Raw genomic sequence first — 110,851 nt, 5'->3', positions numbered from 1 at the left:
GACTTGGGGACACACAGATCTACACCTCATAATTTCTATGGCTAGGTGCCTCTAGGAAATTAAATATGGTGGACCAGGATTTCCCCAGCACTTCACTTTGCAGAGCCTTCAACCGTCCTACGGAGAAAATCGATCACATTAACACAGCCACCCTTCAAAATTCCAAATTATCTGAATTTTGTGATGCAGCTCTTTACAAAAATAAATCAGTCAGAAGAAGTGTGCATAAAGAAATAAGGTATTGGTGAAAATAACGTGCAAAACATGCATTTCATTAAGGGGAAGTGTTTGCACAAATGGGTAAAAAGGTAAAGGTAAAGGGACCCCTGACCATTAGGTCCAGTCATGGACGACTCTGGGGTTGCGGCGCTCATCTCGCTTTACTGGCTGAGGGAGCTGGCGTAGAGCTTCCGAGTCATGTGGCCAGCATGACTAAGCTGCTTCTGGTGAACCAGAGCAGCGCATGGAAACGCCATTTAGCTTCCCGCCGGAGCGGTACCTATTTATCTACTTGAACTTTGACGTGCTTTCAAACTGCTAGGTTGGCAGGAGCAGGGACCGAGCAACGGGAGCTCACCCCGTCACGGGGATTCAAACCGCCCACCTTCTGATTGGCAAGTCCTAGGGTCTGTGGTTTAACCCACAGCGCCACCCGCGTCCCTCGCACAAAGGGGTATGTTAGTCAAAACTGCATACAAAAAAAATGTGTTTATTCGGAGAAATTTACAGTAAATTGGGGGCGAATTTTCATTACATAGATCTTTAAACCGCAGTTTGTTGCAGAAATGTGTACTGGGTTTAAGACTGGGAAAAGGGGAAACGAGAAAACCAATCCGTACCCAGGAGGTGCTAAACGTGATTAGGATTGATGCCGAAAGTTGCACCGGTTCCTAAATTGAAATTATCCAGATTAATTTGGCAAGTCCTTTGTCAGGTGGAAGTTTCGGAGGAATTTCAAAGACAAAAGAGGGAAAGAAGAGATTTAGCAAGACAAGCAGAGTTTCCACATAGCACTGTAGTTGTCGCCTAAATCATCCATCCCTTTTGACTTTTCAGTAAGGATATCCCCAAAGACAAAATTAACACCTTTTTGTATGCAACAACAGCAGCGAGAATGTTGGTAGCCAGTGATTGGAAAGGAAACTATATCCCAACAAAAGGGGAATGGTTAAGTAAACTATGTTTACCTAGCTGCCCAGAGTGGCTGGAGAAACTCAGCCAGATGGGCAGGGTATAAATAAATTATTATTATTATTATTATTATTATTATTATTAATTATGTGAGTACCTGGAGTTAGCAAAATTGACGGATTTAATAAGGCACAAACCCAAAACTATAATACAGAAACAATGGGAATGCTTAAATGAATATTTATACAAGCGGGGCTCAAATACCAAAGTTTGGTTGTGCTTAGACTAACCTTGTGGAGAATATAGAGAACATAAAGATTTGATGGATTATGAAAGAACCTAAGGAAGGGAAATGACTGAAGAACAGATGTAAAGGCGAGCAAGACAACTAAGAGACGTGTGGTGAATGCGGCGAAAGACTTTTATAATGTTTTAACTAGGATATATATATTGTAATGTTTGAAGCATGAATTTGGTAATATTGGTTATGAAAAGTATTTTTTTCCCTTTGTTTTTTTTTAGTCTGCATTTTGGAAAACATGTACATAAATGTGTTTACAGTGTTATGTATTGTTCTTTGTTTCTTTTTTTTCTTGATTTTTTTTTTTAAATAAAATTAAGACTTTTCAGCTGCTGTTTGATCTGCATTCGGACAAGGAGGAAGGCCAATGTTGGGCTCAGACCGAAGCGATGGGCGAATGCGAAACAAAAACAGAACCATCTCCTCTCAACAAGCAATATTCCAAGCACAATAGCTCCACAGTGTGGGCGGAAGTGGAAGATACTACAAATTGTGATTGACTGCAAGGGTTGGGCTCTTTAACCATTTTTAAATTATGATATTTATTCTTGCCGAGAAGAAAGAGAGCAGGGTTGCTGTTACAGGTGTGTGAAGCCCACCTCCGAATCCCTGGAAATGCAGAGAGGAGTTTCCTGTTGCTTTGCAAACAGCGCTGTATATATTGGACAAACAGGCCAAACCCTACTATGCCAAAGGATAAATGGACACAAATTTGACATCAGGAATCACAAGACAGAGAAACCAGTAGGAGAACACCTCAATCTCCCAGGACATTCAATACAGGATCTCAAAGCAGCTGTCTTATTACAAAAGAATTTCAGGAATAGACTTGAAAGAGAAGTTGTTGAATTACAACTTATCACTAAACTGAAAACTATGGAGAGACCTGGTCTGAATAGAGAGATTAGATTCTTGTCTCATTACATATGCGAAAGCAGGGGTCAGTAAACTTTTTCAGCAGGGGGCGGGTCCACTGTCCTTCAGACCTTGTGGGGGGCCGGACTATATTTTGAAGGGAAAAAATGAGCGAATTCCTATGCCCCACAAATAACCCAGAGATGCATTTTAAATAAAAGGACACATTCTACTCATGTAAAAACAGGCTGATTCCTGCACTGTCCGTGGGCTGGATTTAGAAGGCGATTGGGCCAGATCTGGCCCCCGGGCCTTACTTTGCCTAAAGTAAAGGAACCCTGACCATTAGGCCCAGTCGACCATTAGGCGCATCTCACTTTATTGGCCGAGGGAGCCAGCGTACAGCTTCCGGGTCATGTGGCCAGCATGACTAAGCCGCTTCTGGTGAACCAGAGCAGCGCATGGAAACGCCGTTTACCTTCCCGCCGGAGCGGTACCTATTTATCTACTTGCACTTTGACGTGCTTTTGAACTGCTAGGTGGGCAGGAGCAGGGACTGAGCAACGGGAGCTCACCCCATTGCTGGGATTCAAACCACCAACCTTCTGATCGGCAAGTCCTAGACTCTGTGGTTTAACCCACAGCGCCACCCATGTCCCTTAGTTTGCCTACCCATGTGCTAAAGCTACTTTTGGTCATCTGCCTGCTATCCCTTCCTTTTTCCTGTAGGACTAATTGCAGTCATTAACAGTCGTCAACAGGTTTACCATACCCATTGAGTCAATCACCCATCTCCTACTACCCTCCTGAGAAAAAACCCACCCCACCCTCCCACTATATATATAAGGGTCTGGTGACTTCTGTTTCAGTGTATCTGAAGAAGTGTGCATGCACACGAAAGCTTATACCCAGAACAAACTTGGTTGGTCTCTAAGGTGCTACTGGACATTTTTTATTTTTTTATTTCGACTGTGTCAGACCAACACAGCTATCTACATGAACCTCGTGCTGTAGAGTTGAGGGGGTGATTTTACCTCAGCCCTATTCACACATCCATCTCGAAACACCCTTCTCGTGTGCGTGTGAAAATGATGTGCAAATGCAACACTTTGGAGAAAGCATGGAAGGAAGGAAAGAAAGAAAGAAAGAAAGAAAGAAAGAAAGAAAGAAAGAAAGAAAGAAAAATAAAACTCAAAGTCAAGTAATTTATTGATAAGACTCAGCCATTTTTTGGCTTTTAATTGCAAATCTCATACAGCCAGTCAATTTCAACATTTTCTAAAATTGCGACTTCTCAATAATACATTTCCTCAGTTTGCATTCATACACGTCACGGGGCATTTATTGGATAAAGTGCGAGTGATAAGACTTCATAAAGGTACAAAAAACAACTGATGGAACCAGCAGGCCTTAAATCAGAAACATCACCTATGGATCACACGCCCAATGCTGATTGTCAATTCCCTCTCTGAAAACAATCTCAGTTTTACTAAGAAACAGCAACTTCCAAGTACCAAAAGCCCAAGTCTATGTCCCTAAAGAATGGGCGGAAACAGCGAAGGAAGTTTTGGCTAGAATAATAAACATTTGAGCTGTTCTTTTTATTTTAAAACAAACAAACCCCAAAGTAAACATCTGAAGGTATTTTTGGTCCCGATAAACAGATTAAATTGAAAGCCCTATTGATGTTATGGCTTATTTCTTGTGGGTAATATTCCCATCACACACACAAACACACCACCCTGAAATGCACAAGTTGGAATTAAATCTGTGGCTGAACTCTCCAAATGGAATTCCCTCCCATTTCAATGCAGAAACACATTTTGCTAATGCTCTCCAAAATGATCACCTTTAAAAAAAAATCAAAATCAAACCTTCCTTGCATATAGAAATCTAGCACACAGAACACCAGGGAGATAGCGACCTTCTTGCTCATGAGGCTAGTTTTCTACAAGCAGGGAGTGTCTCTTATATGGGAAATACATGACAGATGTGATCCCTCTACTGTCCTGGTTTTGCTGCATGTACAATGCCATCTAAAAACAGCAGGCACCTTCCATATGGTTGCAGTATGCGAGAGCAAGGGTGCATAGGAACATGGGAAGGTCTATCTAGATCAGTATTGTCAACACTGACTTGGCAGCTGCTCTCCAGGGCTTCAGGCAGGGATATTTCTTGGCCCTGCCTGGGAACAGAACCTGAGACCTTCCGAATGCAGGGAAGATGCTCTAACCACTGAGCCATACCACTGCTTGCTATGGTAACTGTAAATGGTAATGGAAGTTCAATGCTTGTTGGAAGTCACGTACAAGTCACCCAAGTCACTGGGTGTCTCTGCACCTTGTAGTAGTGACTTACATAGTTCCAACTATGCACTGTGTGAAATTCTTTCGCCTGGCCTGAATCTCTTTACATCCATCTTCATTGAATTGTCCCCAAGTTAAAAGAGCGGAAGAAAAATTTCGCCCCATCCACTTTCTCCAAACCGTGCATTTTATACGAAAACTTTCCACCCCTCTCCCACAAAGAGACATTTCAACAGGTCTTGCATATCCAGACCATTCTATATTCCCTTTATGAGACCCACCTCCCCCTTTTTGCTCAGGATTTCCCAGGAAATGGCAATGCTTATGTAGCCACGCAGCTGAAATCCTGAACCAATTCTGCAACCTCTGGCAATCACGGAATCTCTGGCTAAATATTCACCTCTTATTTTGTGCAATTGCATTCTGGGTTTTTGCTAGTCAATGGGTGCGACGGATATGAGCCACTAAAAGCTCCACCGTTCTGCTACAGGAAATATGGCACTCTGAGATTTCACTTGGCTTCGCTCACACGTTTGCACCCATGAGATCTAGAACCTTGGTCTCTTTAGGAAGAAAAACAGAAATCTAAATCAGAGGCACAGCAATGTCTGCCCTCAGTACGACGCTTTCCAGACTTTTATCGGCCTGCCACAAAATCACAACACAGATGCAAGTCCTGGGCAGAGAATTTGCCTGCCCCAACTTGTGCAAGGAGGAAGCATCGAAGCAACAAATTCCTGGTGTTTCTTCCTGAGCATCCTTCAAGCGAGGCCTTGTCTCCTCCCTGCCTTTTCCCACGTTTGGGGACAGCACCCTTGGGGATATGGGAATTAAGAAATGAGCCCTTCGCCCAGGTTGGCAATATGTGGTTTTTTTCTCAGGCTGGGTACAAAGCCCACACCCAGCCATGCATGTGCGCATGAGAGACAGATTTCTCTGTGTAAACATACAGCCCCGAGTGGGACTCCTTTATACTGCCCAGAGGCCCAGAGCTGGCAGTAAAATTACGCCCGGGACTTGTATTTGAAAACACTTTCCCCCCACTTCTTGAAAAGGCACCGTTGTATAAAAATCAAAACAAAACAAAACAAAACCGAACGCGCTGGTCCCCTTTTAAAAGTGAAGGCATGCACAGTACATGATGCAGGTACAGATATAAACGTATATGCTGTATATTGCGAGATCGGATGTACAGATGGCACAAAGGGAACCGTTCTTCTTTTAGATGTTAGTCAGGACGTTGCTGGTGAGCAACTGCACCTTGAGGGTCCCCGGAAGCTCGTTGACACGTTTGCTGCCTTTGTCCTCCAGGTGGAGGATGTGCATCGACAGGAGGTTGTTGGGGTCACCTGCAAGGCTCACCTGGCCCAGAAAGGTGTCGCTGATAAGGTTATGGTCCCAGACCTGGAGGGAGAAAAGCACAAGTTGGTGGACCATCGGAGAAAGAACGCGTCCACAGACCAGGGCATCCACTCGCATCCATGGTGGACCTAGCAGACCTCGACCAACCCAAAATCTTTAAAACTAAGCATCTAGTCCTCATGATTGAAGAGAAAAGCTGCACATAGTTAAAGGTAAAGGGACCCCTGACCATTAGGTCCAGTCGTGGCCGACTCTGGGGTTGTGGCGCTCATCTCGCTTTATTGGCCGAGGGAGCCGATGTACAGCTTCTGGGTCATGTGGCCAGCATGACTAAGCCGCTTCTGGCAAACCTGAGCAGCGCACGGAAATGCCGTTTACCTTCCCGCCGGAGCGGTACCTATTTATCTACTTGCACTTTGACGTGCTTTCGAACTGCTAGGTTGGCAGGAGCAGGGACCGAGCAACGGGAGCTCACCCCGTCGCAGGGATTCGAACTGCTGACCTTCTGATCGGCAAGTCCAAGGCTCTGTGGTTTAACCCACAGCGCCACCCACGTCCCTGCACATCGTTAGGCTGCGATAAAAAGAACAGCCGCTCCAATACTTTGGCCACCTCATGAGAAGAGAAGACTCCCTGGAAAAGACCCTGATGTTGGGAAAGATGGAGGGCACAAGGAGAACGGGACGACAAGAGGATGAGATGGCTGGACAGTGTTCTCGAAGCTACCAGCATGAGTCTGACCAAACTGCGGGAGGCAGTGGAAGACTAAACAACAAACAACAGGTTATGGGCCCAGTCCTGAGTGGGCAGAGACAGAGTGTGAAAAGAACCCAGTGACTCAGTGTTTCTCAAGCAGCTGGCTGTATGAAGGCGCCAGCAGAGAGTGTCTGTTTGAGACCAGGAGCCAAACAGTTCTTCAAGCCACGTGTGAGTAAAGACTGAGTGGAAAGCTGAAAGCTGGGTGGAGCCATGGCTGCACTTGAAGCTGGAGCTCAAGGCGGAGCTTCATATTTTCCAGTAGAGAAACTGGGAGAATCCAATTATATGTCATAGAGTTTACAGATGTGGGCATTTTTAAAGAAAGAAAAATGTTGGACTGTTATTGTTAACCCTCCTGTAAAAGATGAGGATGAAGAAGTAGACGAAGCAGACCAAAGACTGGAAGATAAAGCCTATGCCAATCTAATTTTGAGTTTAGGTAAAGGGTAAAGGGACCCCTGACCATTAGGGCCAGTCGTGGCCGACTCTGGGGTTGTGGTGCTCATCTCACTTTATTGGCCGAGGGAGCCAGCATACAGCTTCTGGGTCATGTGGCCAGCATGACTAAGCTGCTTCTAGTGAACCAGAGCAGCGCACAGAAACACCGTTTACCTTCCCGCCGGAGCGGTACCTATTTATCTACTTGCACTTTGATGTGCTTTCGAACTGCTAGGTTGGCAGGAGCAGGGACCGAGCAATGGGAGCTCACCCCGTTGCAGGGATTCGAACTGCCGACCTTCCGATCGGCAAGCCCTAGGCTCCGTGGTTTAACCCACAGCGAGACCCATGTCCCTGCACATGGTTAGGCTGCAATAAAAAGAACAGCCGCTCCAATACTTTGGCCACCTCATGAGAAGAAAAGACCGAGCAACGGGAACTCACCCTGTCGCAGGGATTCGAACTGCCGACCTTCTGATCGGCAAGTCCTAGGCTCTGTGGTTTAACCCACAGCACCACCCACGTCCCTTTTTGAGTTTAGAGAAGTCTCAAATATCTCATGTGCGAGACCTTGAAACAGCAAGTGTGATTTGGAAAGCACTGAGAGCGATACACATTAGAGACACTGCTGGCAGCAAAATTACTCTAATGAGAGCTCTGTACCGAGCCGGAATAAGTGAGGGTGAATGTGTATCAAAACACCTTCAAAGAATGCGTGATTTATTTTCACAGTTAAATGAAATCTTCTTTTAGGGGAGCCAGTGATCTACCAGTAATCTACCGCAGGCGTCTGGTGGTCTACCAGTAGATCACGATCTACCTGTTGGACGTGCCTGCTATAGTGCTATGATTCTTTGATAAAGAAAACCTCACCTGAATGACAATGGGCTGCCCTGGCTTCTTCCGGTAGAACAGGCCTTTCACATCAAACTCTGGCGTCACAGTGCTTTTCACCACCGGCGAACGGATCTTCTCGCCTTCACATTTAATGATCACGTAGGGGTCCGCACCTGAATTGAAACGACAACAATGGCTGCTGAAGCCCTGAGGCCGGCTTGTCAGCAGCCCAAAGCTCCCCTGCTCTTTTGAAGCAACTTTCCCCCTCTCCTAGCTGTCAACGTTTCCCTTTTTTCAAGGGAAATTCCCTTATTCCGAATAGGATTCCTCGCAAGAAAAGGGAAAAGTTGACAGCTATGCCCCCTCTCCTCCTCCTCCTCCCCCTGCAGATTTCGGGCGTGTCGCGTGGGTGTGGTTGGAAATGGGGGGCGTGATTGGGGCCCTGTACCTTCTTGCGAATCCTGGTGCTTCAGCCCGGAAGCCGAGACGACGTGGACTTGCGACACCATCTGCGGGTAGCCACACATCCCGCTCCAACAGGTGTGTGGGGGCTCGTCCAGCGTCAGCTCCCTACAGGGTGGATAAAAATCAATGATATTTAAAAACGAAAAATCAATAGAAATTGGATTTTTTAAAATTTAAATCAGGTTTTTTTGATTTAAATTGGATTTTTAAAATAAAATGCTTTTGGAGGGAAAAGCTTTCTAAAGATAGTTTTCTATTTAAGTTCGATTATAGTCCAAAGGCCATTCATCCCTACAGGGTGGATAAAAATCAATGATTTTTAAAAAGAAAAATCAATAAAAATCAGATTTTTAAAATTTAAATCGGATTTTTTTTATTTAAATCAGATTTTTAAAATAAAATGCTTTTGGAGGGAAAATCTTTCTAAAGATAGTTTTCTATTTAAGTTACATTATAGGCTATTTATCAGGAAACAAGGGTTTGTTTAAAGCTTTTCATGTGTGCTAAAACTCAGTCTAAGTTTTTTGTTTTGTTTAAATCATTTAACCACATCAGTTAACAAACATGGATACATATGCTATAATGTTATGTTGGGGAAATGATTATTTTTCTCGAATTTATTATTCCAAAAATGAAACCTTGGTTGTAAATATTAAGATTATACCAGCAAGAATGGGTCTTTCTGTAAAAAGAAAAAAAAATGATTTAAATCAAGTCTTACTGACTAGTGATTTAAATCGATTTGATTTAAATCCACTTTCTGTAAAAAAATAATAATTAAATCAAGTCTTACTGACTGGTGATTTAAATCAAGTCTTACTGCCTAGTGATTTAAATCGTGATTTAAATCGATTTGATTTAAATCAAATCCGTCCTGGTTCCCTGGAAAGAGGAAGGAGGAGAAAGACACCTGAGAGACGTCAGTGACTTTGCCCCTGAACTCCAAAAATCCTCTATTATCAGAGTCCCACGAAGCGCTGGGTGGGCAGGCGGACAGGTGCAAATATGGTCCTAGCCAGGGTCAAAAGGCTACAGGAAGCCTCCACTCCGTAGAGAGCAGCTTACTGGCAATCGGAAGGCACATCTGTGAACACCCTGAGGAGGAACTCGCCCACATGGCCGGCCTCGAAGGTGGTGGGGATGATGACGTAGCGCCCTTCCTTCAGGTCCGTCCTCAGGAAGACGATGCGGGAATTGATGTAGATGGAGCTGGCGACCTTGGGCTGCAGGGTGTGCATCCGGTAAGCCCGATTCAGCTCCACCTGGGCAGAATAAAGCACAAGAAAGAGAATGAGAAGAAGGGAGAGTGAAACTACGGAACTCCCTGCCACATGAGGCAACCCAGGTGGCTTTAAAAGAGGACCTTATCTAACAATCAGTAGATAAGGTTAAAGAAGAATGGGAATGTCATCAAAATTATTTGACAAAATTTGGTCCCAATAATAACACTTGTCTGTGTCTATATTCATTTCACAGACAGAAATATAATTTCATAGCCCAAGATGGGGACGAATAATGAAACATAGATTAAAAACAGTAATACTGTAGTTGAATTGAAACCGCAATGAGTAGACGGAAGTCAACAAATCAACAAATCTGAATATATTGAACACTGCTTACTGTCGATTGATATTTTTATTTTTTTAACAGTTTTTTGGTTTTGCTGTTTGTTTGTTTTTCCTTTCTTTTTCTCTCTCTCCCTACCTTTTGTTGTTTATTCTTTGTGAAGTTATTATATTTTTATATATACAGTGGTACCTCGGGTTAAGTACTTAATTCGTTCCGGAGGTCCGTTCTTAATCTGAAGCTGTTCTTAACCTGAAGCACCACTTTAGCTAATGGGGCCTCCTACTGCCGCGCACCACCGGAGCACGATTTCTGTTCTCATCCTGAAGCAAAGTTCTTAACCTAAGGTACTATTTCTGGGTTAGCGGAGTCTGTAACCTGAAGCGTATGTAACCCGAGGTACCACTGTAATATGGAACGCCCTTCCACCTGAAGTCAAAGAGAAAAACAACTACCAGACTTCTAGAAGACATCTGAAGGCAGCCCTGTTTAGGGAAGCTTTTAATGTTTAATAGACTATTGTATTTTAATTTTTTGTTGGAAGCCGCCCAGAGTGGCTGGGGAAACCCAGCCAGATGGGCAGGGTAATAATAATAATAATAATAATAATAATAATAATAATAATAATAATAATAATAATACATATTTATATAATTATCGTAGATTTCTTTTATTATGTACACTGTAACAATTATTTCAGTCTAAGAATATCCAATGTAAAATAAACCCATCTTTTTGATGTTCTTTTTTTTTTTTACTAACGGGGAGAAGGAAGAATCAGAAACAGGCCAGCGGTTCACACAAACACACACTCCTGACCTTATAGATGTCGAATCCGATCGCCAAATTCTCTCCCTTTCCCTCCTTCCGATTGGTCTGTTTGGGCTTCTGTTGGATGCACATGAGCACTTCGTCTTCTGTTTTCTTCACGTCAAAAACGTACTGGGCAGGAAAAGGAAAGCAATGGAAAATGAGACGGGTTTAATTGGGGGGGGCACTTGGTTGGCAACCTCCAAGCCAGGATCTCTAGCGCCCACCCTTCTCTGGTGGGCTTTCTTGGCTAAGAGGTTGAGCTACAAATCTGGGAATTCCCGGTTCGACGGAGGTTTAAGGCCATTTCCCCGTCTCTACCCGGCCTGAGCTCCGGAAAAGGGTTGTAGCTCAGTGGCAGAGCAGTCGCTTGGCATGCAGAAGGTGACAGGTTCAATCCCTGGGATCTCTAGGCATGGCTGGCATAGATCTCGGGCCTGAAACCCTGGAGAGAGCTGCTGCCAGCCTGTGTGGGTACCGTATTTTTCGCTCTATAGGACGCACTTTTTCCCCTCCAAAAATTAAGGGGAAATGTGTGTGCGTCCTATAGAGCGAATGCAGGCTGCGAGGCTAAGCCCAAAGCCAGAACAGGGAGACGGAGAACTGCAGAGCGCTCCGCCTCGCTGTTCTAGCTTGGGGACGGCTGCGTGCAAAGGAAGGCTGTTCCCAAGCCAGAACAGTGAGACGGAGGGCTCCATCTCACTCTTCTAGCTTGGGGATGGCTGCGCACAAAGCCTCTGCAGGGCAGTGGGGTGCTGCGCTCCAAAGGCTTCAGGGATCTGAAGCTCGGGTGAATGCACCTTGAATGCACCTTGTTTTAGAGGGAGAGAAAAAGAAAAAAAATTTTTCCTCTGTTCTCCCCCTCCTATGGTCTGGTGCGTCCTATCGAGCAAAAAATACGGTAACTCAGAGCTAGATGCGCCAATGGTCTGATTCTGTATACGGCAAATTCCTACGTTCTCACGTTCCTTGCTTAAGCTGGCCCCAGTCTCTCAGTCCCAAGCATAGGCAAACTCGGCCCTCCAGATGTTTTGGGACTACAACTCCCATCATCCCTAGCTAACAGGGATGATGGGAATTGTAGTCCCAAAACATCTGGAGGGCCGAGTTTGCCTATGCCTGAACTTTATAATAAGATGAGAGCTGTTAGAAGACTCCTGTTTCTCTCCCAGATTTGCGATTCCTAGGGTAGTTTCACAGCCAATCCGCCCTTCCAAAGGGATACTGGGAACTGTAGCTCTGCGATGGGAATAGGGGATTTCCAAACTACTCTCAGCACCCTTCAATCAATCAGTTTATTACAGTCATAGACCAGAGGTTTAAAAATAGCTAAAATACAAAATTATTAAAGCAAGATACAATCAATATAAAAGCAAGCCAGAATTAAAGCAGGGAGACCAGAATTGGTGACCAGCAGGTTAAAACAACTAGAATTATAAAATAAAATAAAACTATAGAATACTACATAATAATATACCCACGTGACTTCCCTCTCCCACTACTCATCATCTCTTAGTCTTACAGTTCTTGTTTACATTGCATCTTATATATCTCATCCTTAATGTTCTCAATACGGTTATTTTTTTCCTCTACAAACTTAATCTATACAGATTGAGGTTGAATCCTGACAAGACAGAAGTACTGTTTTGGGGGGACATGAGGCGGGTGTGTGTGTGGAGGACTCCCTGGTCCTGAATGGGGTAACTGTGCCCCTGAAGGACCAGGTGCACAGCCTGGGAGTCATTTTGGACTCACAGCTGTCCATGGAGGTGCAGGTCAAATCTGTGTCCAGGGCAGCTGTTTATCAGCTCCATCTGGTACGCAGGCTGAGACCCTACCTGCCCACAGACTGTCTCGCCAGAGTGGTGCATGCTCTGGTTATCTCTCGCTTGGACTACTGCAATGCACTCTACGTGGGGCTACCTTTGAAGGTGACCCAGAAACTACAACTAATCCAGAATGCAGCAGCTAGACTGGTGACTGGGAGCGGCCGCTGAGACCATATAACACCGGTCTTGAAAGACCTACATTGGCTCCCAGTACGTTTCCGAGCACAATTCAAAGTGTTGGTGCTGACCTTGAAAGCCCTAAACGGCCTCGGTCCAGTATACCTGAAGGAGCGTCTCCACCCCCATCGTTCTGCCCGGACACTGAGGTCCACCCCCAAGGGCCTTCTGGCGGTTCCCTCCCTGCGAGAAGCCAAGTTTCAGGGGACCAGGCAGAGGGCCTTCTCGGTGGTGGCACCCGCCCTGTGGAACGCCCTCCCACCAGATGTCAAAGAGAACAACAGCTACCAGACTTTTAGAAGACATCTGAAGGCAGCCTGTTTAGGGAAGCTTTGAATGTTTAATAGGTTATTGTATTTTAGTGTTTTGTTGGAAGCTGCCCAGAGTGGCTGGGGAAACCAAGCCAGATGGGCAGGGTATAAATTATTATTATTATTATTATTATTATTATTATTATTATTATTATTATTATTTTACATACCAATGTGAGCTGCGGAGAAACCTGTCGCCTTCTTTGCCCTTTGCCAGCTTTCCCAGGTTTTCGAGTCCAGTTGCAGACAGCGGAAGGTGGTCTCAGTGGCAGAGACACGCATTGCCCCCTTGGGAACACCTTGTTCCCCCCCTCACCTGCCGCTCGCTGCTGCCTCACCTGTGGGTTCTGCAGGAAGGTGTCCCTGTTGTTAACGCAGCCCCCGCAGCGGTTCTTCAAGGGGTCTTCGTGCTTCGTCCAGGCCCCCCGCAAGACCACCTCCTCCCAGGTCTTATGGATGCTCAGGTACGACGTGTTGATGAGGCGGCACTTGATGATGTCGGTGAAGTACCTGCAGAAGTCTTCAAACGTCATCCTGCGGTGGGGAAGAGTTCGAATCTCGACTCAGGACCGCAATACCTCAAGCACTGCTTCCTTCCATACGAACCTACCTGAACCCTGAAATCATCTTCCGAGGGTGGCAATGTGAGAACGGGGCCTTCTCTGCAGTGGCTCCCCGTCTGTGGAATGCTCTCCCCAGTGAAGTTCACCTGGCGCCTCCATTATACGCCTTCAGGCGCCAGGCAAAAATGTTCCTTTTAAACCAGGCCTTTGGTTGATTTGATTGACATGCCCTTTCAAAATGTGGGTGTTTTTTGTTTTTTTGAGGGAGGGAGCTATTGGGTTGTTGTTTTTATTTTCATTAGGTATTTTGTGGCTTTATATCTTGATTTTATTCCGTGACCACCCTGAGACCCCCGGGTATAGGGTGGTATATAAATTCAATCAATAATAAGTAAGTAAAGAGTTCGAATCTCGACTCAAAGCCTGGCCAGGTTGAACAGGCCTCGTACCCCTTTCTTCTGGTGTGGCGCCACCTTTAAGATACTTCAGCTAGCTGAATATGACCCAGAAACGCTATCTGAGGACGATTGCTATAGCATGAGACTCTTCATCTCAAGGTTGTGGGTTCGAGCCCCAGGATGGGCAAAAGATTCCTGCATTGTAGGGGGTTGGACTAGATGACCCTTGTAGTTCCCTCTAACTCTACAATTGTATGATTTTGTGACCTGCGAAGTGGCTATTGATGGCTAGAAGCCACAATGGCTCTGCACTGCTTCCACAGCTGAAGGAAGCAATGCTTCTGTATACAGTGGTACCTTGGTTCCCAAACGCCTTGGTTCCCAAACGCCTTGGTTCCCAAACGCCGAAAACCCGGAAGTAAGTGTTCCAGTTTTCAAACCTTTTTCGGAAGCCGAACGTCTGATGCGGCTGTTGGCTATTGTTTCCGGGGCACCTGCACCAATCAGAAGCTGCGCCTTGGTTTTTGAACTTTTCGGAAGTCAAACAGACTTCTGGAACGGATTAAGTTTGGTGCTTCTGTTTTTGCTATTTATTTTGCGTTTTTTCTTTTTGAGTTTTTTCCGGTTAATTTGTTTTTGTGACTGCGTGGAACCCAGTTCAGCTACTGATTGATTGAATGTGTGACTGCGGAAATGGATAAAAGCCAAACAACAACTATCATCAGTGCAGGTATGAAAAATATTGAATTTTAATTTTTATCATCTACAGTACTGTCTTATTTATTTTATACTACAGTACATTGATTGTTGCTTTCCTTTTATGGATCAATGGTCTAGTTAGATAGCAAAATTCATGTGAAATTGCTGTTTTAGGGGTTGTTTTTAAAAGTCTGAAATGGATTGATCCGTTTTGCATTACTTTCTATGGGAAAGCGTGCCTTGGTTTTGGAACGCTTTGGTTTTGGAACAGACTTCCGGAGCAGATTAAGTTTGAGAAGCAAGGTACCACTGTACCCGTTGCTGGAAATCACAGAGTCCTCCTGCACTCAGGTAAGCTTTTTATAGGCATCTGGTTAGCCACTGGTTAACCACTGCTCCACGCTGTCCTTTTTTGTGAGAGAGGCAAACCTCCCTCTATCCACTTTCTCGACAATGTACATCATTTTTTTACAGTTCCATCACATCTCCCTTTAATCATCCTTCCCCCCCAACACCTAAACTAAAAAGCCCTGACTTTTTAACTTCTTAACTTTTTAAGAATGGAGTGGAAGTATTTCGAAGATTATATGTCAAAATATTGTTCTAAAAACGACATGCTAATAGGCTTAGAATAAAAAAATGTAAGCAATAGCAAAACCAATAAAGAAGGAAAAACCAGAATTTAACAAAAATAATTTATTATAGAATGCAAGGGGAAAAGGTAGGAAGCAATATGAAGAAGTCAAATTGCTGTGGAGGGAAGTGGAGTGTGGGTGGTGGGTTTTATAATTAAGTGTATAATTATGTAGCTGTTGTAATTTAGATATTATATTTTATGTGAGGGAATCATTGGGGATTTTGCTTATTATGTATACAGTGGTGCCTCGCAAGACGAAATTAATTCATTCTGCGAGTTTTTTCGTCTTGCGAATTTTTTGTCTTGCGAAGCACGGTTATTAACGGTTTTAAGAAAAAGGAAACAAACTTGCAAGACGTTTTCGTCTTGCGAAGCAAGCCCATAGGGAAATTCGTCTTGCGAAGCAACTAAAAAAACGAAAAACTCTTTCGTCTTGCGAGTTTTTCGTCTTGCGAGGCATTCGTCTTGCGAGGTACCACTGTATATGTTAAGTTTCAATAAAGATCTTTGGGGGGGGGGGAATTAAAAATTAAAAAGTCATTTCCATTGCCCGTTTCTGCGCCAATCCCAGGTCAAAACCCAGCACCCCCGTAACAAACTTAAATCTGGGATTGGCAGCTTTTGTACTGAGGAAAAGACCCAATAGTCGCACTGGGCTATGATGAGAGAGATAAATAATTATCTGCTTTTGCTTCATACGCACAACGTTAACTCACCAAAATTCCCCATCGTCTTGAACAGTCATTCCCAGTTTCTCTCTCTCGCTATTGCTGACTTTCTGCCATTCCTCTGAGCTGCGGGGACGACATGAGGGGAAATGCAGAAATCATATTAACTGTGGTTACATGACACATCTTTAGGTACCAGGTGAAAATGTTTCTTGTCAACCAGCCCTGTGGCTGATTAACATTCATTGTCCTTTTTCTTTTCTTTTACATTTTTATTTTTTACACAAACAACCAAAACACAAACAGTGAAACCCCCCCAGGCGGCTGATACAATGATTATACATACCGTATTTTTCGCTCTATAGGACGCACCGGACCATAGGAGGGGGAGAACGGGGGGGGGGGAATTCTCCCCCTCTCTGCTCAGCGCCCCTTCAGCAAAGTGGCAGGAAAAACGGAGCCCCTTCCATTTCTCCTCCCGCTTGGCTGAAGGGGCGCTGCGCAGAGAGGGAAAACTGTGCAGTGCTTCTCCAGGGAAGCGAAGCCTGGAGAGCAAGAGCAATCGGTGTGCACTGACCCCTCTCGCTCTCCAGGCTTCAGGCAGCTATCCGCAAGCCTTTGGAGCGCAGCGGGAACCCCCCGTGCTCCAGGGGCTTCAGGCGGCATCAGCAAAAGCAACGCAAAGCCTCCGGAGCGTGGGGGGAGCGCTCCCTCTGCGCTTCGGAGGCTACGCGTTGCTATCGCTGAAGCCAAGGAGCCTGCATTCGCTCCATAGTACGCACACACATCCCCTCCATTTTTGGAGGGGAAAAAGTGTGTCCTATAGAGCAAAAAATACGGTAATCAATAATAACATATTCAAATCAACCACATGTACAATTCTATATACCTTAACACTCCTCCCTCCACAAGGTTTATTTAACTTTCAACATTTTAATTGCCCCAAATTGTTCAAACCTGCCCAAATAATTCAGTATCTTCTCAAACCAATCCTCCTCCTTCTCACTGACCTTAAACCCTTTCATTTTATGTATCTTCACAGTTAGATATTCTAAGATTATAATATTTTTCTATTTTTCCCTCCGTTGGTTCACGCCTAGCTCTTCCGCATTTTTCCAATTACTCGCTATAACCTGTCTGACTGCAATTACCATCATTTTTAACATTCATTGTCCTTTTAAATGTTTTTTTGGGGGGAGTATGGGGTTTGGTTTGGTTTTTGTTATGCATTTGGCCTTTTTATTTGGTGCATTTATGCAGTGAACTGCCCTAAGATCTTCGGATGAAGGGCAATATACAAATTTAAGTAAGTAAGTAGTTATGGGTTGTTTTTCTCATACATATTGCTGTATTTTTCTGTGTATAAGACTAGATTTCCCCCCAATTTTTTAAGTTTAAAATTGGGGGTCGTCATATACACGGAATGTTGCAGTGAAATATATAAATAAATTTATTTCTTAATTTTGGGCTCAAAAAATAGGGGGTGTCTTATACATGGGGGGTCATCTTATACACGGAAAAATATGGTATTCTTTTATCGATTTCAAGGAAACAGTGCTTGGGGGGCGGTAGGCGTGGAACCAGCTTATATCTACAATATTTATACAATCTGTCTGAGGAACAATGAAGTTGGAGTCTGGGAGCCACCAGCAGTCCACAACATGCTTCCAGGGGGTCAGTGAGACCACAATTAAAAATATAATATGATGGGATGCCTCTCTCTCTCTCCTTTCACACAGCAAAGTAAATGCCAGGGAGAGAAAAAAACAGCCCAGCATCTTTTCTTCCCTGACAGGCTAGTCTTCTATGTGCGGGGAAGTCAATTTTTATTTTATTTTTGTATGGAAGAACAGCATGCTGCCATCTGAACTGGTTTGTCCCATCAGTAGAAACATGGCCAAAGGCATTTAGACAAGGTGGCGCCCGTTTCTGGTGGGCTTTCCTCCCAGACATACTCACGTGTCACTCCAGGGTCCGTTCCACTCTTTCTCCCCCCAGGGGTTCCTCAGCCTGATCATATCGAGCTTTTCGGACTTGAAGTAGGATAGCAGGCCATGGCCCAGGCGGACTCTCCTCACGTCCGTCACGGCGTAGGCGTGCCCTTTGACCAGGCCGCAGTCCAGCCGGGCTTCCATGTCGGCCGCGGAGGTGGCCTTGCCGAGGGGACAAAGGAAGCACAAGAATTAAACAGTGCGCTTAGAAACATCTGCCCAAGGGAAACTGGCAAAGGGTGAGGGGAGGTGAAGGAGCCAGGATGAAAAAAGCTGTGAGCCTCCACTCGAGGCTCGGCAACGAATTATTTCAGCAAGCACCTCAGCGCCAGAATAAGTGAGGCAGAAGAACAGGGCCTGATCAGTGGTGGCACCAAAAACAGAACACACTTCTTGAAAGGGGAATAAATAGCATTCTGTCTTCTGGTGCCTGTTAAAGACTTCACCAGTCCCCTGCCTCTAATATATTTAAAGGGTTTTTTCGTTGGTGGTCTTTACGTTTTGTTTTACTTTCGCAACACGCTACTACCAGACTTTTAGAAGACATCTGAAGGCAGCCCTGTTTAAGGAAGCTTTTAATGTTTAATAGGTTATTGTATCCTATTAATCTCAGGGTTGCGGATTCGAGTCCCAGGTTGGGTGGAATATTCCTGCATTGCAGGGGGTTGGACTAGACGGCCGCTGTGGTCCCATTCAACTCTACAATTCCGTGGACACCAATCCTAATGGATTAAGCCAATGCTTACATCTTGCGCCAGATCTTGGGAACCACTTAAGATTCAGGAGACGGCCAGGCCCACCCTCCTGCGGTTACGCCAACAAGAACTGCCGGCTCCTTACTTTTATGGAACAGCTGATGAGACCGCCCCGGTTGTAGACCTTCAACACCCGCTCAAAGAGGACGTTGCGTTTGGCTTCGTCGTTCGCGTAGTCGCCTTCCAGCAGGTCGATGGGTTCGGAAACGCCGCCGGTGAAGTCCACCAAAGCGTCAGCCGTGTTGCCTCCGTCTAGGGCCTCGTAGCATCCTGAGAGTCTATGCAGTGGGGAAGAAGAGCATAAGAACATGGGGCACGACAAAGATTATGCCCTCCTGTTTGTGGAGTGGCATGGCGTAAGCCAGGGGTCAGCAAACTTTTTCAGCAGGGGGCCGGTCCACTGTCCCTCAGACCTTGTGGGGGGCCGGACTATATTTTGAAAAAAAATATATGAAGAAATTCCTGTGCCCCACAAATAACCCAGGGATGCATTTTAAATAAAAGCACACATTCTACTCATGTAAAAACACCAGGCAGGCCCCACAAATAACCCAGAGATGCATTTTAAGTACAGTGGTACCTCAGGTTAAGTACTTAATTCGTTCCGGAGGTCCGTTCTTAACCTGAAACTGTTCTTAACCTGAAGTACCACTTTAGCTAATGGGGCCTCCTGCTGCTGCCACGCCGCCGGATCACGATTTCTGTTCTCATCCTGAAGCAAAGTTCTTAACCCGGGGTATTTCTGGGTTAGCGGAGTCTGTAACCTGAAGCGTCTGTAACCTGAAGCGTCTGTAACCCGAGGTACCACTGTAATAGGACACACTCTACTCATGTAAAAACACGCTGATTCCCGGACCATCGGTGGGCCGGATTGAGAAGGCGATTGGGCCGCATCCGGCTCCCGGGCCTTAGTTTGCCTACCCATGAGATAAGCTCAAGACTATGCCACATAATGGTAAAAGTTAAAGGACGCCTGGATGGTTAAGTCCAGTCAAAGGCGACTATGGGGTTGCAGCGCTCATCTCGCTTTCAGGCTGAGGGAGCTGGCGTTTGTCCACAGACAGGTTTCTAGGTGATGTGGCCAGCATGACTAAACCACTTCTGGCACAACGGGACACCGTGACAGAAACCAGAGAGCACGGAAATGCCGTTTACCTTCCCGCTGCAGTGGTACCTATTTATCTACTTGCACTGGCCTGCTTTCAAACTGCTGGGTTGGCAGGAGCTGGGACAGAACAATGTGAGCTCACTCCATTGCTGGGATTCGAACCGCCGACCTTCTGATCAGCAAGCCCAAGAGGCTCAGTGGTTTAGACCACTATGCCACATATCACGCCCTCTAATAGCAAACACAGCTGTTGCGTTTAAATGCTTAGAAGCAAGAGGTGTTGCAAGTTCAGCAGCAGAGATCGTTCTGCACGTAACTTTAGGGTTAATTCTATTCTCAGGGAACCAAGAGGGAGGCGATGGCAATGCTTAATAGCCAGGCAGAGCAGCATTCAGATTGGCTGCATCGTTCTGAGGGAGGTTTTCCTCTGTACGTCTGACTGAATGTCTTCCTGTCTATGTACAAGGCCTGAACAACAACAGACAAAAACCTCTGTTTGGTTCTCTTCAAATTATACCGTATATTGATTTGTTCAGTTTCCTCAGCCAAGCGTTATCCTCCGGATTTATTTTCTTTCTGCGTCATTGAAGTGACTTTGTTAACAAGAGGGAAATAGGAGTTCACATCTTTTTAATTTTTGTCAGCGGTGTATCCAGGGCGACACACTGTCAGGGCATGATGGTCTGGGTGCCGAGACAGGAATTGAGGTATTACAGAGAAACATGATGGCCGCTGGCCAGGTCATCCAGAAAAGAAATAGCCAAACAACCTTTTTTTAAGAAAAGATGGCTGGTAGGGGAGTGCGGGGGGGGGGGGAGTTACTAACGCCAATGTCCCAATAAGCCCCTTGACCCTCAAAATAGGGAGAATTTTGACCAGTCCCCTGTGAACCAATGCTGCCTGTTTTTCACAACCAGAGGAACATAACAGGTAGCTGCCAAGTCAGACCTCTGGTCCATCTAACACAGTGATGCCTACATTGACTCGCAGCAGCCCGCGACTTCAGGTAGAGTCATTTCCCTAGGCGGAAAGCTTCGCGATGGGCGATTGGGGATTTCAACCCTGGACTCCCAGGTCATAGCCCAGCTACTCTAACCACTAGGCCACGCTGCCTCACTCACTTGGCGTAGGCTTTTTCCACCAGCGCGCACCACAGCTCATTCTTGGAGTTGGAGTGGCAGTAGATGAGCTGGTTGTGCAGCGTGGGCAGGCGGTCGTCAATCACCACGTCCACCCAGTCGCCAAACCGCCAGAACTGGAAGTGGAAGATGCCGGCATAGTTCTCCGGCTTCTCAGTGGACCACTCCTGCTCCTTCCAATCTGGGATTACCTGTGTCGGGGAGAAGGAAAGAGACATGTTAGGTATCTACGCCGTCGGGTAGAGTTTGCCAGCATTTTTTTAAGAATTAAAGTACATTATATCACTACAGTGGGGTACGTTTAACTGAAGGAGCGTCTCCAACCTCATCGTTCTGCCCTGACACTGAGGTCCAGCGCCGAGGGCCTTCTGGCGGTTACCTCTCTGTGAGAAGCAAAGCTACAGGGAACCAGGCAGAGGGCCTTCTCGGTAGTGGCACCCACCCTGTGGAACACCCTCCTGCCAGATGTCAAAGAGAAAAACAACTGTCTGACTTTTAGAAGGCATCTGGAGGCACCCCTGTTTTGTTGTTGTTTAGTCGTTCAGTCATGTCCGACTCTTCGTGACCCCATGGACCAGAGCACGCCAGGCACTCCTGTCTTCTACTGCCTCCCGCAGTTTGGTCAAACTCATGTTCGTAGCTTCGAGAACACTGTCCAAACATCTCGTCCCCTGTCGTCCCTTTCTCCTTGTGCCCTCAATCTTTCCCTACATCAGGGTCTTTTCCAGGGAGTCTTCACTTCTCATGAGGTGACCAAAGTATTGGAGCCTCAGCTTCAGGATCTGTCCATCCAGTGAGCACTCAGGGCTGATTTCCTTCAGAATGGAGAGGTTTGATCTTCTTGCAGTCCATGGGACTCTATCTCCTCCAGCACCATAATTCAAAAGCATCAATTCTTCAGCGATCAGCCTTCTTTATGGTCCAGCCCTCCCTTCCATACATCACTACTGGGAAAACCGTAGCTTTAACTATATGGACCTTTGTCAGCAAGGTGATGTCTCGGCTTTTTAAGATGCTGTCTAGGTTTGTCATTGCTTTTCTCCCAAGAAGCGGGCATCTTTGAATTTCGTGACTGCTGTCACACCTGTTTAGAGAAGCTTTTAATGTTTGACGGACTATTGTATTTTAACATTTTGTTGGAAGCCGCCACAGTGGCTGGGGAAACCCAGCCAGATGGGCAGGGTATAAATAATAAATTATTTTTATTACTATTATTATTAGTTGTTTATTTATTGCATTAACATTCTGCCTTCTTCTCTGAAGAGCTCGAGGTGGCAGATGTGGTTCTTCCTCCTCCTCACTTAATTCCCCACAACAACAACCTTTCAAGGTACATTAGGTCGAGAGGCAGCCTGACTGGCGCATGGTGTCTGAGTGGAGATTTGAACCCCGGCCTAAAAAGGTTCTAATCCAACCCTCTAACCCAGGCATAGGCAAACTCGGCCCTCCAGATGTTTTGGGACTACATCTCCCATCATCCCTAGCTAACAGGACCAGCGGTCAGGGATGATGGGAGCTGTAGTCCCAAAACATCTGGAGGGCCGAGTTTGCCTATGCCTCCTCTAACCACTACACCACATGCGCTCCCTAAATTACAAGGGCAAGAGGGAATTCTATTAGTATGCTGCGATTTCCAAAATAAATCCCATTAATGGGAGCCGGAACCTTGCACAGAGAAGGCAGTTAATATAGAATGTGTGAGGGAATGTGGAATATTTACCACATAAATTTACTTATTTTGTTTTTTAGATTAAAATTTTACAATCACATATCCAACATACAACATTAAAAACAAGATTCCGAAGAATCTTCTGGACTTCCATCCTCCCCTTTGTGGGTCCAGATGTTAATCATTTCCTCCTGCATGTTTTATATCCAAATCTTTTACCTCTCCATTGTGTCCAAAATTCACCATTAAACTACAGTGGTACCTCAGGTTAAGTACTTAATTTGTTCCGGAGGTCCGTTCTTAACCTGAAACTGTTCTTAACCTGAAGCACCACTTTAGCTAATGGGGCCTCCTGCTGCTACCGCGCAGCCGGAGCCCGATTTCTGTTCTCATCCTGAAGCAAAGTTCTTAACCTGAAGCACTATTTCTGGGTTAGCGGAGTGTGTAACCTGAAGCGTATGTAACCTGAAGCGTATGTAACCTGAGGTACCACTGTACAAGTGTTATTCCAACCCTACTAATGATTTTAACTGTTTACAATGGTTTTTAAGATAAGTTATAAAATTTCCCCCATTCCTTATTAAAATGTTGGTCTTCCTGATTTCTGACTCTTCTGGCCATTTTAGCCATTTCAGCATAATCCATCAACTTGATCTGCCATTCTCTCTGGACAGGGACTTTATCTTCTTTCCAATGTGTGATATTTAAGGGGGCATTCTTCCTTGCCCATTAGCAAATCATTCTACGTTAATCCTATCAATCACCGGTGTGTTTTTTTAACATCCCATACTTATTTTCTGCCTGCAGGTGGCTCCAGAAAGCTCCATTTGGAGGCTGCCTGGCAAAGGATACAATTCTTAGGGAACATCTTCAAAACAATGGGGAACTGCGATAACATGAGTGCTCCTTCTCAGCGTACTCCATTCCATCCCCATCATCAGCCGGCATTCTGTAGACATTGAACACACCAAGCCTTTACTGTTTTTCCTAAAGATTTGTGTTTCCTTGTTCCTGCAAAGCTTAGGATTTGCTGGTGGTGCTACAGAAGCATTGATAGTCACCTCTGAATGTCAGAAATAAAAGGGGGGGTAAGTATACCTGTTTCTAAAAAGTATATGGCTTATTATTATTATTATTATTATTATTATTATTATTATTAATACCCCGCCCATCTGGCTGGGTTTCCCCAGCCACTCTGGGCGGCTCCCAACAGAATATTAAAAACACAATAAAACATCAAACATTAAAAACTTCCCTAAACAGGGCCGCCTACAATTGTCTTTTAAAAGTTTGGTAGTTGTTTATTGCCTTGACATCTGCTGGGAGGGCGTTCCACAGGGCAGGCATCACTACCGAGAAGGCCCTCTGCCTGGTTCCCTGTAACCTCACTTCTCGCAGGGAGGGAACCGCCAGAAGGCCTTCGGAGCTGGACCTCCGTGTCTGGGCAGAATGATGGGGGTGGAGACGCTCCTTCAGGTATACAGGACTGAGGTTGTTTAGGGGTTTAAATGTCAGCACCAACACTTTGAATTGTGCTCAGAAACGTACTGGGAGCCAATGAAGATCTTTCAGGACTGGTGTTATGTGGTCTTGGTGGCCGCTCCCAGTCACCAGTCTAGCTGCCGCATTCTGGATTAGTTGTATTTTCCGGGTCACCTTCAAAGGTAGCCCCACGGAGAGCGTACGGCAGTAGTCCAAGCAAGAGATAACTAGAGCATGCACCACTCTGGCGAGACAGTCTGTGGTCAGGCAGGGTCTCAGCCTGCGTACCAGATGGAGCTGGTAGACAGCTGCCCTGGATACAGAATTGACCTGCGCCTCCATGGACAGCTGTGAGTCCAGAATGACTCCCAGGCAGTGGCGTAGCGTGGGTTGTCAGCACCCGGGGCAAGGCAAGTAATTTGCACCCCCTAACCCGAGTGAGCCAGGTAGAGGCAGAGAGCTGCGAGTGCGAGCGCGTCCCCCCCAGATGTTGCGCCCGGTGCGCCCGGCCCCCCTGTCCCCCCCACTCTATGCCACTGCTCCCAGGCTGTGCACCTGGTCCCTCAGGGCTACAGTTACCTCATTCAGGATCAGGGAGTCCTCCACACCAGCCCGGCGAATAGGACCATAAACTTCATGAACCACCTTAACCCTGCCTTATCCAATCAGATCATAGAATTGTAGAGTTTGAAGGGACCCCAAGGCTTTCTAAGCAGAGGTTGGGTAGCCATCTGTCATGGATGCTTTAGCTGAAATTCCTGCATTGAAGCGGGTTGGGCTAGATGACCCTCAAGACCCCTTTCAGCTGTATGATTTCCCTATTCTATGATTCTATACCACCATCATCTGAGGTGCAGCTGGTCAGATTTAGTGAACAGTCTTTGCCTGTTGCTGCAGCTGCATGATGGAATTCCAAACCCCAGGGAATCCACTGGATCCCACGCTCCAAGAAAGCATTTCACAGTAGGTCAGAGACCTTTTACATTTCTCAGGAACCAATTTTTTTGTGACACTTTTGATCTCTTCCACCTGCCTGGCTCTGCTTGATAACTTGGTCTCTCTTTCCAGCAGGGTCAATTTTGCATTGTTTTTGCAAGATGCCTTGGGCTAGCGAAAGGCATTGCATTGGGGGGGAAAACAACCAAGCAGTATTGAAATTGAATTGAAATACTTTATTGCCACTTGTACAACTTGTATACAGTGAGATTACACAAGCACCCCCCCTACTCAGCTCTCTTAGTCTTAATTCCCCTCGTTTATTGACGCACACCCACCAAACCCGAAAGTCAGTTGCCCTGTTGTTATCTTTTCATTCAGCAGCCTAACAGCCCACGGATAGAAGCTGTTCTTTACCCTGTTGGTGTGGCTAATCATGCTTCTATATCTTCTACCTGAGGGCAGGAGATCAAGAAAGTGCCGGCCAGGGTGTGAATCATCCCTGAGAATTTTTCTCACTCTCCTGAGGCAACGTTCTTCCGCTATTTCATCCAGCGGATTCACGGGACAGCCCATAATATCTTGTGCTGTATTCACCACCCTCTGTAGGCACTTCCTATCAGATGATGTCAAACCAGCGTACCACACCGTGATGCAGTAGGAAAGGACACTTTCTATTGTGGACCGGTAGAAGGAGATCATCAAATGTTGATTGACATTGTTCTTCTGCAATACTCTGAGGAGATGGAGTCTTTGTTGGGATTTCTTAACCACCTGGGTTGTACTGATTTTCCAAGTAAGGTCTTCACTGAGATAAACTCCTAGGAATTTAAAGGAAGAGATTCTCTCCACATAGCCCTCCCCAATGTACAGCGGGGCTAGTTCTCCTCTCTTCCTCCGAAAGTCCAACACCATCTCCTTTGTCTTGCTGATATTAAGGTACAAGCTGTTCCCTAGGCACCATGTAGATATTTTTTGGAGCTCCCCTCTGTACGCTGATTTGTCTCCACCTGTTATTAAATCCATTATGGTGGTGTCATCTGCAAACTTAATAATTGCAGTAGACGGGTCAGGTGATACACAATCGTATGTATACAATGAATACAGGTACGGACTTAGCACACATCCCTATTGCTTGGGCCTTGGAAAATGTTCCAGGCATATCCCCTGACAAATGCTGGAACCGCTATGGGGGGGGGGTGTCAGATTCCAGCCAGAAGGGCAAAGATCAATAAATTCCAGCTGCATTGCACCAAATAAGGTTACTGCAGCAGTCGACAACTTTGTTGGGGTCTGTCAAGACTTTTATTGTAAGAATCTTCGCCGCATCAAGAACAAAGTGCCCAAGTTTCCTTGTTTTCCTCTTCCCTCCTCATTCTTTTTTCCTTTTGTGTCGTGCCTTTTTTTTTTTTTTTTAAGATTGTGAGCCTGAGGGGCAGTGATGGTCTTGTTTGTTACTGGACCATGAGTCACTCCAAGAACCCAAGTTTTATTGTTTCCCTCTTTCTTCCGCATTCATTTCCCCTTTTGTAAGATTGTATGCCTGAGTGGCATGGGACGCGGGTGGCGCTGTGGGTTAAACCACAGAGCCTAGGACTTGCAGATCAGAAGGTCGCGGTTCGAATCCCTGTGACGGGGTTTGCTTCCGTTGCTTGGTCCCAGCTCCTGCCAACCCAGCAGTTCGAAAGCACGTCAAAGTGCAAGTAGATAAATAGGTACCACTCCGGCGGGAAGGTAAACGGCATTTCCGTGTGCTGCTCTGGTTCGCCAGAAACAACTTAGTCATGCTGGCCACATGACCTGGAAGCTGTATGCTGGCTCCCTCGGCCAATAAAGCGAGATGTGCGCTGCAACCCCAGAGTTGGCCACGACTGGACCTAATGGTCAGGGGTCCCTTTACCTTTACCTATGCCTGAGTGGCAGAGATGGCCTTGCTTGTTACTGAACTGCAAATGACTCCAAGAATCTTTTTCGGCCGAAGGACAGGATAAAAAGGCTTTTCTTGGCAGCGCCAGATGTACTAGGAATGAGTGGCTGAAAGATTCCCAGCCCTCTCTCAGGAAGATCTAGATAAAAGCAAATGTGGAATCGCTAATAGCTTCTTGTGGTCAGAGAAAGGGGGCAAATGCATTGTAAACGTAACCCCTGAAAGGTCCATTAGTCCATTAGCTACTGATGCATTGTAAATACAGATGAAATATGCCCCACTCAATGCCAGGGAGAGGCATAGGGAGAAGAAATCTGTTTAATATTGATGCTGATATCTGCCTCCAAGAGCCATATATTAATAAAGGAGTAGAAAGATGCAGGGCAGAGGGGGGAGTGTCAATTAAAAACAGAGCTCTGCACTCTTGTAACCGTTCGCTAAATGCAAAAATATTTGAGCTGTGTGTCAAAGGACAGCCTTAACACGGTGAAATGGAGCAAATCGCTAAAAAATCAAATCAAACATAAATTTAAAAATGATTTTTTTGGTGTAAGAAAACAACAAGACTTTTAAAAGTATCTAAAATTAAACTGAATTTAAGGCATTTTTAAGCAAAGGACTATAAAGTCCCAGGGAAGACACCAAAACGTCATCTCAGATTCCTAAAGGTACTTGCAAGGGGAGTTTAAAGTGAATGTGCTGATCTTTTTTTTTTTGCACGGCGATTGTTGTGACCATGACCCCTAGAAACCCAGTGAACCACACCTGCACCTCAGGGGCAAATGTCACTGCAGAGCAAGCATGGGGCAAAATCTGTGCCCCTCCAGATGTTGGTGGACTACTACAAATCCCATCCACCCCACCCCCCAAGCTAGCATGGTCAATGGTCAGAGATTCTGGGGCGTTACATCTATTTATTTAAATAAATACATACCGCTTAGCACTGTAGTCTCTAAGCAGTGTGCAATAAGTGTAAAATCAGTTGGAGCCATAAAAAAATACTTCTGCTGTCTTCAAGAAGTGTCAGAAGTTCAATAGGGAGAGGGGGCCTGTCAAGGCTTCCCCCCCCCAAAAAAAAAAATAATAATAATGGGAATTGCAGAATGCTGAGACTTGTTAGGTAACCCCTCACAGGACTACAATTCCTGGAAAAAAACTGATTTTAATAAATAAATACAGAATATTTGTTACTTAAGAGAAGTGTTGAAGCTGCAGAGAGATCGAGGGAAGTCAACTAACATAGCAGGGATTGAAACTAGTTTTCCGGAAGAGAAAGAGAAAGAAAGAAAGAAAGAAAGAAAGAAAGAAAGAAAGAAAGAAAGAAAGATTATAAATGTATTTCTTTCTGAGAACCTGGCATATAGGATCTTCAAATTACTGTTTGTATCCTTTGAATAATTTTGTGTACATGTTGTTTTTTGTGCTTTCTCCCCCCTTTTTTCCCTTTCTATATTTTCCCTTTTTATGTATTTTTTACTTTTATTTTTGAATAGTTGGATGTAATGTTTAATTGATGCTTTCTTTGTGATTTTTAAAAATGCAAGAAATGTTGTTTTTTAAAAATACAATTCTCGACATTCTCACATTAGAAATGTAGTTCCCAGGAATCTTTGGTGGAAGCTACAGCCGGAATGCTTCAAAGGTACCATGTGGACGTGAGCTCAGAAGGGCTTTGCAAGCAAAATATTTTTCCCCTGTGCCCCCTCCCCTAATCGCAAAACTCTGTATTCAGGGTACCTGACTACCAGACCCCTGCATAAAAAAGTTAAAGGGAGACAAAACAGCTTCCTTCAAGTACCCTGGCGGTCAGTGCCAGATTTACGTATAAGCTAAACAAGCTATAGCTTAGGGCCCCACTCTCTTGGGGACCCCAAAAAAATTAAAGGAAAAAAACACTGGATGTACATTTCCAAAATACAAGATAAAAAACAAATAAAATAAAACCTACCTACAGCAACAGTGTTTTGTGTTTTGCAGGCTCCTATGATGTAAGCAATGGGTCCCGCCTGCTAGCCTGCTCCCTCAAAGATCACTGGTTTGCTCATTTCTATATATAGGAGACGCGGGTGGCGCTGTGGTCTAAACCACTGAGCCTACGGCTTGCCGATCAGAAGGTCGGCGGTTCTAATCCCCGCCATGGGGAGAGCCAGTGTGGTGTAGTGGTTAAGAGCGGTAGTCTCGTAATCTGGGGAACCGGGTTCGCTCCTCCACATGCAGCTGCTGGGTGACCTTGGGCCAGTCACACTTCTTTGAAGTCTCTCAGCCCCGCTCACCTCACAGAGTGTTTGTTGTGGGGGAGGAAGGGAAAGGAGAATGTTAGCTGCTTTGAGACTCCTGAAGGGGAGTGAAAGGCGGGATATCAAATCCAAACTCCTCTTCTTCTTCTTCTTCTTCTTCTTCTTCTTCTTCTTCTTCTTCTTCTTCTTCCTGTTGCTCGGTCCCTGCTCCTGCCAACCTAGCAGTTCAAAAGCACGTCAAAGTGCAAGTAGATAAATAGGTACCGCTCCGGCGGGAAGGTAAATGGCATTTCTGTGCGCTGCTCTGGTTAGCCAGAAGCGGCTTAGTCATGCTGGCTGCATGACCGGAAAAACTGTCTGTGGACAAACGCTGGCTCCCTCGGCCAGTAAAGCGAGATGAGCTCCGCGACCCCAGAGTCGTTCGCGACTGGACCTAACGGTCAGGGGTCCTTTACCTTTTTTATATACAGTGGTACCTCGGGTTAGAGACACTTCAGGTTACAGATGCTTCAGGTTACAGACTCCGCTAACCCAGAAATAGTACCTTGGGTTAAGAACTTTGCTTCAGGATGAGAACAGAAATCGCATGGCAGCAGCGGGAAGCCCCATTAGCTAAAGTGGTACCTCAGGTTAAAAACAGTTTCAGGTTAAGAACAGACCTCTGGAACGAATTAAGTTCTTAACCCGAGGTACCACTGTATAGGGTGCCTACATTGAGCATGGACTGTTATGTGCAAATGGCTTTCGATACCTATTAGGTCCATAAATTACCATCTAGCATATATTCAACACAAAAAACAGCGACAATTTGTTGTTGACAAAGGACAGCTAGACATATAAAGAGCCCTGTTACTTTCAGTGGCTGAGGGCCTCATCAAACCTAAATCCGGTCCTGCCTGACGGGATGCCCCATAAGCAATAGGGCAGATCTGCCTTCCGTTCCTCCAGAGAGAACGGTTAGAATGGAAGGGCAGCGTTCAGTTAAGAAACTTCCCAGCGGCAAAAGTTGATTGACAGGGGAAGAGACCGGCTCTTGGAAGGTTGTGGTGGGGTCTCTGCTACCCAAGGTTTGAGCAGAGACTGGACAGGACATCTTTCAGGGATGAACAGCAGCCTCGAGTGAATCTCCCCCCTTCCCGCTCTACGATATACTAAGAAAACCTATACAGTGGTACCTCGGGTTACAGACGCTTCATGTTACAGACTACGCTAACCCAGAAAGAGTACCTCAGGTTAAGAACTTTGCTTCAGGATGAGAACAGAAATCGCGCTGCAGTGGCGTGGCAGCAGCAGGAGGCCCCATTAGCTAAAGTGGTGCTTCAGGTTAAGAACAGTTTCAGGTTAAGAACGGACCTCCAGAACGAATTAAGTACGTAACCAGAGGTACCACTGTAGTTGTTATAGCTACGGTTGTTTTTCAACCACAGCACAATTCCGGCGTCGTTTTTAAATGCAAAGGCAGCACCCCGATATTCTGAAACGAACAAGGGACAGTCAAAAGAGAACCTCACCCTTAGAATAAAAAAAGATCACGAGCTGGAAATTGCGTTCCAAATAATAATATATATATATATATATTTATCTTTTATTACAATTTTTTTTTTACACAAAAAGGTTATTCCGAAGGAAGCTTTGAGAGTACAGGCTGGTACATTGCAGATGGGCGCATTTAAATGCAATGGCTGTATAACAAGAAAATGCAATTGCCATAGATTGTTGTGTTATCTGAGGCAGGATTGTGACCCAGAGGCAAACCACCTTCTGATGAACCCTCAGCACGGAAGTCAGCAGAGCCAAGCTTCACGGCGCATTTCCATTCCAATTATTTCCCAAAAGGGCTAATTGTTTCTCAAGCAAGCAAACGATGGCTGGCCGAAGACTGCGGAACTTTTCAAGGCACCCAGAACCCACCGGTTCACGAACGCCATTCCTTATAAAGCAATCTGGAAGCTCACAATGACACTGGCAGAAATTGAAATCAGCAGCTGAGCTGCAGAAAGCCATAGATCCAGGAGGGCCCAGACTCTGCAAAGGGAGCTAATGGCCTGGCCCCCCAAAAGCCACAGCACCAGAAAAGGAATCTATAGATCCAGGTGCACATATTGCAGTCGCATCTCGTGGCACCACAAGGCGACCAAGGACGTGGTGCTACGGAAGCCCATTCAGGACAACTTTTGCACACACACAAAAAGCAAGGAGAAAGTTTTAGGCTCCTCCCCCCTGGCCTTGGAAGACTCCGCCCCTAGGGGCTTTGCAAACAAACAAACAAACAAAAATGCACTTGGGATGAAGGTCCATGGCGTAAAATTTGCATGTGTTAATTCAGGCTTCCTCAACCTCAGCCCTCCAGATGTTTTGAGACTACAACTCCCATCATCCCTGACCACTTGTCCTGCTTCGGGGGGGCGCAACATTGCACATGTGACATTTTTGATGTCCTGCCATTGCACGCAAGAGCATCGTGCCTTCTTCCCTAAGCCAGGCAGAAGCTTCCCAGTTTCCCAGGCGGCAGGCTTTAATACTTTCATACTCTAATTTGCCGGGAACATTTAGGGACCTAGCTTAGTCCCCCTAGTTAACTGGACGCACACCACTGTTAAGAATGATGTTGGCAAGCTGGAAAGTCAAAGACCAAGATGATCACGGGTCTGGAAACCAAGCCTGATGAGGAACGGTCGAGGGAGCTGGGTAGGTTTGGCCCAGATAAGAGGAAACTGAGAGGTGATACGATAGCCATCTTCAAATAGATGAAGGATGGAGTGAGCTTGTTTTCTGCTGCTGCGGACGGCAGGACTCGAACCCAGACCCGTGGATTCAGATTACAAGAAAGGAGATTCCGACTCAACATCAGGAAGAACCTTCTGGTGGTAAGAGCAGTTCTGACACTACAATTCTACGACAAGGCAGCCTCCTGCGTTTAAAATTATAATTTTTAAAAAGGGGGGAGGCAGGAGAGCTGGGGCTCTGTTCCACTCTTTTTCTTTACTTCCCTTCGACCCATTCTGCACAAAAAGGGGGCAACGACTTTGTCACAACCTAACAGGAACCAGAGCGGCAAGGATCTGCTTCCATTTGGCCCCTGCTCACGCGCAGGGAAGCCTTGCTGGAAAAAAAAACAAACCACCACTGAGGCCTCGCGGGACCGCAAAAGATCTTTGCTTCTGATATTTTGAAAAAAACATAAGAGCGGAATATACATGCTATTTTCTGTTTCTCCAACTGAGAAGGGGCTCATATTCCAGTTTCTTCAATGGGATTATCAAAAGCTTTGAGCGACTGAACACCTGCGGCCAGGGCAGTGGGGAATATGTCTCAAAGATTAAGAACCTAAGAAGCCGCCTCACGCCAAGCCAGACCCATCTAGCTCAGAAATGTCTGCACGGACTGGCAGCAGCAGCAGCAACTCTGCAAAGGTGTCAGTGAGAAAGGGGGTGCCAGCTCTACCTGAAGAAGTTGAGGATTGAGCTACGGCCATAAGGAAACAAACAAACAAACAAACACAGCCACAAGGGAATGGATGAATGAATAAATAAAAATCCAGATTCACTGGCAGAAGGATTCTCAGATGCATAGAAATATTGGTTTTTATAGCAGCAGGCTTCAGTTTCTGCCTCCCGCCTAAAGAATAAATTTCCAGTAAGTTCCAACAGCTCCTATCTGCAAATGGTTGTTGTTTTTTTAAAAAGAAAGCAGTTTTACATTTATAAGATTTTATACACCTTGTGCAACTGGGGCAGGCTCTCTTGTTTCCAGAAGGCAGGGAATAATTTACTCTTAGGGGTACAGGAGAGGGGAAATGTGATCTGGGGGGACGGCGACGACTTAATTCACCCCCCAGCCACAGATCACCAGGAAGCCAGGTTCTTCTCTTTGAGCCTCGGCTCCCAATTTGCAAAGTGGTACCTACTTTAAGCCTAGACAGCATCTTAAAAAGCAGAGACATCACCTTGCCAACAAAGGTCCGTATAGTCAAAGCTATGGTTTTCCCAGTAGTGACGTATGGAAGTGAGAGCTGGACCATAAAGAAGGCTGATCGCTGAAGAATAGATGCTTTTGAATTATGGTGCTGGAGGAGACTCTTGAGAGTCCCATGGACTGCAAGAAGATCAAACCAATCCATTCTTAAGGAAATCAGCCCTGAGTGCTCACTGGAAGGACAGATCCTGAAGCTGAGGCTCCAATACTTTGGCCACCTCATGAGAAGAGAAGACTCCCTGGAAAAGACCCTGATGTTGGGAAAGATGGAGGGCACAAGGAGAAGGGGGCGACAGAGGACGAGATGGTTGGACACTGTTCTCGAAGCTACCAGCATGAGTCTGACCAAACTGTGGGAGGCAGTGGAAGACAGGAGTGCCTGGCGTGCTCTGGTCCAGGGGGCCACGAAGACTCGGACACGACTAAACAACAACACCTACTTCATGCTAAACACTGTACGTGTGTGGGGTTTTTTAGGGGGGGGCGGAGATATCTATAACACTATGTGATAAAAATGCTCTAATTGAGGGTTGCTGGGGTGGTGGTGGGGTGTGGGGGGAGATGAAAAGAAATAAGTCAACAAGTCTTCATCACTAGACTCTTCCCCTTTTATCCCTTTAAGCTATATCTGTCCCCGCATTTCTCCCAGAACCCATGAGGACTAGCGGCTTGCTTCAAAAGAAGCAAAAGGAAAATAAAATCCGAACGGTCCCGCATATGAGGGCCTTGGCTCCACTGATATACCCTTTGCTCCGGAGGGTAGTCAGAGCTGTGCAGATGTGCAGCTCTCCCAGTGTAAAGAATCGAGGCAAGATGGGAGTCCACACCCCTAACCCTTCCTTCATCCAGCCCGGCTGCGTCGCCTTCTGAGATTGCCAAGGGGTCTTTTTTCACCAGCATGGATTTCTTGACTCGGCGGTCTGTCTGCGCCTGTGTGCGCGTCCGTCCGTCCCAAAGCTTCAAAACAGAAAACACACCTCATTTCCCGGCAGGAAAATTTGCCGCCTAAGCTGCGTCACGCGCCACTTCTCTGAATCCTACATTGAAAGTGCGTCGAAAAAGCGTGGCCTTCCAAGTTAGAGAAGCAATGAAAGAAATAGAAGGAAATAAGTAGACTTCCCAAATTGAGGCAGGCACCTGTGGCGATCAGGAGGAAATAAACTGCACGGTCTCCACAGTGCAATTTCGTTTTAAAAAATGAGAAAGCAGCCACAGAGTCGACAGCAGCGGGGAGAAAAGAGGAGAGGTTAAGCAGGTTGTGAGGGCAAGAGAGGCCAAACTCAGACTTTGAACACGACTGAGCACTTGAGCTGGGCTGGTTCCAGGCCGTCTGTGTACGCCAGGAGGAAATACATGACTTTCCGGATCCTGGCCAGCTCCACCAGCCTCTCCCCAAACTCCAGAGCGTCTGCCTCGTTCCAATCGACCTCCTGGGCGTCCGCCTTCTTCCAGAAGACGGCCACAGGCTCCAGGAGCTGCCTGCGCATGAGGTTGGTGAGGTCCGGTGTCCAATGCTGGGAGGTGCCGATGATGGTGACCTTCCCGGGTTTCTCCAGAACCACATTCCAGCGCAGGAAGCGGAGGCCGTGCTGGCGCGAGAAGTCCAGCCGGTAGACAAACTCATTGGCTTGCAACAGCTTCTCCCCGTCTTGCGGTTTCTCGTTCCTCTGCTGGAGGCTCTCGACGCGCAGACGCATGCACCGGGTCAGTTCGACGTCCTGCACCAAGTGCAGCTCCAGCTCGGCCGCCTCCGAAGCCATCGAGACCCTCGGTTTGCCCTCTCCTCCCTTCCCCTCGGCCGTGTTTTGCAGCACTGCCTCTCTGTCTTTCTCTGAGCGTCCGAGACGTAGGAAGAAAAATATGACACTGTTTGCAAACTCTTCCTCTCTGGCCGGCCCTCCCCTGTCCCAGCGGTGCTAGGCAACCTGCTTCGGTGACGCGAAGCACCCTCAGGGGCTTTCCTCTGGGTGCCCTAGCCTCATTTGCAGGAGAGGGACGGATCCCGGCGCTATGCAATAAATCTATAGGGGATGCAGCCTCTGATGTCAGCTTCCCTGGCAACTCGCCTAGTGACCATTCCCAAACGAGACGTGTGGCATTCTCGGTCAGGTTTAAACGAGGTCTCCTATGTGCTCCGGATGGGGCTGCCACTCGGGATGGGGCAGGGGCTGGGGCATATGCTGGAAATTCAGGACGGGGAAGGAAGTTTCCTTTCTCCTCACCCCGTATGGCATCGAAGCATGGAAAGAAGGCTAGGCTCATGCTGGAAACAGGCCCATATTCTTCCCCCTGCCTTCCGTTCATCTGACGCTTTCCCCAGTGTTGATAATTTTAGGCTGCAGGCTCCTTATGTCGAACCCTGATATGAAACCAGAATTGTAATAATAATAATTAATAATAATAATAATAATAATAATAATAATAATAATAATACAGTCATATCTTGGGTTACGGACGCTTCGGGTTGTGCAATTTCGGGTTGCGCACCGCGCCAAACCCAGAAGTACCGGAACGGGTTACTTCCGGGTTTCGGCGCTTGCACAGAAGCACTAAATCGCACTTTGCGCATCCGCAGAAGCGCCGAATCACGACCTGAGCGTGCACAGACGCGGCGCTGCAGGTTGCGAACGTGCTTCCCGCACGGATCACATTTGCAACCCGAGCGTCTACTGTAATAATAATAATAATAACAACAGCAATTCATTACTTAAACCCCACCCATCTGGCCAGGCCTCCCCAGCCACTCTGGGCGGCTTCCAACAGGATATTAAAAACACAATCAAACATTAAAAGCTTCCCAAAACAGGGCTGCCTTCAGATGTCTTCTAAAAGTCAGATAGTTGTTTATTTCCTTGACATCTGATGGGAGGGTGTTCCACAGGACAGGTGCCACCACCGAGAAGGCCCTCTGCCTGGTTCCCTGTAACCTCACTTCTCACAATGAAGGAACCGCCAGAAGGCCCTCGGAGCTGGACTTCAGTGTCCAGGCTGAAAGATGGGGGTGGAAGCGCTCCTTCAGGTATACTGGACCGAGGCCGTTTAGGGCTTTCAAGGTCAGCACCAACACTTTGAATTGTGCTCAGAAACATACCGGGAGCCAATGTAGGTCTTTCAGGACTGGTGTTATATGGTCTCGGCAGCCACTCCCAGTCACCCGTCTAGCTGCCACATTCTGGATTAGCTGTAGTTTCTGGGTCACTCTCAAAGGTAGCCCCACAGAGAGCACATTGCAGTAGTCCAAGTGAGAGATAACCAGAGCATGCACCACTCTGGGGAGACAGTCCGCGGGCAGGCTGGGTCTCAGCCTGCGTACCAGATGGAGCTGGGAGACAGCTGCCCTGGACTCAGAATTGACCTGTGCCTGCATGGACAGCTCTGAGTCTGGTAAATACTTCATAGTTCCTGAAACCATTGTAGAAATATATTTTAAAAATAAAAAAATTGTCCAGTAGCACCTTAGAGACCAACTAAGTTTGTTCTGGGTATAAGCTTTCATGTGCATGCACACTTCTTTAGAAAGTATGAAAGGTTTCCTGAGGTTTCGTCGAAATCTCCTTTCTTGTAGCTTGAAGCCATCGGTTCGGGTCCGACCCTCCGGAGTAAGAGAAAACAAGGTTGTAGATCAGGGTGCTTGCTCACCTGCTGTGCTTGCGACAGGACCAAGAGCAAAAGTTTGGGAACATCTAGCAACGCTGTACTGCAGGACAGTCCTGTGAGGCTGGGGAAAAACAACCCTCAAAGCGGAAACAGTCTCCATCATCATGTACTTCTCTGGAGGCCCAGATGATGGCTGTGAGATAAGGAAAGTTGCATCCCTGCGGAAGGCGTGATGCAAGTCCAACAGCTCTGCGGAGAGAAATGTCTCAAACAGCCTCACCCCAGTTGCTCTCCAACACAGGTGCTCCAGATTGTCCTTTGGCCAGCGGGACTTGCATTTGCCAAATTTAAATTTGGTGACCAGCTGGTGGGCGCTGACTTCTAGCCCGGTTGGGACCCCACTGCATTCCGGATCTTCCAGGCAGCGGGTTGAAGACAGTGCTGACTGAGAACTCTGGAGCACAGCTGATCCCGCGAGGCTTGGTCCCCGTCGATCAGCAGTGCTTGGGTCTTCCTTTGCAGGTTGGGGATGTCGGTCGCCTGATGTCATGGTTATGTCAGGTGATTGACTGGTGGGCGCTCTGCTCACCCGTCAAAGCAGCCTGCCAGCCGCGCAGGACCTCAGGATCGGGTCAGCCAGACTGAAAAGGGCCCTTGCTCCCGGTGTAGTGGTTAGAGTAAGGGCAGGGGACTTTTGGCCCTCCAGAAGTTACTGGACTCCAAATTAGCATCAGCCACAGCCAGCATGGCCAATGGTTAGGGCTAATAGGAACACCATGTCTTTTTATTGCCCTCTTGCTTGAGATCAGTAATAATAATAATAATAATAATAATAATAATAATAATAATAATAATTTATTATTTATTCCCCGCCCATCTGGCTGGGTTTCTCCAGCCACTCTGGGCAGCTTCCAACAAAATATTAAAATACAATAGCCTATTCAACATTAAAAGCCTTCAGATGTCTTCTAAAAGTTTGGCAGTTGTTTTTCTCTTTGACATCTGGTGGGAGGGCGTTCCACAGGGCGGGTGCCACTACCGAGAAGGCCCTCTGCCTGGTTCCCTGTAACTTGGCTTCTTGCAATGAGGGAACTGCCAGAAGGCCCTCAGAGCTGGACCTCAGTGTCTGGGCAGAGCGATGGGGGTGGAGACGCTCCTTCAGAGCCAAAGACTGAACCTGGGACCTTCTGCATGCAAAGAAGGTGTCCTAACATCTGAGCTAAGGGCCATGCCTAGGCCAGAGAGATGCTTTTGTTCCTCCCGTTAGTCCGTTCTCAGACACTGAAACCCTACAGAGCTGCTTTTAATTAGAAAAGCTATTTATTTTATTACATTATATTTTATTTATATTCTACCATCTGACTGCATTGCCCCAGCGAATCTGGAGAGCTCCCAACCAAATACAGTGGTACCTCAGGTTACAGACGCTTCAGGTTACATACGCTTCAGGTTACAGACTCCGCTAACCCAGAAATAGTACCTTCGGTTAAGAACTTTGCTTCAGGATGAGAACAGAAATCGTGCTTTGGCCACGCGGCGGCAGCAGGAGGCACCATTAGCTAAAGTGGTGCTTCAGGTTAAGAACAGTTTCAGGTTAAGAACAGACCTCTGGAACAAATTAAGTACTTAACCCGAGGTACCACTGTATTAAAAACACAATAAAACATTAATAATGCCAAGGTTGCAGGTTTGATCCCTGTACTGGGGCAGCTGCATATTCCTGCATTGCAGTGGGTTGGACTAGACCATCCTCAGGGTCCCTCCCAACTTTGCAATTCTATGATTAACTATTAAGAACCAATCTCGCAAAGAAGTGTCGCCCCTTAAAGGACCGGTGCGAAGTAGAAGCCCCATTAAAGAAAAGGAAAGAAGTACCCAGCCTCTGCTTGATTGCTTTCCTCATTCTCAGGCTTCCCCATGGCTGATCTCTCATGCACAAACTAGAAAGCCCCTTTCTCTCCTCCTTTGCTCGCAAGAGCAAGGAGGCTCTTTCGATTACCGTATTTTTCACTCCATAAGACGCACCTAGTTTTTAGAGGAGGAAAGGGGGAAAGCCCCATTTTTTTGGAGGACCAGCTCAAAGTTGTGCAGCTTCTTTTGCAAAGGGGGAAAGCCCCCTTTTTAAGGATCAGCTCAAAGTTGTTTTGTTTTTGTTTTTTACCATTTCACTTAATTTTATTATACAGAACACAATATCATCCCTTTATATAAAAAAAATGTGTACAGGGGAAAAAAGTGTAAACTTTTCATCTATGCTTCTGCCAGGCACAGCACATTTCCTTGACATACGCCAGATGATACGCCTTTCACCAATTAATCTTCCTCATCAGAATCCGAAACTTTCCTTCTGTTGAACATTACTGTTGTTTTCTTGTCAGTTTGCTGACTCACTTTTTCAAGTATTTCTATCAACCCTTGTTCAGTTACCTTCCCACCTAACTGTCCAAACCTGCCCATCTGTATGAGGTAATTCTCCACCGCTTTTGCCTTTTCTGGTTTCACAAGCGCTAGATTACTTAATCTGGCACGAGCTGCTTGATCTAAAAGCTGAGCCAAAATGTTATTCCTCATTTCTGATTCTCTCTGTTTTGCTTCTTGCTGTGCGATGTCACTGGAAGGATCCCCGTGCTTGGCTTGCAGCTCGGCCATCCGCTGCTTGCCAGCTCAAAGTTGTTGAGCTTACTTTGCAAAGGGAAAGAATCCTGTTTTTATGGGGTTCAACTCACAGTTCTGCAGCTTCCATAGGAAAGGAAAGGGAGCCCTTTCTACAGTTTCCAGACAGATAATCTAATCAGCCAGTCACATGTCACTGGGGAAACAAACAGCCTCCGTCTGCAGATCATTCAAAAATGGAGGCCTGGTCAAGGGGGCAAGGGACCAGAAAGGGAGCCAGCGATCAACCACACATTTGCTCCACAGACATTTCTCCTTCCTTTTAGGAGGAAAAAAGTGCATCTTATGGAGCGAAAAATACGGTACAGTGGTACCTCGGGATGCGAACGGGATCTGTTCTTGCGTTCCGTTCGGGATGCGAACAGGATCCGTTCCGGAGCCCCGTTCGCATCCTGAACTGAACGCAAGACACGATGGCGCATCTGCGCGCGCTGCGTTTTGCTGCTTCTGCACATGCGCGTGATGTCATTTTGAGCGTCTGTGCATGCGCGAGTGGCGAAACCCATAAGTAACGCGCTCCGTTACTTCTGGGTTGCCGCGGAGCGCAACTCAAACGCGTTCAACCCGAAGCACAATCAACCCGAGGTATGACTGTATTCTGACACTCCAGCAGATGACTTTGCCACTCCTTAAAGTCCCCAAGTTGCACACACCTGCAGTACCCCAACTGAATTCCTGCACGTCTTGTAAAGTTGGGCACGAAGCAGGCTGCTTGTCCGAAAAGCTAAGCCAGAGCAAAAAGTTTCCAGCCTCAACCCCATCCAGCAAGTAATACAAAAAGACTCCTGAGAGGCAAGCGATGCTCTCTGCTCCCACCGGGAGAGCTAAGGGATTGGAAAGTTAGCATCGAGCAAACCAAACCAAACAAAACAAAAATCGGGTTGCCGGGGTAGGGACGGCAATGTCTGAAATAATGAGGCCCTCATGGGTCTTCTTCTCCTCTTTGAATGGAGTCTCCTAGGACCAAGAGACCGGAGCAGATTGGGAGGCAATTTACGCAGCTGAACTCAATGCTCAGGAAGGAAGTCAAACGGGGGGAGAAGGCAGGCAGTGACTGGCAGCCGGCGCAGGAAGCGCATAATGTCACAAGTAAAAAGTAGAGACATCACCTTGCCAACAAAGGTCCGTATAGTAAGAGCTATGGTTTTCCCAGTATGGAAGTGAGAGCTGGACCATAAAGAAGGCTGATCGCCAAAGAATGGATGCTTTTGAATTCTGGTGCTGGAGGAGGCTCTTGAGAGTCCCATGGACTGCAAGAAGATCAAACCTCTCCATTCTGAAGGAAATCAGCCCTGAGTGCTCACTGGAAGGACAGATCCTGAAGCTGAGGCTCCAATACTTTGGCCACCTCATGAGAAGAGAAGACTCCCTGGAAAAGACCCTGATGTTGGGAAAGATGGAGGGCACAAGGAGAAGGGGACGACAGAGGACGAGATGGTTGGACAGTGTTCTCAAAGCTACCAGCATGAGTTTGACCAAGCTGCGGGAGGCAGTGGAAGACAGAAGTGCCTGGCGTGCTCTGGTCCATGGGGTCACGAAGAGTCGGACACGACTAAACAACAACAACCCTCTAAATGATAACTCGGCCTTCCAGAGTCAAGCAGGTCTACTCCAGAGATGGCCAATGTAGGAACACAGGAAGCTGCCTCATACAGAGTCAGAAGGTAAAGGGATGCAGGTTGGCGCTGTGGTCTAAACCACTGAGCCTCTTGGGCTTGCCAATTGGAAGGACGCCAGTTCGAATCCCCGTGACGGGGTGAGCTCCTGTTGCTCGGTCCCAGCTCCTGCCAACCTAGAAGTTCAAAAGCACACCAGCGCAAGTAGATAAACAGGTACCACTGCGGTGGGAAGGTAAACGGCGTTTCCGTGCGCTCTGGTTTCCACCACGGTGTCCCGTTGTGCCAGAAGCGATTTAGTTCTGCTGGGAGCATGACCTGGAAAGCTGTCTGTGGACAAATGCTGGCTCCCTCAGCCTGAAAGCAAGATGAGCGCCACACTTCATAATCGCCTTTGGCTGGACTTAACTGTCCAGAGGTCCTTTACCTTTTCTTTTCTTTTTTTACAAAAACAGACCACTGGTACATGTAGCTCAATGGTGTCTGCACTGACTGGCAGCAGTGGCTCTCCACAATTTCAGAGATAGAGCAATTCTAGAAACACTCCCCTCCCCTAAAGGAGGGCACCAGGTTGCCAAAGGATGATCACAACCAGTGGCTCTCAAACTTTTCTTCTTTTTTTAAAATAATTTTTATTAAATTTTCCATTTTAACAATCCAATCCAATCACATTCAATATTCCAAATTATACAAATCCATCATATAGTCCGAATATTCTGCCAAATTATAATTTTTTATTGGGACTTCCCATACTTCAAGTTCACCGAACTTGGCTCTCAATTTTTTTCAAGCCACCATAAATTCATTCCCGGTGCCCCCAACCCATAATAAGAAGCATTATTCAGAATAGCATGACCACTAAGGCATGGGTAGGCAAACTAAGGCCCGGGGGCCGGATCCAGCCCAATCACCTTCAAAATCCGGCCCGCAGATGGTCCCGGAATCAGAGTGTTTTTACATGAGTAGAATGTGTGCTTTTATTTGAAATGCATCTCTGGGTTATTTGTGGGGCATAGGAATTTGTTCATTCCCCCCCCCCAAAAAAAATATAGTCCGGCCCCCCACAAGGTCTGAGGGACAGTGGACCGGCCCCCTGCTGAAAAAGTTTGCTGCCCCCTGTACTAAGGTAATAACACAAAATAATTCAAAACAGTAACAATGCATTAGGCATTTCTTCAAATGCCAGTTAAAGTTATTTAGGTTTACTCAGCAAAACTGATGAACTTGATTTGGAGATAGCAGGTTTTCAAAGTCTGCTAGTCATTTGCATGTCCTAAGGCTCTTAATCTCAGCATTGTGGATTCAAGACCCACGTTGGAGATAAGATTTCTACATGTCAGGGGGTTGGACGACACGACCCTCGTGTACAATTCTATGATCTGACGGACACATCAGAATCACAATTTGCCAAGTGCGGACAGGCAGAAACCCAGCGTTTGTCCACTAGAGGGCAGCAGCTGCCACAAGCCTCTTTTCCAATGGGGGTGAAAATAACAAACAGGAACAGGCTTTTAAATTCTATTTTTGTTTGGGCGCCTTGGGCACTTCAATTTCTGGTGCCGGAGGTTGGAATACAGTCATTGCAACTTCTAGTCCTTGGCAGCCTTTTGTCCCTGTATGAATCCGTCTGTTTCCTTTGAAAGCCCTTGCAAAGTTCAAAGGCTGAGGCTCGGAAATTAAACAGTGAAACAGAGAATAATCCATCCAGCCTCCGGCTCCCACAGTGGCCAACGAGACGCCCCTGTGGGAACCGCACAATCAGGATCTGAGCACAACAGTGCTCTCCCCTCCAGCGACAGCCGGTAGAGAATCTCAAGCTCAGGGCTGTGGGTTCGAGCCCCCGGTTGGGCAAAATATTCCTGTCTTGAAGGGGGTTGGGATAGATGATCTTAGGGGGTACCTTCCAACCCTACAATTCTATGATTCCCAACAAGCGGTAAAGCTTTCAGGAGGGGGTACGTTCCTTCCTCTTCCCCCTCTCTCACATACACCCCAGCAAGCAAACAATCCATACACAGTCCTGTGGGATTTGGGGGCTGTGGTCTAAACCACAGAGCCTAGGACTTGCCAATCAGAAGGTCAGCAGTTTGAATCCCCGCAATGGGGTGAGCTCCCGTTGCTCGGTCCCTGCTCCTGCCAACCTAGCAGTTCGAAAGCACATCAAAGTGCAAGTAGATAAATAGGTACCGCTCCGGTGGGAAGGTAAACAGTGTTTCCGTGCACTGCTCTGGTTCGCCAGAAGCGGCTTAGTCATGCTGGCCACATGACCCGGAAGCTGTACACTGGCTCCCTCGGCCAGTAAAGCGAGATGAGCGCCGCAACCCCAGAGTCAGCCACAACTGGACCTAATGGTCAGGGGTCCCTTTACCTTTACCTGAATATTCCTTAGCCCAGAAGAAGGAGAAGGAGAATTTATTGTTTATACCCCACCCATCTGGCTGGGTTTCCCCAGCCACTCTGGGCAGCTCCCAACAGAATTAAAAACTTCCCAGAACAGGGGCTGCCTTCAGATGTCTTCTAAAGGTTATACAGTGGTACCTCGGGTTAAGAACTTAATTTGTTCCGGAGGTCTGTTCTTAACCTGAAACTGTTCTTAACCTGAAGCACCACTTTAGCTAATGGGGCCTCCCGCTGCCGCTGCACAATTTCTGTTCTCATCCTGAAGCAAAGTTCTTAACCTCAGGTACTATTTCTGGGTTAGCAGAGTCAGTAACCTGAAGCGTCTGTAACCTGAAGCGTATGTAACCCGAGGTACCACTGTATAGTTATTCATCTCCATGACATCTGATGGGAGGGCGTTCCACAGGGTGGGTGCCACTACCAAGAAGGCCCTCTTCCTGGTCCCCTGTAACCTCACTTCTTGCAGCGAGGGGACCGCCAGAAGGCCCTCGGAGCTGGACCTCAGTGTCTGGGCCGAATGATGGGGGTGGAGACACTCCTTCACGTCTACTAAGCTGAGGCCATTTAGGGCTTTAAAGGTCAGCACCGACACTTTGAATTGCGCTCGGAAACGTACCTTATCTACTGCAGTGTGAAAGGGTGCAGTGTCTGAGCAGTGCATAATGAAGATTGCAGTGCGTGTGTTCATGTGCTGATGTGTATCTGCGTAGCCCCCACCCATTCTGCACATGGCTCAGGCAGCGGCAGTCCTGGGCAGCCGGCCAACAAACAGCCAACAGACCAACGGCATAATCTAGTTGATGGGATTCAGGGCGGATACTGTGGAGGAAGGGCAAAGCAGAAAGCCCGGCTAGGATAGGCATTGCAGGAAAGGCAGGAAAAGCATAACTCTTTCATCAAAACCACGGGGGACTCTGAATCCGGACGACCCATGGCAGGCAAGAAGAGAAGGCTTAACTTTTTGCATCAATGCGGTCGCCTCCATTGGAACGGTCTTTGCAAGCCTGGGCTTTTCCAGGTGTTTTGGATAACAACTTCCATTGGATCCGGGCAGCACACTGCTGATGGAAGTTATGGTCCAAAATTTCTGGATGGCACCGCTTTGGCGAAGATCACATTAAAAAAACAACCACCCCTGAACTGTTCTTAAAATCTGTTGATTTGATCTATATTTTATCCCCTCTGGTGAAAACAGGGAAGTCCTGTTCCATCCCTTTCGACATTTCTCAGATGAAAACAGGGACATCCTATTCCATCTCAGCCAAGATTTCTCCAGTGAAGGAAAAGCGGGACATTCTGGGATCAATCCAGAAACTGGGATAATAATAATAATTTAATGGTTTCCCCAGCCACTCTGGGCGGCTTCCAACAAAACACTAAAATACAATAACCTATTAAACATTAAAAGCTTCCCTAAACAGGGCTGCCTTGAGATGTCTTCTAAAAGTTTGGTAGTTATTTTTCTCTTTGACATCTGATGGGAGGGCGTTCCACAGGGCTGGTGCCACCACGGAGAAGGCCCTCTGCCTGGTTCCCTGTAGCTTTGCTTCTTGCAATGAGGGAACCGCCAGAAGGCCCTCGGAGCTGGACTTCAGTGTCCAGGCTGAAAGATGGGGGTGGAGACGCTCCTTCAGGTATACTGGACCGAGGCCGTTTAGGGCTTTCAAGGTCAGCACCAACACTTTGAATTGTGCTCGGAAACGTACTGGGAGCCAGTGTAGGTCTTTCAAGACAGGTGTTATATGGTCTCGGCGGCTGCTCCCAGTCACCAGTCTAGATGCCGCATTCTGGATTAGTTGGGATGGCTTTTGTAATTCTGGGACTGTGCCTGGAAAATTGGGGCACTTGGGAGGGTCTGGTATTTCAATAATTTCATTGGGTCTCTGGAATGCTAGACAACACAGTCCTTTGGTCTGATCCAGCAGCATTCGTCTTATGTCCAATTCCAAAATTCTGTTGCATCTTATCTGAAGGAGTCTGGGCCCAATCACAAAGCCATCAAAAGTGAATAGGATAGGATTGAAGGGAAGTTAAAAAGAGCGCAGATGTCCTTCAGACCCTGTCTTTCCATCCTTGGCATTGTTCTGGCTTTGGAGAACCTTCAAAACATTTCCAAACATTCCTTCCCAATCATGTGGACTAGAGACTTGTGTTTTCAAAACAAGAAGTGGTGGAGATTTGCAAGGAGCTGGGTTTTGCAGGCTTAAGCCCACACAGCTCGGCTTTGCAAGAAGTGAAATGTGTATTGACAATGCTCCTAAAGTAAACAAGCAACAACCAAATTTCCAAGGTCTGCCGTTACCTTTTGCCACAGGGCTTCTCTTGATGCCAGGGAGGAACAAGCAGCCACAAACCAGCAGTTCCCCACCTGGCCCTGGTGCAAGTCGTGAGAGCTGATTCCATCCACGAAGAGGTGGGGGTCGTCGCAGATGTCCTGCACGGAGAGAGGAGAAAGAAAACACGAGATGAATAAGAGGCACGGCCGCCCAGTGTCAGCAATACTGAGCTGGGAGGATCAGCTTCTTCCCCAAATATTTGGAAGACCCTGAAACATCCTGTGCCAGAAACCAGATTCCTGTGCAATAAATAAAAAAGCATCATCTCAGCACAGAGCAGGGAACATCTGCTTAGGAAAATGCCGAGCAGGGAACCCGAGTCGCCGTTTGACCTCTCCTCCTCCGCTTTCCGGACAGTTTTGACAAAGAACGTAAGTGACATCAAGGGACTGAACTAAGCTCATTTGAAACACGTCGTATACATATGACTGTATTTCACCTGATCCATCCACTGTAATTATTAAGTTTGCAGATGATACCACCAGAATGGGTCTAATTACAGGTGGAGATGAATCAGCGTACAGGGGGGAGGTTCAAAAAGTATCTACATGGTGCCTAGAGAATAACTTGCACCTAAATATTAGCAAGACAAAGGAGATGGTGTTGGACTTTCGGAGGAAGAGAGGGGAACTAGCCCCATTGTATATTGGGGGGGGGTTGTGTGGAGAGAGTCTCTTCCCTTAAATTCCTGGGAGTTTACCTTAGCGAGGACCTCACTTGGAAAAACAATATACAGTGGTACCTCAGGTTAAGTACTTAATTCGTTCCGGAGGTCTGTTCTTAACCTGAAACTGTTCTTAACCTGAAGCACCATTTTAGCTAATGGGGCCTCCTGCTGCTGCCGGGCCGTCGGAGCACGGTTTCTGTTCTCATCCTGAAGCAAAGTTCTTAACCTGAAGCACTATTTCTGGGTTAGCGGAGTCTGTAACCTGAAGCGTATGTAACCTGAGGTACCACTGCACCGTATTTTTTGCTCTATAAGACGCACTTTTCCCCTCCTAAAAAGTAAGGGGAAATGTGTGTGTGTCTTATGGAGCGAATGCAGGCGGGAGGCTCTGCTCAGCGCTCCCTTTAAAGAACCGTGTGGAGCGTGTGTGCGGCTCTTGGAGGCTTTTCCCCAAGGAGGGAGAAAGGATTGATGGGCTGCCCTTCTCCCTCCTCGGGGAAAAGCCCCCAAGAGCCGCACACACGCTCCGCGCAGTTCTTTAAAGGGAGCGCGGCTCTTGGGGGAGCCTTAGCCTCGTGCAGCCTCTTGCGGGCAGGGAATGAAGGCTCCCCTTCACGGGGCTATCCAAAAGCCAGAACAGCTAGAGGGAGCACTGCGCAGTGCTCCCTCTAGCTGTTTTAGCTTAGCTGCGCAAAGCCTCCGCAGGGCAGTGGGGAGCCTTCATCCCACTGCCCTGCGGAGGCTTCGCACGGCTATCCCTGGCTTTTGCGGGAGATAGGGGAAGGGACAGCGCGCGCAGCTCTGTCCCTTCCCCCACCTCCCAGAAAAGCCCCCAAGAGCGGCGCTCCCTTTAAAGAGCGCGCAGCTCTTGCGGGAGGTCGGGGGAAAGCCGGTAGGCTTGCTTTCGCTGAAGCCAGGAGGGCAAGAGGGATCGGTGCGCACCAATCCCGCTTGCTCTCCTGGCTTCAGGGATAGCCCCGCAGAGCCTCCTGAGCGAAGATGGAGGAGCGCTCCCTCTTAGCTCAGGAGGCTTTGCGTTGCTTTCTTATTTCTTGTTTTCCTCCCCTAAAAACTAGGGGCGTTTAGCTGAAAGAAGGTTTAAGGAAAAGAAGGTTAAGAAATTATACGTGTTTATATGTTTGTTTGTTTATGTATTGTTTATGTATTGTCTTTTAATATGTGTTGAAAAATTAATAAAAAATTTATTTAAAATAAAAATAAAAACTAGGGGCGTTTTATGGTCCGGTGCGAGCGAAAAATACGCTAACTCAGGTGGTTAGGAAGGCCCAACAGAGTAAGTTGTTTTTAAATGCAAGAATATTGTTGGCCCAGAAATGGAAGCAAGAAGAAATTCTGACGAAAGAAGAATGGCACATAAAATTAATGGACTACGCAGAATTAGATAAAATGACAGGGAGGATTCGTAACCTGCAGCACCAGAGATTCACAGGAGACTGGAAGAAATATGTGAACTATTTGAAGAGCGACTGTAATCAACAAATTACGTTAGCAGGACTACAAGAAGTTTTGTAAATATATGAAATATATGAAACATTGCAAAGTAGAAAAAGAATAGAGATATTAGTTATGAGGTTCAAATGTAAGAGTGAAAGTAAGAAATGTAAATTAAGTGATTAGACTGGAAAATTTTCAGAGGTGACTGATGGAATTCAAAAAATTGTATAAGATGTAAAAGTATGTTTATTACTGTTGAAAATGATATGTTAAAAAACTTATATATATATATATATATATCTCCCAAAAGAGACTCCATTTTCTCAGGTTCTTGCCCGTTAGTTTTTAGCTGAATTGGTGAGCCACCAACAATTTAAATTTAAAATTTGCACCTCTGCGAAACCTCAGTGCAGGCGACGGATACTTAAGGGAGATTAATTCAATCCCTTCCTCATTTGCTTGGCCTTCGATTCTTTGCTCCATGTCACAGTGATGCAACGAAACAAGCCAATTATATGTTGCAAATTAATTAGCAGCCCTCCAGCTGACATCAGCCAAATTTTAGGCAATTTATCCACTGATCAATGCTTGCAGCCCTAATAACTGACATTCCTCTTTACAAGACCTTCCCCTTTGCAACAAGGATTGTCTTACAGGTGGCAAACTAAGGCTGGGAGTTGTGATAGGAATATTATGGTCTTAGATATATGGTAATGTTCATAAGTGTACCAACCAAGCTCGTACATAGATCAGCACAGGAAGACCGACCTGAAGCCATTTTGATTCCTAAACTGAGCAAATGTTTTCTCTGCAAGGTCAAAGTGGGAAACCTCCCCATTGTCTCTTTCCTCACAAATCCTGTCTTAAGGACACATAGGGTGTGAGCCTGTGACCTGGCCCAGGAAATAAGTATTTATCACTACAAAGGACTGGCCAGGCTCCCCAGGCAATCCAATCAAGTAACCTGCCAGACAGGAGAAAAACAATATTCAAATTTCTGTTTTAGACCGCCTTTTCTGTGATGTAGGTGTGATGTATCTGAGGGGTGGTCTTAGGTTACACCCCTTCTGTGATGTATGTATGTTTCTTGGGGTGGTCTTGATCTACAGGATGGGAATTTCAAAAGTCTTTATAAGGCCTTGCGCCATTTTTCTGGGTTCCTCCTCTCTCCTGCGGGTGAGGGGAGCACCCTGTTGCAACAGATCAATAAAGATCAGGCTTACTAACTGCTTTGCTTCTCAAATATTCTCTGGTTGGCCTCTGTTATTCTCTCCTACCAATAGGGAACCTATGTAAGGACTCTATATGGACTCTTGGATACCCCATAAGGGAAAAGGGCAATTTTTGTTTACAACAGAGTGGACCTCCCATCCAAGGCCATACAAATAAACACTGGGATGAATTAATTTCCAATCTAGGCCATAGCGGCTCTGAATGACAGAGAAGTCACTTTCCAACAGCAGACGCTGCAATCCAAACCACGCACCACGAATGATGAAGAAGCAAATTTGCCCTCTCCAGGATATTCCCTTCTAGCATCAAAACAACAACAGAGAAACCAGCCCCTGCCCAAGTCCAATTCAATCATTCTCTTGCTGGCTTGTGTCAAAGTCTCAGGTCGCAGAACAAGACAAACAGACGAACACACAGATTGCATATTAAGTTTGGGTGCTCAGAAAGAGAGGTCTGTTTTCCATTAAGCAGGCATTATGGATTGCAGGCTCTTGCAAGCACCGCAGCCAAGATGTATTGCCTCCTCAGAACCACACAAGGCTAATTGAAAGAGAAATGTTACGATCTGGCAGCAGCCGGGTTGTGTGGCTTTATTGCACTGATAGTCACTCCCCACTGGTGCAAGAAGGGAGCATTTAGGCTGCCTGAATTTACTTCAGGATGTAAACCGAGCCGTTTGGATCAGGCCCATGGCCCTTCTGGTCCAGCATCCTGTTCCAAAGGGATTGCCTGTTTTGCAGGAATTTACAGCATGTGTAGGTTGGGGGGGGTTTGCCCCTCCAGCAGATATCGTGCACATGCAGCCAACTACCAAAACCAGCACAATCGCTTTTATGACTTTTGTGATTTGTCCCCACAAAACACTTCATCGCAGTTTCTTCCTATCTATTCAAAGGGCCTTTGCTGCATGATACCAAATGTAAGAATTTTTTCCTTCCAGTAGCACCTTAAAGACCAACTAAGTTAGTTCTTGGTATGAGCTTTCGTGTGCATGCACACTTCTTCGTGTGCATGCACACGAAAGCTCATACCAAGAACTAACTTAGTTGGTCTTTAAGGTGCTACTGGAAGGAAAAAAAATTTTTGTTTGGAAAACTTCAGAAATTCATCTAGACATGTGAGCTCAGCTACTCAGCAGCCCCTCTGCCTGAGTGATAATTCCTGGCATCCTGATACCTGAGTGCCAGACAGGTAGCCATTCCAGAAATAACAAACCCAGATGAAGACAAAAGGGTGTGATTAACTTGGCTGGGAAACAGGGAAATGTAAATATCTCTTTTGTTACACTTGATGGGTGTTTGGTGGAGGGCAAGGGGAACCATGGGGCAGGGTCCAGGATGCTCAGATTACTGCCACCAGACCTCCCCTTCCATGATGTAACCGTGATGTATGAGTGATGTAGTTTGGGGGGGGGGGGTGTAACTGTTAGGATATTTCCGTTCCACCTTAAAAGGGAGCAGGATGTTTGTATAACAGCCTGCGCGTTTCCTGTCTCACAGGATGTTTATGTTGTCTGTTCCTTTCGTTTTCTGCTGTTTTGCCTGAGCAGTCGGAGCAGACGGTCATGTCTTCTCATGTTCTGACCTACGCTGAATAAACTGTAAATATGCTGTTCTGCTCTCATGCTGTGCAACTTTTGCTGTGTGAATTCTGCTGTTAGAGTGTGCACAAGCCTGAGGCTTAGTGTCGCTAAATTGCTGGTACTGCGTGACTACGGGAGGTCGATGGATCGTCCGGCACCGAGCTTGGGGGCTCAGATGGACTTTATCTCCCTGGCAGTATCCCAATTAGCAGGTAATAAAAGTTTGGGGGATCTTTTGTTCGGGGCTTCCACCTTGTTCCACCTTGTGGCAGGTGGGAGTCCTGTCATAACAGTCTTTGATAAAGACCAAGCCTACTGGCTGCTGTTTTGCTCTGGTATTCCTGGCTGGTGTCCTTGTTTTTTGTCCAAGGGAGCCCTCAGGTTTCTCCGTTAACACCTGTGGGAAACCAGCAAGAAGGATTCATAGAACTGTAGCGTTAGAAGGGACCCCAAGGGTCATCTAGTCCAACTCCCGGCAGGAATCTCAACGAAAGCATCCATGACAGATGGCCAGACAACCTTTGCTTAAAAACCTCCAAGGAAGGAGAGTCCACAACCTCCCAAGGGAGACCGTTCCACCGTCGGACAGCTCTTAGCGTCAGAAAGATCATCCTGATGTTGAGTCAGAATCGCCTTTCTTGTAACTCGAGGCTACGGGTTCGAGTCCTACCCTCCAGAGCTGGAGAAAACAAGCTTGCTCCATCCTCCATGTGACATCCTTTTAGATATTGAAAGATGGCCATCTCCTCTCAGTCTATGATTACCAGATTGTATAAAGGCATATTGTATAAAGGCGCAAAGCCCTTCTTTCGCACCCTGTGAAACATAAATGCGCAGAGATTTTTAAAAACTGGGCAACGGCACGCCACCCACCTGTGACTCCCCCAATAAGTCAAAACAAGGGGGGAAGGGGGCAGGAGATCTGTACCGCTGGATGTCCCCGGTTCCCCTTTGGCAGTGGCAGCGGCAGTCAGCAGCCCGGAGCCAGCCTGGTAGCGCAGTTGACTCTGGCTGGCTTCAGGAGCTGCTATTGCGCAGACACATTATATGGGGACTTCGGAGAGGAAAAATGCCGGGCGCAACAGCAGCGAGCAGCTCCTGAAGCCAGCCAGAGCCGGGGACAGATTTGCAAATCCGGGGACTGTCCCCGGAAACCGGGGATGTCTGGTAACCCTATCTCAGTCTCCTCTTTTCCAGGCTAAACATATCCAGCTCCTTCAACCATTCCTCATCAGGCTTGGTTTCCAGACCTTTAATCATCTTGGTTGCCCTCTTCTGCACACCTTCCAGCTTCTCAACATCCTTCTTAAATTGTGGCACCCAGAACTGGACATAGTATTCCAGGTGTGGTCTGACCAAGGCAGAATAGAGTGGGACTATCACTTCCCTTGATCTGGACTTCTGTTGATGCAGTCTAGAGTAGCATAAACCTTTTTTTTGCTGCTGCACAAGAGCCTTCTCCAACCTTTGTGGTTTTCAGCAACTGGTACCCAGAAGCAATTTTGCCTCTAACTGAGGAGGCAGCAGAGCATAGCCTCTGTACGGTGGTACCTCGGGATAAGTACTTAATTCGTTCCGGAGGTCTGTTCTTAACCTGAAACTGTTCTTAACCTGAAGCACCACTTTAGCTAATGGGGCCTCCAGCTGCAGCTGCGCCGCCGAAGCACAATTTCTGTTCTCATCCTGAAGCAAAGTTCTTAACCTGAGGTACTATTTCTGGGTTAGCGGAGTCTGTAACCTGAAGCGTATGTAACCTGAAGCATACCCGAGGTACCACTGTACATGGAGGTTTTATTTAACTACCCTGGCCCAACGCCACCCAGTGAGCTTCACAACTGGGCGGAGAATTATCGATTTATTCTTGCATTTCTCTCTCACCTTTTCCTCCAAATTACTCAAGGGGGTTGTGATGGGATGATGAGCTGCTTGTGCGTAAAGTCCTAGTCCCTCAGAGTTTGGCTAAGTCCACAAACCTCTGTCTGTGACAGAGCTCCTTAAGCATGGCTCCGTCAGTCGCTTGTAGAATCAGACAGTGGGCGTTTACGGAACTTCTTCCAGCATAAAAGTTCCTTAACGGAAACGCGTCTTCTGGCCTCTCGGCGTGACAGTTTCCGGCGAGGAGTGGGTGTCCCTATGGGAGGTCCTGAAACCTCCCCACTGTTTTCGCTGGAAGTGTCTCTGAGCCCTCCCTCCGACTCACTTTCCCTTGGAGCTACTCCTCTCCCCCTGCTGGTTCCCTCCTCAGCTGATAAGTCTCTCTCAGCCTCTGTGAGCCCTTTCACCTCCTGTTTCTCCGATGGCAGTTCCCTGACAGGGGTATACATGGTTCTCCCACTCCCCAATTAACCCCCCCGCCCAACAACCCTGCCAGGTAGGTTATAAGCTGAGAGCTGGCCCAAGCTCAACCAGTGAGCATTTCATGGCCTGCAGGGTGGATAAAAATCAATGAAATTCATTTGGCAAAGAAAGAATCTGCGGGATTTTCATCCCACAGGGAGACCAAAGCCTTTGGCTGCTGGTCTACAAATTAACACAAAACGTTGCGCCCTTTCCTTTTGCATCGGAAAACATCCGTTAAAAGTAATTGCACGTGGAAAGGATGCTGAAGGATGATGTATGTGCGTCTCCTGCGACCGCATCTGTTTTGAACATAATGGAAAGCCAAGCAGAGGAACTGCAAGGAGGAAAATAAGGAGGAAATATTAAAACCAGGAGACAGTTCCTCCTACGCAACCTCAAGGGATGTGCACTGGGGAGCCTAGCAATCGCTTGGCCCGACAGCTTCGAAGTCTGCCATGGGGTCCTTGCAAGGACGGGCTGGTCTTCATTTGAAAGCATTTCTGCTGCTTTCCTTTTTAAAAAAATAAATAATGCTTTATTTTAATGTATTTTTAATCTTTGTTGGAAGCCGCCCAGAGTGGCTGGAGAAGCCCAGCCAGATGGGCGGGGTATAAATAATAAATTATTATTATTAGTAGTAGTAGTATTTGGTTGAAAACTTTATAACAGAAATATGCAATAGATATTATTCATTCTTTAACTAATACTTGCTTTGCACAGTGGTACCTCGGGTTACATACGCTTCAGGTTACATACGCTTCAGGTTACAAACTCCACTAACCCAGAAATTGTACCTCGGGTTAAGAACTTTGCTTCAGGATGAGAACAGAAATCGTGCGGCGGCAGCACGGCGGCAGTGGGAGGCCCCATTAGCTAAAGTGGTGCTTCAGGTTAAGAACAGTTTCAGGTTAAGAATGGACCTCTGGAACGAATTAAGTATTCAACCCGAGGTACCACTGTACATCCATTTGTGATTAAATTTGACAAGACCTCCAATCTTACCCTTGCGTTCCCGAATTAAGTTCCTTAAATATGCTCTTAAACTTTACTTTCTCTGTGTTATTTGACTGGCTATAAATTTCATTTTATAAAAACATCCTGCTTACACACCGAAGCTCAGTCAAGACCTGCCAACGTATTGATCTTTTGACAGCGTCCTTTTACATGCACTCGGTATATATCCCACTCTCTGATAAATTTTTCATCGGCAATGTCTCAGCGTACTCTCTGATTTTGTTTTGCCATTCTGATTTAGATGGAATATCCTCTCCCTTCCAGCCTTTTGCGATTAGAATTCTGGCAGCAACTGTAACATACTTAAAGACTCTCCTAAAGTTTTTTTGGGGGGGAGGATTTCATTACCCATAATTCCTAGCAGGAAAGCTTCAGGGTTTTTTTTAGGGAAGGAGCATTTGAACATTTTCTTAAGCTCGTTATAAATCATTCCCCAAATTTTGGAGAAATGCATTCTGCGGCTTTCTGGCACCTGTTCCAAGACTTTGAGACGGGGCAGGGTGCAAACCAACATTTGCAAAGTGTCCTCATTGCCACAAACCTGCCTGCAAACATGAATTTGTTGTTGTTTAGTCGTTTAGTCGTGTCCGACTCTTTGTGACCCCTTGGACCAGAGCACGCCAGGCACTCCTGTCTTCCACTGCCTCCCGCAGTTTGGTCAAATTCATGTTAGTAGCTTCGAGAACATGGTTGAACCATCTCGTCCTCTGTCGTCCCCTTCTCCTTGTGCCCTCCATCTTTCCCAACATCAGGGTCTTTTCCAGGGAGTCTTCTCTTCTCATGAGGTGGCCAAAGTCTTGGAGCCTCAGCTTCAGGATCTGTCCTTCCAGTGAGCACGCAGGGCTGATTTCCTTCAGAATGGATCGGTTTGATCTTCTTGCAGTCCATGGGACTCTCAAGAGTCTCCTCCAGCTCCATAATTCAAAAGCATCAATTCTTCGGCGATCAGCCTTCTTTATGGTCCAGCTTTCACTTCTATACATACTACCCCTTCATGGATCACTGCCTTGCCGTGGCGAAGGGGCTTGAATAACTCAGAAAAACTATGAGCTATGCCAAGCAGGGCACCCAAGATGAACAGGTCATAGTGGAGAGTTTTGACCAAACGTGATCCACCTGGAGGAGGAACCGGCAAGCCACTCCAGTATCCCTGCCAAGAAAACTCCATGGACAAAGACAACAGGCAAACATGAATATATCTGTCTTATTTTTAAAGTAGGCTTCCTGGACCTGCTGTTAACTCTGCTCCGCTAGGCGGGTTGCACACCTTGGGCAGCTGTGAAATGCAGGAATTCATTTCGCTCCGGGCCTCTGATCCTCTTCTTTGCTCTCATCCATGCATGAAACCACTCAAATTAACACCCTTCGCTTGGCTGAGCTGTGCAGCTTTGCTGATAACGCTGCCCCGTTTTCGTGGCTGTGCGCCTCACCTTGGCTTCTCTCTCGCAGGCAAGGCATGCACAGCTGGACGCCAAAAGGATGTTCGGCGCACTCTCAATTAGCAGCAATGCGCCCTCCTCCCCACATCGAGGCCCCCGAATGACCTTCACTCTCAGGACGCTGAGCTCGCCTTGCCAGCAAACGCAGCTGCAGCCGTTTTGTGTGACCCGTCGATCAGGCCCAGATTTACATCACAGAATCGTAGAATTGTCATCTAGCCAAACCACCGGCAATGCAGGAATCACAGGCTCAATCCACTGAGTTTTTCCCTTTGATAAACAGCTTAAAAGGTAAAGGTAAAGGGACCCCTGACCATTAGGTTCAGTTGTGACTGACTCTGGGGTTGCAGCGCTCATCTCGCTTTATTGGCCGAGGGAGCCGGCATACAGCTTCCAGGTCATGTGGCCAGCATGACTAAGCTGCTTCTGGCGAACCAGAGCAGCGCACGGAAAAGCCGTTCACCTTCCTGCCAGAGTGGTACCTATTTATCTACTTGCACTGATATGCTTTCGAACTGCTAGGTTGGCAGGAGCAGGGACCGAGCAACGGGAGCTCACCCCGTCATGGGGATTCGAGCAGCCGACCTTCTGATCAGCAAGTCCTAGGCTCTGTGGTTTAACCCACAGCGCCACCTGCGTCCCCGATAAACAGCTTGGGGACAATGGGTGTTGTTGATTGGCTGAGGCTGTGGCAATTGGGCGGGCGATTGTCAAGGGGGACAGATGAGAGGTGGAATTCGCAACATGTGCGGGTGAACGATTTTCGGCATTCCCACGTAATAAAAGCTCAACAACCCTCGGTAACCCCCCCCCCAAAAAAAGCCAACAACAGCTCAACAACTCTGGGGGCAATCCTCCCCCAAAAAGCTCAACAATTTTTTGTCATCTCCCCCCATTTTCTGAAATTTCAGTCCCCCAAAATAGGGGGCGTTTTATACATGGGGCCGTCTTATAGATGGAAAAGTATGGTATACCCTGCTCTAAAACAAGCCCCGAAAAGAATTTGGTACACAGGCTCTCTGAGCTCTCTAGCCAGGAAAAGCTGAATTGGATCAGCCTCTTTAATAAAATCATGCAAACTGAACAAGTTTGCAGAACTAATGCTATAACTTTTTCCCCCGTTCTCTGTAAAACTTCTTTTTGAAGGAGCTGGGGGACCAGATGGAGATGGAATCAAGGGCCTGTTTGGCTGTAGCACCAACATTGTGGAATATCCTCTCCAAAGAGAGATTCTGTAAGCTCCACCTACTGGATATCTCAAGCATCTCATAAAAACTTCATCTGTTTACCCAGGCCTTTGAGGGGATTATTCTTTCCAGTCACTGGTTTGCTGCTTTAAAATGGCACTTTTAAAAACAGCGCGTTCGATGGCTTCTTCCGTTTCTTATGTTGTATTTTATTGTATTGCATTTTGAATTCTATGCACCACAGAGTTTGGGAATCGCTGCTCTGGCGTGTAAACTGCGATAATGCAATTTAGTTACAGGATAAAATCTAAACTGTTCTTTATGGGCAGTCTTTACAGTACACGGCTGTGGAATGAACCAGTTATCTCCTTGGAACTTTCAAGAACATGGTCTGTCCTGTGTCTAAGGCTGTGTAAAATAAGCAGCTCTGTCCCTGAAGGAAAAACTCTCCCAAAATTATGCAGGTTTCGCCACCACCACACTATGACTCCTCTCCCCCCCCCTTAAACACACACCTATTAATAATTTTTATTATTTACTATAACTATTTTTATTGTTGTTGTTACCTGCCTTTTTCCCCAACAGGGAAAGATAAAAACAAAAACAGGTAAAAACCCCCCACAATAATTAAAAAGCAATTAAATTAAAATACACACACCTATACACACACACACACCATACAAATAATCACAATCAAAACAGTGCAGCATCCATCACCAGCCCTGTCATTAAAAGCAGTCCATTCGCAACTGTCTCAGAAAAAAACAGGGCACCCCATTTTCCCACACATGACCACGGAGGCCATTTTGGGTGTTGCGATCCCCCCCCCCCGAAGAAAAGCACTTTTTCCAGGGCGAGATTGTGGAGCGGGTCACGTGACTTGCCTGGAAGTGCGTCCCGAAAAACGCATGTCCCAGTTTTTGGTGTGGAAATGTTGGAGGACGTGTGCAAGACGGTCTTCACCTGTTAGCAGAAGGACAACAAGGACAGGACCAGTCTGGCTTCTCCAGGGAGGGTGTTCTGAAGTTACCTGGGAGGAGCCAACACTGAGAAGGCCCTGCCTTGCGTCCCTGACCAGCATGCCTGTGAAGGTGGTGGGATCGAGAGAAGGGCCTTCCCATGAGATCTCAAAACCTGGGCCGGATCGTATGAGTGAATACGGTTTCTCCCCACCCTACGGAACTACACTTGCATTGATAAGGGAGAAGCATGGCCAAAACTGATAACCTTTTTAAAGTTAATCTTCCTGGGACAGTTGTTCAAGGCGAGGTCTCCCAGCAACAAGGACATGAGTTGCTTTTAGCAGTTCCCAGAAACTGCTCCTCCTTCCAATAGCGGTGGAAAATTTGCAAGATGACAAATGCGTTTGGCCTTTCCCTGCAGGGTGAAAGCAGGCTTTGGTCCTTTGGTTTGTATCAGCCGAGGTTCCGAGAACTGTGCAGGCTCCACGTTCTCAGGTATGTTGAAAATCCTGTTAGACCTGCAGCTGAAGGAGTGGGCAGAATTAACTGACCCTTGCGGGAGCTACGTGCCCAGCAAGTCATCCTTATCAATTTCTGGACATCGTCGGGTTTCGTTTCTTTTGCCAACTTTCTCCTTCGTTATTTCAACACCAGTATGGGCAACACTGAGCCGCTTTATGCAAGGTCAGAAGATTTGTCGACCTAGACCAGTCTAGTCCTTCAAAAGGGGGAAATGAGGTCTACCTCACCCTTGGCCAGCTCATTTTCTCCTGCCCTGGAGGGTAGGACTCGAACCCATGGCTTCAAGTTACAAGAAAGGAGATTCTGCCTTTCTGACAGTAAGAGCTGTTTGACTGTGGAACAGACGCCCACAAGAAGTTGTGGACCTTCCTTCCTTGGAGGTTTTTGAGCAGAGGCCTTCTGCTATGGGTGCTTGAGATTCCTGCATTACAGGGGGTTGGTCCCTTCCAACTCTACAATCCTATGAATTCACCTTAAGCTCTTGATCCTTCCTTCATAGCCACAGTGGTGTGTGCCCCAGACCTGACACCATATCAGATTTCAGGTGCAGTGCGGGTGGGCATCAGGATTTTGTTTTTGTTTTTTTAAAAATAATTTTTATTAATTTTAGCATATACAGTAAATTATAGTACAAACCACAACATTTCATCACCTATACAATCTTCTTTTTTTTGGACTTCCATCAGCACCTCTGATGATCCACCGTTTGATCCACTTCTTATGCATTTCTTAAGTTCATATTGCCTTTAATTATCATAACTAATCACCCTCCCCTTTATCCAATTTTGCAATAGTTCCAATAATTCTCCTCACAAAACTTCTTGCAAACCTACAAACGTAGTCTGATCATCACAGTTACTTTTCAAATAGTCTGTAAATTTACGCCAGTCTTCTGTGAATTTCTGGTCCCGCAGATTTTGAATCCTTCCTGTTAGTTTATCTAATTCTGCATAGTCCATTGATTTCATCCTCCATTCTTCTTTCGTCGGTAATTCTTCTTGCTTCCATTTTTGTGCCAATAGTATTCTTGCTGCTGTTGTTGCATACAAAAACAACTTACATTCTTTTCAGTGTGGTGTAGTGGTTAAGAGCGGTAGTCACGTAATCTGGGGAACCGGGTTCGTGTCTTCGCTCCTCCACATGCAGCTGCTGGGTGACCTTGGGCCAGTCACACTTCTCTGAAGTCTCTCAGCCCCACTCACCTCACAGAGTTTTTGTTGTGGGGGAGGAAGGGAAAGGAGATTGTTAGCCGCTTTGAGACTCCTGAAGGGGAGTGAAAGGCGGGATATCAAATCCAAACTCTTCTTCTTATTATTATTTATATCACTTCCTACAATGCCCAGTAAAAATGCTCCTGGTTTCTTTATAAATGTATATTTCAACATTTTTTGGGCATCAGGATTTTGAACCTGGGACCGTTGTGCAGCATGTAAAACACGAGCGCTGCTTGAAGTTGCAGTCTGCAACCGCTGGGGGTCACTAGGTAAGCTGAGCTAACAGACAACCTCCACATACCCATGCTGCCCCAATCTCTGATCTGCCCCCTACTGCCCCCAAGAGAGGTGCTTTCTGTTAGGATATTTCCGTTCCACCTTAAAAGGGAGCAGGATGTTTGTGTCACAGCCTGCGTATTTCCTGTCTCACAGGATGCCTCTGGCTCGGCTCCCAGGCCAATCAGACCAGCCAGACTTCAAAGACCTTTTCCGCGGCATCCAGAAAAGCCTCCGCTTTCGCTATCCCAACACATACCTCAGCAGTCTGTCGCTGTCTTACTCTCCTGTAAGTGCCGTGAATCTGGGCCCATAACCTGTTGTTGGGATACTGCCAGGGAGACAAAGTCCATCTGAGCCCCCAAGCTCGGTGCCGGACGATCCATCGATCTCCCGTAGTCAGGCAATATCAGCAATCAGCGACACGAAGCCTCAGGCTTGTGCACACTCTATCAGCAGAATTCACACAGCAAAAGATGCACAGCAGGAAAGCATATTTACAGTTTATTCAGCGTTGGTCAGAACAAAAGAAGACATGACCGTCTGCTCCGACTGCTCAGGCAAACAGCGAGAAACGAAAGCAACTGACAACATAGACATCCTGTGAGACAGGAAATACGCAGGCTGTGACACAAACATCCTGCTCCCTTTTAAGGTGGAACGGAAATATCCTAACACTTTCCAGAGGCACCATTTGCCATGGCAGCTTATAGCCAGGGCTGCTGCAACCAACAGCTGTTTGGGAGGCAGAGACGTGAGAGGGCATCAAGGAGGGCGGGAAGGAGCAAGGGACAGAGGCCAGAATTTCCTTCGGCACCCCTGACCACCATTCAAGGCACCCCAGGGTTGAAAACCACTGGGCTAGACCAACTCTGTGTTAAAAAGGTGCCTGCAAACGTGACACAAAGGCTGGAAACATCAATGCTGCCTTGTGAAAATCACTGGCAGATGACCACAGCAGTGACCAGAGGAGGAACGGCCACTGGGAGAAAGCGTAGGAAGAAGAGATGGCTTGGTGCATCTGCGGCAGCAAAAGCAGACGCCTTCCTCTGCCCCAACTGCAACAAAACATGTCTCTCCTGTGTCGGTTACAGTGTATCGGTGTGTATCTGAAGAAGTGTGCATGCACACGAAAGCTCATACCAAGAACTAACTTAGTTGGTCTTTAAGGTGCTACTGGAAGGGAAAAAATTTTTTTGTTTCTCCTGTGTCGGTCTCTGCAGCTACAGCAAGCGCTGCAACTCTCCAACAGTTTGACTTCACCCGCAAAGGCGCACTCCACTGTCGCCCGAGGCAGACGGATGCCAACCAGCTAGTGATGATATAAAGACGACAAAAGCAACCAAAACACACTGTTGTTGTTTAGTCGTTTAGTCATGTCTGACTCTTCGTGACCCCATGGACCAGAGCACGCCAGGCACTCCTGTCTTCCACTGCCTCCCGCAGTTTGGTCAAACTCATGCTGGTAGCTTCAAGAACACTGTCCCACCATCTCCTCCTCTGTCGTCCCCTTCTCCTTCTGCCCTCCATCTTTCCCAACATCAGGGTATTTTCCAGGGAGTCTTCTCTTCTCATGAGGTGGCCAAACTCTTGGAGCCGCAGCTTCAGGATCTGTCCTTCCAGTGAGCACTCAGGGCTGATTTCCTTCTGAATGGATCGGTTTGATCTTCTTGCAGTCCATGGGACTCTCAAGAGTCTCCTCCAGCACCAAAACACACAGATGGCCAGAAATAAGGATTTTCTGGTAGGAATGTGGCACGTAGCTCCCACATGGGCCAGTTGATTCTGCCCATTCCTTCTGCTGCAGGTCAAACGGGATTTCCAACATACCTGAGAACGTGGAGCCTACACAATTCTCAGAACCTCAGTTGACCAAAACAACAACAAAAAACAACGCTTGCTTTTGGCCTGCAGGGAAGAGCAAAGGACATATGTCATCGTGCAAGCTTTTCAAAGCTATGGGAGGTGCGGGGAGGGGGGAGGAATTTCCTAGCAACGACTAAAAGCAGTTCACGTCCTTCGTTGCGCTGCGCAACTGACCCTGGAAGATTAATTAAAGAGGTTAAGAGAGAAAGGCGCTTGCAACGGTTATCAACGCCAGTGTTATCAATGGTGGAGCGGAAAACATGCTATTTTAATGATATGTTCAGAACTATCACTGGAACCGGCTTTCCTTTATCAAAGTGCTGGTATGAGCTCAGGGAATGCAGCAATCTCAGAGAAGATTACAGTGGTACTTCGGGTTAAGTACTTAATTCGTTCTGGAGGTCTGTACTTAACCTGAAACTCTCTTAACCTGAAGCACCATTTTAGCTAATGGGGCCTCCTGCTGCCGCCGTGCCACCAGAGCACGATTTCTGTTCTCATCCTGAAGCAAAGTTCTTAACCTGAAGCACTATTTCTGGGTTAGCAGAGTCTGTAACCTGAAGCGTATGTAACCTGAAGCGTATGCAACCTGAGGTACCACTGTACTGCATGAAGAAGGTTTCTGCTAATGGTCTTTTTGCAGCGAAACCTCGTGATTCTGCAAATCTTTACCCACTTTTTTTTGCATTTTAAGAACAGTCTGCGGTGGCTAATCTACTCCAGAGGCCTGTTCTCACAGCGGCCTCTGTTTCTCATCTTTCTCAATACCAGTCACGGGGGAACCACAGCAGGAGTGAGCTGCTTTCTGAGTCTCAACACATGCTCAGAGGCACTCTGCTCCTGCATGCCAGTTTCTGAAAGCAAAACATCCACAGTCCCAGAAATGCCACAAATTATCCTAGCCCTTACAGTGCAGTGAGTAGCTCAGAGACTCGGAAAACCGGGTTCGAAAATCACCTTGCCGTTGGTCACCGTCTCTTGGAGTAATCTACCTCACAAGGTCATGAGGGAGGAAACAAGAGGAGTTAAACCGCCACACGTTCCTAAGCTTCTTAGATCAACATGTTGTGAAAACGACAGGGGACCACGTTGTCCTCAGATATTTGGCTTCATTTTGTCCTCCTGCCTTCCCAGATATCCTTAATATTTCAGAACTGTCGTCATTTTTAATCTTGCCCCACCTCCAATAATAATTGTCTTTTCTTTGGCCTAAACAGTGGTTCTCAAACTGTGGATCCCCAGATGCTGTTGGACTACAACTCCCATCATCCCTGAGCTCTGGCCTTGCTAGCTAGGGGTGATGGGAGTTGTAGTTCAACAACATCTGGGGACCCACAGGTTGAGAAAGGCCCTTACACGTAGCGCTTTTTATCTCCTCGTTTATTTTTCTCTTCTTGGCCAGCAGCTCCCCACACCAGCCCGGGGAGCCTTGCAGATGTTCTGTACTACAACTCCCATCGGTCTGCCAGCTGTGGATGATGGGAGTTGTAGTCTAGAATACCAGGAGGCAGTCCTGGGCCTCTCTTTTGCTATGGCTCTCCTTCTGAACACTTTCCAAGACTTTGGCAACGTCCACAGTGGCACGGGGAGCCCCAACGGCGGGGAAAAACTCTGAAATGAAAACCATCCTTGAGAGAAGAAAAAGGGTTTCTTCACAGTCATGGGAAACGCTCTGACGCACCAGTCGACAATGAGGCAAAAGTGACTCCATTTGCTCCAGCTTCCACTTCCCTCTGTGCTCCCTCTCCCATCCTTGACCAAACCAGACAATTATTGCCTTGTCCTTTTTGAAATTCAAGTGCTTTGTTCGTCTGGGCGAATTTTGCAGCAGAGGCAAAAGGAGGGGGAGGAGGAAGGAAAGATGTGTCTCTCTTGAGAAATGCACGTTTATGCAGTTTGCCGGAAAGCACATCAATTCAGAAATCAAATTAAAGCAGTAAGCTCATTTAGAGACACCCAATTGGTGCCAAAATGACCCATCCTAGGAAAACGTAATGTGAGCAATTGTTTTGTACTGTTTCGCTATTAGGCCTAAGAGACTGCCTGAAGAAGCAATCTTTTGCAGCTTGGTACCTTGCAGATATTAAGGGACGCGGGTGGCGCTGTGGGTTAAACCACAGAGCCTAGGACTTGCCAATCAGAAGGTCGGCGGTTCGAATCCCCGCGACGGGGTGAGCTCCCGTTGCTCGGTCCCTGCACCTGCCAACCTAGCAGTTTGAAAGCACGTCAAGGTGCAAGTAGATAAATAGGTACCGCTCCGACGGGAAGGTAAACGGCATTTCCGTGTGCTGCTCTGGTTCGCCAGAAGTGGCTTAGTCATGCTGGCCACATGACCCGGAAGCTGTACGCCGGCTCCCTCGGCCAATAAAGCGAGATGAGCACCACAACCCCAGAGTCGGTCACGACTGGACCTAATGGTCAGGGGTCCCTTTACCTTTACCCTGCAGATATTAGGGACTACAATTCCTATCAGCTACAGCCAGCACGGGCAATGGTCAGGGATGATGGAAGCTGTATTCCAAAATACCTAGCCAGGTTAAGGGAGGCTGCCCTATGGTCAGATCCATCATCATCATATCCATGTGGTGGACGGATCCCGAGGAATTTGCAACTGGTTAGGTGCCTGTTCTGCGCATGCACGTGCGGCTAAACCCGGAAAAATATTTAGGACTTCATTCCACAATTTCACCCAAGCAACATATTCGATGTTATACCCATTTCACCTTTTCCTCTTAAAAGCATCCCCGCAAAGCTTTGCCTTACCTTTGGCCGTTTCCATTGCACACCTTGAATTCGCGACTTGTAGAAGAGGGAGTCGTCGTTGGCCGGGAACAAGGGATCCTCAAAGAGGGTTTTCCTCCTTTGGCAGTCTTTCTTCAAGGCAGAGTAGCGCTGGTTCTCATATGGCTTTACGGACGAGAACATCGTTCCCGGCAGCCTCTGTGGGAACAGAAGGAAGAGGGGTACCACCCTTTAGGGAGAGACAGGAAGGGCTGGATTTAGCTTGGATGAGGCCCTAAGCTATTGAAGGTGATGGGGCCCTTTATAGGTCCACCTGTCCTTTGACAACAACAAATGGTCCCTGTTTTGTGTGTTGAATATATGCTAGATCAGGGGTCAGCAAACTTTTTCAGCAGGGGGCTGGTCCACTTTCCCTCAGACCTTGTGGGGGCCTGGAGTATATTTTGAAGGGGGGGTGAACGAATTCCTATGCCCCACAAATAACCCAGAGGTGCATTTTAAATAAAAGGACACATTCTGCTCATGTAAAAACACCAGGCAGGCCCCACAAATAACCCAGAAGTGCATTTTAAATAAAAGGACACATTCTACTCATGTAAAAACACGCTGATTCCTGGATCGTCTGTGGGCTGGATTGAGAAGGCGATTGGGCCAGATCCAGCCCCCAGGACTTAGTTTGCCTACCCATGCGCTAGATGGTAATTTATGGACCTCATAGGTATCTCAAGCCATTTGCACATAACAAAATATCTATTTTCTCAAAGTAAGTGTTGAACTGAAATACAATTAAGAAGAAGTATATTAATAGTGAAATGATTATTAAGCTCTAACTTAAAATGATTGGGGGCCCATGACTTACATCCTAGGAGCTTACACAACACAAATCACTGTTGCTGGATGTAGGCTTTATTTTATTTGTTTTTTATCTTATATTTTGGAAATATAACCTGAAGTGTCTGTAATCTGAAGCGTCTGTAACCCGAGGTACCACTGTACAGTCATACCTCGGGTTAAATATGCAGACGCAACAAATCGTGACCCACGCAGCCGGAACGGATCCTGTCTGCATCCAGAGGTACCACCGTACTACATTTTTTTAGATTTGCCTTGAAACGGTCTTTAAACCTCTGCCAACAAACTGAGTTCTTGATCCTCAAACTGGGGGCTATGGGTATCCTTCCAAAATCCGACATTGTCCGATTCACTCCAAACCAGTGCCAAACACGTAAATGAATTTTCCCGGAGGCACAGCAATATTGACTCTGTCTACCGTAAGCGCAGAGGGCTGTTTCATCCCATTTCCCCCACTGACAGGCACTGCAAAGGGTTTCTTAGACACCTCAATGACTCACTAACGCTAGAGCAGGGATGGAGAAAGTCTGTATTCCTCTCTGAATAATATTTGGAGGGCCACATGCCTCTGATGACTGGGACCAGAGTCGAAATCGGGAGGCAGCTTGTTTTTACACAGATACAAGAGCCTTCGGTGCAAAAAGGCAGAAACGTCAGATGCTGGCAAGTCCCGCTGAAAGAGCGAAATGCCACTCTGTGCCCCACAGATGTAGATATTCTGCTCTGCACGGATGACACTAAGATTTAGCAGCGGTTCTTGAACAAGCTGCTCTCCCCCCCCCCTTTTAATTAAAAAGGCCTCCTGGATCCGAGCCAAGGACTTCCTGATTAATTACTTTCTCTCAAGAGCAGCTGGAATTTGCAGACACAGAAATGGCTTTACTCAGCCCAGAGGAAGACCTGTGTTTTCTCCATCAGTATGATCAAGATGTCCAGGCTCTGTTTGACCTCCTGTTGCTGCTGGTTTTTTGCATGCACAATGCAAAGACATCACTTCCAGTTCAAATGCTTGGACTGACCCTGAAATTTTGCTGCTGAGGCAATGGGGAAGATGGTGCCCCTCCAATAATAAATAATAATAATAATAATAATAATAATAATAATAATAATATAATATTTATACCCCACCCATCTGGCTGGGTTTCCCCAGGCGCTTTGAGCAGCTCCCAATAGAATATTACTACTACTACTACTACTACTACTACTACTAATTGTTGTTGTTTAGTCGTTTAGTCGTGTCCGACTCTTCGTGACCCCCTGGACCAGAGCACGCCAGGCACTTCTGTCCTCCACTGCCTCCCGCAGTTTGTTCAAACTCATGCTGGTAGCTTCAAGAACACCATCCAACCATCTCATCCTGTCGTCCCCTTCTCCTTGTGCCCTCCATCTTTCCCAATATCAGGGTCTTTTCCAGGGAGTCTTCTCTTCTCATGAGTTGGCCAAAGTATTGGAGCCTCAGCTTCAGGATCTGTCCTTCCAGTGAGCACTCAGGGCTGACTTCCTTCAGAATGGAGAGGTTTGATCTTCTTGCAGTCCATGGGACTCTCAAGAGTCTCCTCCAGCACCAGAATTCAAAAGCATCAATTCTTCAGCGATCAGCCTTCTTTATGGTCCAGCTCTCACTTCCATACATCACTACTGGGAAAACCAGAGCTTTAACTATACGGACCTTTGTCGGCAAGGTGATGCCTCTGCTTTTTAAGATGCTGTCTAGGTTTGTCATTGCTTTTCTCCCAAGAAGCAGGCGTCTTTTAATTTCGTGACTGCTGTCACCATCTGCAGTGATCATGGAGCCAAAGAAAGTCAAATCTCTCACTGCCTCCATTTCTTCCCCTTCTATTTGCCAGGAGGTGATGGGCCCAGTGGCCATGATCTTCGTTTTTTGGATGTTGAGCTTCAGACCATATTTTGCGCTCTCCTCTTTCACCCTCAATAAAAGGTTCTTTAATTCCTCCTCACTTTCTGCCATCAAGGTACTACTACTACTACTGTTTAGGGATGTTTTTAATGTTTGATGTTTTATCGCTTTATTATTATTATTACTACTACTACTACTACTACTAATAATAATAATAAAGCGATAAAACATCAAACATTAAAAACATCCCTAAACAGAGCTGCCTTCAGATGTATTTTAAAAGCCAGATAGTTACTTATTTCCTTGACATCTGATGGGAGGGCGTTCCACAGAGCGGGCGCCACCACCGAGAAGGCCCTCTGCCTGGTTCCCTGTAACCTCAATTCTCGCAGGGAGTGAACCGCCAGAAGGCCATCAGAGCTGGATCTCAGTGTTCGGGTAGAACAATGGGGATGGAGACGCTCCTTCAGGTCTACTGGGCTGAGGCCGTTTAGGGCTTTAAAGGTCAGCACCAACACTTTGAATTGTGCTCAGAAGCGTACTGGGAGCCAATGTAGGTCTTTCAGGACCGGTGTTATATTGTCTCAGCAGCCGCTCCCAGTCACCAGTCTAGCTGCCGCATTCTGGATTAGTTGTAGTTCAAAGTTGTAGGTCACCTTCAAAGGCAGCCCCACGTAGAGCGAATGGCAGTAGTCCAAGCGGGTGATAACTAGAGCACGCACCACTCTGGCGAGACAGCCCGCGGGCAGGGAGGGTCTCATCCTGCAGACCAGATGGAGCTGGGAGACAGCCGCCCTGGACACAGAAGGCGACCAATCTGACAACTGATCTTGTTCCCAAACTGGTGATGGGGCAGCTTCCTTCACCTTGCGAGGGGCAGAAAAATGGCTTTGGGAGCACAGAGGGTGTCATGGACTGGCTTGGATGGTGGGGAACCCCCAAGAGGAGAAGGCCCAGGGCCTGGGGAGTGGTGGTGGAACCACGATGAGTGGTCAGAGGGAGAAGATTGAGAGGGGGATGTGCCGGAAGGAACAGGGTTTAGTGAGCGGGGTGAGTCTGTGGCAGAGAGAAGTCTAGAAGCAGAGAGAGAAGCAGAGGCTGGAGAAGAGGAGGACCAAGAGGCAGAGATAAGTCAGGCTGGTGAAGACGCCAGGGAGACTCCCCCTCCTGCTGCAACAAGCTCCCTCCTCCCTTGTTATCCCAGGACCAGGAGAGGTATGAAGAGGTAGGAGGAGAGGTTGGCTGCAAGCAGGTGCAGTCTCAAAAGGACCTGGGGGAGGAGGAGACTTAGGGAGCAGTGGGAAGTTTGGAGCCTTCAGTCTTTGCAGCTGTCTCATAGGGGTAAGATCTACCAGGAACAGGTGATGTGCTCACTAGGCCTAGCACTCCTGAGCAGATCCTGTAGCTGCTAATAAAGAACCAGCTTCACTTGGCACCATTTATTGCTAGCTCATCCTCACAGAGGGCAAAACCATGGGGTACCCACATCTAAGAAGGCATCGTTTTCCATTCCATCCCACATTCATCTCAAGCAGCACTGTTTCTGTTCTGCTGCAGTCCATCTTCCACCCAAAACAATATTATTCCTCTTGCGCAAGGTTTCCACTGATGGATTCTGCCCAAACATACAGCTTTCCAAACTATATAGTTAATATTGTTATTCCCCCTTATTGTACATTTTCTGCTTTTCTTTCTTGTTCATGTTAATTTGGCCAACAAATTTGGACTGTGCAATCTGTCCAGCACCTTAAAAATCACCCAGACTGGAATGACATTGACAGTCCACGTGCAACTTGCAAGGCTCTGATGCAAGAATAAAAAATTGTGCCTTGTTTTGAAGCACAAAGTATAGCTGTCAACCGTCCCTTATTTGGCGGGAAAGTCCCTTATCCCAGTGCCGTGTCCCGCTGCTGTCCCTTATTGATGATGTCCCTTAAATTTCCTGGGTTTCAAAGGAAGCAGCTCCTCTCCCTCCCTCCCTGCCGGCCAGGGAGGAGGGAGGCTCCAACTGTGTTGCTTGGCTGTGTTGCTCGCCCAATAAGGAGTCTAAGAACGCCTGGGGGTGGAGCTTGCATGCCTTGTGCCGATCAAATCAGCCGCATTGCCTGGGGACTCGCCTTTGCTCAGCACTTCCCAGCGGAGAGGTGACGGTGGTTTCCCTTGCTGCATCCCCTTTGCCGGGTTGCTGCGCTGTGGGAACCACCGCTTGAGGCTTCGTTTGGCTGCTGGCTGGGCTTTCTGCCTTTGGCTTGGAGGGGCTCAGAAGTTGAACCTTCCTGTGCTTGGAAAATCCCTTATTTTGGCTGCTGATCCCTTATTTTCGAGGCTGCTGGTCCCTTATTTTCAAATCTGTAAGTTGACAGCTATGGCACAAAGTGGTAACAAGAAGTCAGGATACAGGCATGAGCTTGGGTGGAGAAAAGTAAGAAGTGATACCCGAAGAGGTTTGGGGGTCGACTCAGGACAAGAAAGCGAGGGGTTTTGCAAGGAATCGCGTATTAATTTGAAGCAAACCAGCCTACTGTCTTCTGTGAATATCCTGCCTTAAGAATTAGATGCCCTCTAAATATAAAAGAATTGGTTATATGGAGGACTATGAAAGTTATTCATTTTTCTATTCATTTCCATAGAAATAAGCTGCAGTTTTCATCAGCCTTCCATTTCCAGACATGAAAAGTCTTCATTGTATGTCTTTCTGCTTCACAAAGCAGGGGTGGGAGGGGGGCACGAATTGCAAATTCGAGAGACCGTGGAAGCCCCAGCCAGCTAATCCAAAAAAGTTCATAACAGGCCCAAGAGAACAGCATAAATGTTTGCGCCAAAGCCTTGGATAAAACCGCTGGCTGTTTCTGAAGCCCTGTGCAACAGTTTAAGTGAATGCAGATTGTTACAAGTGGAAAGTTTAAAACCTTGGCCGGATATTTTATTCGGGCTCCCAGTCATGTGAATACTGCAACCGCCAGAGCAGAAAACTGTTAGATAGAATCCCCGATTTGCAAAGATAAAAGAGTATACATTTTTGCATTTGCACTCGTCACAGCCCTGAGCTTCCAGTACAAGCTCATGGCGGAAGAAAAATGAAAGAACACATTCCCAAAGAGGAACCTTGATGGGCACACTGCCGGCCTACCACAGAATATTGCGCAAGAAGGAGTCTTGATCCAATCACACAATGAGGCCTCCGGCGTCTTCTCCATTTCTCAAGGTTTCAGGGCTTGGGAAACTTTTGCTTCTATGAAAGGCCATTGACCTACAATGGCGGCCACAGAAAATGGCAGCTGGAATTTGCAGGTGAATAAGCCCAAGCAGGGAGGTTATTGTAGGGACGCGGGTGGCGCTGTGGGTCAAACCACAGAGACTAGGACTTGCCGATCAGAAGGTTGGCGGTTCGAATCCCCGCAGCGTGGTGAGCTCCCTTTGTTTGGTCCCAGCCAACCTAGCAGTTCGAAAGCATGCCAGTGCAAGTAGATAAATAGGTACCGCTCTGGCGGGAAGGTAAATGGCGTTTCCATGTGCTGCTCTAGTTCGCCAGGAGCGGCTTAGTCCTGCTGGCCACATGACCCGGAAGCTGTACGCCAGCTCCCTCGGCCAGTAAAGCAAGATGAGCGCCGCAACCCCAGAGTCGGTCACGACTGGACCTAATGGTCAAGGTTCCCTTTATCTTTACCTTTAACCCCAAGCACACAACACGGATCACAGGTTTAACTTGGCAACTAGTAAGTTAAAGAATAGTCCTGCTGTAGGTATTTCAACAGTAGTACCTTGGTTCTCAAACGCCTTGGTTCCCAAAAACCAAAAACCCAGAAGTAAGTGTTCTGGTTTTCGAACGTTTTTGGGAAGCCGAACGTCCGATGCGGCTGACAGCTATTGTTTCCGGGGCGCCTGCACCAATCAGAAGACGCACCTTGGTTTTCGAACATTTCAGAAGTCAAATAGACTTCCGGAATGGATTACGTTTGGCACTTTTGTTTTTGCTATTTATTTTTCATTTTTGTTTCTGAGGCTTTTTCGGTTAATTTGTTTTTATGACTGTGTGGAACCCAGTTCAGCTACTGATTGATTGATTGTGTGACTGCGGAAATGGATAAAATGTATAGTTTTTGTAAAATACGCAGGGATTTGTGAGATGTAAAATGAACCATGGAAATACAGTGGTACCTCGCGTTACAGATGCTTCAGGTTACAGACGCCTCAGGTTACAGACTCCGCTAACCCAGAAATAGTACTGTTAAATAGTGGGTAGACATAGCCTACTCAGAGATGCTGGAGTCGCTCATTAATGATCACCAGTGTCGAAGCAATGATTCTTCAACATCAACTTTGCTGGACTGTTCATGTTGTGCGGATGCCTGATGATTGTCTTCCAAAGCAACTACAGTGGTACCTCGGGTTACAGATGCTTCAGGTTACAGACTCCGCTAACCCAGAAATAGTACCTCAGGTTAAGAACTTTGCTTCAGGATGAGAACAGAAATCGCGTGGTGGCGGCGCGGCAGCAGTGGACGGCCCCACTAGCTAAAGTGGTACCTCAGGTTAAGAACAGTTTCAGGTTAAGAACGGACCTCCGGAACGAATTAAGTTCTTAACCAGAGGTACCACTGTAGAAGAAGGGAAGTCACTGATATCTTAAGGATGTAAAAATGTGCATTTTAAATTGTAAAACAGAAAATTTCACAAAAATTATATACAAAAAAAGAGAGAATAGCCATCCATCATGGCTAGAATATGACTCTAGACTGGATCCAAATTGAGCATATAAACATGAAAAAAGATTATTGGTATTAGTATTTGCTGGCTGAATTTAGTTCACAGCTAACAAGCCCTACATCTCGCCCTTTCTCTCCACAGTAAGCTTGTATTTCTTTACGCCATAAGAAAGTGTCGGGAGGGAGATTACAATCATTTATTTGTTCATTTGCTCAGCCCCGGCTGCAAATATTGCCGTTCAGATCTGCAGAAAAGCAGAGACTGCCTGGAAGCTCCCCATTCCCTCCTCCTAGTCAAACACAGGTCAACAAAGATGGAAACCTACAGTGTACACAAGAGGGACAGGTTCTCTGTGTGCCCTCTTCCCTCCCACGCTGTAAAACACAGGACAGTCCACCGCACTGAGTCACTGCATTCTTCCACTTGTTCATGGGAAATGTTATCTTTTTTAAGAGCACACCCCGAACTCAGGGTGTTTCCAGATCAATAAGAACGGCACTGAACAAACTCACGGCGCCCTGTTTCCAAACAGAACAAGGCACACACATACACACAGAAGCTAATAGCCAAAGCCTCTCGGTTGCTAAAAACATGTCGTAATTCGTGGTGATGGGAGAAAGATAAACTTCACCAGATAAGTCTCAGGGAAGGCTGAGGGAAAGCTTAAAAGTTCTACCTCAACTCCTAAAGTAGGGCTTTGGGTTAGTTTGGTTTTTGAGCAGAGTCTGGAAAACAAAAGCTAACTTCCACCAACTGACTCGCTAGATGAAGGTTATCAGATTTTGTTCAATGAATCCGGGGACACTATACCAGGTGGACGGGGTATAAATAAATTATTATTATTATTATTATTATTATTATTATTATTATTAACTTCAATGGATTTTGTATGGGGACTGATTTGGAAATCCGGGGACTGTCTGGTAACCTAAGGCTAGATGCAAAACAGAAGCTTGTTGCAATGTTTTGAGGCACTCACAGTTGCAGTTCCCACACATGCCGGAGCAAATAGGTGTGCCCAGAGAAAAAAACCGAGACGTTTTAGCCTGGCAGAAACTAAAAAAACAAAACTTGGCACGAAGTGGATAGATAAAGTGGAAAGAGCAATGTTTTTCAGCGCGGGTGTCACTGAGGGTTAAACCACAGAGCCTAGGGCTTGTCGATCGGAAGGTCGGCGGTTTGAATCCCCGCGACGGGGTGAGCTCCCGTTCCTCGGTCCCTGCTCCTGCCAACCTAGCAGTTCGAAAGCACGAAGTGAAAGCAGATAAATAGGTACCACTCCAGCGGGAAGGTAAATGGCATTCTGGTTCGCCAGAAGCGGCTTAGTCATGGTGGCCACATGACCCGGAAGCTGTACGCCGGCTCCCTTGGCCAATAAAGCAAGATGAGCGCCGCAACCCCAGAGTCGGCCACGAGTGGACCTAATGGTCAGGGGTCCCTTTACCTTTTATATATATTTTTATTGATTTTTTAACATATCAGTTCCAACAGTCATACAACAGATCTTCTCATCTTATACAATATTTTAGACTTCCGTCAATACCTCTGATGATTTTCCGTTCTTTATCACTTATTCTGCATTTCTTAATTTCTATATTACATTTAATTATCCTGAACTAATAATTCTCTTCATAGTCTTTCTTGCAGTATTTCAAATAATTCACCTTACAAAACTTCTTGCAATCCTACTAGCATAATCAGTTCATCACAATTACTTTTCAGATAGTTCATATATTTACTCCAGTCTTCTAAGAATCTCCGATCGCAAACAGTCCCTTCCTTGGAGGTTTTTAAACGCAGAGGTCACATTGCCCCCTGTCATTCATGATCTAGCTGGGATGACTGCATTGCAGGGGGCTAGAATAGATGGCCGCAGGGGTCCCTTCCAAATCCACAGTCCTGTGATTCTTGAGGTGATAACTTCCTGAGACATTTCATGGGCACTATGTGCGGTTGGTGGAAACGTTGGCACCTCCTGAAACCCCCTTGCACAAAGCAGAGTAGCTTTAGATCAGGGTTCAGCAACCTTTTTCAGCCGTGGGCCAGTCCACTGTCCCTCAGAGCTTGTGGGGGGCCGGACTATATTTTGGGGGAAAACACACAAATTCCTATGCCCCACAAATACAGTGGCACCTCGAGTTACATACGCTTCAGGTTACATACGCTTCAGGGTTACAGACTCCGCTAAGCCAGAAATAGTGCTTCAGGTTAAGAACTTTGCTTCAGGATGAGAACATAAACCGTGCTCCGGCAGCGCGGCAGCAGCGGGAGGCCCCATTAGCTAAAGTGGTGCTTCAGGTTAAGAACAGTTTCAGGTTAAGTACGGACCTCCGGAACGAATTAAGTACTTAACCCGAGGTACCACTGTAATCCAGAGATATATTTTAAATAAAAGCACACATTCTACTCATGTAAAAACACCAGGCAGGCCCCACAAATAACCCAGAGACTCATTTTAAATAAAAGGACAATTCTTCTGTATTGTTTTTAACACTCGATTGGGAGCTGCCCAGAGTGGCTGGGGAAACTCAGCCAGATGGGCGGGGTATAAATAATAAATTATTATTATGATTACTCATGTGAAAACACCAGGCAGGCCCCACAAATAACCCAGAGATGCATTTTAAATAAAAGCACACATTCTACTCATGGAAAAACACGCTGATTCCCGGACCGTCCGCGGGCCGGATTGAGAAGGCGATTGGGCCAGATCCGGCCCCCGGGCCTTAGATTGCCCACCCCTGCTTTAGATGGCAAGAACTTTCTAGAAGCAAGGGCTGGCAGTTACTGTGTTCTTGCAAGGTTGGAAATAAATGTCTGTGCTTTGCGGTTGCCAGAGTCATAAATATTCATCTCCTTCCACAATAATAAAATACAGTATGTGACCCATAGTGCTGTTTTTTTTAAAACGCTTGACTTCAAGAAAGATATTCTCCCCCACCCGTCCCCAGTAGTTCAATCTTTGACGCAGGAAGGAAGCCTTAACTAGAGAGAAGGCTTCTTGAGTCAGTTTGAAGAGATCCTGTGTGTGTACTCTAAAATAACCCCGCAGTGTGGACAAATATGAACCTGTGTGTGTGTGTTGTAGATGGGCACTTAATATAATTAACTGATGTTTTAAAAATCAAATTCCTTTAAGCAACAACAACTCTTCGCTATACAGTGGACGGTCAGGTTGCGAATGTGATCCGTGCGGGATGCACGTTCGCAACCCGCAGCGTTCGCAACCTGCAGCGGTGCGTCTGCACATGCACGGGTTGTGATTCTGCGCTTCTGCACATGCGCAACCCCCGAAACCCGTTGCAGTACTTCCGGGTTTTGGCGGGTCCGTAACCCCCCGTAACGCAACCTGAATCGTCTGTAACCCAAGGTATGACCGTATATCTACATATATAGCCGTCTGGTCCCAAATGGCAACTAGGCATACTGTTTTGGCGACTGTAACCCTGGCTTAAGGAGCTATTTAGCTTGTCTTCTTCTTCTTTGGTGATCACTTGTAGCCGAGTAAGATTGTCTTCCATAAATGGAAGACGGTTTTAACAATGAGTCTGCAAGTGACTGTGGAGGCCAATTCTGGATCCACACGTCTTTCCACAGTGAGGACCTTGGTTTCCGGGCAGGAGTTGATCACAGTGAGGGTTTGCCAAGCCTGCCTTCCTCTTAGCACATTTCTCCCTTGCGTCCAGAGTTCGAGCGTCTTCAGAGCCCATGACACCTTTGGTAAAGGCTGTTCTCCAACTGGAGCAATCACAAGCCAGTGTTTCCCAGTTGTCGGTGTTTATACTATGTTTTTTAGATTTGCCTTGAGAGAGTCTTTAAACCTCTTTTGTTGACCACCAGCATTACACTTTCCATTTTTAAGTTTGGAATAGAGTAGTTGCTTTGGAAGATGATAATCAGACATCCGAACGACCATGACCCAGTCCAATGAAGTTGAGTTTCTAATACTGAGTATAGCTCATCAGGAAGTCTAGACAACCATAAGGTTCATGAAAATGTACCCTTGTATTTACAAGAGTTACCCCAGTGTTCTCAGGTTGTGGCTTGTTCTGCCGCAGCTAATGTGACCGACCTCTATGGCAGAAAGTTCCTTTAAAGTGAACATACTACCTTTGGCCAGGATGTTAAAAAAAAAAAAAAGAATTGTCCAATGTCAATACATTATTGAACCATTCAGAGGAGCAAACACCTCTGGGACGCCCGACACCTTTGCCAAACAATTTTGTCACGTTGCTACTCTCCGAAAACATCACCTCTTGGGTGTGGCAGGCTTAGCTCCTGAGCTGGCTAGTGATACTTTCACAGGACCAGTAAATGATGGTTTGCTGTTTTTCTTTTTATGGCTAAACACAGAAATGTAACAGGCTTAAATCCCCAGGCGAGCTTGTTCCCAGCGCAGCGATTCAGCGGCTGGGGGTGGCATGGGGAGGTTCAGCGGGCAATTTCGACCAGTTATGCAGAAAATATGAACATGGCACTTCTGTCCTGTGGATGAGGTGCCAATTTTAGAAGCCAGCAGTCTAGACAGCCATTGTTTAAAAGAGGGAAAAGTCAGATTAGGGTGAGGATACTGAGAATCAGCCTAGCTTTTGTGCATCACTGGCCCAGCCGCAACAATCCAGTTTGGATGCGACACAAAATCCTCTCCCTTCTTGAAAACGTGTGTTTTTTCATGCTATTTGGGGATCTGATATAGGCTGGGGAGTCCTGCACCAGCCCATGGGGTTGCTGATTTTGTACAGTGGTACCTTGTGTTACAGGGACGCAGGTGGCACTGTGGGTTAAACCACAGAGCCTAGGACTTGCTGATTAGAAGGTCAGGAGTTCGAAACCCCGTGACGGGGTGAGCTCCCGTTGCTCGGTCCCAGCTCCTGCCAACCTAGCAGTTTGAAAGCACATCAAAGTGCAAGTAGATAAATAGGTACCACTCCGGCAGGAAGGTAAATGGCATTTCCGTGCACTGCTCTGGTTCGCCAGAAGCAGCTTAGTCATACTGGCCACATGACCCGGAAGCTGTACACCGGCTCCCTCGGCCAATAAAGCGAGATGAGCGCCGCAACCCCAGAGTCGGTCATGACTAGACCTAATGGTCAGGGGTCCCTTTACCTTTTTACCTTGTGTTATGGAAAAATCTAGGTGCAAGGCTGCTCAGTCACCCAGCTCATCAGGCAGAGCCCGCGGGTCCCTGCGGAATAAAGGAAGGAGTCCAGCCACCAACCGGAGCAAATAGCTGTAGACCAAAGTTTATTGCACAACAGGTTCAAAGAGGAATTTTGAACCCCGAGGGATGGGGTGACAAGGACTTTTAAAAGTTTCCCACCATATCCCAGAATACAGTTTGTACAGCATCACTGATACATCACTGACGTGTCACAAAAGGGGAGGGGTAGACAGGGGTTACACTACTTGATGCCGCCCGCCAGCATTTTAAAATCTCCCCGGGACAGCGGAGAAGTCTCCGCTGTCCTGGGGGCTTTTAAAATGCTGGCGGTCGGGAGGAAAGCCCTCCTGTCCCCGGAGCTTGCGGGGTGGGATGTGGGGAGAAGGGCTTTTCTTCCCACCGCCAGCCTTCAGAACAGCCTTCTGAAGGCTGGCGGTGGGAAGAAAAGCCCTTGTCCCCCCCCCAGCCTTCAGAAGAGGTCGGGGGACAGACTGTCCCCGGACCTGGTCTGAAGGCGGTTTCCATAGGAACGCATTGATTGATTTTCAATGCATTCCTATGGGAAACCGTGCTTCGCAAGACGAAAAACTCGCAAGAAGAAAAAACTTGCGGAACGAATTAATTTCGTCTTGCGAGGCACCACTGTATAACCAAATCAGTAATTTTTGATATAACTGTAAAAGCTACTCTGAAAATTTACTATTCCAAAAATGAAACCTTCATCTGGCTGTAAATATTCAGATTATACCGGCAAGAATGAGTCTTTCTGTAAAAATACATATTTTAAATCAAGTCTTACTGATTTAAATCAATTTTATTTAAAACAAATCCACCCTGGCGGCGAGGAATGCACTCTGCCAGTGCTCAGAGGCGCATTCATCTTTTCTAACTTCATGTCCTCCAGCAATAAAACTGCATGTCAGGGCTGACCCACAGACACACCCATCAGCCAACATATTGAATATTCCTCAAGTGGGGTGGGGATGGGGAATCAGATCAGAAGCGAAGTGAAACCCATTTAATCTGCAATGGATTTTGCGCATGTTTCCTCCCTTGATGCATCATCAAGCAACGACATGCATGTGCCAACAGGCCCAGAGACCCTGTCTTAAAAGCATCCAGTCTGCATTTAATGGGAAGATTGGAGAATGCCAAGCTAGCAGAATAGAGAGTGCGGCTTAGGGCTGCATACACACCTTATATTTAAAGCATATGACTCCTCCCTGGCCCAAGAATCTTGGGAACTGTAGTTTGCACCCGCACAGTGCTACAGTTCCCAGCACCCTCAAGGAACGACTGTTCCCAGCATTTTCTGGGGGGAAGCCATGAAAGGCAAATGTGTTTCAAACCTTATATTTAAAGCATATGACTCCCCCCTCCCCGGCCCAAGAATCTTGGGAACTGTAGTTTGCACCCACACAGTGCTACAGTTCCCAGCACCCTAAAGGCATGACTCTTCCCAGCATTTTCTGGGGGGAAGCCATGAAAGGCAAATGTGTTTCAAACCTTATATTTAAAGCATATGACTCCCCCTCTCCCCGGCCCAAGAATCTTGGGAACTGTAGTTTGCACCTGCACAGCACTACAGTTCCCAGCACCCTCAAGGCACGACTGTTCCCAGCATTTTCTGGGGGGGAGCCATGAAAGGCAAATGTGTTTCAAAACTGCTTTGAATGTATCCAGAGCGCACACAACCCAGGAATGCAGATTGCCTGCTTGCCTCGGAAAGAAAAAAAAAATTCTGGATTGTCTCAAGTCATGTGAAAGGACAGGAAGTGGTTTGGTGAGTTTTCAGAGGAAAACCCCCGAAGAAAGCTTTGAGATGGGCAAAAAGAGAACGAAAGCAGAGAATTGATAATGTTTGGAACAGAGAAACTGCAAAACCCCTGTTAAGTAGGATAAGGTAAAGGGACCCCTGACCTTTAGGTCCAGTCGTGACCGACTCTGGGGTTGCGGCACTCATCTCGCTTTATTGGCCAAGGGAGCCAGCATACAGCTTCCGGGTCATGTGGCCAGCATGACTAAGCCGCTTCTGGTGAACCAGAGCAGTGCACGGAAACACCGTTTACCTTCCCGCCGGAGCGGTACCTATTTATCTACTTGCACTTTGAGTGCTTTCGAACTGCTAGGTTGGCAGGAGCAGAGACCGAGCAACGGGAGCTCACCCCGCTGCGGGGATTCGAACCGCCGACCTTCTGATCGGCAAGTCCTAGTCTCTGTGGTTTAACCCACAGCGCCACCCGCGTCCCTCCTGTTAATTAGGATGCCATGCCGTAAATGAGGATGCTTAATTTCTTGAGTCACACCCTTTGCTCAGGAGGAGATTCTTCCACAAGCCAGACATCATCTAGTCTAAAATCACCAGTTGGGGGTGGAGGGGGAGAGAATAACTCTATATATGCCTTTTATTATTTAGAAGAGAACCCTGCTTTTGTTTTTTTTTAACTCCCAGGGCTCTCTTTTGAGACACAATCCCTCTATCACAAGGACCAGAAACTTGAGTGCCAGGACCTACGCAGAGTACAGTAGGAAACACCAGGATAGATATAAGATATATGTTCAAAAATACAGTAAAGGTTCTCTATCTATGCTGGCATTTGATTGACGTTGGAGAGAAATCAAATTGAGAAACAAGATTAAGGGTGCTATTTGATATACAAATGTAGCAGGTAAAATGCAAACAAATATATAACGATAAGACTACATTCATCTGTAAAAAAAGGATTCTACAACGTGATTGACAGGAAGTCTGAAGTGTTGGTATGTATATGATCTGGGAATAGTTTTCGATATATAAATTTTTTATATAAACTTTGTATACATGTTGGAAGTTATGCTATAATAAGAGATGCAATGTAATAAGAGAATGTATACAGATGTAAAATAAGATGGTTAATAAACTGTGTTTTTTTTTTTAAAAAAAGGAAACACTGGTATTTGGATTAAACCCATGGGAGGAATTTATTAAATAGGGAGGGCTGTGACTTAATGCTGCAGGCGTTGATTCAAAATCTCTGCTGCCTTGCACTTATTTTACTATCAAAACACACTCTTTATAGACCCACATGCCCTGTTGTTGTTTAGTCGTTTAGTCGTGTCCGACTCTTCGTGACCCCATGGACCAGAGCACGCCAGGCACTCCTGTCTTCCACTGCCTCCCCCAGTTTGGTCAGACTCATGTTTGTAGCTTCGAAGACACTATCCAACCATCTCGTCCTCTGTCGTCCCCTTCTCCTTGTGCCCTCCATCTTTCCCAACATCAGGGTCTTTTCCAGGGAGTCTTCTCTTCTCATGAGGTGGCCAAAGTACTGGAGCTTCAGGATCTGTCCTTCCAGTGAGCACTCAGGGCTGATTTCCTTCAGAATGGATAGGTTTGATCTTCTTGCAGTCCAGGGGACTCTCAAGAGTCTCCTCCAGCACCATGCCCTGTAGCTTCTAACAAAAGTAGGCTCATAATTGCCTACGACAACAATTCAGTTCACATATCCGTAAGCAAGTGCTACTTCCTGCCCCCCCAACAAAAAAAAAACACCCCAATTTTTCTTTGCATGTAGACGCAAGGGGGTTGCGCTAGATGCCCACTGGTGTTCCTTTCAACTCTACAATTCTAAGGCAAGCAGACAAGCTAGACCTTTTCTGACTTGCTTTTTCCTTTCTCCTCCTGTGAAGAGGCTGCACCCTAATGTTGTGTTTTAATCTTGTTTTTAAATTGTATTTTACTCAACTTGTTTTTATTATTGGTTGTTAGCCGCCCTGAGCCTGGTTTTGGCTGGGGAGAGTGGGGTATAAATAAAATTTATTATTATTATTATTATTATTATTATTAGCAGAAACAGCTTCCAGGATATGGGTTTATCATTTAGGATACGTCTTCATCCGGCAAAGCACCATGTTAAGCTACTCTGTATAAAAGGTGATTTTTTAAAAATGCTTTTGAACGAAAGGACCGTGATGTTGATTGGGAGACTGAGGACAGTGGCAGGTGGGCTCAACCTGAACACCTGGAGACAACTGTTACATAACGCGCCTCCTCCAGACGATACAGGACTTTCTCTGCCCAGGAGGAAGCAAAATCGACCCCCTGGAAACTCACTGCAATTCAGGGAAGCAAAGCGCGTGTCGAAGACCTCAGAGTTTTGAGGGGAAAGCGATCCAAAACGAAACAGGTTTCCAAAATCGCAGGGGTGTGTGTGTGGTTTTTGCGCGTGCACAAACGCACAGCAGCGCAAAGAGATCTCAGGATCCCAGTTGCAGCCCTTGTGCTCTTCCTCCTGCAAGGAGAGCTTGCTCGAGAGTAAAGCCCCACTGGACCCAGCAGAACTTCCTTCCAGGTACTGTAGATGGATTCCTCTTACCGATTGCTGACCGCCTTCCTCTCAATCAATCAATCAATCACCAAGCAAGCATGCACCAATATCCTAGTCACAAGACTTTCAAGAAAAAAGGGAAGGATGTTTTGGTTTTTTTTGTGGGCAAGGAAGTCTCTCCATCCTCTTCCCTCATCAGCCCAACATCTGCATCCTCCCCGCTTCTCAAAGAACAGAAAACGAAAGGCGAATGCGTCTCCGCAAACCCCGCGCTTTTCCCATTCGTTTTGTCTGCGTGTGCGCGCATACACACATGCAAGATGCGTGCAGACGCAGGAGATTTCCTGCGGGTCCAGAGGGGGGAGAGAGAGCAGCTTTCTCTCCCTCCCTCGAGTCCCATGGCATTGACACGGGGTAATGAGGGGCTTCTGCAAAGCTCACACACACCGCATGCACAAGAGGGAAACCGGATTCACTCCGGATCCACCCTACCCTGCCCGCTTTGCCTTACCTTCCTCCCAGGAAAGGCAGCTCCTGCAGAATCTAGCCTCTTTTCTCCTGAGCTCCCCTCTCTCCAGGACTTTGCTTGCCCGGGGCGGGGCTTCGGAGGCAATGGGCGGGGCATGGGGAGGGGGAGGGGCTGCAGCCGGCGCATGCGCCTGGCAAGCGGCAGCTGCTATGCGTGGGAGCGTTTCCATTCACAGAATTCGTTCATTCAGTCCTTTGCTCGGGGGAAAGTAACAAAGTGGGGTTTTTAACTTAGGCGCGTGCAAGACCGGGTCGCCCAGGGACTCTTAAGGGTGCGCTCCTTCCTCGGGCTGCTTTTACTCGTGAGTAAGCCCTGCTTAGATCCCGAGGATGTCATGTAGCAATATCGCCACCTTCCACAGAATGGATTGAATTGAATTCTTCCGCGGAGTTTATGAATTGCGTGAAGAACTTTCGTTTGCCTTTCCCGATTGAATGCCCTTGCTCCCACCAGTGGAATCGTAGGATTGTAGAGTTGAAAGGGACCTCGAGGGTCGTTTAGTCCAACCCCCTGCAGTGCAGGAATAAAGGAATAATAGATCACTGCAGATGGTGACAGCAGCCACGAAATTAAGAGACGCCTGCTTCTTGGGAGGAAAGCAATGACCAACCTAGACAGCATCTTAAAAAGTAGAGACATCACCTTGCCAACAAAGGTCCGTATAGTAAAAGCTAAGGTTTTCCCAGTAGTGATGTATGGAAGTGAGAGCTGGACCATAAAGAAGGCTGATCGCCGAAGAATTGATGCTTTTGAATTATGGTGCTGGGGGAGACTCTTGAGAGTCCCATGGACTGCAAGAAGATCAAACCTCTCCATTCTGAAGGAAATCAGCCCTGAGTGCTCACTGGAAGGACAGATCCTGAAGCTGAGGCTCCAATACTTTGGCCACCTCATGAGAAGAGAAGACTCCCCGTAAAAGACCCTGATGTTGGGAAAGATGGAGGGCACAAGAAGAAGGGGACGACAGAGGACGAGATGGTTGGATAGTGTTCTCGAAGCTACCAGCATGAGTTTGACCCAACTGCGGGAGGCAGTGGAAGACAGGAGTGCCTGGCGTGCTCTGGTCCAGGGGGTCCCGAAGAGTCGGATACGACTAAACGACTGAACAACAACCTTCAGCAAGAGTCAGAATTGGGCCACCGTCCCTTCACTGTGCATTGCTGAAAAGGTTTCTCCACCCATAGCAGTTACTTTAAAAAAAAAAAGAAGCAAAACCAGCAACACTGTACCATGGATCTTGTTGCATTCATCTATTAGAAATACGCCCTGTGTAAACACACAAACCCCATTTTCAGTGACGACATCCTTTATTATTGTGCAGCTTGATGTTATCTTTGTATGGCTTGACCACAGAATGCTGTTATGTTGCTGCTACATGCAATAAAAGAAGTTTAAAAATAGATGGAAGAAGATGACGCAACAGTTTCGGCTGAGATATATCCAGCAACTCTTACGGTCCGGTCAATGATTGTGGAAGGGGATAAGACCACAGTAGTCAGATCATGAGCACTGCATGTTCGATGCATTTTCTATCTTTCTTGTTTTAATTTTTATTAACATATAAAACACATACATATACATTTACATAATACACATACATAACACACTACCTTATTTTCATAACATAAAACATACCTACATTACTCTATATAATACCTACCTATACTGTACATACTTTACTCCTGCCAATCTAGCCGTTCGAAAGTATGTCAAAGTGCAAGTAGATAAATAGGTACCACTCCAGTGGGAAGGTAAACCGTGTTTCCGTGCGCTGCTCTGGTTCGCCAGAAGCAGATTAGTCATGTTGGCCACATGACCTGTACGCCGGCTCCCTCGGCCAATAAAGCAAGATGAGCGTCGCAACCCCAGAGTCATCCGCAATTGGACCTAATGGTCAGGGGTCCCTTTACCTTTATACTGTACATATCAACATACCTACACACCTACCCCACATAGACATTTTTGGTGCATTTTCATTTACATGCATGGGCCTGAGGTTGCAGTTTTACCGTATTGGGGTTGCAAAGGGATCCTGGAGGTCCTCTAGCCTGACCCCCATCCTCAATGCCAAATCTTCAATGCAGGATGCAATTATAGTATCCCTGGTGCCGATACAAATTGCCCCCTCCCTGGTCAGCAAGCAGACAAGTAATTTGGTGAATGGGGATCAGCTGATCTGTACAGATCAGACATGTGTTTGTTCACATGTAAGCGTGTGAATAGGTGAATGTGGCCCTCTCAAGCTTTTAAAAAAAGGGTTAACCAACCCTGATTTAGGGATGTAATTGAATGGACCCTGAATAAATTGTATTATTTCACCTGCTTGACACTACACCAGCATAATGCCATGATTTGCTGTTTCTTAAAACCTGAGCAATTGGGATGGGTTTGGAGAATATTAAATGTTTCAGGATTTAAGAGTGCAATTTTGGCCGCGACCCACAAACCACTTAAGCCAGAGTATCTCTGCTTCGCCAACTTTGGCAGTGAGAAACTAGCTGAGGTTGAACTTCAGTCTACGTATATCTCTCCTGCGGTTTGCAAATTGGTATTTTCAAATGCTTGCGGGGACACCTGATTCAAGACAGCCTGAAAAACGGGTTGCTATAAAGAAGGAGAACGACAGATTTCAAAAGAACTCGTCAGGACGATTGAGGAACCTAGAAAGCTGCCTGCCGCAGAGTCAGACCGTTGATCCATCGAGCTCAGTACTGTCTGCACAAACTTGGCAGCTGCTCTTCAGGATGAGTCCCACTATGAGAACAGGATCCTGGACTAGATGGGCTATTGGTCTGATCCTGCTGAACTTGTCTCATGTTCTTCTCCCCCAGGCAGTCTCGGGTTAACAGTATGAGTGTGCGTCTTTAGTTTGCAGTACACCAGGAAGTAAGTTTGTATTTTTTCCAGTTGCATTCAACCAAATGAGCATTAGCTTACTATCACTTCCTGAAGCAAACGGCCAGGTTTAAATATAGATCTATAGCAGAAGTCAGCAAACTTTTTCAGCAGGGGGCCAGTCCTCAGACCTGGTAGGGGGTCAGACATATTTTGAAAAATATATTCAATTTGATTTGAATTAATTTTATAATGAAATGATTTTAGAATGTTGTATTATTTTTATTGTTGTTAGCCGCCCTGAGCCCGGCTTCGGCTGGGGAGGGCGGGATATAATTAAAAAATTATTATTATTATTTATTATAAAGGAACATATTCCTATTTCCCACAAATAACCCAGAGAGGCATTTTAAATAAAAGCACACATTCTACTCATGTAAAAACACCAGGCAGGCCCCACAAATAACTCAGAGAGGCATTTTAAATAAAAGGACACATTCTACTCATGTAAAAACACGCTGATTCCCGGACCGTCCGCGGGACGGATTTAGAAGGTGATTGGGCCGGATCCGGCCCCCGGGCCTTAGTTTGCCTGCCCATGATCTATAGCTTTTTGGAGAGGTTCTTCCCCTCTGCTTGTAACTACAGCCCAACACATTCACAACACAACACAATACAACACAACACACACACACTGCAGGTCAAAGAATACAATAATAGAATTATAGAGTTGGAAGGGACCCCAGGGTCATCTAGTCCAACCCCGGCATCCATGACAGATGGCCATCCAAACTCTGCTTTAAAACTTCCAAGGAAGGAAAGTCCACCACTTCCCAAGGGAGTCCATTCCACTGTTGAACAGTTCTTACTGTCGGAAAGGTCTTCCTGGTGTTAAGCCGGAATCTCCTTCCTTGTAACTCGAAGCCATGGGTTCGAGTCCCACCCTCCGGAGCAGGAGAAAACAAGCTTGTTCCCTCTTCTCTGCTCCCTCAACCGTTATTTATTATAATTATTTATTAAATTTATATACTGCCCTAGACCCGTGGGTCTCAGGGCGGTTCACGAGCCCAAACCACAATTTTGTTGTTGTTGTTGTTTAGTCGTTTAGTCATGTCCAACTCTTCGTGACCCCATGGACCAGAGCACGCCAGGCACTTCTGTTCTCCCGCAGTTTGGTCAAACTCATGCTGGTAGCTTTGAGAACACTGTCCCACCATCTCATCCTCTGTCGTCCCCTTCTCCTTGTGCCCTCCATCTTTCCCAACATCAAGGTCTTTTCCAGGGAGTCTTCTCTTCTCATGAGGTGGCCAAAGTATTGGAGTCTCAGCTTCACGATCTGTCCTTCCAGTGAGCCCAAACCACAATATGAAAACACAAAATACATAATCAAAATATAAACAGAAGCAGCTGAATAACACCCCCCAACACATAAAAACAGTTTAAAACAATTTATAAAAAAACCACACATTTAAAAAGCACTTTAAAAGAATGTGGACTGTACTGTCTGCTGGGCAGCAGCAGCCCTTTTGGAGTCTGTCCGGCCCAACCCTGGTTCCTTGTAAAGCTTTGTTTTCAGAGCATCTTGGTTGCCCTCCTCTGCACTTGTCCCAGCTTGTCCATATCCGAATTATTTTGTGGCGCCCAGAACTGGACACAGGACTCCAGGTGGGGTCACGCTCTGCCAAGCTGGCCTCTTTCCTGGTGTTTCTAAATTAAAACTCCCATCAGTGGAGCTGGCTGGGGCTGATGGGTTTTAAAGGTCAGCACTGACACTTTGAAATGTACTGGGAGACAAAGTGGGTTTGTGGGTGTAATAAAAAATTTAAGGTCTTATGAAGATAGGAGTGCCTGGCGTGCTCTGGTCCATGGGGTCACGAAGAGTTGGACACGACTAAACAACTAAACAACAACAAAGATATAATAAATGTTCATAAATGTACCAACCAAGCACGTACATAGATATGTGGACCACATGTCTGGAGCAGCACAGGAAGACCGACCTGCAACCATTTTGACTCCCAAACTGACCACATGTTTTCTCTGCAAGGAGGAAGGGGGTGAGGGAACCTTCCCATTGTCTCAGGAATTGGGAAATCACCATCTCAAAGGAATGGCCAGACTACCAGGAAAGGCAATCAAATAAGGCATTATCAGATAACCTGGCAGACAGGAAAAACAACAACATTCGAATTTCTGCTGTAGACCGCCTTCTCTGTGATGTAGGAATGATGTTTGTGGGGGGTGGTCTTGGGTTACGCCCTTCTGTGATGTATGTATGATGTATGGAGGGGTGGCCTGGAGCTCCAGGGCAGGGAATTAAAAATGTCTATATAAGGGCAGGCACACCTTTGTTCTGGGACCTCGTCTGTCCTCCTGCGTGTGAGGAGAGCACCCTGTTGCAACAGCTTTAAAAAAGATCAGGCTTACTAGCTGCTTTGCTTCTCAATATTCTCTGGTTGGCCTTTGTTATTTTCTCCTACTGATAGGGAACCCACTTAAGGACTCTATACAGGCTCTTGGATACCCCATAAGGGAAAAGGGCATATTTTGTTTACAACGTGTGTGTGTGTGTTTGCACGCATTTTGATTAATAACTGGGAGCTGAACTTTTGCTATGCTTGTGTGGTTCATTATCTGTCTGAAGTGCCATGCAGATGTCCTTGGGCTGAGGTTGTGGCTTCTAACACAACACACAACAAGACCCACAACACACAGAGGGAAATTAAGGCAGGAGCCGCTGTGTGTTTGTAGGCTTGCAGCAAAGCCATTCTGTTATGTACTGAGTTGAATAGGATCCAAAAGGCGGCAGTCTGATTGGTCCTAGAACAATAGGATTCAGAATGCAGCAGTCTGATTGGTCCACAGGAGCCACGCAATCCAGCTCCAGGTGGAAGTGAATCCGCAACCTGATTAGCCTACGGGTGAATCCTGGAATTAGCCAATCACGTGGGGCCCATTGTGTAAATAATGTATATAAAGCAGACATTTTGGGGAAACTGGCATTCCTCACTACTATGAGCTGAATAAAGAGCATGAAATCCACACTCGACTCCGAATATATTTCACATTCCTTCGGCAAGGGCAAAACACTTTCCCTACCCTCTCGGCTATAATAGTAGGGAATCTGATAATAATACTTTCCTTCTTTGTCTGAGTAAGGTTCACCTAAAAGGGGAGATCTCAGCCAAGGGGGAAAGGGAGGGGAAGCAGGAAGTAAAGGTTAATATTCAACCTGTTTCAGGCCTCAAAGGGAGTTTTGAACTAGTTGGGTATTAAACTTTTTCCTACCCCTTTGTTAAAGGCTGACAATTGACCAGAAAAAAAGAGACAACCTGACCTGTACAATTAAGAACACCTTGATCTGTAGAAATCAAGAAGGGAAGTATTTGCAGGCAAAGGAAAGAAGCACCGCTGCCTGATTAAAATGAGGAAACAAAGCTGCTGTTAAAGGCAGAGGGGCAGGATCTGGTAAATAAGTTGGCAACCTCATGAATAACTCTTTGGAAGCGCTGGAGAGCAGGGGCTTGTGCTACCATTTCAACCCCAGTGAAATATACTCAGAGTCGCAAAGTGATTTCATGCTCTTTATTCAGCTCATAGTGGTGAGGAGGAATGAATGAATGTCCCCTCAAAGTATCTGCTTTATATACATTATTTACACAATGGGCTGCACATGATTGGCTAATTCCGGAATTCTACTGTAAGCCAATCAGGTTGTGGATTCACTTCTATCTGGAGCATGATTGAGTGGTTCCTGCCAACCAATCATACTGCTGCATTGTTCTAGGACCAATCAGACTGCTGCATTCTGAATCCTATTGTTCTAGGACCAATCAGACTGCTGCCTTTTGGATCCTATTGTTCTAGGACCAATCAGACTGCTGCCTTTTGGATCCTATTGTTCTAGGACCAATCAGACTGCTGCCTTTTGGATCCTATTGTTCTAGGACCAATCAGACTGCTGCCTTTTGGATCCTATTCAACTCAGTACATAACACCCAGCCATGCCCATGTCTACTCAGGTGCGTTATTATTGATAAGAAAAAAATCCGGGGTGAAAGACTACTCAACAGCCCAGCTGGTCGGGGTGCAAGTCCCCTGCGGGTCCATGCGGTCAGTAAAAGAAGGAAGTTCTAGTCAAGTAATTTGGAGCAAAACAACAGTCAGGAGACCATGATCTTTATTGTTGCTCAACAGTAGGAACCAGAGCATGGGGCGACATCCTCTTTTAAAATTTACTGCAATCACACAAAATATAGTTTGTGCAGCATCGTTGATACATCATCTTTACATCACTGACATGTCACAAAAGGGGGGGGTAGACAGGGTTTAACAAGATTAGCATAGGCAAACATGTCCAGACATATCCTTGGTACAAGATTAGCATAGGCAAAACATGTTCAGGCACCTCTCAAGTAAGGTAAAGGTAAAGGGACCCCTGACCATTAGGTCCAGTCATGGCCGACTCTGGGGTTGCGGCGCTCATCTCGCTTTATTGGTCGAGGGAGCCGGCGTACAGCTTCCGGGTCATGTGGCCAGCATGTCTAAGCCGCTTCTGGCGAACCAGAGCAGTACCCACCATCAAAAGTCAATAGAGCTCCCTTTGCACATCCATTAACGGTAAAGGTAAAAGGACCCCTGACCATTAGGTTCAGTCGTGGCCGACTCTGAGGTTGTGAGTCGAGGACCCTCCACCCGCATAGGATTAAAATAAGACACACAGACACATTATTTTAGGTTAATGGGCAAAATTAGGCCACAACTTTTATTGGTTACAACTTTTATGGGTTTCCCCAGCCAGTCTATGCAACTCCCAACAGAATATTAAAAACACAATAAAACATCAAACATAAAAAACTTCCCTAAGCAGGGCTGCCTTCAGATGTCTTCTAAAAGCCAGCTAGTTGTTTATTTCCTTGACATCTGATGGGAGGGCATTCCACAGGGCGGGTGCCACCACCAAGAAGGCCCTCTGCCTGGTTCCCTGGAACCTCACTTCTTGCAGGGAGGGAACCACCAGAAGGACCTCAGTGACCAGGCTGAATGACGGGGGTGGAGACGCTCCTTCAGGTATCCTGGGCCGGGCCGTTTAGGGCTTTAATGGTCAGTACCAACACTTTTAATTGTGCCCAGAAACATACTGGGAGCCAATGTAGGTCTTTCAGGACTGGTGTTATATGGTCCTGGCAGCCGCTGCCAGTCACTAGTCTACATGCAAACCCTCCAAGATAATAGAATCATAGAATATAGAGTTGAAAGGGACCCTGTGGATAATCTTTTTCAATCCCTTTCGATGCAAGAAGGTGCAGCCGTCCCGTCTGGGGATCGAACCTGCAACCTTGGCATTATCAGAACCACATTCTAGTATGGACAATTGTATTAAGTTGCTACCTGTTCTACCCAGCCTCAGCGTGCACAGTTGGACTGCCCAGCAGGCAGAAACTCAACAGGTAAATCAGCGACAGGACCTGCCTCTGAACAGAACCCCACGTGGTGATGCTTGGCTGTTTGGTGGCACAGGGAGGAGGTTACTGATCTGGAGGCGATGCCAGCCTAGCAGCTTGCAGGCGGAAACCCCACTTCGATTGCAAACGCGACGCAGCTGCCTTCTGCTTCGCAAAGCAGAAAAGGCCATTAATCCAACCCTTCCTGCCTTGTCAGCTGCCCCAGCGCCAACTGTGGGGACATTAAGATCAAATTAGCCGAGCGCTGTCAGGTCTGAAGCATCCTTGTGGAGAAAGGGGGGTGTCACAGAGGTGGGGTGGGGAGAAGAAGGGGAGGGGAGAGGTGAAGTTGACTCAGCACTTGGGGCCCTTTCAGCTGAGTCGGCATCACCAGATATAAATAAGGAGGACCCTCATTCGACTTTTCTTAGGAAGGTCTGGCAGGTCCAGCTTCTCACTGTTATTTGGTTTGGGGTGGTTCTTGTTTTTTGCGTGGCCTAACAACATATGAGGGACGCGGGTGGCGCTGTGGGTTAAACCACAGAGCCTAGGAATTGCCAATCAGAAGGTCAGCGGTTCGAATCCCCGCAATGGGGTGAGCTCCTGTTGCTCGGTCCCTGCTCCTGCCAACCTAGCAGTTCGAAAGCACGTCAAAGTGCAAGTAGATAAATAGGTACCGCTCCGGCGGGAAGGTAAACGGCGTTTCCATGCGCTGCTCTGGTTCTCCAGAAGCGGCTTAGTCATGCTGGCCACATGACCCGGAAGCTGTACGCCGGCTCCCTCAGCCAATAAAGCGAGATGAGCGCCACAACCCCAGAGTCGGTCACGACTGGACCTAATGGTCAGGGGTCCCTTTACCTTTAACAATATATGAATACAAAATAGCATATGCAAAAAGAGAAAAGAAGAAAGGCTGTTATATGCAGTTTCCTGGGAATAATCTCTCCTTTGCACTTGATGGTGGCTTACAGCTGACAGCATGGGTTCGAGGTGTAAAACACGATGAGAAACGAAACCAACCTTGCAAAGATTTCCTTTGACTCCATCAAAAGAAAGAAGTATCCACTCTGCTGGATTAATTTCATCGTTTCCGAATTCTTGGGTGCAGATGACTTCTCCCCTAGAAGTCTTAAGAACCCTCTTCTTGGTTCAGTATTCTCCTTCCAAATGCACACAAATCAAATAGCTTAGTTCATTGTTCTTATAATCTTACATGGTTAGAAGGGGGGGGGGGGAATCCTGTATCCAAGTAACTGATGAAGATCTGGTGCCCCCTACTGGCCACTGGAAAACATGACCAGCTGGTGGCCTGTATATTGTATATGTATATTGTTGAACTTTTTGGGGGAGGATTGCACAGATTTTGTGTGTGTGTGTGTGTGTGTGTGTGTGTATATAAAATTAGTTTTTTAACATATCATTTCTAACAGTAATTAAACATACTTTTACATCTTATTCAAATTTTTTTTACTTCCATCAATCCTGTCTGAAAATTTTCCAATCTAGTCTCTTAGTATGCATTTCTTATTTTCCCTATTACATTTCAAACTCATAATCAATATCTATCTTTTTCTACTTTGTAACATTTCGTATATTTCTCCTTACAAAACTTCTTGTAGTCCTACTAGCGTAATTTGTTGATTACAGTTGTTCTTCAAATAATTCATATCTTCTGTGAATCTCTGGTCCCGCAGGTTTCGAATCCTTCCTGTCGTTTTGTCCAATTCTGCATAGTCCATTAATTTTGTCTGCCATTCTTCTTTTGTCGGAATTTCTTCTTGTTTCCATTTCTGGGCTAACAATACTCTTGCCGCAGTTGTTGCATATAAGAACAATTTAACATCTTGCCTATTAATGTCCCGACCAAGTAAAAATGCTTCTGGTTTTTAAGAATTTTTAAGCTTTTCCCCTGTTACTTTTTGTACACAATAAGGATCCCCCGATCTGCCAGGATCAGCCGGGGATCTACCGGTAGATCGCAATCTACTGGTTGGACATCCCTGCTGTATGCTGTTTGCATATGTCTACCTTGAGAGGCAATGGAGTATGCCTCTGGGGGTGAAACCACTGCATTAGCAGCACCAAAGTGAGTTCTCTGAGGGCAGCATATATAGAGGACTCCCTTCTCAGCCTTGCTGATGTGGTCCAAAGGAAAGCAGAGCAAGACGTTTGGCACCAGCTTGGCTCTCACTTTCCTCTACAGCCATAGCTGTCAACCGTCCCTTATTTGGCGGGAAAGTCCCTTATCCCAGCTCCATGTCCCCCTGCTGTCCCTTATTGATGATGTCCCTTAAATTTCCTGGGTTTCAAAGGAAGCAGCTCCTCTCCCTCCCTCCCTGCCGGCCAGGGAGGAGGGAGGCTCCAACTGTGTTGCTTGGCTGCCCAGCCCACCCCCCTCCGGCCTCCTCTCACCAGCCTCGGCCCCTGGGAGCCCCTCCCCGCCAGGACTGAGGAGCCTTGAGAGGAGAGCGAGGGCAACCATGGAGAAAGCAGTTCAGAGAGGAGGTGGAGGCGGAGGCGCGGGCAGGTGTTCCAAGGGCTAACCATACTGGGGGAAAGCGGAGGAAGGACCGCAAGTGCTTCTCCCATAGATTTGTAGTGTTAGACTAGCATAGATGGTCTGATCTGCGGGTTTACTTCGGGCGCTATTCCCCCCCTTCATCTTGCCTCACCTGATGGAACTGAGAGCTGCAGATGGAGCACGAGAGAAAAGATACAGAACTGCAGCAGCATCTTCGTAGCTTGGACTTCGTTTTGCGTGAAAAGTGGTTGCTGCTTATAGTTATTCAATTGCAGTGTTTCATCAGCTGGTGTCTTGAGCAGCAACCTCTGGAAACGAAGGGCTAAAAACCGGCGCTGCTCTCCAAAATTATCTGGTCCCTTTTAACTGGTTGACTAAAATCCCTTATTTTGGCTGCTGGTCCCTTATTTGCAAGGCTGCTGGTCCCTGATTTTCAAATCTGTAAGTTGACAGCTATGTCTACAGCATGTGCAGAAGCCGCCATCTTGACCGTTGGACACAGTCTTGGTCTCATCCACTCCATCCATCAGAGCCTGTCTTTGAATGCAGGGATAGTCCTTAACTCACTGAGGGTTTGAGACCCATCGGCTACCCTCACCTGGGTTAGCCGGCCAGTCGAAACCATTCCTGGAATGTGGCTGCATTTAGGAGCCGCAGGTGAGAGCTGAGTGCAGGGTGGGCACAAAAGGTGGACCATCTACCCCAAAAGGAGCACGACATGTCCCCCAGCAGAGGTACTACCCCTCCCCTAACACTAGCCACCGCCACCACATGCAAGCTACCATGTGCATGGTATTATTATTGTTGATCAGCAGGTGGCAGCATTGACCTAACAGTTAAGTGACTTGAAATCCCAACTCTGCAACTTAACACTTTTAAAGCACATTCTCCCAGTCTTCTTCTTTGGCGATCCCTCGTAGCCAAGTAAGATTGTCTTCCATGAACATGGTTTTAACAGTGAGTCCGCAAGTGACTGTGGAGGCCAATTTTGGATCCACACATCCTTCCACAGTGGGTACACAGGTTTCCGGGCGGGAGTTGATCACGGGGGTGTGTGTGTGCCAAGCGTGCCTTCCTCTTAGCTAATTTCTCCCTTTCGTCCTGAGTTTGAGTGTCTTCAAAACCCACAATGCCTTTGGAAAAGACTGTTCTCCAATTGGAGCACTCGCAGGCCAGTGTTTCCGAGTTGTCGGAGTTTATACTACATTTTTAAAGATTTGCCTTGAGAGAGTCTCTAAACCTCTTTTGTTGACCACCAGCATTACACTTTCTGTTTTTAAGTTCATAATAGAGTAGTTGCTTTGGAAGACTATAATCAGGCATCCGCACAACAAGACCAGTCCAACGAAGTTGATGTTGAAGAATCATCGCTTCAACACCGGTGATCTTTGCTTCTTCCAGTACACTGGCATTAGTTCTCCTGTCTTCCCAAATGATGTGTAAAAATTTTTGGAGGCACCGTTGACGGAATCTTTTGAGGAGTTGGAGATGGAGTTTATAAGTGGTCCATGTTTCACAAGCATACAGTAAGGTTAGTAGTACAATAGCTTTGTAAACAAGCACTTTGGTTTCCCTGCGAATGTCCCACTAAGGCTGAGGTTCAAAGAAGAACCAGAGAACTAAAGAACACCTGGTGGATAAAAAAAAGTTTGAGAGATCCAGCACTTAGCTGACACTCATGACGTACAGACAGAGCCGTCTTTCCTCCTTTTTTAAAAAAAATAATTTTTTATTAACAATTTCAACATAACAATTTATCAAAACAAATTATCTTCATTATTTTACCCCCTTTCCCCCTCCCCCTTCCCAAAGAACCCTCCCCCAAGGCTTCCCTCAGCTCCTCTCTCTGATTTCTCAACTCATGTCATTCTTTGCATACTGTAAAATTGTACATATACTTCTATTATCTGTCTACTATATTAACCCTCAATAAATTTGTGTACGGTGGTACCTCTGGTTAAGTACTTAATTCATTCCGCAGGTCCGTTCTTAACCTGAAACTGTTCTTAACCTGAAGCACCACTTTAGCTAATGGGGCCTCCTCCTGCTGCTGCGCCGCCGGAGCACGATTTCTGTTCTCATCCTGAAGCAAAGTTCTTAACCCAAGGTACTATTTATGGGTCAGCAGAGTCTGTAACCTGAAGCGTATGTAACCTGAAGCGTATGTAACCCGAGGTACCACTGTATGTTTATTCACAACCTGCCAAGGAGTCAAGTTCATTTTGCTGTCTTTTAAAATATATTTTTAAAAGTTCCCGTTCTTCTTTAAAGTCACAGTTGTCCTTATCTCGCAGTTTTGCCAGTTCTGCATAGTTCATCAATTTCTCTTGCCACTGTCATTTTGTTGGAGTTTCCTCATTCTTCCATCCTTGTGCTATCAAGACTCTTGCCATTGTTGTAGCATACATAAGTTCTTTATTTTCCTTGGCTGGTCTTGTCCTACAATCCCCAATTCAGAGCCGTCTTCCCTATTGGGCTTAGTGGCGCATTGTGCCAGGGCACCAGCCTCTCAGGGGCGCACCAGCGAGTCAGGGAGCTGCGTGGCTTTGCCAGAGGCCTAACCCTTTCCCTGCACGCCTGCCAGCTGTGCCCCGTCAACCATATGGCTGGTGGACGTGCAGCTTGCCTCCCAAGCCTCTGTGGCAGGAGAGCGATCCCCGCAGAGGCTTGGGAAAAGGTTGAAAACCCTGGGAAACGGTGTGTGTGTGTGTGTGTGTGTGTGTGTGCGCCTGAGGGATCTTAGCACCACAGCGCCGGATATGCTTAAGACAGCCCTGTGCACAGAGTTTCTTTAAAGCCACAAAGACCCTCTATGGGCCAATAAATCAAATCCTCAGTGATTTAGATATACAATGTGATTATCCAGTTCAAATACAGTGGTGCCTCGCAAGACAAAATTAATTCGTTCTGCGAGTTTTTTCGTCTAGCGAATTTTTCGTCTTGCGAAGCAAGATCCCATAGGAATGCATTGAAAATCAATTAATGCGTTCCTATGGTCAAAAAAAGTCCAAACAAAGCCAAATTTGGTACAACAAGAGTTTATTAACTGCTCTTTAAAGTCACACATACTGTAAAGAGCATTTCAAAAATTGAAGGAACAATAAATTAAGTTTATAAACATGACAGAAAAACATTTAAAAATCAACAAAGTGTACAGTACATTTTCTAAGACTCTGGGGGACAACTCGAAGAAGGCTCCTCTTCCACTCTTTGCTTCTTGCTCAAGAACCTGTCCATAGTCTGCTGCTTCATCCGCCTTTTCAGCACCTCCCTGAAAGGTGACATGACCGTCGTATCATAAGTGTTCCCAAGGTCATGTGCCACGTGCTTGTCAGGGTGGTGCCGCTGTGCAAAAGCCTGCACCTCCTCCCACTTCAGGCAAATGTCCCTCAGTTCTTTGGAGGACAGCCGTTCCTCAGTTGCTTCCTCCTCTTCCAGCGAGGCCTGCTCCTGTGCAGCCTCTGCCTGCAGTTCGGCCAGCTCCTGGGTGGTCAGCTCGTGGTCGTGCTCCTCCACCAGCTCGCTGATGTCCTCCTCTGTGACCTCCAGGCCCATGGTCCTCCCCAAGGCAACAATGTCCTGCACCACTGTTGACTCTGGTGCATCAGAGTCACTTGGTGCCACACAGTCCGGCCACAGGCTGCGCCAAGCGCAATTCAAATTTCTCTGGCTGACCCCGTTCCAGGCCGTGGTGATCATCTTCAAGCAGGTGACGATGTCAAAGTGGTCCTTCCAGAATTCCCGCAGGGTGATGGTGGTGCAATCAGTCACCTCGAAGCATCGCCTGAAAAGCTCCTTGGTGTAGAGTTTTTTGAAATTGGCAATGACCTGCTGATCCATCGGTTGGAGCAGTGGCGTGGTGTTAGGCTGCAGGAACATGATGTTGATGAAGCTGAACTCCTCCAACAAGTCCACCTCAAGGCCTTTAGGATGAGCAGGAGCATTGTCCATCAGAAGCAAAGCCTTCAGCGGCAGGTCGTTGTCCAGCAGGTACTGTTTGACAGCAGGGCCAAAAGCAAGATTGACCCAGTCCACAAACAGCACACGTGTGACCCAAGCCTTACTGTTGGATCGCCACGACACTCAGCTGCTCCTTGTCGATCTTGTGTCTCTTGAAGGCCCGTGGGTTCTCCGAGTGGTACACCAGCAGGGGCTTGATTTTCAGGTCGCCGCTTGCGTTGGCACAGAAGAGCAGGGTCAGACGGTCCTTCATGGGCTTGTGGCCAGGCAACTTGGCCTCCTCCTGAGTGATGAAAGTCCTTTTGGGCATCCTGTTCCAAAACAGCCCGGTCTCGTCGCAGTTGAAGACCTGCTGTGGAACGTAGCCCTCCGTCTTCACAACCTCCAGGAACTCCACTGCAAAGTCTTCAGCCGCAGGAACATCAGAACTGGCAGCCTCTCCATGCCTGACCACGCTGTGGATTCCAGATCTTGTCTTGAACTGGTCAAACCAACCTCTGCTTGCCTTGAAGACTTCTGGCTCGCCTGAGGTTCCTGGCTGTTCCCGGACGAGGTCTGCGTGCAAGGCCTTGGCCTTCTCACAAATGACGGCCTCAGTCACTGTGTCCCCTGCACGCTGCTTCTCTTCTAACCAGATGAGCAGCAACTTCTCGACCTCCTCCAGAACAGCTGGGTGGTTCTTCACGATCCTGGTGACTCCCTTGGCTGCATCAGTCGCCATGATCTTCTCCCTCATCTTCAGGATGGTCCCGATGGTTGATGGATTCCTCCCGTACTCCCTGGCGAGGTCCGTCACACGCATTCCGCCGTCGTGCTTCCAGATGATCTCCTTCTTCATTTCCAGCGTCACCTTCTCCTTCTTCCTCTCGCCGGCCTCTGCAGCAGCAGTCTTCTTGGGTCCCATGGCAGCACAGCTCCTACCTTCGTAAACTCACACACACACACAAAATCAGTGATGTGCTTCAAATCTAAAAAATTCAAAAGCACCCAACCCCAAACACCCCAACCCAAAATCCAACCCCCCCCCAAAAGTTTTAAAAGTTTAACTTACCAAATGGATGCAAAAGCAGTTCTGGAAAAGCTTCAACAATCAATCACCGAAGTCTTCAGAAACCTCAGATGGCTGCAAAAGAAGTTTTGGAAAAGCTTCAAAAATCACCAAAGTCTTCAAAAACCTCAACTGTTCCCCCACCCACCCACTGTTCCAGCCACCCACCCACCCACCCACCACGCAGAAATTGCAAACCCCTCCCCAACTGCTCCCCCAGCCCCTCCCCAACTGCTGCAAACCCCTCCCCAACTGTTCCCCCAGCCACCCAGCACACAGAAATTCAAACTCAGAAAAATTTTCAAAAAAAACCCAACATGGCCCAATGGTCACAGAAAATCATAAAAATTCAAAAAAAAAAACAAAACAACCCCACAAGCTCCCAGATTCCTGCAGAAACCTCCCCAACTGTTCCCCCAGCCACCCAGCACACAGAAATTCAAACTCAGAAAAAATTTCAAAAAAAAAATGGCCTAATGGTCACAGAAAATCATAAAAATTCAAAAAAAACCCCACAAGCTCCCAGATTCCTGCAGAAACCTCCCCAACTGTTCCCCCAGCCACCCAGCACACAGAAATTCAAACTCAGAATTTTTTTTAAAAAACAACAACATGGCCCAATGGTCACAAAAAATCATAAAAATTCAAAAAAACCCCACAAGCTCCCAGATTCTCGCAACCCCCCCAACACCAAGTCCTTGAATCCCAAACACCCCAACCCAAAATCCAAAACCCCCCCAAAAAGTTTTAAAAGTTTAACTTACCAAATGGATGCAAAAGAAGTTTTGGAAAAGTTTTGGAAAAGCTTCAAAAATGAGCAAAGTCTGAAAAAAGGCTACCAAACCGCGTGCTAACAGTTGCTCCTCGAAGTCAAGTCGCAACTGCAGCTGTTCAAGCAAAGCACCCTTGGTTTTAACGATTTTAAGACAAAGGAAACAAAGTCGCAAGACGTTTTCCTCTTGCGAAGCAAGCCCATAGGGAAATTCGTCTTGCGAAGCAACTCGAAAACGGAAAACTCTTTCGTCTAGCGAGTTTTCCGTCTTGCGAGGCGTTCGTCTTGCGGGGCACCACTGTATGGGAAGACAATCAAGCTGTAATAACTTTGGCTGGATCTGAGCAGTTTAAAAATAAATACAAACATTTAGAAATTAAGTATCAAAATGTAACCGGAAATGTGAAGCAAAACCTGATAATGCTAAAATACTGTGAGAGTATGCAAAATGTGGCTGATATAGTTACGAAAGCACTAACTTTTGAGAAACACGCACAACTAGTGACAAAATTAGGAATTGTTGTGCATGATGCATAAAAATGTTTTGTATATGTTTAAAGTACTGTTTTGTTTCTGTTTGAATGAGAGGGGGTGTTGGGAGTCATTCTGCAAAGAAACAGTAAAGATGTACCTTTAAGAACAGTTTCTGTAAGCTCTGGGCTGATTGGTTACAGCTGGCCATGACTACAAAAGGAGAAAAGCTGCAGTTTGAACTTTGCCTGCAGAAAAACACCCACAAACTTTGTTGTTTTGTAGTAAAACATTTATTTGATTTGGTTTTACACCAGGTTCATGGTGTCACAGTCTCTGTCATCTGCCACCAGTGGAAAAAAAACCCTCTAACAGCATATGCCCCCTACGCTCAACAGACATGTTACTTTTGTTTTATTAAAATTTTTTATTAGTAATTTCAACATTTTATTTTTTAAAAAAATCATCCTTGAAATCCCATTTTTTTCCCTTCCCCTCCCCAAAAACATAACTCACCCTCCCTTCCCCCCAGACTTCCCTCAGTTCCTCTCTCTGGTATATCAACATATGTTATTTTCTGCATGTTACAAAACTACAGATCCTTAATTTGTCTATCTAAATGTTATCAATAAAAAGTTTGTGAATGTTTATTCAAAACCTGCCAAGGAGTTCAGTTCATTTGTGCTGTTTCTTTAAGTACTTTGTAAAGGGTTCCCATTCATCATTAAAATCAGTTATCCTTGTCATGTAGTATGTGTGTCAATTTTGCCAATTCTGCGTAGTCCATCAACTTCTCTTGCCACAGTTCTTCATTTGCTTTTTAACTTATATTCTGGAAATGTACACCCAGTTTTTTCCCTTTTAATTTTTTGGGGGGCCCTAAGCTATAGCTTGTTTAGCTTACATGCACTGTAAATCCGGCACGGACAGTGTCCTGCTCCTTCGGATGACTGAGGGAATGACGGAGACGGTCATCGCTTTAAGAAAGATGGTTCATTCACCTTTTCCCCCGCCTTCAGTCTGCATGAAAGGAGTCCAGATCTTACGCCATGGTGATTTCGAGAGGGGCTTGTACCCCGCAGAAGTGCAGGCAGCCTTCAGCCATCCTGCCCAAGATGGATCTCCACTCTTTTGCCTGCTTCTTCTTCCCAGCAACCCTTGCTCCCGTCACCTCAAACACACACCCCCTCACCACCTTGGTAAGATCTCATTCCCCAGGCCAAAAGATTATTCCCTGATGGCCCATCAACACTTTTTGTCGTGCCAACAGATTTGCTCTTCACCATAGCTGTCAACTTACAGATTTGAAAATAAGGGACCAGCGGCCTCGAAAATAAGGGATCAGCAGCCAAAATAAGGGGTTTTCAGAGCCACAGGTATGTTCAACTTCTGAGCCCCTCCGAGCCAAAGGCAGAAAGCCCAGCTAGCAGCCAAACGAAGCCTCAAGCGGTGGTTCCCACAGCGCAGCAACCTGGCAAAGGGGATGCAGCAAGGAAAACCACAGTGACCTCTCCGCTGGGAAGTGCTGAGCAAAAGCGAGTGCCCAGGCAACGCGGCCGATTTGATCGGCACAGGGCATACAAGCTCCACCCCCTAATCATTCTTAGACTCCTTATTGGGTGAGCAACACAGCCAAGCAACACAGTTGGAGCCTCCCTGCTCCCTGGCCGGCAGGGAGGGAGGGAGAGGAGCTGCTTCCTTTGAAACCCGGGAAATTTAAGGGACATCATCAATAAGGGACAGCAGCAGGACACAGCGCTGGGATAAGGGGCTTTCCCGCCAAATAAGGGACAGTTGACAGCTATGCTCTTCACCAAGCCAGCCAGGCTGGTTGGCATAAGACAGCTCAGGAATTCTCTGTCTGGCGCAGCTCTGTAGCTTGTACTTTAACCCATATTTCAGTTAATCAAAATCCTAGCATTTATTCATTTCTAGAGTTTAGGGGAGTCCTCCCCCCCGCAATCTATAACAGTATAAAACGGAAGCAGAGCTGTCTGCTCAATTGCCCATGTTGGCAACATACACCAGGCATAGGCCAACTCAGCCCTCCAGAAGCTCTGAGACTACAATTCCCATCATCCCTGACCACTGGTCCAGTCAGCTAGGGATGATGGGAGTTGTAGTCCCAAAACATCTGGAGGGCCGAGTTTGCCTATGCCTGACATACACACACAGAAACTACATAGAACAGGTGACTGACAATTTTTTGCAAACTTATGCGAAGTGGGATGTTGGCTTTCGACCTTGACACGAGCCAAGGAGCTATTTGGATGTGATTTGGTAGGCAAATTGAGTTTAAGCAGCTGGAGAGCATTAGTCAATTGGTTTTTTCATTATACATACATTTTGATTTTTTTTTAGACACTGCGTAGCAAAATAGGCCACTGAAGAAGGCAAAGCAGTTGAAACGTGTTTGGTTTTTAAGCGATCTAGAAAATTGGATCGATGGATGTCAAGAACATATTAAGCAGGTATTTTCGCTGTCTTAAGGAATATGACTAAATATAGGCACGTTTCATGCACCATACAGAGGTTTTCTTTTTATACAGTTTATTGCATAGTTCCTCACATGTTGTGGATATATTATTTTGATGTAGAGTTTATTGATTCATGTTGATGTATCAATGTTTTATATTTGGAGTGTAGTTTCTTGCATTTTTGTATATTCCTGTCTTTTCTGCTATAAAGGTTCAACTCAATTTTTATTTAATAAATTTTCTTAAGACCTCTATGGGCATCACAAACATTAGATTTTGTGTGTATTTGTATATAGACCTCTACTTTTACTTACCCAGAATTTGTTCAACAGGTGCAAGAAAAGGAACTTTAAAACTCATGAAGGCACACCTCAAAAAAACGAGTGAGGGGGGAAAGAACGAACAACGGAGTCCTTAATTAAATCAAAAATCCTTTAATAATTATTAGCTAGAAAGTCATAATTAATGCTGAAAGGGTAAATGGATTAAATACGTCATTTAAATCTGAAAAAGCCACTTTTATTGCAAAATAGCATTATATATTATAAGCTTATCTGTTGAGAAATGAGTCCCATAGAAAGATTTGAATATAGTATATCAAAATGCTTGAAGAGTATTCATCACAATGGCTTTTATATACAGTTTTCTGCTGTTTCGTGATACAACCACAGTTAAGTTCGTCTGTAAAGGAAAACGTTTCTTTACAAAATAATCCCACAGGTCCGGAACAACAGCGAAAACAACAAAAAAGGTTGAAAAAACCAAGTTTGGTCACTTGACATAAGATATCCACCACATCCCTTTCGACAGCCCGGTTCCATTTCCATTTTAAACAAAACAATAATAATAAGCGACATCTTAAAATCAGTGCATTAAAAAGTGTGTCCAATAATCAAACATTCATTTGACACGACAAGAAGGAAGCAATACTCGTTTTAGAGGGTTTCGGAAACAGGGAGGTACGAGGAATATTCCAAAGAGATGCCAATCTGATGGGCAAGATCTGCTGCTACAGCAGCAGCGCCGGAAACTGAGAGGGGGCTTCTGGGTAAAGGAGTAAAACCAGAAAAAAATGGACTGCCCTCCTTACCACGCTGGTTCTTTTTGCACATAGGAAAGCGTTAATAGCACAAAGGGATAAGCAGCAATAAATACAGAAAGCATAATAGAGAGGTAGGGTGGGGAGCGTTTTCCATTCTGAGAATCACCTTCCTTTCCAGACCTTCTGGGGTCAAAAGTGGGCAGAGCACTGTACAAGCAGGCTAGTTTCTACACATGGCTCACCCAACTCTCTCTTCGGCAAGAGGCATCCGTCTCCAGAGTTCAAGAACATACAGTGGTACCTCGGGTTAAGTACTTAATTCGTTCCGGAGGTCCGTTCTTAACCTGAAACTGTTCTTAACCCGAAGCACCACTTTAGCTAATGGGGCCTCCTGCCGCTGCCGCGTCGCCAGAGCACGATTTCTGTTCTTATCCTGAAGCAAAGTTCTTAACCTGAAGCACTATTTCTGGGTTAGCGGAGTCTGTAACCTGAAGCGTATGTAACCCGAAGCGCATGTAACCTGAGGTACCACTGTATTTCAGCCAGGCAAAAGCACCCAAGGGTGGGGCAGAGCAGGGCAGGATCAAGACTACCGTGGACACTTGGGTTGCGAATGTGATCCGTGCGGGATGCACGTCCGCAACCAGCGGCGTCGCGTCTGCGCGGGTTGCGATTCGGCACGTCTGCGCATGTGCAAAGTGCGATTTAGCACTTCTGCGCATGCGCGACCGCCAAAACCTGGAAGTAACCTGTTCCGGTACTTCTGGGTTTTGGCGGTCCGCAACCCGAAAAAATGCAACCTGAAGCGTCTGTAACCCGAGGTATGACTACGGCCTGGGGAAAATTCAGAGAGCCAGGTACAGAGGACCGGCTCCCCAAAACCCAAGGTTCCCCACCCCTGGAGCAATGGAACAGATAAAACAGGCAGAGATCCCAAGGAGCAGAGTCGGAGGTGTGGAAAGGAAAGTTGAGCAGAGGAAGCACAGCTCAGGAACCAGGGATTTGCTCAGCAAAATTGGGAAAGAAGGCAGTTTAGGTGAGTCTGCACTGAACCCCCTCAGCCTTCAAGCGAGAAGGTTGCATAGCTGAAATGGTTCTCCGCGGATAAATTAATTCTCCACACAGAAGCCTGAAGTGGTGCAGAGCAGAAGCAGGTTTGCTACCTCACCTAAAGAACATTTGCGGAAGGTTTCTGCATTTCATGCGCGTCTGATATGTGCACCACCACCGCCCTGCTGTGAACATCCATGGCACCCTTTGAACCCAAACTGCCTCCCCCTGCTCCCTTCCACCGCCCCACTTTCAGCTTCCGCCAAGAAGAGTCATTGGCAAATATTTTACCACCGTTGCCAGAATAAATTGCAGGCCAAACTGCCTGGTTTGTGAAGACGGGCCGAATGCATTCCTGGTTCTCCCCTGAACAGAATGGGAAGACGGTTAGCTAAGGAGCACATACAGTTGTGCAAACTTCTCAGAAGTTAAGGAGGGCTTTTATTTAATACTATTGGGTATTCAAGTACCAACATTGTCCCAATCTTCAATTGCTAGCTGTACGTTCAGCCGCTCATCAGATCAGACGCTCAGATTCAGTATATGGCGGTATCCCATATTCCTTCCTCAATCCGTCAGATGATCCACATTGTCATTATGACGGAGAAAAGGCAATTATTATTTTTTTAAAAAGGGCAGGATACAATCTGTGCGCCTCACAGGGATGCCGTCAGATATTGTGACACAACGCCTGGTCTTTGGAAGCAGGGGGTCACCCAAAAAGTATCCCTGTAGCAACATCTACTGTCATTGCCAAATCAAACATTACACCACAAACAAGTCTTGAGATATGGGGAATGTTCCTCTTGATTTCTTTTTAATGACTAGACTGGGCAGCTAATCCAGGTTGGCAAATAATCGGTCAACGTTCACCGTCCCACTTTCCTCCACGTAAAACGATTTCAACCGTTTGTGGCACTGAAAGAAGTTCCGCAAGTTCCCGCTGTTGGGTTCACCTGGGGAGAAGATTCAGATCCTTCACAGGTGAGACCATAACAGGTAGAGAGAGCAGAACTAGATTGTTTCAAGGCAGGCACCCCCAAACTCGGCCCTCCAGCTGTTTTGGAACTACAGTTCCCATCATCCCTGACCAATGGTCCTGTTAGCTAGGCATGATGGGAGTTGCTCGTGGATGTGAGTTGTTTTCCCCCATTATGGGTCCAGCCCCAGCCTTTGGCTCCATATTGGATATAGTCTTAAGATACATTCCAGTTGGGGTGGAGATTGCAGCTCATCACGTCCTGGCTGCAGGTCACAGGGAGCGTATTTTTTATTTTTTAAAAAATGAGCCCTCTGGTTGGGGAGATACAATCGTAGCAAATACAACCTTTAAATTCCGGGCTCCACGTTTTAGCTGGCAGCATCTCAGGGGCAAAGTGCACACGGCATTTATAGGCTTCCTAATGTTGTGCGTCTCTTTCTTGTTGCAGCAAACAAGTGTGTGGCAGGGAAGAGCATTAACAAGACTCAGAATAAGGCTTTAACTCCCAACCCCCCAAAAGCAGAGTTTCAACACACAAAGAGCAGGAGGGGCGGATTTTCTAGGGACACCACACATAATGCCGCTTTTATTTTATCCATGCCATTTATATTCCTTCTGGGCGAAGGCAGCCAGGGTCCGCCCCCCCCCCCCGATAAGAGACAAGCTCCCAAGCATTCACACACAACTTTCAGTATTGCACAGGTTCAGTAAAGCCAAGAAGGGAGTTCAGAGGCACACAGTCTTTAGCAGGGGTAGCCAACGTGGTGCCCACGTAGACAAGGACCCCCGACCGTTGTGGCTATGTTAGGAGTCAAACGTCACCCAGAATGCTCCATGTTGGCTACCCCCGGTCTGAAAATATTACATTCTTTTCTTCCGGCGGCGGTTTTTAGAATACATTTGGACCAAGCATTGCTCTTTTTGACTACATAAAGTGAAGAAGATGCCCTAGCCGTGCCAGATTTTGCTACAGGAGATGCAAACAGGTGTGCTAAGACGACTCACTTTAAACAGGCCCCTTTCCTTAGCTAGCAGAGCTCTGCTGCGGCCCCTGCAAATTTTACACCCCTAAAAGGCTTACTTTAAGAGGCATTTGCCCCCAGCCAGAAGTTAAAAGTCCTTTGCCAAGTCCGTACTTCTACTGAAGGGAGACTTGCCTCCAGTCTCAATGATGCGTTTGGGACGTGTGGCGGCACAGAAAAAATCTGCCTTAGGAACTTTGATTGAACAGCTTCCAAAGTGCTAAGGTGGTTACCAGTCCAAATTGGAGCCCCGTATAGTAGCTGTGCTAGGGGTTTAGCTTGAAAGACTTCTAGGGCTGATGGTATATGTTTGCCACCCTTTGTATGAAAAAAAATCAGAATAAGGGCCACTAACTGACTGCTGATTCAGGACTTTAAATTGTGCTTTTACATCAAATTTCCTTTTCTGTGTATACTGCAATGTTTTACTGTTGCTATGGCCATTGGCTAATGCGAATAAAGTCTTATTTTATTTATTTATTTGCCCCCAGCCACTCTGGTTGGCTCTGAGCACATCTCCTGAAACACAGCCCAGAATAACTAAGGAGATAGTACAAGAATACTTGGCTAGTTTAGATGTATTCAAGTCTCCAGGGCCAGGTGAACTGCATCCAAGAGTATTAAAAGAACTGGCAGATGTGATCTCAGAACCACTGGCAGTCATCTTTGAGAATTCCTGGAGAACAGGCGAAGTCCTGGCAGACTGGAGGAGGGCAAATGTTGTCCCTATTTTCAAAAAGGGGAAAAGAGAGGACCCAAATAATTACCGCCCAGTCAGTCTGACATCAATACCAGGGAAGATTCTGGAGCAGATCATTAAGCAAACAGTCTGTGAGCACCTAGAAAGGAATGCTGTGATCACCAATAGTCAGCATGGATTTCTGAAAAATAAGTCATGTCAGACTAACCTGATCTCGTTTTTTGACAGAATTACAAGCCTGGTAGATGAAGGGAACGCAGTGGATGTAGCCTACCTTGATTTCAGCAAGGCATTTGACAAGGTGCCCCATGATATTCTTGTAAAGAAGCTGGTAAAATGTGGTCTTGACTATGCTACAATTCAGTGGATTTGTAACTGGCTGACTGACCGAACCCAAAGGGTGCTCATCAATGGTTCCTCTTCATCCTGGAGAAGAGTGACTAGTGGGGTGCCACAGGGTTCTGTCTTGGGCCCGGTCTTATTCAACATCTTTATCAACGACTTGGATGATGGACTCAAGGGCATCCTGATCAAATTTGCAGATGACACCAAACTGGGAGGGGTGGTTAACACCCCAGAGGACAGGATCACACTTCAAAACGACCTTGACAGATTAGAGAACTGGGCCAAAACAAACAAGATGAATTTTAACAGGGAGAAATGTAAAGTATTGCACTTGGGCAAAAAAATGAGAGGCACAAATACAAGATGGGTGACACCTGGCTTGAGAGCACTACATGTGAAAAGGATCTAGGAGTCTTGGTTGACCACAAACTTGACATGAGCCAACAGTGTGACGCGGCAGCTAAAAAAGCCAATGCAATTCTGGGCTGCATCAATAGGAGTATAGCATCTAGATCAAGGGAAGTAATAGTGCCACTGTATTCTGCTCTGGTCACCTGGAGTACTGTGTCCAGTTCTGGGCGCCACAGTTCAAGAAGGACACTGGCAAACTGGAACGTGTCCAGAGGAGGGCAACCAAAATGGTCAAAGGCCTGGAAACGATGCTTTATGAGGAACGGCTAAGGGAGCTGGGCATGTTTAGCCTGGAGAAGAGGAGGTTAAGGGGTGATATGATAGCCATGTTCAAATATATAAAAGGATGTCACATAGAGGAGGGAGAAAGGTTGTTTTCTGCTGCTCCAGAGAAGCGGACACGGAGCAATGGATCCAAACTACAAGAAAGAAGATTCCACCTAAACATTAGGAAGAACTTCCTGACAGTAAGAGCTGTTTGACAGTGGAATTTGCTGCCAAGGAGTGTGGTGGAGTCTCCTACTTTGGAGGTCTTTAAGCAGAGGCTTGACAACCATATGTCAGGAGTGCCCTGATGGTGTTTCCTGCTTGGCAGGGGGTTGGACTCGATGGCCCTTGTGGTCTCTTCCAACTCTATGATTCTATGATTTTGCCTCGCTCTCAGAAACATGCCAAACATGAGTAAGGTTGAGAGGGAAACCATAGGATGAAAAAGTCTGGATGGGCAGGCGAAACAGCTCCTTGGGTCTTCCCATCCCATATGGAAAAGGAAGAGGCGGCCGGGGTGGGCAGCCGCACGACAGAAAAATGCGACTTGGCAGACTCTTCACTTTCTTCATTCACCCACTATTTGGTGCGGAACTGGTACTCCTAAAGTAAGCTGCAAGCCTTCATGATCTTGGCTATAATTATTACTACTATTTGTGATTTCCAAGATACCTAGAAATGCGGGGAAACAGCATTGGCCGGGCATGGGCAAACTCGGCCCTCCAGAGGTTTTGGGACTACAATTCCCATCATCCCTGACCACTGGTCCTGTTAGCTAGGGATGATGGGAGTTGTAGTCCCAAAACATTTGGAGGGCCAAGTTTTGCAGTGTTTGCAACATGTGGGGAGTAGCATGGTCAATTTGGTGGATTTGTACAGGACATATGCAAAAGAGTTCAATCCCTAGCATCTCCAAGTGGGACTGGGAAAAAAGATCTTGCCTGAATCCTGGAAAGCAGCTACCAGTCAGTGTAGACAATACTGAACTAGATAGGGATCCCGCAATCTAGGCTCAGCACAAGGCAGTTCTTATGCCCCTACAAGCAATGTGCTGGGACAGGGTGAGAGACAGGTTTTGGGGTCGATGGGGTTTGGGCTCGAGAGAGGCAAATGCCACTGGCTACCGACAGCCTGGAGACTTGAGGCTCGCGAGACCACACTGCACACCACTGATCTGTAACCGAATACAGGCAGGAGATACCAAACACGATTCGCAGGCTGGCCAATTCACATAAGAGCCAAAAGAAAACCAGAGGGAAGTCTACCATGAGCAGTGTTGGAAACTCAGGTGCCTAAGCTAGGTGCCAAATGGCTGCTTAAACCAGTCGCCAAAATGGAATGCCTAGTTGCCATTTTGGGGGCCAGGCGGCTCAAAAAAAAATCGTATTTTTTGTTTCCTGAAATTTGTTCTGATTCTGCAGATATAAAATAGCGGGTAGGATTCTACAGGGTATGTTGCTAGCATGTGAAAACAGTCCAGATCCAAGGATCCCCAGGCACGCGCCTCCAGATGGGGGAGATGTTAGGCGCCATCCTGGCACGCGGGCATCTGAACTTGGTCACTAGAGACCGATAGGTAAAGGTAAAGGGACCCCTGACCATTAGGTCCAGTCATGACCACCTTGGGGTTTGCGGCGCTCATCTCGCTTTATTGGCCGAGGGAGCCGGCGTACAGCTTCCGGGTCATGTGGCCAGCATGACTAAGCCGCTTCTGGCGAACCAGAGCAGCGCACGGAAACGCAGTTTACTTTCCCGCCGGAGCGATATCTATTTATCTACTTGCACTTTGACGTGCTTTCGGACTGCTAGGTTGGCTGGAGCAGGGACCGAGCAACGGGAACTCACCCCGTCACGGGGATTTGAACCGCCGACCTTCTGATTGGCAAATCCTAGGCTCTGTGGTTTAACCCACAGCACCACCTGTGTCCTGATAGCCAGGTGTAAAGTGCGCCTGGCAAATTTCAAACATGAAGCAATGCCCTTCCTCAGACTTCACGGAGGGAAAATGATCTTGTGAATACAGTCCTTTTCAGCAGAGCAGGGGTGGGCAAGCTTTTTGGCCCTTCCCCCATACCCCAACGCTGTCAGTCAGCTGGGACCATGCACCTGTCAATCATCTGATGTCATAACGGCATCAGGTGTTTGACAGGTGTTTGTAGCATCTGCCTGTCAGCCAGCTTGCAGGGTTGAGGGGGAGATAGCAATGAACGGCTTACGCATGGGGAGTGCAATCTAAGAAGCAGTGACCCCTAATCTCAACCGTGTGGGAACTCTTATTGCATGAGCACAAGCTGTGGGTGGAAAAATGCACTTTTGCGATTCTTCCACTTTTAAGCGGCTGGAAAACTCAGGAAGGCAGCAAATATTCCAAACGAAGAGAAGCAAAAGCAGAGCAAAAAAATAGCATGGGTGTTTGTTCTGGGTGTCCTGCCCTGTTAGCTCAAGAGAGGCTGCTGACTTTAGCCAAAGCACACAGGAGCTCAAAGCATGCGGGGAACAAAAGCAATGCAACAAAACCACATTTCCTTCACCATCTGACAGAAGCCGAACAGCCCAATTCTTAGCTCCTCACAGTGTAAGAAGCACCCAAGGCAAAACTCCTGCTCAACATTCAGGGATGCCTACCAAACTGCAAAACACATGCACACCCCCATCAGTTTTCAGGTAGCATAACTGTAGAATTAGGCATACATCTCTTTTTAAGATCCTCTGAAGCAATAGTCAAGAAAAGGGCAGATGGCCAATTGACACTTTTCTTCGTTTTAGGAAGGCACAAACCTAACTTTCTTATCACGTTTTTATTCTGTCCATCCTCCAAGGGTGGCATACCTAATATTCTCAAAACAACCCTGTGAGGTAGGTTAGGCTGGGAGATAAGAGACTCAAAAGATGACACGTGTGCATCTGAACAGTTGTGCATGGATTTTGTACTCCGGAAGGCAGGCAGGCATGAATTAAATTTGTTTGGGAACGAGAACCGGCGATTGGTTACCTCCAGGTAACTATTTAGGACTGCAATGAAAGTCCAGCTTCACAGTTCACATCTCCAGTTGGTCGGAGGGCGAGAGCTAAGGCAGCTTTGTTCCTTTGGCCTACAATTATCCCATGGAGAGGGAGTGGTTTTCGAAGGGGTGGTTCTACTCTGGTATTCTGCAGCTGCAAAATCAGAGAAATGTGTCCCAGCATCCTCTACTGTTCCACAAGGGATCCTGGGTCACACCTCTCTAGCTAATACTGTTTGATTGGTTCCACAAGTAACCCCTGGGGTGGACAACTGGACTTCTGTTTATGGTGCGAGTATCACTGACTTAACAGCAAATTTCACAAACCTTTTGCACATGGAAAGGCACTCCCCCTATCAAATTAAAATCCCACTATCTGTAATGGAAACAGGACATTTCACTCAGTTAAGAGAACCACACACTCCTACCCCAGCTCCCCTTATCGTGTGCAAATTGCTAAAGAAACCAGTTTTTGGAAAGCCAGAGTAAAGCCCCGGACTGTTAGGATGTACCAGCAGGCATAGAGAGTGGGCCCAAGAACACAGAGACCCCTATAAAGATCAAATAGATGGTCTTGTCTGTTCTTGTCTAGCTCCAATGATGCTCAGACGCGTTAGGTTTTCACCCACAAATGAA

The 110,851-nt window shown here is 46.7% G+C and overlaps 3 protein-coding genes across 4 annotated transcripts; all 3 read right to left on the bottom strand.

The window, feature by feature from the left end:
- Positions 1-4,678: 4,678 nt before the first annotated feature.
- On the bottom strand, positions 4,679-81,938 carry CAPN5 (calpain 5). The gene is made up of 13 exons (XM_053385440.1): positions 81,849-81,938; positions 64,474-64,650; positions 45,920-46,051; positions 21,088-21,296; positions 18,944-19,136; positions 18,072-18,265; positions 16,161-16,238; positions 13,486-13,681; positions 10,840-10,962; positions 9,520-9,716; positions 8,438-8,559; positions 8,026-8,162; positions 4,679-5,997 (listed from the first exon to the last, which is right to left on the bottom strand). Exons 2-13 carry the CDS (start codon positions 64,633-64,635, stop codon positions 5,815-5,817), a joined length of 1,926 nt encoding a protein of 641 aa, XP_053241415.1. The 5' UTR covers positions 64,636-64,650; positions 81,849-81,938; the 3' UTR covers positions 4,679-5,814.
- OMP (olfactory marker protein) lies at positions 34,172-35,446 on the bottom strand. The gene has a single exon (XM_053385461.1). It carries the CDS (start codon positions 35,089-35,091, stop codon positions 34,612-34,614), a length of 480 nt encoding a protein of 159 aa, XP_053241436.1. The 5' UTR covers positions 35,092-35,446; the 3' UTR covers positions 34,172-34,611.
- Positions 81,939-96,621: 14,683 nt separating the features above from the next.
- Positions 96,622-97,779, bottom strand: LOC128412489 (tigger transposable element-derived protein 1-like). 2 transcript variants are annotated; one of them, XM_053385458.1, is made up of 2 exons: positions 97,678-97,779; positions 96,622-97,556 (listed from the first exon to the last, which is right to left on the bottom strand). In XM_053385458.1, exon 2 carries the CDS (start codon positions 97,528-97,530, stop codon positions 96,727-96,729), a length of 804 nt encoding a protein of 267 aa, XP_053241433.1. In that variant the 5' UTR covers positions 97,531-97,556; positions 97,678-97,779; the 3' UTR covers positions 96,622-96,726. The 2 variants fall into 2 exon arrangements, with proteins under 2 accessions (XP_053241433.1, XP_053241434.1); XM_053385459.1 differs by having other exon boundaries at positions 96,622-97,547; positions 97,678-97,770.
- Positions 97,780-110,851: the final 13,072 nt, after the last annotated feature.

Source organism: Podarcis raffonei, chromosome 4, assembly GCF_027172205.1.
Source record: "Podarcis raffonei isolate rPodRaf1 chromosome 4, rPodRaf1.pri, whole genome shotgun sequence".
Taxonomy (NCBI): domain Eukaryota; kingdom Metazoa; phylum Chordata; class Lepidosauria; order Squamata; family Lacertidae; genus Podarcis; species Podarcis raffonei.
Note: the sequence above shows the minus strand (reverse complement) of the source record. Positions and strands in the feature narration are given on the sequence as shown.

What these genes read in the sequence shown, in the direction of transcription:
- OMP (XM_053385461.1), bottom strand. Translation starts at nt 35,091, where the DNA reads ATGGCTTCGGAGGCGGCCGAGCTGGAGCTGCACTTGGTGCAGGACGTC.
- CAPN5 (XM_053385440.1), bottom strand. Translation starts at nt 64,635, where the DNA reads ATGTTCTCGTCCGTAAAGCCATATGAGAACCAGCGCTACTCTGCCTTG. An exon ending in TCGGATTCGACATCTATAAG is followed by an intron (nt 9,717 to 10,839) that starts GTCAGGAGTGTG and finishes TATTCTGCCCAG; the next exon opens with GTGGAGCTGAATCGGGCTTA. An exon ending in GATGTGCCTTCCGATTGCCA is followed by an intron (nt 8,560 to 9,519) that starts GTAAGCTGCTCT and finishes TCCACCCTGTAG; the next exon opens with GGAGCTGACGCTGGACGAGC.
- LOC128412489 (XM_053385458.1), bottom strand. Translation starts at nt 97,530, where the DNA reads ATGGGACCCAAGAAGACTGCTGCTGCAGAGGCCGGCGAGAGGAAGAAG.